The sequence below is a fragment of the Hoplias malabaricus genome, chromosome 10, assembly GCF_029633855.1.
Source record: "Hoplias malabaricus isolate fHopMal1 chromosome 10, fHopMal1.hap1, whole genome shotgun sequence".
Lineage (NCBI taxonomy): Eukaryota > Metazoa > Chordata > Actinopteri > Characiformes > Erythrinidae > Hoplias > Hoplias malabaricus.
Genome location: NC_089809.1, coordinates 5,886,829 through 6,004,511, shown reverse-complemented (window position 1 = coordinate 6,004,511; position 117,683 = coordinate 5,886,829). Strand labels below are relative to the sequence as shown.

General features: G+C 38.8%; 10 protein-coding genes across 16 annotated transcripts; 5 read left to right on the top strand and 5 right to left on the bottom strand.

Moving 5' to 3' along the window:
* Nucleotides 1–1,730: 1,730 nt before the first annotated feature.
* On the top strand, nucleotides 1,731–14,682 carry LOC136709061 (carcinoembryonic antigen-related cell adhesion molecule 5-like). The gene is made up of 6 exons (XM_066684042.1): nucleotides 1,731–1,834; nucleotides 2,990–3,013; nucleotides 3,330–3,578; nucleotides 4,887–5,165; nucleotides 8,916–9,182; nucleotides 13,976–14,682. Exons 1-6 carry the CDS (start codon nucleotides 1,798–1,800, stop codon nucleotides 14,077–14,079), a joined length of 960 nt encoding a protein of 319 aa, XP_066540139.1. The 5' UTR covers nucleotides 1,731–1,797; the 3' UTR covers nucleotides 14,080–14,682.
* Nucleotides 14,683–19,886: 5,204 nt separating this feature from the next.
* LOC136708593 (carcinoembryonic antigen-related cell adhesion molecule 5-like) lies at nucleotides 19,887–31,284 on the top strand. Of its 2 annotated transcripts, XM_066683236.1 has the most exons (10): nucleotides 19,887–19,980; nucleotides 21,667–21,807; nucleotides 23,055–23,354; nucleotides 23,957–24,244; nucleotides 25,542–25,805; nucleotides 27,369–27,644; nucleotides 28,119–28,370; nucleotides 28,557–28,832; nucleotides 29,791–30,018; nucleotides 30,426–31,284. In XM_066683236.1, the coding sequence occupies exons 2-10, from the start codon at nucleotides 21,753–21,755 to the stop codon at nucleotides 30,512–30,514; spliced, it is 2,028 nt and encodes a 675-aa protein (XP_066539333.1). In that variant the 5' UTR covers nucleotides 19,887–19,980; nucleotides 21,667–21,752; the 3' UTR covers nucleotides 30,515–31,284. The 2 variants fall into 2 exon arrangements, with proteins under 2 accessions (XP_066539333.1, XP_066539332.1); XM_066683235.1 differs by having other exon boundaries at nucleotides 29,791–30,476.
* A 5,202-nt stretch (nucleotides 31,285–36,486) lies between these two features.
* On the bottom strand, nucleotides 36,487–43,136 carry pafah1b3 (platelet-activating factor acetylhydrolase, isoform Ib, gamma subunit). Of its 2 annotated transcripts, none has more exons than XM_066684028.1 (6): nucleotides 43,071–43,136; nucleotides 41,784–41,872; nucleotides 40,937–41,026; nucleotides 40,065–40,181; nucleotides 39,634–39,756; nucleotides 36,487–39,328 (listed from the first exon to the last, which is right to left on the bottom strand). In XM_066684028.1, the coding sequence occupies exons 2-6, from the start codon at nucleotides 41,862–41,864 to the stop codon at nucleotides 39,071–39,073; spliced, it is 669 nt and encodes a 222-aa protein (XP_066540125.1). In that variant the 5' UTR covers nucleotides 41,865–41,872; nucleotides 43,071–43,136; the 3' UTR covers nucleotides 36,487–39,070. The 2 variants fall into 2 exon arrangements, with proteins under 2 accessions (XP_066540125.1, XP_066540126.1); XM_066684029.1 differs by lacking the exon at nucleotides 43,071–43,136 and adding an exon at nucleotides 42,847–42,962.
* A 318-nt stretch (nucleotides 43,137–43,454) lies between these two features.
* Nucleotides 43,455–50,552, top strand: LOC136708122 (uncharacterized). 2 transcript variants are annotated; one of them, XM_066682408.1, is made up of 4 exons: nucleotides 43,455–43,554; nucleotides 44,845–46,169; nucleotides 46,637–46,773; nucleotides 48,551–50,552. In XM_066682408.1, the coding sequence occupies exons 2-4, from the start codon at nucleotides 44,855–44,857 to the stop codon at nucleotides 49,070–49,072; spliced, it is 1,974 nt and encodes a 657-aa protein (XP_066538505.1). In that variant the 5' UTR covers nucleotides 43,455–43,554; nucleotides 44,845–44,854; the 3' UTR covers nucleotides 49,073–50,552. The 2 variants fall into 2 exon arrangements, with proteins under 2 accessions (XP_066538505.1, XP_066538504.1); XM_066682407.1 differs by having other exon boundaries at nucleotides 48,548–50,550.
* Nucleotides 50,553–50,554: 2 nt separating this feature from the next.
* tlr21 (toll-like receptor 21) lies at nucleotides 50,555–54,740 on the bottom strand. Its single transcript, XM_066682406.1, has 2 exons — nucleotides 54,634–54,740; nucleotides 50,555–53,614 (listed from the first exon to the last, which is right to left on the bottom strand). Exon 2 carries the CDS (start codon nucleotides 53,522–53,524, stop codon nucleotides 50,555–50,557), a length of 2,970 nt encoding a protein of 989 aa, XP_066538503.1. The 5' UTR covers nucleotides 53,525–53,614; nucleotides 54,634–54,740.
* Nucleotides 54,741–54,970: 230 nt separating this feature from the next.
* cnfn (cornifelin) lies at nucleotides 54,971–60,595 on the bottom strand. Of its 3 annotated transcripts, none has more exons than XM_066682214.1 (5): nucleotides 60,468–60,595; nucleotides 58,583–58,624; nucleotides 58,200–58,328; nucleotides 56,773–56,909; nucleotides 54,971–55,412 (listed from the first exon to the last, which is right to left on the bottom strand). In XM_066682214.1, exons 3-5 carry the CDS (start codon nucleotides 58,324–58,326, stop codon nucleotides 55,323–55,325), a joined length of 354 nt encoding a protein of 117 aa, XP_066538311.1. In that variant the 5' UTR covers nucleotides 58,327–58,328; nucleotides 58,583–58,624; nucleotides 60,468–60,595; the 3' UTR covers nucleotides 54,971–55,322. The 3 variants fall into 3 exon arrangements, with proteins under 3 accessions (XP_066538311.1, XP_066538309.1, XP_066538310.1); XM_066682212.1 differs by lacking the exon at nucleotides 60,468–60,595 and adding an exon at nucleotides 60,198–60,312; XM_066682213.1 differs by lacking the exon at nucleotides 60,468–60,595 and adding an exon at nucleotides 60,068–60,201.
* Nucleotides 60,596–61,447: 852 nt separating this feature from the next.
* cxcr3.2 (chemokine (C-X-C motif) receptor 3, tandem duplicate 2) lies at nucleotides 61,448–67,329 on the top strand. The gene is made up of 3 exons (XM_066683408.1): nucleotides 61,448–61,567; nucleotides 63,401–63,528; nucleotides 64,704–67,329. Exons 2-3 carry the CDS (start codon nucleotides 63,502–63,504, stop codon nucleotides 65,796–65,798), a joined length of 1,122 nt encoding a protein of 373 aa, XP_066539505.1. The 5' UTR covers nucleotides 61,448–61,567; nucleotides 63,401–63,501; the 3' UTR covers nucleotides 65,799–67,329.
* A 7,667-nt stretch (nucleotides 67,330–74,996) lies between these two features.
* On the top strand, nucleotides 74,997–86,155 carry LOC136708416 (C-X-C chemokine receptor type 3-like). Of its 2 annotated transcripts, none has more exons than XM_066682952.1 (3): nucleotides 74,997–75,134; nucleotides 79,393–79,755; nucleotides 81,928–86,155. In XM_066682952.1, the coding sequence occupies exons 1-3, from the start codon at nucleotides 75,129–75,131 to the stop codon at nucleotides 82,711–82,713; spliced, it is 1,155 nt and encodes a 384-aa protein (XP_066539049.1). In that variant the 5' UTR covers nucleotides 74,997–75,128; the 3' UTR covers nucleotides 82,714–86,155. The 2 variants fall into 2 exon arrangements, with proteins under 2 accessions (XP_066539049.1, XP_066539050.1); XM_066682953.1 differs by lacking the exon at nucleotides 74,997–75,134 and adding an exon at nucleotides 78,425–78,431.
* Nucleotides 86,156–92,768: 6,613 nt separating this feature from the next.
* Nucleotides 92,769–94,919, bottom strand: LOC136708964 (C-X-C chemokine receptor type 3-like). Its single transcript, XM_066683895.1, has 2 exons — nucleotides 94,581–94,919; nucleotides 92,769–93,538 (listed from the first exon to the last, which is right to left on the bottom strand). The coding sequence occupies exons 1-2, from the start codon at nucleotides 94,914–94,916 to the stop codon at nucleotides 92,837–92,839; spliced, it is 1,038 nt and encodes a 345-aa protein (XP_066539992.1). The 5' UTR covers nucleotides 94,917–94,919; the 3' UTR covers nucleotides 92,769–92,836.
* Nucleotides 94,920–102,903: 7,984 nt separating this feature from the next.
* Nucleotides 102,904–114,180, bottom strand: LOC136708372 (C-X-C chemokine receptor type 3-like). Its single transcript, XM_066682885.1, has 3 exons — nucleotides 114,118–114,180; nucleotides 108,655–109,032; nucleotides 102,904–106,653 (listed from the first exon to the last, which is right to left on the bottom strand). The coding sequence occupies exons 2-3, from the start codon at nucleotides 109,027–109,029 to the stop codon at nucleotides 105,931–105,933; spliced, it is 1,098 nt and encodes a 365-aa protein (XP_066538982.1). The 5' UTR covers nucleotides 109,030–109,032; nucleotides 114,118–114,180; the 3' UTR covers nucleotides 102,904–105,930.
* Nucleotides 114,181–117,683: the final 3,503 nt, after the last annotated feature.

Here is a 117,683-nt window from a genome sequence, read left to right as displayed (position 1 = left end):
AGTTAGGCTATAAAGAAGCCATAAAGACTCTTGTACTCTGCTGCAGATATACAGTGACATCGTGTTTGTTATTCATTACTAAATATTTGGCAATAGTTTGACGACATTTAGTAAAACATTAAATAAACTAAATGCAGATGAGTCTTGTTTGGACAATATGTGGAAAACCAAAGCACCGGAGCTTGTCGAGTTTTAACCATCCATCTATGCACCAGCAAACACTCATACATTCCATGTTTAATTTAAAATAAATGTAATGCATTTGCTGTAAGGAAGACAAAAGGTGTAAAGAGTAAATAATGAAAAGTTTATTCTTATTTTTTATTCTTAATATTATTGATTAAGCTTCTGTGTATTTTTTTAGTACAAATTAAAAAAAAAAAGAATCACTTTACAGAAAGAGAATTATTTATAAAATCTGATTCACGGTGGTGCAGCAGGTAGGTGTCGCAGTCACACAGCTCCAGGGACCTGGAGATTGTGGGTTCGATTCCCGCTCCAGGTGACTGTCTGTGAGGAGTGTGGTGTTTTCTCTCTGTGTTTGCATGGGTTTCCTCCGGGTGTCTGTCTGTGAGGAGTGTGGTGTGTTCTCTCTGTGTCTGTGTGGGTTTCCTCCGGGTGAATGTCTGTGAGGAGTGTGGTGTATTCTCCCTTCGTCTGGCACCCCCTCCAGGGTGTATTCCCGCCTTGCGCCCAATGATTCCAGGTAGGCTCTGGACCCACTGCGTCCCTGAACTGGATAAGGGTTACAGATAATGAATGAATGATTCACAATGACTCTAAATGTTAAATAGTTGTAATAATGTCAGTAATGGAAAGAACGTGATGGGAGTGTGTGTCTTTGTCAGGGCTACGAAGAGTGAACTGATAAGCGTAGAGATAACAGGAGATATGACATCAACACCTGGCATGTTTTACTGCTTTAGTCTAATACTGCACTTTGTTTCTGGCTCATGCCAAAGGATTGATTCATTTAAGGTGTGTGCACCATCTATTTAGTAATAATTAAAAAAAAAAAAGATCCTCACACCCTGTCAGAACTTATGGGATTCTAATGATTCATCATTAAATTTGTAATATTTACTCAACAGGAATATTGAACCAGAGAGTGTCTGAACTCACTGAAACTTGTTGTGTAAGTTATAAAGTTCCTCTGTGTTAGTATTTACTCTGTCCATTTTACCATCCTTTACATAGCTTTAAAAAAAAACAACTAAAAATTCAGTTATAGATGTTGGTTTCATGATCCATGTAATCACAAACACATTCAAATCACACTAGCAGCATCTATTCAGAGAGCTCCACATCCATTCACACCCATAGTGTTATCTTTACACTGTAGAAGAGCATTTGTAGATACATTCAAATCTGAAGTGAGATTAGAGCTTGATTTTCTTCTCTTTCTCTCACAAAGATGAAAGATTTTAGAGCTGTTTACCTGATGGGGACAGTTTAAATGTGACACCAGTTCACATTTCAGTTTTTTCCCCTTATTTTTTCTGGACTTCACAAAGTACAAACAGATTCTCATATCTTTTTTTCTGTTATTTTCTTATACCTAATATATTCTGTTAAATGAATATTATTAATGCTTCCTTATTTACTGGAAATTAAATAAATGATGAATGAACCAAGAGAAAGTTCTGTATTAAGTAGCTTTTTATAATGTCAGAATATGTTACTCAATCTGGGAATGTACTCAGTTTCCTGTTAAAGTGGTGGTTATGAAGGTGTAGCAACTACATTTGTGTGGACCAAGACGAGAGAGAAAGACTGGAGACGAAGCAGGACGTTAACATGGGTTCAGCTTATATAAACCTTCTGATATTTACAGGTAAATACTCTCAAATTGTATAGAGTCTACATAAGACTTTAATGGCATTTGACATAAACTTACACCAGAATCCAAGAACACTTAGTCCAACTAGCATCAGCTGCCTTACAACAAAATGCTTGTTGGAATAAGACTCTAAAGGTGTTTGTCTAGGTTTATGTCAGTTGTTTTGAAAGGCAGGTTGTTTTACATATTAATTAACAGTTGGGGGGGCACGGTGGCTTAGTCACACAGCTCCAGCTTCAGGTGTGAGGGGTGTGGGTTTCCTCCGGGTGACTGTCTGTGAGGAGTGTGGTGTGTTCTCCCTATGTCTGCGTGGGTTTCCTCCGGGTGACTGTCTGTGAGGAGTGTAGTGTGTTCTCCCTGTGTCTGCGTGGGTTTCCTCCGGGTGACTGTCTGTGAGGAGTGTGGTGTGTTCTCTCTGTGTCTGCGTGGGTTTCCTCCAGGTGACTGTCTGTGAGGAGTGTGGTGTGTTCTCTCTGTGTCTGCGTGGATTTCCTCCGGGTGACTGTCTGTGAGGAGTGTGGTGTGTTCTCCCTGTGTCTGCGTGGATTTCCTCCGGGTGACTGTCTGTGAGGAGTGTGGTGTGTTCTCTCTGTGTCTGTGTGGGTTTCCTCCGGGTGACTGTTTGTGAGGAGTGTGGTGAGTTCTCCCTGTGTCTGCGTGGGTTTCTTCCGGGTGCTCCGGTTTCCTCCCACGGTCCAAAAACACATGTTGGTAGGTGGATTGGTGACTCAAATAAGTGTCCATAGGTATGAGTGTGTGAGTGAATGTGTGTGTCACCCTGCAAAGTACGGGTGCTCCCTCCAGGGTGTGTCCCTGCCTTGCGCCCAGTGATTCCGGGTAGACTCTGGAAATCACCGCGACACTGAACTGGATAAGCGGTTTCAGATAATTAATAATTAACAGTGACTAGTTATGTATTTATAATTTGTTCCTTTATTTTTTTATTTGATTTTTAATGTAGGTGCTACACTACATGCTCTCTATTTACAGCTATTATTGTTTTATAATTATTATTTTATAACTATATTGTTTATGTTATATTACAGTTATAAATATACACAGAATAAGATATCTTATGATAGTAAAATATCTTATGCCAGTAAATGTGCAGGAAATAACCTGTAGAAAATCTGTTATGTATCATTTCAGGTCTTTTTCCAGTGTTTACTGCAGGTGAGTTGATATAAATCTTTCTATCTATAGTTACTGGTGGATCATTCTCAGCGCTGCACTGACACTGAGATGCTGGTGGTTGTAACACATAGTGTGTGTTGTGTGTCCTCCTGTAGGGTCAGTGGAGCTGATAGAATTGACAGTGAATGTAGAAACATGGAGATGGTCATAAATAAAATGGTGTTTCATATGCATATCTATGGAAGTGATGGGTGGTCATTGGTGTGTGTGTTTGTGTAGATATTTTTGTTGAGATACTGTGCAGTGTACTGTATACAGGACTGTTTAGGGATTCTTGTGTGTTGTGGTGGTGCAGGTATTCCAAGCATGGTGGAGATATCTGGTCCAAAGGAAGTCATCGCTGGAGTCTCATCTGTGTTTGAATGTTCTGCTGTGTGCTCTGGAACCTGTGTTTACACCTGGGAAGTGGATGGACACTCGGGTTCTGGAAGCAGGTTTACTGTCTTGGCTAATGGCATAAGCACCTACATTTCTGTGACGTGTACAGTGAAGGAGCCAAAAGGGCAGAACCCCTTCACCAAGGTCATTTCTGTCAAAGTGATCAGTAAGACCCTCCTCTAACATCCTTATACTACTATTAATGTCAATAATACTTTATCCTGATCGTGGTCATTCTGGGTCCAAAGCCATCCACACACCATCAAAGGGCATCACACACTCACCCAGTTACTCACACACTCACATTTGGGGACAGTTTTACATTATTGTATTAGTAAACACCATTATCATACAAGCAAAATTCAAACTTTCTTGGGAAACTTGGTGTACAATTTTACATGTACACTTTCTTCATCCACAACTACAGTCCACTGCAATCATTCCCTAGAATCTTCTTTTTTTACACAAACAAACCCATAAATACAAAACGCAATCAAGTGCAAAACGTTTAAAACCTGTATACAATTTAACATAGGGCAAAGATAATATTTTAAATGATCAAAATGTGAACGTTTATCGTTTTCTGAAAAATATTTGCCCATTGTGACACATTGTGTGTTAATGTGATGCAAGCAATACATTCCAAAAAAGTTGGGACAGGATCGTGTTTATCTCTGTGATCATCACGATTTCTTTTAAAACACTCTGTAAGCATTTAGGAACTGAGGAGACCAGTCGCTGTAGTTTTGAAATGAACTTCAATTTTGCTTGTTATAGGATTTCAGCTGCTTGACAGCTGTCCTTCCACTTTGCCTCAGTCCATCTTTAATAAGTTCAGGCCCAGAGAAACAGGAAGTGTTTCTGTATTTTGTTTCTGCTTTGCATATGTAAGTTTTAACTTGTGTTTGTGTATGCGGTAATGAACATGGTTTATAGTTGTTTGGCCTTGTCTGATGCATATAGGATTCTCTGAAACCTTTATTGATATTATGTGATGTACATGATGAAATCCACAAATTCTTTACTATTTTAAGTTGAGGAACATTTTTCTTTAATTATTTCAGTGTCTCTCCACACAGTCTTACACAGAGTGGTGAACCCTTTCCTGTCTTTAGTTCTGAATGACTCAGCCTCTCTGAGCAGGTCATGCCCTACTGCCAGTAAACCTCATATATTTTATTAATTTATTTATTTATTGGTAGCAATACATAATTTTACCTGCCTTTTGTTACCTGTCCCAACATTTTTGGAACATGTTGTTGACATCTCAAAATATGCAAAAACTTGTCTAAAACAATACTCAATTCAACATTTGAAATAATGCATTTGTATTATTTTCAATTAAATATCTTTTGTGTTTGTGTATGTATATATATCTTTGCCCTAACTGAAATGAGAAATTAAATACTGAGATGTCAACCTTAACCACAGAGTCCTGAGGGAGAAGGACTTACGAATATATCCTCTTTTACAGATCCTATTTCTGTGAATCCGTCCAGAGATCAGCCGCTGCTAAACCGGGATCCTAAAGTGGGCCGTCCCTTCAATCTCACGTGTGAAGGAGCCACTCCAGCCGTCACAGTAATCTGGCTTAAAGACGGTCAACCTCTTTCCTTAAACTCCACTATGAGTGTATCCCCAGGCAACAGCACACTGTCCTTTAGCCGCCTGGAGGTCAGCGATGCTGGTCAGTACCAATGCATGGTCAATAAAGGCATCGCAAAAGTCTTTAGCAAAGGATACTGGATTTACTGTGAGTATAAAAACACTGCTACAACGGGTTAAATATGTGAATAACCAATATTATATGCACTAGTTATCATAGAAAAATATTATAAAGACATTTTACAGGAAAAACATCTCTGATACCTCAGAGACCTCTACATGTATGATGTTGAAAATTTTAATTATGAGGTCTTCCCCATCAATTTTGATCATTTAGACAACCCAATGTTGTTTATGATGATTAAACTGACGTGAGGCCTTTCCCTGTCAAATGAATTAGTCAGGGGATGCTTGGTCTGCATTAACCCAAGCTGTCTGAATTGGCCTAACAGTAGGTCTGTTTATTTCTGATGTGGGGTTCACCCTTCCTAGACCCTTTTCATGTGAATTTAAGATATAACTGAATAACTGTAAGATTACTGGTAAAAAAAAATCCAAATGTAAATTAGAACTGAACATGGTTCTACATTTTAACTGATACATGTTGTAGTAAAAATGGGAGGAAAGAGGGAGGAACCAGGAATGTTAAATTACAAAATTAAAATAGAAGAAAAATCCCACAAAAATCCCCTTTTGAAATCATATTTAGATGCCTCTAATAACATCATAATTCATTAAAATATGAACTCAATAAAACAACATCAGACATTAAATGTGATGGAACACAAGAGACACTGACCATAATCAAATATACCTTAAGCAAAAATTATTACCTGATTTATGTGGTAGAATGTTGACATACTTATAAGATCTTAATCTGAAGTAATATTTAAATGACATTTTGTAAGAGGTCTGCCTGGGGCTGGGGCTGGGGCGAGGCTGCCTGCTAAGCCACCCCCAGTCACTAGAGGGAGACAGAGACACTCTTAATTTGGGCAATTGGTTCCACCTGGGCTACTCCTACTAAAGAGAAGCCAACACACACCTCTGTGCTCAGTCTTGGGTTTCTCTTTTCAGAGTGCTGTGCAAGTCTGGCCGGTAATTCGGTAAAGGCTCTTGAGTTTTCTCCTGGGTCTCTCTATCTTCTGTTTTTCCACCAGAGTTTTCTCTCTGGTTTCTACTGGGATTCAATATTATCTTTTTTAGTATAATATTATACCATTTTTTAGTATAAATAAATAAATAGAAATAAGTTTTGTTCTATCTTTAATTTCTTTTGTCTCATCTTGTCCCTCCCTTTTGTTTTGGGAAGCTCTATTGCCTTTGTTTTCTTTTGCTCAATTCTGAGCTGATCAGTTTTCCCCTGACATTTTAAGTTTTCCTCTCGTTTCATTTTGTGTCGGTGTTCCTAAATTCCAGAGTTAGGGTTGTTTGTGTGTCTCTGCACTTGAGGCCTATTTCTCTAGTGCTCTGTTGGTGGCTTGCCCTGTTTCAATCCACCCCTGGGTGAGCTGCCACATTACAGATTTTATTTATATATAGAAACCTTGATGTAAAAAATCTCTCAAGTCATGTTCCAAAATACAAACTAAATATTTCCTTGATATTTAGTCCATTATTATACCACAGTTCCGACCCTGCAATGTGATTGGCTGAGAGACGTTCCAGGAGTGCCAATATTACACGATAATGGCACTCTGACCGAAGTTCCTCAGGTATCACTCCGCAAAATACATGTAACCTAGCAACGACGCCAGCGCTTTGTGCTTGGACGTTTTCACCCAGCGGCGATCCGGTTCATTTTCCTTTTACGCACATTATTGTGGACAGAGTAAAGGGTTATGGCGCAGTGGACCGTTATCTGATTTCTCATTTGTAAACAAGAAAATCGGAAATAAATAAAAAGTAATTGGCTATGTCTGTGGTTTGTGGTTGTGTTTAACTCAAATCCAGGCGCGTCCCTCGTTAGCCAGCTCCGCAGCACGGCTCTGGAGCGATATTCCAAAATACACATTTTTAACTTAAACAGAGAGAACTTGGCATCGTTTAGTGTATGATATATATCAACCACTACGAGCTGAATCCGCTGTGAATAGTGGTTAAACCATGACATTTTAGTGTCTTGATGGGTTTATCTCTGCTTCTATCCTGATTTGGACAGAGAGCAGCTCTGAAAAGAGTAAAAAGGAATGTGTGAGGGAATGGAACTATTCTACCTCGCGGAAGGTTGATTTTAAAAAATATATAATTTTTCACGGTTTTCTTTATCTTGAAACCTAATAATAAACGGTGATAACTAACTGTGGTATAATCGCAATTATAAATAATATAATTAAAATTATATAATAAATATAATCGCATTGTAAATAACCCATATTTTTTTTGAAGGTGTAATAATCATTAACAGTTTACAAATAAATGAACATTAACCATTAAATTTTAAACACCAAGGATTATTCTCACGTGACTGAATTCATAATCCTTATCCATGAGCCTTTATTGTGGATATATCTGATTTAGTTGGTTTTGGAAAAAGCCACCTGTTCTTTAGAAGCATATCAAAACGTCTCATCATTTTTACTGGTTATGTTTATGATCTGAGCTCATGATGATGGCAGAGATTAATGCTTCCAATCTCGCATGCGTTGTTTGCAATTGGAACTTCAGGTTGGTTTCAGTTTGCTGAGCGGAATCTGGTCCTATGAGCCTACATGTCTTTATTTATCATGCCCTGAAACTCTTCAAACACCTCCTTGAAATTTCCTGAAAATATGGAAAAGCAGCAGCTGTAGCTTATTCTGATTGTATTACAGTTTTAACTGTGGGCTTTCACATACCGTACTGAGCAGTGCTACTTCTGCCCCTTTCTAACCAGCGAGATTCTAGACTCTAATCATAGTTAATTCAGTAAGTGTGTGTGTGTGTGTGTATATATATATATTGGGCCGTTTATATGAATACACCTTAATAAAATGGGAATGGTTGGTGATGTTAACTTCCTGTTTGTGGCACATTAGTATATGGAAGGGAGGAAACTTTTCAAGATGGGTGGTGACCATGGCAGCCATTGTGAAGTCGGACCTTTTGGATCCAACTTTTGTTTTTTCAATGGGAAGAGGGTCATGTGACACATCAAACTTATTGGGAATTTCACAAGAAAAACAATGGTGTGCTTTAACATAACTTTATTCTTTCATGAGTTATTTACAAGTTTCTGACCACTTATAAAATGTGTTCAAAGTGCTGCCCGTTGTGTTGGATTGTCAATGCAACCCTCTTCTCCCACTCCTTTACACACTGATAGCAACACCGCAGAAGAAATGCTAGCACAGGCTTCCGGTATCCATAGTTTCAGGTGCTGCACATCTTGATGGTGTGGTATATGGGGTACAAAGAGAGTGGGGCCATTCTTCATCAATGGAAACCTCAAGGCCACTGGATATGCGAAATTGCTACACGATGATGTGTTTCCCTCTTTATGCACTCAAGCTGGCTCATTCCCTGAGTTTTTCCAGCAAGATGGTGCACCACCACATTATGGGTGTCAGGTCCGAGTGTTCCTAGATGAACAGTTTCCTGGAAAGTGGATTGGTTGTCGTGGGCCAGTTGAATGGCCTCCAAGGTCTCCCAATCTGACTCCCTTAGACTTTTATCTTTGGGGTCATCTGAAGGCAATTGTCTATGCTGTGAAGATATGAGATGTGCAGCACCTGAAACTACTGATACTGGAAGCCTGTGCTAGCATTTCTCCTGCGGTGTTGCTATCAATGAAGTGTGGGAGAAGAGGGTTGCATTGACAGCTGAAGAGTGTGTGTTCATTTATATTCACTCAGAAAATCAGCTGACCACATTATTCAAACCGTTCAACTGAATTTGTAAATATAATCCTCTCTTGCAGTTGGGTACGTTGTGGTGGACCTAAGTGGGCCGAACCAGGTCGAGCTGGGCTTGGAGAGCGAGTTCAGGTGCAATGCGAAATGTGGAGTGGACTGCAGTGTGCAGTGGTCACTGCAGGCCGGTTTCCCGAGGGGGAAGTTCACTGCAGAGGGGTCGAGGATCCGCTGGACACCCTCAGAAGTCGGACAGACACAGGTCTTCACCTGCCTTACCTTAAACGCAGCGTCAGGAATACTGGGACAAGTCTCTAAACCTGTCACAGTTGTAGGTGAGTGTGGCATTTTTATGAGAGAGAATTTTGTTACACAGTTTACTGGGATGGACTGGCATCCTGTTCAGTGTTTGTTAATGCCTTGTATTCCGTAATTCCACATAGGCTCTAGACCCACTGCAAACCTGATCAGAATGAAGTGATTTTAAAAATGATGAATAAACAAAGTTTACGCATTTTTTCAAAAACCCTGCACCAGCCGTTATACTGGCACCTTGTGGCCTGGATATGTCAAAAGTTGTATTACACTTGTCTTAAAATATCACCACCTCCAAGTAGAGGCCAACTTTTGGAAGCATAAGTTTCATTCAGAGGTTATAAAATAATCTAATGACAGATGTGCCTCATAGAAATAACTTTCATGATTATTTATTCATTCACTCATTCTTTCTTTCATTTTCTGTAATGGCTTTATCCTGTTCAGGGTTGAGGTGTGTCCAGAGCCTATGCAGAATCATGAGGCACAAAGACGGAACACACACTGTACAGGGCACCAGCCCATCACAGGGCATCACACAGTCACTCACACAAACAGACATTTTTGAACAGTCAATCAGCATGTGTATTTGGACTGTGGGAGGAAACTGGAGCACCCAGGGGAAACCCACAAAGACATGGGAAGGACACAACAAACTCCTTTATAGGCATTAACCCACGGCGGCATGTTGGCTTAGTGCCCCTCAGCGCTGGGGTCTTGGGTTCAAGTTCCATCTGGGTGGGGTTTCTATGTTCTCCCTGTGTCTGCCTGGGTTTCCTCCCACAGTCCAAACCTGGAAGGTGGGTGAATTGGCTTCTCTAATAACTGTGAGTGAATGATTGAAACCCTAGTGCCAGATGCAGTCCTCCAGGTGGACGGTCGTTCCTGGTCGAGAGTACGCCGTGCGCTCGCCTGTGTGTGTGGATTGAACATTGAGAATCAGAATCAGAATCAGAAATACTTTATTGATCCCAGGGGGAAATTGCAGTTATTACAGTAGCAACCAGTTGTAAAAGAATAAACACTCTAATAAAAATTTAACACAAAAGGAATTTTTTACAAATATGTACACATCTATAATAATAAATACGGATATACTGTATACAGCAGTATGAGTATTGCACATTTGAGTTGTTACACTCATAATTAAAAAATTTGTTCTATTGTAATTACTGTACATGTGAAAGGTGTCGTGCTTTAAGTGTGGAGTTATAAAGTCTGGTAGCCACTGGTAGGAATGACCTCCTGTGGCGCTCTGTAGTGCATTTTGGCTGAATGAGTCTTGCACTGAACGTGCTCCTGTGTCTCATTACCATATGATAAAGAGGGTGGGAGCCATTATCCATGATAGCCTGCAGTTTAGACAGCACCCTCCTCTCAGACACTGCCGTCAGCGAGTCCAGCTCTACCCCCACAACCTCACTGGCTCTACGGATCAATTTATTAAGTCTGTTGGCATCTGCCACCCTTAACCCGCTGCCCCAACATGCAACAGCATAAAGGATGGCACTGGCCACAACTGACTCATAAAAAATCCTCAGCATAGTTCTGCAGATGTTGAAGGACCTCAGACGCCTCAGAAAATAGAGACGACTTTGGCCCTTCTTGTAAAGGGCGTCAGTGTTCTTAGCCCAGTCCAGTTTATTGTCAATGTGTACGCCAAGATATTTATAGTCCTCCACAATGTCCACATTGACCCCCCTGATGGACACAGGGGTCACCGGCGTTTTGTCCCTCCTCAGGTCCACCACCAGCTCCTTTGTCTTTGTCACGTTGAGCTGCAGATGGTTCAGCTCACACCACGCAACAAAGTCGTTCACCGTCTCCCTGTACTCATCCTCATCACCCCTGCTGATACATCCAACAAGTGCAGAGTCATCAGAAAACTTCTGGAGGTGGCAAGTCTCTGTGCAGTAGTTGAAATCAGTGGTGTAGAGGGTGAAGAGGAAGGGAGAGAGGACAGTTCCCTGCGGGGCTCCAGTATTGCTGACCACTCTGTCTGACACACAGTGCTGCAGACGTACATACTGTGGTCTGCCAGTCAGGTAGTCAACAATCCAGGACACGAGGGGGGCGTCTACCTGCATCGCATTCATCTTGTCACCCAGAAGAGCAGGCTGAATGGTGTTAAACGCACTGGAGAAGTCAAAAAACATGACCCTCACAGTGCCGCCTGGCTTATCCAGGTGAGCATACGCTCGGTTCAACAGGTAGATGATGGCATCCTCAACCCCCAGACGAGGCTGGTAGGCGAACTGGAGGGGGTCTAGAAGTGGCTGGACCATGGGCCGGAGGTGATCCAGGACAAGTCTCTCCATGGTCTTCATGATGTGGGACGTCAGTGCCACCGGCCTGTAGTCCTTGATGTCACTGGGCCGCGGAGTCTTTGGCACAGGAACAATGCAAGACGTCTTCCACATCACCGGGACCCTCTGGAGACTCAGGCTCATGTTGAAGACATGTTGCAGGACTCCACAAAGTTGGGTGGCACAGGCTTTAAGCACCCTGGGGGGAACACCATCAGGGCCTGCAGCCTTGTTCGTGTGGAGTCTCTGTAGCTGTCTTCTCACCTGGTCAGCTGTGAGATTCACTGTAGAGGTCCCTGGTGGGGGAGGAGAGGAGGTGTGACGTGGACTATCACAGGAGGTGTGACGTGGACTATCACAGGAGGGGGGGAGGGGGAGTGGAGTGGGCTGTTGAGGCCCGACAGCAGAGGAGTCAGGGCTCACAGTGTCAAATCTGTTAAAAAACAAATTTAACTCGTTGGCCCTGTCCACACTGCCCACTACTCCCCTATTATTGCTGGACCTTAAGCCAGAGATGGTCCTCATACCACTCCAGACCTCCCTCATGTTGTTCTGCTGGAGTTTCCACTCCAGCTTCCTCCTGTATCTTTCCTTAGCCTCCCTGATGGTTCTCTTCAGTTCCCTCTGAATCGTTCTCACCTCCTCCCGGTCTCCAGCTCTGAAAGCCCTCTTCTTCTTATTGAGGAGTGCTTTAATGTCTTTTGTTACCCACGGCTTGTTGTTTGGGTAACATTTAACAGTCCTGGTTGGGACAGTGGATTCTACACAGAAGTTGATGTAATCTGTGATGCACTCTGTGAGCCCGTCAATGTCCTCTCCATGAGGCTCATAGAGTGCTGTCCAGTCTGTGGTCTCAAAGCAGTCCTGCGGTACTTCAGAAGTCTCCTCTGACCATCTCCTCACTGTCCTCATGGTCACGGGCTGACTCTTCACCTGAGGCACATACTTTGAACTAAGGTTGACCAAGTTATGGTCAGATCCACCCAGAGGGGGGAGGGGGGAGCAGCTGTATGCCTCCTTAACATTAGCATACATCAGGTCTAATGTTCTCTCCTCTCTGGTAGGACAGTCCACATACTGAGTGAAGTTTGGTAATGTCCTGGCCATAGTGACATGGTTAAAGTCACCTGATATGGCAATGAAGGCAGTCGGGTGTTGAGTTTGGAGACGCGCTATGGTGGAGTGAATGACGTCACACGCCGACGTCGGGTTGGCAGAGGGGGGGATGTACACAGCGACCACAACAACATGGGAAAATTCCCTCGGCAAATAATATGGCCGGAGTCCAACAGCCAACAGCTCAATGTCCGGACAACAGATACGCTCCTTGATGGTAATGTGACTAGGAGAGCACCAGCGGTTGTTAACCAACACAGCCAGCCCTCCCCCTTTACGCTTACCGCTCTCGGTGCGGTTCCGATCGGCCCGAACAGTCTGAAAGCCAGCGATTGAAACATTATCATCTGGAATGTCCTGGTGTAGCCATGTCTCCGAGAAGCACATTAAACTACACTGCCGATACTCCTTCTGACTCATGGCTAACGCTGTTAGCTCGTCCATTTTATTAGCCAGCGATCTAACGTTGCCCATGACGACGGTGGGAAGACACGGCTTATATCCCTTTTTCTCCATAAGCCTCCGTCTTTTTGCCCTCGATTTCCCCGAGCGCTGGTTCGTTCCTCCTCTACATCCCCTGTGCGTCCGTCTCCAGAGCTCGTCTGGGATGTTCGCGGCCCTGATCTCCATGCCGGCCGGCTTCAGCGCGATCAGCTGATCCCGGGTGTAAACAAAGGGACCATGCTCCTGCGCCGCGGTGCACCATGAAAGTAGAACTTTCACAGCGAAAAAACTGACCAAAACTCTCTCTACTAGCATGATTCGAGAGGGCAGAACTTCGCTAAGTTACCTTGTAAAAATAAATAGATATTGTTAAGATAAAACTATAGTTAAAAAGAAAAAACGAATACACAAACGGGAGCTACCGTAAAGGCTGCACGCACTTTTCGCGCATGCGCACAGACTGCGCACAGAGTGTTGACTGTAAAGCATCCTTTGGTTCCTAGAAAGGTGCTATATAAGATTAACGTAATAATTTAAAAAAATTCGACACCACAATCCTTTGTAAAACAGGACTTTATACAGAGTCCTAGTACATGGCCAGTTCAGTGAGTCTTCTTTACCACCAGGGGGGAGCAGTGTTCCTTCAGTCTGGAACCTTAAGCTTGCTGACACCCATAAAGACACATGGCAGACAGCTGCCCCCTGATGGCCCTGAGTCTGAGTGACCTGTAGTTGGCTGCCATCTCCTGGCTAGATAAATTATAGGATTTCAGCTTAAATCTATCTATTCTCTTCTAGGAACATCATTTGTTACATATTTAATTCCTTAAACAGGTTTATTTTTCAGTTATTCATTATAGTCTGAATTGTGTATATATTCAATCAATAATAATTTACTAATAATACAATACGTTAACTCAGTAAACTGTTTGTGTGGTTTTTTGCAGAAGCCAGGCCCCGCCCCACCACCAGTAATGCCATCTGTGTGAAGTCTAGCGGTGCCATATTGATCAGTGCCACATTGCTGATGCTGCTTTTTGCTTGGGCCTGAAGTGGACACTCCAGAGAGAGAAAGCATGACTAATCTGTGGTGTCAAAGAAATTAGGGCCTAAGCTGGATTTATTTATGGAAAAAAATGTATGGGACAAATCCCTAAAATTGTGTAATGCAATAAAGACCAAAATTGTATACATATCAGAATATCTGAATTATGATGCACTTACAGGAGTGAAAAGTCAACACTGGCATGCTCTTAACTGACATTTAAAAAAGAAAAGAAATGCACATATCAGAAAATGCATAGTGAAGCTAGACAGATAGTTGTAAATAAACAGGTGAAGGCAATGATTCTAAAAAATTTCATTGGCTTTTCTCATAGAGGAATCCAGCGTAGACCTTCAATTCCCTATGATGACATTACAGAGGTCTGTTACGAAACTACTACGGCACTGGATCCAAACGGAATTAATCCAGTTGTTTGTTTTCTGTATTAAAGTTTAGAGAAGCAGGCTTGAGACTTAAAGGACACTTATTTGATCTCCTCGACCAGCAGGAATAATGGGGGTGGAGGGAGTGAGGAAACAGTTTTCTGCCCCCCTCACTCTTTATGGAAAAAATACCTTTGAGAAAGACACTTAAGACATAACTACTCCCTAGGGGCTGAGATGGCGCCTGCCACTTAATAAATAAAAATATATTTCTTATCTGTTCTCTCTGTGTCTGTGTGGGTTTCCTCCGGGTGCTCTGGTTTCCTCCCAGTCCAAAAACACATGTTGGTAGGTGGATTGGCGACTCAAGTGTCTGTAGGTGTGAGTGTGTGTGTTGCCCTGTGAAGGACTGGTGCCCCCTCCAGGGTCTATTCCCGCCTTGCGTCCAATGATTCCAGGTAGGCTCTGAACCCACCGCGACCCTGAGCTGGATAAACGCTTACAGATAATGAATGAATGAATATTTGTTATAATTTTTTTAATGGTCCAAGCATTAAACCATCATTGTTATTATTCACCACTGCAGGTCCCAGATAAACATACTTTAACCATGCCACCTACTCAAATGTAGATAAGACAGAGGGGGGGGGGTTTGTTAAAATTTAAAGGTGAGCCCTTCCCATAGCAAGGTTTGTTTTAGAGATGTGTTTATTCTCTCTCTCTCTCTTTCTCTCTCAATCTCTTCTTTACTCACCCAAGCTCTTTGATCCACATACAAAAAAAAAAAAAAAACAGTGGAAAAACCTCACCTGTTGCTAAATGTTTGCTAAAAAAAAAACTCTGATCGTCGTCCCCAGAGAGTATGGGTTAATTATTTACAGTTACACAATACAGTTTATAACCTACTTTCAGGACGTCATTTCCAGGATCATCAGCCCAACCTATATGAATACATAAAAACACAAGCATCCAGTAATAATCCACCCTGTCTCAGTATGAATGAATCAGAATGGTACAGAAGGATAATTGCATGCAACATTTGACAAAGAAAAAGAATTACACTCCAAATATAAATGTTAGGACACAACTTTTTAAGGAAGTCCAGTTACCAACGTTCATTTATTACGTTTTCAGTCAAACATAATAGCAAAAGTGAGGATGGAGAAGTAGGAAAACTATGCTAAAACAACAACAACAAAACTTCTCATTGCTGTGCACTTGAGAGTAGGTTGAACAGTGGCTCATTATGATTTAAAGGAACAGGCACTAAAAGGGTTGTCCAGAACAGGGCCGTTTACACAGAGCGAGAACACTGCTGTGGCGGTTGATCGTTGTGGTATATTGACATTTTATTAAGATCCGAGAACTGTATTTAACGTGTGGAGAAAGGGTTGAATATTTCACCTTATAAGAGTACAAGATATTCCTTTACAGCATCACAAAACATAAAATATATGTTATATATATATATATATATATATATATATATATATATATAAAATATAAAAGAATGCCAGTGTTTAGTGTGACTCCATTCTTGTTGCTGTCAGTTAAAAAAAAATCTGCTGTGATATCAGTCCACCTCAGGTATGTAGTCAAGTAGGTATTTATTGACGGGTTTCAAATTAGCTTGACGTTAAGCTACATTAGCAAGGCCATTTTTCAAACTTCTGTCTCCTCAGAATGACAAGTTTGGAGCTTACTGTCTGCTATTTAAAAAATTCCTTTACAACAGTGGTGAATGATTCACGTCAAAGGTACATGAGTGATTCACCTCTTTGCTGAACACACATTATACAAATTTGCTTATGACTTATTCTACATTACAGAACTAATGGCTGTGTAGGTTTTGGTAAAAGTTACATACATTAATCAATGCTAAGAGTCCTGTGAGTATAATTATTTTTACTTATTTTATAGCTGGGAGAAAACAAAAGCATATACATTTATATATCTAATTAATGACTTTAAGAATGTTTGTACTAGGGTGACCAGATCTGAGATGAGGACACGTTTCTGGGGGGGGGGGGTTGATGAGGTCACGTCCCTCGCTGCCGTTGTATGCTTAGCTGAACCTATGTGTGCTTTTAGGTCCTTCACACCTTTATTTGCTACACATGGGAATTTCTTTTTTTAATTCATCCGAGGACTTACATTTACGTATCAGCATAGGTACTCAAGATGAGGGGAGGTACATGAGCTTTGCCTGACGTAAACAAGGACTACTGCCGTGCAGACTGACCAATTAAATGTTTACAGAGAAGGTTATAGACCAATAACGGTAGCTCTACAGTCAGACCGTCCAATCAGAAGATTTTAGGCTACTTCACCACGCCCCCTTCTCACTCAAGCGAACCAATCGGAGTAGGGGAGGGCGGGACTAGTTTGTGAACGAAACGCTTCTCGAAGGTCTATGTAAGCTCTAGAAAAACAAAATCCCGGACATTTGTGAAATTCCGCCTGGACATTTTTAAGTCTAAAAAGAGGACATGTCCGGGTTAAAGAGGACGTCTGGTCACCCTATTTATACTCAAGAACCTAGAAATGCCTCGCAACACTGGGCCCTTCTACAGAACTAAAAGAAGAGGGGGGCCTAAGTCAGGTTTGGTCCACTAATTTCTTAATCTTCTGGGGAGTGGGCCTCAAGTATGATTTGACCTAGATTTGACCCCCAAATCTAAGGGTTTGTCCTCTGACCCTGAAACATTGAAAAGAGGGCCCAAGTAGGATTTGGCAAATGATCCCAAAAATATGAGATATAATATTGGACCCCAAATCTATAGGAGAGAAAATCAAGTCAGGCTTTGAACAACCAACTATAAGGATTTGGCCTGGACTCTCAAATATACTGGAGTGAGGGCCAAAGCAGGACTAGATGACTCCTACACTGTCAGAAAAAAATATATAGTGTACAGGAACATTATTGTCCACTAAAGGTCCAAGGAGTGCAAATGTACCTTATGCTGTTGATCGTTTAAAGCATTTAATTGCCTCACTAAAATACTACAGTGAATAAGTTAAAAATTCTACCATTCTACCAAAATTGGGAGGGAGGTAAGACAAAGTGTAATGTGGAATGCACAGTTAATTTGCTGAAGGAAATTATTATTTTTAATTTATTACAATATCTCAGAGTAGTTTTGAAGATTTGTGAATTAATCTCTTTGCAGAGTAAACGTTTCAGTAAAAATACACAGCTCACAGCTTAATGTTTAACAACGCTGTTATGTTAGTCCTGGAGATGAAATGGGAAGTATAAAATCAACACAACTTAAATAATCTACAATTAACTGAGTATGATAAAATTATACTCAGTTCCCTTGCTAAAAGTACTGAATATGTGCCCTTGAGGATACCACCACAATGACTACGTGTAAATGTCCTAAAGACCCCCAAATGACCCTAAGAACTGTTACTGAAATTTCTACAGGTGCTTTTCAGGTTAAATAACAGTGACTCCTTCAACTTTATCTGGTACAAACATTAACATTTGTTCATTTCGTCAGATCTGAGCCCTGAGATCTGTTCTCTTTACAAAAAGAGAATTTTGAAATCTGGACTCACTCTTCCTGGTGGGTGATCTTTTCTGAGGGCTGCTGCTTGTACATTCATAGTCCTTGTACATACTGATCTCACACACAGATCTTGTCAAATGGAGGCCTTTGTAAATTTACTCTTGATTAGATTGTGCGGTGTGGCATAATGAGCTCTGGTTTGTTCAGTCAGTGTGACATTCAGACATATTGAGGTTTGTGGTAGTCTTTAACTCACAAAAATATCTGTTCAGTGTCAAACAGGTGCTAAGGCAACTGGAGTGCAGCTGTAATTTACATTACACCACACCACACAGATGCTTTATGTGGGATAAGCTTTCACCCTATGTTTTTTTATAGTGATACCTGGCATCTACAAACTGCCAGAATGTTTCTGACATGCATCTCCAAAACAGCAATTTTACAGAAGTAGGAAAAAAAACTTAACTTACATTAGAAATCAACGTAAAGAGATTTTATTCCAAGTAAATGGAATAAAATGTCGTTTAAATGTCATTAATAAAAATGTACAATCATTTAATTTTTGTTTGTCATTGGACAGTGACAAGATCTATAAACACTTATTCCAAGAACCATCATCTCTCATAAAGTATAACATGATAGCTATCACGTCAAAATTGTTATTGTGATGAACTGTTATAGTGAAATGACATCGCGGGTTATAACAGCTGACTCTGAAGCTTAGTGTATAACAGTGATATAATGCCAGTGATGTACCATAGGTTAATTCCTAATTAAATGTTTTGAATGGTAAAACAGAAACTAAGATTGTACTCTGGATTGTGCAAACACTGAAATGTCCTGGTACTGACTCTGAGACAAAGAACCGCCGGATGTTTCAAAGCAAACAGATTGAGCAACATTGTAATTGAAAGGTTTTTATTGTCAGATGTGACCTAGATCAGTTCATTGCAGATCTGTTTAAATGTATCCTTGTGTTAACAATAAGGTTTTATAATTTGGAACCCAGTTCCAGACAGTTGTGGTGGAGAAACTATATTGTAAATTGGTCAAACACAATTAATGATTTCTCTTGGAGTACATTCTCGTTATACATTGTCAGAAAAACTGTCACTGTGGTGGTACCCTCAAGGGTACAATCTATATCTTTGGTTAGGGAACGTAAGTTTACCTTGTTATATTATAATTGAAGATTTTAAAGTCATGTTGAAAAAGTTCTGTAATGAAAAATTACAAATACTCACTTCTCCTTCTTGAGAAGAGAATGTTATGTACCTTTAGGCAACACAACTGTTTACATTTACACAGTTTGCACCTTTATTCACGCTAATGTACCTCTACGGTATCATTTTGTTGAGAGTGTAGAACCACTTAATATCTATTTGAAAAATATGCCAGTGTTACTTTTCTCCTATCACACAATGCTACAAAGCTCTAGCATAAGCTTTGACATCTTTTCAGATGGTCATTTTCTAATTTAACTTCTTTGGAGGAGCATACCAACTGCCAGCTCTTTTATAGCGGCTAGTACATATTCACATTAGCTAGCATCAAGCTGAGTGACGTGGTGAGAGGAAGGAACCACCAACCATAGAGGGGTACACTAGGGTTAGTTCCACATTCCGTTTTGTCCATTGTTTGTTTCTCTGTACTTTAAAAGTAACAGCTTGATGGTGTAGTTGCAGGATATATCGCCTTTTCATCCCAAATGCCCACCTTAAATACTTCTGCTGTGGCCTGACGTTGGAGATCCACACGTTTAGAGGAGAGCACTAATGTTGGTGACGACAGTCGTTCTATTTGTATGATTTTACATTTTAGCTCACTTTTCCTAATACACAAAGGGAAACTGTCCACCAAATTTGGTCAGTAATTTATAAATAATGTTGTCCAAGTTATATCTCACATGAAGGTTTCTATTTGCAGTTCTGGGTGACAGTTCAGTTAGTAATAATTAGATAGTTTCTTGTACAGTACAGCATGGAGTTCAGGAACAGCAAAAGGTTATTGTAAGTACAAACTCTTGTGTTATCACTTTCACAGTAAGAGAAGGCAGGGCCTTCCATTATCTGTAACCACTTATCCAATTCAGGGTCACGGGGGGGTCCAGAGCCTACCTGGAATCATTGGGCGCAAGGCGGGAATACACTCTGGAGGGGACGCCAGTCCTTCACAGGGCAACACATTCACACCTACGGACACTTTTGAGTCCACCTACCAACGTGTGTTTTTGGACTGTGGGAGGAAACCGGAGCACCCGGAGGAAACCCACACGGACACAGGGAGAACACACCACTCCTCACAGACAGGTCCCTGGAGCTGTGTGACTGCGACACTACCTGCTGCTCCACCTTGCGGCCCAGGGCCCTCTAAATATGATAACAATATCAGAAGCCAATAATAAGGAAAATTAGCAGCAGTAATGGAGTGATTCCAGGAAAGCGATGGATCCACTGTGATGAATTCATCATGATTAATCACGTAATCCATTTTAAAGAATTAAGCTTTTAATAATAATAAATGTAAAATAAAAGAATCAGTGTAAACTCATCACAATATAATTTCTTCTTTTAGTACTGTCTATTGATTAAAAAAATTTAATCACAACAGTAAAGCTTACCTGCTAGTAGTTCTTGTATTTTTGGGAGAGAGGTATATATTTAATGTGTGATCTGCATGAAAAACTGGCTGGAGGAATGTCATAATGTCTCCATGAAATTTTGATGAATTTTGAATTCGAATCTCTTAATTTGCTCAGGCCCTGTGAAGGACTGGCGCCCCCTTCAGGGTGTATTCCCGCCTTGCGCACAATGATTCCAGGTAGGCTCTGGACCCACCGCGACCCTGAACTGGATAAGCGCTTACAGATAATGAATGAATGAATTAATTAATAATTTTGCTTAGTAAATAATTCAAGGAGAGCTGTATTGTCACATTAAATTTCCACATGTATAAACGTATGTTTACCTGTTAATTGGTATTGGTAAAAGTCATGGTAGTTTTAGATTATAGTATAGTAACAGGTATAGAACCAATATACACCAAGCAACCTTAACATAAAAATGACTTTGTTCATTTCATTAGCTCCAATCAAGCAAGTTAACAAAATATGCAGAGCTGTAGATTGCAACAATCTGTAACTATAGAACTACAAAGTACACATATATGGACAATGTTAAAAGAAATGGTAGCGATAGAATTTGCAGTAATTGCAATTAAACATGCATTTGACATAGAAGTCAACTAAAAGCACTATTAGCAGTGGTATCAGTAGCAATGGGAATAATAATGATAATGATAATTAGTACTAAAATTTAGACAAGATGTATTTAATTGAAATGTATTATATATAAAAAGTTATATATAAGTTGAAGAAGTTATATATTGCTGTAACTAAATGAAAAGTGTTTCAATTTCTAAGAAATATCAATCTTCAGTTTCCATTTCTTCATAAGAGCATGACACTTTTGATTAATAGAAGTCTCCTGTACAAATGAGGTAAGCCATTAAAATATCCCGACCTCTGATTGGTGGAAAGCTCATATTTAAGGACACATTTAAATACTAAAGGTTTGGTATCATGATTGAGTGAAATGACCAACAGACCCTGTGTGTGTGATGCCGAGGAAGGAGTGGTAGCTCATGACACATGCATCATTTGAGTTCCATTGTTATAGTTGTGTAAATATTTGCAGACACAAAGCCCAGCCACACAAAAGTGTATTGGTTAGTTTTAACCTCTCTGCTGGTGAGTGAAGAAGGAATCTACAAGGTTTCAACAATGGAGTTTACCTTCTTCTGCTGTTTTGTTTCCATCCTCACCATCTATACAACAGGTATTTATATAAACATATATTCATATTTTGCTAATATTCAGTTGACTATATACATATATTTTTTCAATATAAGTATTTTGCCTTACTTCACGTGTGCGAATGTGTGTTTACATTTTAAAAATAGCATATTAGAATAAGGTCATAATAAATATTCTAATCCTATAGGTCACATACAAATATTTGTGATGCTCCAAATAGTTCTTTCTAGAATAGTAGCAGTTCTTGTAAATGAGAATTTCAAACAACTTTTGTACTTTGTCTTATGTCAAAAAAAAAAATGTAGAGCTTATGGATCAACCATGAAAAAAATATTAATAAAATAATAGAAGTGTTCTGACCTTCTGTCAGAATCCACCCTTCATTTGTTTCATTTCTAACTGCCAATAAGTACACATTATTTATACAATGCGTTCAATATATTCTTGGTATCTATAAAATCTACTGATACTGCAGGTAATTAAAAAAAATTAATGTTTTTAGGAAGTAACACTTTCTGATATAAAGAAAACATCAGCTCATTTCGATCATTAGTTTTGTTGCAATTGCTATAAAAACATTACTATTCTAAGTAACACATGCATGTTGATGAAATTAGACCATTGAGCTGTTCCAAGAAACTAGAATTTATTAACCGGAGATAATTCTGAGAATTGTCAAAGCAAATATGCGATTTGCATATTTTGAAGTTGTCCCCAAAGCTACTAGTGTTTTCAGGCCACTCCGGAGTCCAGACTGCAACATCCTTGAATGACTTTGGGATTAGCTTGGCTTGTGCCACCAATATAATAAAACTATGTGAATTTCTCAGAAAAACTAAATGAAAGTTTCCTAAAAATGTAAGTTTTAATGAAGGTTAAGACAATTAAAAATAGTTAAATATATGGTCTAATTTTTCAAAAGATGGTTGAAAAGAATTATAGGTAGTTTTTGATATTTACACAGTACTGTAGGTGGAAATATTTTGTTTGTTCCAAAAGTGACTGTATTCAGTCCATTGAAACTCTTCGAGGGACTAGTCACTCAGTCACTAATGTTCTAAACAGAAGATTCTCTATAAATGGGACATTAGATCTTGATTACTTTTTGTGCCTTGTAAGAGTAGAGCTTGGTGTCAGTGACACATCCTTGTTAAATATAATTCTGAATTGTAATTGTCTCATTATATAACTGTTTTCTCAAATCATTCTAATAATTCTGAGGTCTGAGACTGACAATAATTGTAAGCGCTATTCTTCTCCGTTTCTTAGGTGTGTCCAGTGTGACTCTGGTTCCATCCGAGAACCCTGTGGTGGCGGGTAGAAATGTGACCATCAGTGTGAATCCTGGGATGACTATAAGTGCTGGGACATGGCTGTTTGGAAGCAATATGATAGTGTTCTGGTTCCCAGACATGTTAGTACACGGGGACAATTACAAAAACAGAATCTCATTCAACTCTACTTCTGCTCAGCTAACTCTATGGTCAGTGCAGGTTAATGATTCTGGACTCTATGTCCTGCAAGGTGCGAATCCGAACATACGAACGGAGGTTTCTTTGTCTGTCCAAGGTAAATTGTCTATTTCTATTTCTGACTTATCTGGAGTTAAATACAACATGTTGTCATGTTACATGTATAGGCTTATCCAACATTTGAAATCCTGCGCTTAAGAGACTTCCTGTTAGCCGAGTGTGGTGATCCTACCTGAATCAAACACATCTGCCATGTGCAGGGCTGTATTTTAATAATTTAACACATTCTGAATACCTTCAAATATCTACTTTAAATCTTAGAATGATTCAGTAAATAGTGAACAATTAATATTTTAAAAACATTAAAAGTGCCAAAGGAATTATTACCACTGATTTCTAGATTTTCTGATTTCTGATTTGCAGGTTTGCAGTTTTTTATTTATTTAATTATTTTTTTGGTACAATAACGGAATTCAGAGCCTGAATATAGTAATATGCTAGTAAAGTATCTAATATACACTAGCATTCTAGTAATGTAATATATGTTAGCATTCTAGTATTGGAATATAGGCTAGTTTTCCAGTATATGCTATTTGTTTGATGATATGTAGTGCATTTGTATTTAAATGTGAATAAATACTAGCACACTTGTCTTTAAACATATGCTAAGAATGGGTTTGTGTGTTTTCTTACCTACAGAACCTGTCTCAAATGTGTCTCTGATTGAGAGTAAGACGAATCTGGTGGAGTTTAATGACAGTGTGTCATTTACCTGTTTGGCACTCGGTAGTCCATTAGTCTTCTCATGGATTAACGGCAGCGCTCTAGTCAACGCTAGCACTGCAGGAGCCAACGTCCAGCTCAGTAATAACGGCAGTGTACTCACCATTAACAATATCACAAGATATGACAGAGGTCCCTTCACATGTGTGGTGAAAAACGACATAAGTAATGGAAGCATACAGTCAGCCTTACTTAATATCAGCTGTGAGTATGAAGCTATGTTAAGTCAGTAGCATTTTTCATTGCTGTTTTCATTGTTGGTTAACAACCTCTATTTTCTCTAATGTGGTTAACCTGTTAGTCATTAGCTATTTTTCTGAATTTCTGGAAAAAAAAACCATAATTGCCAAATTTGAATGATTATTACTTTCTAAATACTTGGAATAAATCAAAATATTTGGGTTTTTCAGTAGAAGGACACTTTAAAGTAGAAAAATAATTTTTGACCCTATGAAAGTTTACATATGCTTCCCATTGACTTGGGGCAATAAATATCCAAAGTGTCAAACATTGTGTCAAACAGTATTCCATCACTTTGAATAAGGTGTTAAATTAATGGTTAGGGTTAAATAGGGTTAAAGTTTAAATGTTTTCAACACTTGGTTTTAAAATTAAAACATATTTTGAATATCTTCTTATATATTACCTTAGGTATTCTAGGAATTTTTTTTTATTATTGAATTTTATTTTGGTGAGAGTGTTTGGGTTTGTTATTCTAAACAAGTTAATATATTTTAATAAGCAATGAATCTCCAGTTTTTTAGCAATTACTTTAAAGAATTCTATAAGGACAACTACAAGGATTATTTATTTTGAAATGATTAGGTGTAGCCTGTTTGCCAGTGAATTTTGCTGTTATTTCCCAATGGCCGAAGAAATATCATACCTGTTAAGTGAAAGTAAAATATGTTCCATATCTATGGTGGTGGATTGTGAGAACAAAATGTATTAGCCAAACAATTAAACCTTAATCTTTTATTCTATAAACGAAAGGGAACAATTGCTTCTGAAGCCACCTTGAATCCATATTCAATTCAGTTATAATACTGGCCAATTATAGTGCCATTTATACAGCCTGAAGGCAGTTGGCCATCTTTGGTTTCTGTCTGTTTTTGTGTCTTTTCCTGTCAGTGAACAATGTCATGAGTTTGCTTCCTTCATTTTAAATAAATAATTACTAGATAAAACAGGGTGTATTATGGTTAAAAGTAGAGTAAACAGAATTAAACCACCACTCCTCTACTTTTAAAAAAAGTAAATATGATCGGGTTATATTTATTTTATCCGTCTTCAGTCTCAAAAAAATTAAATTTTTATATGTGAAGTTAATCCAACAATATTTAGTCTATCTACTTGTCCGTTTATTTTATATATAATAAATATGAATAATAGCTATTTTTAATATACTACATTAAATTTTAAAATGACCTTTTTTCCATTAGCAACTATATATTTGACTTTTTCTTGACATGCACAAAATGTATTTGACCTTATTCCTTAGATGGCCCCAGTAACCTGACAATGAACATCCTACCAGAGAAAGTGGGCTACATTTCAGGATCGAACATCACTCTGTCCTGCTCAGCCAGTTCCAGCCCCCCAGCAGTGTTCCAGTGGTCCTACAATGGGGTTTTACTTAATAGAACTGGACAAATATTACAGTTTGTAAACGCCTCTCAAAACATGACAGGAAACTACACCTGCACTGCCCACAACACGGTCACTCTCAGATACACCGCAGTGCCCAGAAACATTCAGATAATTGGTGAGATCATGGTTAAATACTTAAGTACACACCACTGGTCAAAACACTATAGAAAATTGTCGATGCATTGATGTGATTTTAAATTGACATAAACATTTTTTGCACAGTTAAATATTGCCATATTTGTGATTACTGTATCCAGGAGCAATATGCACAAAAAGGAGTTAAATTATATTTATTGAAGTAGTTATATATTATTTTCACATATTTTCTACAAAGTACAAGCAACATGAGTTAAGGAGACAAACTGTTTTGTAATTTGGGTCCTTGTTTAAAATAGATTTAATTAAAAATCTCTCAGATACAGCCAGTTCATTAGGTGTCAGTATAATAGCTATTTCATAACATAAAGCTGAATTATTGCCAAAAATACATGTTCAATATATACTCAATACACTGTGAAAAGTGGAACAGTTGTTGCTCTGTTGATGTGTTTTTCATGTAGGAATTTATCTAAAAGTTATCACTCTTCTTACATCATTTATACTAGTGTCGATGACGTTTTGCCCCTGACAAGACTAGTCGTTTAATATTAGGAACTGACATTGTGTCTCGATCAGATATTTATTTTTTTATAAAGAACATTTTGCACAATATGCACTTCAAGTACATTATTCATTCATACATTCATTGTCTGTAAGCGCTTATTCAGTTCAGGGTCACGGGGGGGAGGGTGGCCAGAGTCTACCTGGAATCATTGAGCGCAAGGCAGGAACACACCCTGGAGGGGGCGCCAGTCTTTTAGAGGGCGACTCACACTTACATATTCTCAAGTACATTACTGTTATTACAATCAATCCAGTGCATATTCTAAATAGCACTCTGTAGTTATTAAAAATTAAGACATTAGAATTAGGATGAAAAAAAATATAAATATTTTCTCACAACAAAAATATGCCACAAATTGCACTAATCTTTTTTGACACCTGATTGCCTGCTGAAGTAGAACAAAGAATTGGGTTTAGGCACATGTTCAATAAAGCTGATACAGGGCAGTAAATTTTAAAGTTAAAAGTACCCAAATACTGATCTTTTTGATTGGATCAAGACATGTCTAAAATATACATTTAAATATTCTTTGATAAATAACTTTAAATTAACACCCTGTCTTTAACTTGAATGGAAATAAGAAACAAGAAAATTGATGGAAGAAACTGGATTTTATGTCTTTTTCAGTGTTTTTTTCAATATGCTGAAACAGAATCATATAAAAGTGACTTTCAGTTAAACAGTAAAGATTAAAAGTGTAATTCTAAAATTAATCAAATAATCCCAAATAAACATTTAAAAGTGAGATGAGAAAACCATTGGAAAAAGTTTGAATATCATCATGTGATACACTGCGGTGAGTTTATCGTTAAGGTGCTTAGCAACATCAAAAGTATATATTTACATATATATATTTACAAATTTATTAGATTACAGGGTGACTCATAATATTCTGAGTTTTCTCATTATCAGTGCTTATTAACATGTTGAAAGTATTTGTTTCTAAAGTTCTAAACTCATGTTATTTTGTGCATGTAAATGAGTAAATTACTGCTATATCTTTGTCAAATATAGACCCAGTATCAGCTGCTAAAGTGGTGCGTGTTGGTAAAGTGCCAATATACAACATGTCCTTCACTCTGAGATGTGAAATTACTGGGCCGGTGGACTCTGTGTACTGGATGAAGGATGGTATATTAGTGTACTCTGACAGCCATATCTCTTTCTCCAACCAAAACAAGACAATCACTTTTAGCCAGCTCACTCTCTCTGATAATGGAAATTACCAGTGTTTAGCTGGCAACATAGTGAGCAACATTACCAGCAAGGTTTACAGACTAGCGGTCAACTGTAAGTAACAAACAATTTACATTTTTTTTAAATTGTGTATACCCCCTTGTAAGCAATTCCCAGGTTGTGGTGTTGGTAGATGACAATATTGGTGGTTGCTAACATCCTGTTAGTTGGTTTCTGTGTAAATTCAGATTGTTTCTTGGTTGTTTGACATAGTGTTCCAGGTGATTGCTAGGCGGTTGCCATATCTCCAGTACAAAACTAAAGAAGTAATTATTTATTCCAAATGTGAAGCTGCTGGGTTTTAACTGACTCACTAACTCACTCACCGACATTAAGCAGGAAAATGATTCTTCACAAGAGGCAGCAATTAACACCCAAAAACCATTGTTGTAGATTTTCTTTAGGGAAACTGTGTTTTTTTTATCTTTGAAAATCTGTGGGGGGTAAAAGTAGTGGAGCTAATGAATGAAGTTAGATGGTGGAAAACAGTGATAATATAATGTTTCATTTTATTTCTTCATCTCCTAGATGGCCCATGGAACGTCACAATATCAGGTCCAACCATTGCTCAGAATGGATCCAGTATAACGCTAAACTGTTCAGCCTCCTCTCAGCCACCCAGTAATTACAGTTGGTATTACAACGGCTCTAAAATTGCATCTGGGGCTTTATTTCAGACTGGAATTTTGTCTTTCAACAGCAGTGGGGAATATACTTGCACAGCCCACAACAACGTAACAGGGAATAATGGCAGTGCTACAAGGAACGTTAGTGTTATTGGTAGGTCTTGAATTTTTACCCCCTTCATCTTATTTCCACATGTACATTGGGGTCACTTGTGGCTGTTTTCTACTCTTGAGTATTTTGATGATTTTCGAAGTATAAATGAAGTCTTATAATAGTTTTTTTGCATGTGTCCTGATCTGATGTCCAGTCTATGTCTGTTCTGTCTTGTTTTCTGTCCAGTGGGTATCTCATCCATTGTGGTGACCCCGAGTATGTCTGTCCCTCTGGCCCATAAGAGGCTCCAGCTCTTCTGTAACGTAACCGGTGATTATAGCAGCATCTCATGGATAAAAAATAACCAGACATTTAGTCCATTTCCCACAGCCAACTTATCAGCGGACAACACTACTGTAAACTTCTGGTCTCTGCACGTCTTTGATGATGGGTCATATCAGTGTGTTGCCACAAATATCGTTGGGAAACATGCTAGTCAACCATACAAGCTAACCGCTAACTGTAAGTGATCTGCTATATTTTATTTTGGAAGAGAAATATGTTATATTAAAACAATGGTTTGATCAAAACTGAAATAATTAAATATGGTACAGACACATTTGATGTCTGAAGTATGGCATATTGTTGGTAATTAATATTAAAGTGAGCACTTATGATTAGCTAACAAAGCTAACAAGTTCATAATTCTGACAACCTGCATCTGCCACTACATGACGAGAAAAATCCACAAAGATTTATGTAGTTAACGGTCACTATTTCTATTAGAAATCTTCCCAATGTTGCTAAAGGTACATAGAATCATTTATACACTGAAGAATATTCACGAATTTTTGTTCTCTAATTATTAGTGCATGTGCTAACAGCACTTGCTTTCAATTGTTAAAATGCATATCACCACATTTGTCTCCAGCAGTGCTGCAGAAACATGTTTCAGCAATGGATATCAGTCATTTAGTAGCCAGGCTTCCATTCAAATGTTTCATAAATGTTATGTACAATTATGAGAAAAATGCTAAATAAACCATGTTTCCTTCCATTACAGTCATATGAAGAAATTTTGTGATGATGTAATCTAGCTATTAGGGGTTACATCAAACCTAGCAAGACGCGGAGATTTGAGTCGATAATTGATTTTTCTGTTGGTACATTAGTGCGTCATTGTTATTGTCTTGACTTACAGCTTGAAATACCATTGTTTATTGAAAAACACTTTACCATCAATTCATTTTCTTCAATATTTTTGCATTAATGATATTCAAGTCTCAGCCCACAAGTAGATGAGTATATATGTGAAATATATTTCAGTGCATTTCAGGACTTTCCCCAACAAACGCCATATTTCGCATTACAAGCATTCCCTATTAATTTTTTAAATAGTCACCAGTCTCCTCCTGTTTATGGTTTTGTCCATACATAATACAATTCCACATCTACTGACCCTTCATATCTATTTATACAGATGGTCCAGAGGACCTGAAAATCACATCCATGAATGACATCGTGCTGACATGCAAGGCAAATTCCCAGCCGCCAAGTGTTTATCACTGGATTTTTAATAAAGACATAGCTGCGGGAGAAGGTCCTACAATCACCGTACCCCTTATGACTCCAGTGGGCAGCAACTACACCTGTGTGGCCAAAAACCCCCTGACCAACTTCACTCTCTCAGAAACCTACACTATCTTAGGTGAGCCACATCTTTTGGACTTCTGCTCATCTACTTCAACATTTCTTCTGAAATTGAGTATAGTAATAAGTCGTTTCCTGTGCTGGCAAGGCTTGAATTACTAGATACTTAAGTGTGTTCCTTGTGGAGGTTTATGGACACCTACATGTCAAAATTTGATGTGAAATTCGATGTAAAACGTTTGTCCCCCACTTTGCCTCTGCTCCTCTGGTGAGGCTTTATATTTGCCACTGATCTCTGATGTGCAGCTACTCCAGAGTGTCATATTACGTCACACTTTTCTATTGAGAACAGTGTTTATGCTCAATTTAATGCCTGAAATTATTATTTATAAAAGGTTTAGAGATGTATAATATTTACATTAGTTTTTAATACCAGATCTAATCATCTCGTATTTTTCTCCACAGCTTATAATGCAGCAAGCTCTCTGCAGGCAACTGGACAGGCCACCATTTTCTCTGTTATTATTCTCTCTGTTCTGACACTTTGGATGTGAAGCTGAGATTATTGCAATCTTAAACTTCACTGTGACCCTGTGTACTGACCAGTCATCTACATGATGGACATGATGAACACAAGGGCTTTTGAATTATAGTCAAAGGTTTTGGGACTCCTATTTTGTACTGTGCATATTCCTTCTCCCTCAGATAAAACCTCATTTATATGTGAATTTTTTTAATTGTCATAGTCCCTCAGTCCCTTGACACTGTGTGAAAATTTTCAGACAAAGAGAAGTGCTACAAAATACCTTTTAATAACAAAATTTTTTGGACACCTGCTCAAATGGGTATTCGTGGGTAAATGTATATTGTGGAAATGCTTTGTACCTGATATTGGAACATTGCTGGGATGCAATGCAAATCAGCCACAAAATCCCAAACCCAAATTTATTTTTTTGTAATACGGCACCAGAGAAAACAGTTCCACTGCTCCTCACATGGAATTTCTAACTGTGGTATTTCACTCATGGGCAGTGGCTTAGGAGGGAACAGTCCAGAGATTATACAAGCTCCTTAAGTGCTCCATACATGATCATCTGTATCTACAGGGGTGTCTACATACATTTGGATATATTGTGTACAGTTGTGTAAAGCTGGCTTCCAAATCTCAGATGCCCCACATTCCTGACATACACAGGACATGACTGAGGAAGTTTAACAAAATGAATCAAAAATCAAAAATATTCTTTTGCTTATTTCCTAATGTCTAACAAAAACGCTTTGACAAGTGGACACCCAGAAAATGGTTGCACTCTGTAACAATACCCCACTCTTTATGAGACCAAAAAATTTTTAGACATCTGCTTGTCCAAAATTTCTTCTGAAATGTAGGGTTCCAATGGGGAGTTTCCCTTTGCTGTAGTATCGGCTCCTATGCTCCTAGGAACACTTTACATGTTGCTACTTTTGGCTATCACCCAAATCTGCAATGGCCTGCACAGCCACAGCTTTGCCAAAAGTGGCTAGATGTGTTGTGTGCCACTTTTGCTTCATTTGCTAGTGCTGACAGTGGGCCAGCAGTGACACGTTCTCCTGCATCTGCTCTGTCTGGGGAATGTCACACTTTGTTCAGTGCTTTCAATTCACTACATGTAGCGGGTGTCTACAAACCTTTGAACATATAGTGTAATATTGAGCTTTTTATAATTCACTCTTGGAATTCTTTATTTATTGCTAACTATTAAACATGAATTAGGTGGTTTTAGTCAACATATTTTACTTTTATTCCAGATATAATAATAATATATGCACAGATTAAATGATAATTTTACATAATGTACATTTTTAAACACTTTATATTTGTACTTGATTTAAAAAGATTATAAAAATCATGTCCATATTCCATGTGTGTAACTTGATTTTATTTGAAAAAACGTATATAGAGATACAATTTTCTACTGGGATGTATTAAGGAGTCACTACTTGTAAATGTATTATATTTTGAAGAAAATAAATTATAGCATTTGTGGTGTGGGCAACTTTATTTTATTTTTTATTATTTTATTTATTGTTTTTTTAACTAAGCTTACGCAGATATATGTGTGGATATACACTGTAAGACAAAACATTAAAACCACCCACAGATAAAACAAATTTGAGGTCAAATATAAGGTGGGCCTGAGGAATCAGAACGTAACTGTGGCAAAATTTAGGGTGAACTGGTGACACAAAAATGTAATGGCTGCGAAATTTTATGTGGACAATTGCTGTACAATCAGACCAGAGACGCCACACCTCAAACGTTACAAAATGTTAAGGGCAAAAGGCACCAGGATGTAGTTGCTGCACCATTTATGGTGGATTGAAGGCTCCACTATGTAACTGATGCAAAAATTTAATCTCAACGAAAAATTTAATGTGGAATAGAGGCTCCAGAATGTAACTTCTACATTATTTAAGGTGAAACTGAAAATTCTAATAAGGCATTAGCTGTTAAGAGAGCCTGGTTAGAACACTCTTCAGCCAATCAGACTGTGTGGTCAGAAGAGTTTTAGAAAGGACAATACAACTGGTTAATTACTACTTTAGTTCACCCATGTAATGTAATAATTTGAGTAACTTTAAATGATGAAACCAAGTATAATTCTGAAGAGGTTATATTGGGATGCTAACAATCTTTCCCTTATTTTTCTCTATTTGATCTCTAAAGACCATCATGCATTTTTGTTGGGGATATTTGTTCATCTTGCACAGTCTCTCCAATGTTTGCTTTCCTGAGAGTAGAAAAAAAAATATGATCAGCAATTGGTACAATTCTACAAAAAATTGCTACAATGCACAGTAATAATTCATCTTTTCTGGCTCATTAGCTAATTTAATAACAACACAGAACATTTGGCAAATAAATAAATGAATAAATTAATGACTCCACATTTGCAGACAATTTATTATTGACAAACATTGAATGTGATTATTAGACAAATTTGGGCTAAATTTGTCCAACCTCATAATAAATGCTATGAAAGAAAGATCATTAATAGGCCGTGAAACCACAATTTCCAGATTGAACTAACAAAATGGATGGCAGAAATCATATTCACACACACAAAAATAAAATAAATAAAAGTCATTGTGAATAATCAGTGTGACTCTGTTGCTAATCAGATATGTTTGAGAGTATGTGTATGAGAAAAGGGAATCTTACTCTGAGAACTTTTTCCATTGCATTTGCATGGACGGGGGCCTTTATTTGCTCCTAAAGGTGAGACAGAGTCAGAGAGAGAGACAGAATTAATCATTTAATGTTACATTTTGGACATATTTATGGACACCTGCTCATCTGCTAGCATAGTTAGTGCAAATGTTGAACATATTAATCACAACTTGCTGCAATCTAAAATACTAAGGTGTATACTTAAAATAAAGGAGGTAAAAGTCTAAATAACACTGGAAATACAGAACTTTCAGTTATTCAGAATTGTAATAAATCCTGTGGTTTTTAGTGAAATCCATTATAATAAAGGACAATTTCCTAGCCACTCGTGGCATGACACTGTTGCCTATAACTGTGGGAATATGGACAAATACAATATTAAAATGCATTCAACTCTTTGGTTGAGTCTCTTTCCACAAATTTTTGGCCGTATACTGTATTGAGAAAAACCCCCCAAACCCAAAAAAAGGGAAGCGCGAAGGGGAAAAAGTATGTAAAACCACACCCTCTAGCATTAAGTAGAAAAAGAGATGTTTAAAAAAACAGAAGCATTTTTATGTTTGTAACATCTTATTACTGTTATAACTTTTTGGGTGAGTCATTTTCTCTAGTGATTCTGAAAAAGCTGTTATAGGGACATCCAGTGGCCGGGATGTGTCTAATATTCTCTACTAAACCTATATGAAAACATGGCCACCTCTCTATGGAGTAAAACTGGTTCATGCTGGGACTAAAATGCAGTGGGATTCCTTGCATGCACTTTACAAAAGAACATTGAAAAATAATATATCTTCAGTTGTGAGTGGTTAATAATAACAAAGCGCTTAGTTTTTAGTAAAACATTGCTATATTGTGCCTTTTGTAACAAGATTGTATTTTTACTTACTATGACACAGACATTTGCCCGGTGGTGTGAGGGTCCTGGCTGGCACTATGGTCTTATCTTTGCCAGTGGCATCATCATCAAGCCTCTCCACATCGCCGGGATTGAGTTGAGCTGTATCGTTTACACAGAAACAAAGTTTAAAAAAAAAACAAAAAACAAAAACAAAAAAAAAACTCTATATAGGCTTTGACTAAGTTGGGAAGACACTTTTGAAAGATAAAATAAATCCTTGACAGTGTGCTTTATGAAAATTACCAAGATGCTCTACTTACAGTCGGTGTTCACCAGCTGAGAGTCAGTAATGTCTAGAAGAACAAGCACATGAATAAATATGAACAAAGAAAGCATTAAATAATATATATTAGCCAAAATATTTGTTTTTATACAGTACTGTGCAATAGTTTCATGCATTTAAAGCAGATATTACAGGTAGAGATTGCAGGTACATACATTTTTTAAAGGATATTGTAAGATTTAACATATTATACACTGTGTGGAGACATTTTATAACAACGGTAAGTGATTTTCCATATAATTTCACAAGATCCAAAACTGCAGGTGATATGTTTAATAAATTTAAACATGTATTTATTTGTCCAGAAATTCACATGAAACTAAATTTTACATATTTTCTCAGATTATATGAACATTTCATATAGAATTTTCTGATTTATTTGCTGCAACAGACAGCTCAGAGTAATTATCCTATGTTTAGAGGGGGGAAAATATGCCGATAAAATTCCATTGGTAATAAAAATGGAGAAATGTATTCAAACATTGGTGGATCGATATGAACATAAATTAAATATTAGTTTGGCAATATTAGTTGCCAAAAATTTTTTTTGTATCTGTAGTAAATACATATAAGGTGGTAAAAAAAACAAACCTTTACCTTGGCACTGAAGAGAATTAAAGCCAATCATGAAGATGAAAACCAGCAGAAGCATCACAAACCTCATTTTGTTACAATATATCAAAGGGTTTTAAAAAAAAGTCCTTTATTCTTCAGATTCTGTGCTAAAACAAACTGTCACTTGGCAGTAAAGGGGAAGCAGCACTGTATTTATATGGTGAAGCCCATGGTGCCTGTTTTCAAGTTCCAAGCCCAAGCTTGCATCTTAGTTGACACGGCAACGGGTCACAGTGTTTACATCACTAGGACCTGCCAACTTTGATTAGTGTCTTCATGCAGGTTGGATGTGAAAATGGCTGCCCTGTTGGCCTTTATCGTGCAAAGGATCTTGTTGAATCTGTGCTTGAAACCCAACACTATTCTGGCAGAATGTACTGTTGGGTTTTGCATTATACACGTCTTGGTTAATTGCCTGGAAAAAGGAAAAGTTCTAACATGATGTTATGGATGCAATGTGGTCTCTTCTTGCCTCCATGAAAACAGAACTTGATACCTCAGCTGAAGGGCAAACGGTGGTATTTCAGACAGGAAGGACAGCCGTTATGCTTCTAACATTCTATTTAACATCATTAGACGTGACCATTCTTTAAAAGACAGATGTTATCAAAGTTGGTGGGCCACCTTTGACAAGAAAATAGTGCACAATAGGCCTTTCAAGCTTGCCAAGGTACACATGGAAAATTAAGTAATATAACAGACTTGATCATGTGGTTTCTGACATCTAAAACATGTACAAAAGAGCTAAAAAAGAGTACAAAGGTCCATGATACAGGTTTTCAAAATAATTTGTTTACTTACATTTCTTCATTGTGCATTTCTTGGATACTTGAATATTAACATTATAATAACAATAACACATTTGTCAGGTTTAACAAAATTGAAACATATATTAGCTTGTGCCCTCCTTAGCACTGCTGTTAGCCTTCTAGGAAATTAGCCTTCTAGCATCAAACTAGCCTAAGAGGCCAACAGCAAACAATAAGCATGTCTACATTTGGAGCCAGTATCACGTAATTGTGTTTCAAAAAAGCTTAATGTCCTAGATTCAAATTTAATCCGTTAACTGTTTTCTCACAGACAAATGCCAGGGACAAATTGCTACATAATCTGGTTGAAGTGAATTAATTCTGCATGTTTTATTGGTAACTAAAACCAGAATACAGGGCATACTCCGGTCATTTTACTGATTGTTTTGACATACAGATATACTTGAATTTCAACACCACTTTCACTTCTGTGGGGAAGCTGTTCAGGCACATCAACCTGACTGTATTGTACTGTTTAGAATTCCCAGATTACACATATTTTTGAGCAAAGGTTTTGTTTAATCATGCATTTGCCTTTAAGGAATGCAAACTTGAGGTATGTTTTCAAAAAATCTGTATTCATTAGGCCTGGAAAATTCCATTATTTGTCTGAATAATTTCTAATGTTTCAATGTTTAAAACATGACTGAAAAAATCCAAATGCAGAATCCAGAACCACAAATAAAAAAAAATACACCACAGTTGTGAGGGTCCATAATTTTAATCCAGCATTTTTACACCAATATTGCTGTATAAGTTACATATTTGATCAACAATACACAGGGCTCTAACAAAACACCAGTGGAAACTCTCCATCCTTGGATTTTTCGCAGATTTATCACATGCATAAAGGCATTTATAGCCAAAAAAAAGACCTACTAACATATGGAATCTTTAATACAAATTTTGCTGCCTGACTAAACTCCAGCTCTGTAGACCTACCATTTTGTTTTCATACTATTTTGATATATTTGAAATGACTATTATTAAATTATTTAAACATTTTGACGCCAGTAAATCAATATGCGATTTGGGAAAGAACCTGGAGACTTGAGGACTGCACTTGGAAAACACTGCTACAGGACAACAAACAGAAGCAGGTAAAAAGCAGTGCTAGTACATAAATTTGAAATATTATATTGTCTGGAATGTTTTGTGCGCCATAGCATCCTGATCAATGAAACTGTGCATTTGAGTGTGTAAAAGTCCTGCCCCGACCCCATCAGTGGTCAGTTACTGCACTTTTCTGTCGCTTGGTACCTGTCCTGCTCAACTCTACATGGCTCTACCTGCTCGGTTTTCCACTATAAAGCTCCCTTGCCCCGAACTAGTGGAACAGTGGTGTTGCAAAACAGTCTCTAATGGGATCCCGGACTTCTGAAACCACATTAATGGCAGCGGAAACGTTAAGCACAGATTATCTGTGTGTTGCTGTTGGAAATTAATCATAGCGCTGTACCCCAGTTTATACAAAGCAGTGGAGATTTTCTTTTCCTTGTTGCTCTTTCATCACCCACCAATCCAAGGCATAATCGAAAAAAAAAAAACATGGCGTAATTTTACAAACTGCCATTAGGCGCTGGACAAGAACAAAGGAGATCTCTAGCTTGGTGATTTTACAAGCAGCTAGTGTGTGCTGGATGTTTGCATTTCAAACAAGTAGACAAGTATCTCTGGCCAATCGGAGCTATGTTATGCAGTTTATGTGTTATGTTTAATCCCTACTTGACTCGCTTGCATCTTTGCGCAAACGGGGGAAAAGTTCCTGTTTCCAGGGAACAGGCACCAGATTTGCCTAATGAAAAAGCAAGAGCCAGGCAAAGTCGAGTAGAGTCCATGCAGTGGAAAAGCACAAGTGTGCTGAGCTTACCAGTGGTGTTTTGGTGGTTTTTGGACACGTGGTGAAAATCAGCTAGATCACTTGTTTACTTAGTTTTAAACATTGTCTAATTTAATTTAAAATTTTGAATTTTATTTTAATTTTATTAAGGTTTGTTGCAAAACAGTTGAGCCAGACCAGTACATAACACAAAATGCATAAAATAGTATATTTACAGTTTTCACCTGACACACTAATGTTTGAGGTAAACCCTCTTAGCTAATACTACTTTACTGATGTACTTATAATACATAAAAGAAATATATTACAAAAATAATAGAAAAAAAAATTACAAGTGGCCCTGAAACTTTTCTTAAATTCTGAGATAATATAATTATAGTCATTTCTTTTCTCACCCAGGTTTGGGCTCAACGTCAGACCCTAAAACGCACCTGAAGCTGAAATGTTAGTTATTATTCTTTGGAAACAATTGCTCAGCTTAACCATGACCCACTTCCCACTGTCATCTGGCCAGAATCCCCTAATTTGACATTTCTAGTAAATGCTATTTCCCATTAAAAAGGCTTGATGTGACAGATATGATAATGGGCACAGAAATATTAGTGTGTCAAGTGACAAAGTTTGGTCATAATTTCAAAGAAAATGTGACTGCTTACTTTACAGTGCTGTGCAAAAGTCAGTGTTAATAAGTCTGCATTATTTTTATTACATTATCCATTTGTCCATTCAGCAGATTGCTTCCAGTTTTTCTAAGAAATCTACAACCACACCTCTAAAGTTCAGCCTTAGAAATTGGTTGTATTTTCTGCTTTTCCCGATCCAAGCTGATCCAAACACATCCAGCGATGTTGTGTGCGCCATTTAAGTGCAATATTCTTTTGTGTCTATTTCCTTCTCTCAGCATGACAGTTGTGACAGCTCTGCTTCCTTTAAGACCCATACTGCTGAGTCATTGTCTCAAAAGTGAGGGTGGAGTTGATTTTCTCCTGTTTCTCTAAGATAAAAGATAAAAACTAATAAGAGTCAGGTTTTTGGGGCAAGACCAGGACCTGAATGATTGTTAGGAGTCCTATTTTCACTATGTATTTTCATCTCCAGTTACTGAAAACTCGCCTACATGTCCCTACTTTTCGTCTCAGAAATTTCTCACAGAAAATTAGACACTCAATCATCATTTTGGAAATTTAAGACTTTTGCACAGTTCTGCAGATGTATTACATGACATATGATGGAATAGTCCCTCTTAAAACAGTGAGTGTATAGGTATATAGTTAATAGTACTCTATACAATTAGCATTTGCTGAACAATTTTAGACACAGTTTACAGCATATATATAGATTGGTACTTGAGTTTGTTTTTATATTGCTGTGTAGAATTATAAGTCACTATTGGGACTAATGGACACCCATTATTCTGAAAGTGATTTCCTTACAGCCTGTGAATATCTGTGTGTTTAAGGTGCCTGCTCCTCTAGTAGAGATTTAACACGTGTGTGTAAAGGCTGACACACTCTGTGATAGGCCTGTGGTGTGAGGTGGAGGTAGTCATAAAGGTCCTGGTGGGAAATGGATCCGTCTGAGTGGACAAACCCAGGATCGACATCCAGGAAAGAGGCAAAAGACACAGAAGTTAACTCCCCCTGCACCAGAGCATTCACTCTTGAGTTGCGATCCCTTAGAGGGTTCGGATTCTTGCCCCGGGGTAGTAGTCCCTAATGGAAACAGAGATGAAAACATTCATTTATTTACATTAGGGACTATGTACATTAACGGGTTAACGGTAAATGTGGCAGTATTTATTTGCGTAGTCAGAGCACCACCTTACCTTGGTGGACATAGCGTACACCAACAACAGCTTCACTGAATTAAGCCTATTAAACGGTTCACCTTACATGTTCAGTTTGGTAGCGTGTCAAAGAAATGTGAGAGCTATTACAGAATGGCATATATTTTTATAAATAAGAAATTTAGAAGCAGCCGCTGGGTGTTGCAAGTACAGAAATGAGAATGGACTGACCAGGACGAGAACGTGAGCACGAGGCAGCCGCTGGTTGATCACATTAACAATGGCCATGATTCCTCCACAGATCTGCTCTGGGGTGTGGCCATGATTGTTAGTCCCCACCCACAATACAACAACCTAAAAACACAGATAAAAAATAACGTTTTTAGTCAATAATCACTTTCCATACACTGGTAATGTTTTGTCTTTTGCATTTAACAAACCAATATTATTTAATTATTTTTTTTAAATAGTTTCTTATTGTTGATATTCAATACATGGTTGACATCATTTTTACCTAGTTACTCATATGTGGACAATTCTGTAACTCATGATTAAGAGGTGTTTGAAAAAAACATAACTAGACAAGGTTTAGGATTAGAATAAATTATTTTTAATTTTCTCTTTAAACAATTATGAATGAAATAACAATGCTCCTCTTGTACCTTGGGAGAGATGTGGTCTAGTTCTCCATTAATGAGTCTCCATAAGACATGGTGAGTGGCATCACCTCCAATCCCAAAGTTCAGAGTGTGGAGAGGTGAGAACAGCTTTCTCCATACCTGCCGCCATATATACCCAGGACAGTCACTCAAAATATATACAAATATACATGAAATTAATCTTTAAAACATGAAAACACTATGCGACAAAATGTTTTTTTCTGCTTCATTTGATTTTGTCTATCAGTCAGTAATAGTATTATTAGAGGGCACTGTAACATTAGTGATGAGTACAGTTTGTGGCAGCAAGGCACGGCCAAGTACAGCCTATGAGTCAGAGTGAGAGATAATTCTGGTGATCAAATGGGCTGATAAGTGATGGCATGCAACCATGTGTGGTTGATTTTCAGCTTATTAATATGCCTCTCTGTTCCCTTGGTAAGCTGCCAGAGACCAGAGGGACATGAACGGCATGATACAGAGCCACACCACAATGTGTGAAAAATGGAAAACGCTTTGAAAAACTAAAGCATGTCTCTGATGTTTCTGTTAGAATGTGTTTGTCTTTAATAAAGAAACGTGTCTCCCACTCCAGCCTACAGTGATATTTTTTGATTTTCAAATTTAAAATATTTAACATTTCCTATAGGGAACATATTACTAGCAGAATTTAAAATATTGAAAATAATAGCTCTCTAAAATATGAAATGGTTACAACACATTTGCGATGATGTGTGCACTAAAACTTGCAGAAAACTGCCAAATTTGGACTTCTACAAAACATGTTACAGAACTAGGGAAGTCCAAACGTTTATATACGACAGCACTGCCAAAGGTCTATATGTAAATGGAAGGCCAGTGTCAATGTAGCTTACATCAAACTCATGTAACAGCTGGACAAGTGAGTCTCCAACAAACAAAACATCTGGCTCCTTTCCTTTACTGCCAGTAACAAAGCGATTGTGCTGTGTAAGAGAAAACAAAGACATCATCAGAAACAAACTCACAGAAAAATCATTCATTCATTGTCTGTAACCCTTATCCAGTTCAAGGTCACGGTGGGTCCAGAGCCTACCTGGAATTATTGGGCGCAAGGTGGGAATACACCCTGGAGGGGGCGCCAGTCCTTCACAGGGCAACACACACACTCACACCTACAAACACTTTTGAGTCGCCAGTCCACCTACCTGGGAGGAAACCGGAGCACCCGGAGGAAACCCACACAGACACAGGAAGAACACACCACACTCTTCACAGACAGTCACCCGGAGGAAACCCACGCAGACACAGGGAGAACACACCACACTCCTCACAGACAGTCACCCAGAGGAAACCCTCGCATACACAAGGAGGACACACCACACTCCTCACAGACAGTCACCCGGAGTGGGAATCGAACCCACAACCTCAAGGTCCACTACCTGCTGCGCCACTGAGCCAAGTGTTGGCTACAAGGGTATAAAGACCCCCAACACTGGGCTGTGGAGCACTGGAACTGCATTCGCTGAATGGACCACATCATTTAAAATATCTATATCCAGAGCTAGTTATTCAATATCAGCACTTGAGCTCTTGGAGATTAGAACCAGCACAACCTCAGAAAAATATTACAACATTAAATCTTTGCAGTAAAATAGAAGGTGAAAACTAATTCTCTCTTAAACCTTGTTGCTGGATGTTCACACACTTTTGTTTCATGTAGCTTATTTCAGGCAAACTCACCATTGACATCCATCGTCCATCACCCTGTATGTCCTCACAGGGAGTGGGCGTGGCCGCAGGGTTACAGTCTCCACAGCTCATTACGGTCACTGTGATGGAAACATAGTTACATTGCATGTTGCAACATTCATACTTCAACCCATAATGACTATATAATTCAGAAAATAGTAACAGAGCATATTCTCCTAGCGCAGGATGTGAAAAATATAACAACAGCAAAAAACATCATACATTAATATATTGCCATCAAATGTATTTGTACATTACAACAGTTTCACATGAGAAACAAAGATGGACACCTCCTACTCCAACATTTATTCTGAAATAAAGTGAATTAATAAGTGGTTTGTCCCTCTTTTCTATTGCCTCCGGTCATTTGGAAAGGTTTTTCACTAGAATTCTTTAATACTGCTGCAAGAATGTGACATTTAGTTACAGAAGCATTAGAGAAATCATGTGCTGATGTTTGGTGGTTAGATCTAGATCACAAACCCCACTCCAAGTCATCTCAGAAAAAAAGTGATGGTTTTCCACTGCTCCACAGCCATATGCTATTGGCTTTATATCTCTCTAGAGGATGCTTGGCACTGAATATGGAGAGGTTAAGATTAGGGGCAGCTACTTCAGGGCCTCCCATTTTGTTTTAAATGCTTTACTATAGGGATATCACCAGCTTAATTCAGTGGATGGATATTAAAGATGCTGAATTCAATATAAGGAATTTCTACAAACATTTAGACATATAACCTTTGTATAATTACAGAGATGAAAAATACTGTCATGAAATCTTTAGAACCAACTTTACAATTCATGCTCAATTTTCTATTCTCTTCTCCAGCTGTGAGCCATATTAGATTGCTAAAGCTAGGAGTAGCAAGGTTTATACTGGATAAATCACAAGCTAAACAGAAAAATATTAATTATACTTACTTAATAACAATATGTAATAATAATGTTTAACACATGCACTAGCTCTCCAGCCACACATCTGGAGCTGTTTGCAAATGAAAATTATTGTTAACCCCACATTTACTTAAGCTATCATCTCAATTATCTGTTCCACCTTAAATGCTGCAGGAGTTACATTGTGGCGCCTCGCCTTTTAAGGTGGAACGGAAAGTTCCAATAACAAGCTGACGGAAAAAGGAGCTAATTCCAGCCTCGAGATGCTCTGCGCATAAAAGGATGAGTTTTTTTATGACACTGAATTCCGAATATTATTTTGAGACCAGGCTCAGATGTTTGTGCATAATTTAAAAGGAATATAATACATACAAATATCCTTACCTCTAAGAGCTAACGCTAACTACAGACCCTCTGCTGTAGAGCCAGGGCAGTGACGTGAACATGACGTTTAATGGGGCGTGGTTAATAACATTTAACAGAAATACATCCAAATGTCTTTTGATACATAATAAAATAACGTAGATATTTAGTCTACAATGTGCAATATTTGTCCAGAGGTTTGTAGACAATCCTCGTTTAGACAACACATTTACAAAATGCATTTACAGAAACGTCGGTACAGGTTGAAAGATCCTCGTACCTTTATTTTACTGCCAAAAATATAGCTAAAGACCAAATTTCCTTCCACCCCCTACATAGGGCACTATACAGGGAATAGGGGGCAGATTTGAGATACGTCCCTCGTTGCTAGGTAACAATATTTCAATTAGCGCTGAGGACGGCGCGGTATCAACGTGAATTAAGTAAAACCTTGTACTTGAACTAAATTCAAACTACTGCACAAGAAAAACACACTTCTCCTAAGGTACGGCTCTATAAAATTCCATAAAATCAATACAACCAGTTTTACTCTGAAAATATTAACTAGGTTTGCTGCAAAATGTGAGGCTTGTTGCAGTGTAGCGCAGTTAAAGCTAATGTTATAAACGAAATAGTTGACCTCACGTTTAGGTCCTAATTAAGTCCTAATTTTAGATACTGGCTGAATAATTCGGTCAGTTTAAAACGTGTATTCGCTTTATTTCCTTGTTTAACAAAAATTACCCAATACAGGTGAGGATATTGTAAATTAATTTAAATAATAGTGCTCTTTCTAGGCCATGTTCAGAATAGGGTGGGCAAGGTACAAACAACTCTATAACAGTTGAACTTTAGATGAAATACCCATGACTAAAGTGCAAAATAACATAAAGACCTCTTAAAGACCCACTCAAGTTACATAAAAAAATGTAGTATTGTTAGTATGTACGTGTAAGGTTAATTTTATTTGCTAGGACATGTATAATTCCCAAAATAAGCAGTCATTAATGCTTTGATACTGCAGTGTTCCAGCCTCAAATGTGTGGATTCAGGCAGGCAGGGGTTCTTATGTTATAAACCTATGTAAACAATCCTGTCAAGTATTCATTGGAAGTACATGTAACCAGAGGCAGGGACGATTGACATATTTATATATTCATGCTCACTGAATCAGGAGGAATGTGTAGAGTTAAATCCAAGCCACGTTAAAAGCTTTGGAAGATGAATTTCTTGGAATTCATTCATTATCTGTAAGCGCTTATCCAGTTCAGGGTCGCGGTGGGTCCAGAGCCTACCTGGAATCATTGGGCGCAAGGTGGGAATACACCCTGGAGGGGGCGCCAGTCCTTCACAGGGCAACAAAGACACACATTCACTCACACCTACGGACACTTTTGAGCCACCAATCGACCTACCAAAGTGTGTTTTTGGACTGTGGGAGGAAATCAGAGCACCCAGAGGAAACCCACGCAGACACAGGGAGAACACACCAACTCCTCACAGACAGTCACCCGGAGGAAACCCACGCAGACACGGGGAGATCACACCAACTCCTCACAGACAGTCACCCAGAGCGGGAATCGAACCCACAACCTCCAGGCTCCCTGGAGCTGTGTGACCGCGACGCTACCTATTGCGCCACATGTAGCCGCCCAATTTCTTGGAATTAACTACTGCATCTGTAATTTTGATGAAAAGCCATGAATTTGGATTGTTAAAGTATAAATACAGTAAATTCTTATGACAATATGCTGCACAATTTAAACTGCTAACCATTCTATTTGTTTTTCACTAGCATCCTCACTATGAACCACAATGGCAGTAAATGTTTTTCTGACAAACGCAATACCCTCAGAATCTTTAGCAAGCATAGCCTAGCCCAGGTCAAATCAGGCAGCATGGGTACTTCTGACCACAACGAAGGCTTAGTTTGTGTAAACAAAGAGCCAGGGGACAATTCTAGCCCTCCTCAAAAGACGAAACGTCTCAAAACAAGAAAAGAGAGGAACTGGATTCGAGGGCAGAGCGTCATTGACGTTTGCCAAATACACAATCGCAGCAAAAAGAGAAGTGAAGAGAAAGCCCAGAGCTGCAGTTGTCATGATAAGACTCTCAGCCGACCACTGAAATATGTCAGGAAAGAGAAGGCTGTTGCTAAACCGTTTCCTCCAAAGAGGCTGAGTTTCATCACAGAAGGTCGCCTTACATCCACTAGAGGCCTCTTCAGCCATGAGGTCAGGTCTGTGGACATTGAGAGACTGGTAAAAGAGCAGAGAAAGCAAAATCAGGGAGAAAATAACCAAGGAAATGGTAGTACAACTAAATGCCCTCCCACCCCATTACCCTTACCTTTAAATTCTAATCTAGAGACAGAAGAGCCAGACATTTCCAGTTTTCTGGAAGACAAGACCTCCAACAGGTCTAGAAATGAAATGATTTCAAAGCCGATATCCTCAGATTCTGAAGGCACTGATCCTTTGACTGGGTACAGAGTGGAAGAAGAACCGAAAACCTGCCCCGAGCCTGTAGATAATGTTATATCAGGAACTCCATCTACAAATAAAGGAACAGAACCTATTATTTTGTCTTCATCAGAGTGCCAATATTTTCAACCCTCCTCAAATCAGAATGTTCCTAATGCCCCTGCAAAGGAGCAACCAATCACGACCACCGTCGCCATGAGTACTCATCAAACATTACAAAACACTCCTGCATTATCAGTGCAGTTAAATTTGGGCTCGGGTCCGGATTCTGCATCAGTTGGAAATGGTCAAAGCAAGAAGCCTGACGTTTCAATGGATAGCGAGACAATAAGCAAATTGGCAGCTCGTCTATGTCAGACCCTGGATTTCCCCCTACTGCGAGGCCGTGTCCCCTTACTGGAGAAATGCAGAGAGTTTCTACTGCAGACCATGGAAAAGAAACACAGCTCCAATCTCCAACACCATCCACACAAACCTTACTCACACTTCAGTGTAGACCCTAAAGACTTATCCCACATCTCAGGACCAGCATGCTCCAGCTCAGGGCGAAGACTTGTTGTAGACAACACACCCATGCAATTCAGCTTTGATAAGGAATTTGAAGGACACCAGACAGAAAAGAGGGATATTCTGACAGGTAGGTTACATTATATTTTACCACCAAAATAAAGTGAAAAAATGTAAATAATGAAGGATTATTAGAGAGACGAAGAAACAAATTGTGAGTAGTAGTCCTTGAATGAACAAGAGCCTCTGAGGCCACCAGGTGTCAGTACAATAGTTTAATAAAGTGAAGAGGAATCATGGGAAACAGTTTGTGATTGCTAATTTAAGGGCTAAAAATATATGGGTGGTCAAAAGATATAATACATTTTTTCAAGGCATTTCATCATACTTAATATGCATCACGAGATCTTGGTTTGCTGAGGTTAGGTTTGTTTGAACAAACTAAAAAACAAAGCAATTATTTATGTAATACATATGCATTTTGGACATGAAATGAACATGACATATTAGAGCAGGTTTACAGTTCCTGGCTATAGACTCTTACTGAACTATTAATCAACTAAACTGTCCCCTCATTAACTCGTGTTTACCCATTAGGTAATTGCTCCTGGAGAGAATTCATGAGAGAGGATTTCTCTCAAGGAGCAGCCAATGAGAGGAGGAGGATGCAAAGCTGGACCTCGTACTCACCTCAAGGCTTTTTCACAAAACTACAGTCACCTTGTGAAAATATGGTAAGGCTGTCCTTTGGTTTTTATACCTCACTCATACTATTCAAATGGGTTACGTTTTTCATAAGGAATATTGTTATATTCATGGAGAGGGATGAGTACCAGGATAAAAAGCAGCCACTAGAGAAGAACAGCTGTGAAATGTTTTACATACAATGCTTTGCTTTTTTCATAGTAACAGACAGAAAATGTAACCACTATTAGATTGATTTGACATCATTGACCTCTTAACTAAAAACCAAACACCAGGATTTGCATTTGGAAAATGAAATGTTGAAGTCATGTCACAGTTTAATACAGTGCACCTCAAAATGTAATCGAGGCACAACTGAATTGATTTCCATTTTGAGATATTTCCATTGATTTCCATTATGAGAAAATGTACCAAAAATGAAGCATACAGGTGACGATGTGAGGTTTTTGGTGTAATTTTCTCATCTTGCAATCATTCTGGAATTTATTGGATGGGTGGGTGTCTGTGTGTGTGTGTGGTTTAGGGTTTTTCTGGTGTAATCTCATCTTGCAGTCATGCTGGAATTTGGGTGTTGCGTGTTTGTACATTCTTCATTTTAACATTTAAATTTGAATACATGCTTTGTTTTTCTGGTAAGAGATTATGCATTAATAAATCAATGTAATGGATCATATACTTCTCATTTTGGCATGTTTCCTGTCATGGTTTAAACGTAATATTTCATAAGGAGTTTATATATGAAATACCTCATGGTAGAGAGCAATACAGTTGTATCTTAATTACATTTTAAGGTGTATTCAACAGTGACAAGGATTAATCAATTCATATTCAAAATTCATATTCACACCTACGGACACATTTGAGTCGCCAATCCAAACGTGTGTTTTTGGATTGTGGGAGGAAACCCACGCGGACACGGGGAGAACACACCACACTCCTCACAGACAGTGACCCGGAGGACACCCACGCAGACACAGAGAGAACACACCAAACTCCTCACAGACAGTCACCCGGAGGAAACCCACGCAGACACAGGGACAACACACCACACTCCTCACAGACAGTCACCCGGAGGAAACCCACGCAGACACAGGGACAACACACCACACTCCTCACAGACAGTTACCCGGAGTGGGACTCGAACGCACAACCTCCAGGTCCTTGGAGCTGTGTGACTGAGATACTACTTGCTGCGCCACTGGGCCGCCCTCATTTTCTAATATGGAAAAGTTAATTTCACAGTTTTCAGCTCTAGTGATTGCCTTTCAGTTTGGTGCTAATTCTATTTTATCAAAAGACATTGCTTATGCTTAGGAGTCACAATTGAAGAACTCTGTGTGTATTGCAAAGATGAGAGCTGACTACTGGATTTTCCAAAAAAATATCCATACACGATACTGCTCTAACATGGTCATTTCATGTCAAACTAAGCTGTGTATGTGAAGTATCACTAGCATTAGGAATGTATAGCCAGCAATCAACTTTGCTGTGTAAAATATAATTTTGTTGTTACTTTACGTGACACGTTTGTGCAGTGACATTACAGTTAGGCTTGATTTTGGCCAATTCTGAGAACATTTCTTTGAGTATAAAACTGAAGAACCTAGTTATAACAGTAATGTAGCTGCCACACAGCTCCAAAGTCCTGGGGTCCTGGGTTCAGTCCCCATCTTGGGTAACTGTCTGTGATGGGTCTGATGTGCTCTACCTGTGTCTGCAGTGGTTTCCTCTGTTACAGTTTCCTCCCACAGTCCAAAAAGGCGAGTGCAGCTTGATGAGCTCTTTTATTTCCTCTGTTTGCAGCAGGGCCAGTGGGGTATAAGTGTGCCTCCAGATTCTCCTAAAGAAAAGCAGCATTCTTTCTCACAGGCCAGCTGTCTCCACCAGGCTTTTACTGGGATCGAAGAACCCAAATCATACTCTTACAACTTTGGACCTTCGACCTCTGATACATTTTTCCTACTACCACAGAAGCAAGTGAAAAAGGACAGCAGTGCAAACAGGCTGAAGGAAGTCACTGAGCTGCTTGCCCAATGCAGAAACGACCCAGATCTTGCTTTCTTGTTCCATCCTCAGACAGAGCTGAGGGACTGGTCTCATCACCAGCAAATGGACGACGTCTGCGAGAGACCATCTTTTGGTGTTTCTTCAACATTTTTTCCCTCAGAGGGCTTTCGTTTTCAGCCTTACTATTGCTTTCCTCGTCCATGCAGCTCCACTAACAGGTTAGAAAGCTCAGCTCTGACATTTTATAACCATTCCGACACCAACGAATTTGGTCTTTCTCATTTACATTCGAACCTTTCTTATTCCCATTATTTCCCATAAACACAGAGCCAGGGATTGTGCTGTGATGAAGGACAGTGATCATCACAGACCCTTGATCCTTTGTGTAATAGCTGAGAAATTTTAAAATGTCAGTGAATACATATGCATTTGTTTTACAAGTCCATCTGCGCTACATAGTCAAAGGTGTATAGGCTCAATTCCCACCCAAGGCAGTGTGTTAATTTTTTGCCGCAGGGACAACCTCTATTTTTCTGCAAAGGCTTTACACCGGGCGTTCGAATATTATTTAGAGTATTTGCCACATAAATGTGTCTGATCAGATTTGTACAGTAACTTAACAGTAACTGGACTGACCTATTAGCTACCATTTGACAACTCAGTTTGACTAAACATATCACAATTATGTTAGTGGGATTTGAACAGCACAACATGCAAATGTGAGTAGGAATGTAGTTGGGAACAGGTAATTGCCCTGAAATCAGGCCCTGCGTGTTTTTTTTATGAGCTGTCCTGTGTGGAGTGCTCTAATAGTAAATCTTCTTTCCGAGTGTAATTTCAGACATTTTAACTGGAACTGATATCAAAGGAGAAAAAAGACAAGTAACCTGTATATTCTGCATTTAGTTTCGTTTTCAATTCCAAACATAAGAATGCTGATAGAAGTTTGATATGATGCCTTATTTTTCTTTTTATTTCTGAAAACATGTCACACAGACTCATTTTCTTTCTTTATCTACAGTCTTGTCCTTCCTAAGCAGTCATTAATTAAACTTAAACTGTGCTTTATGTCCATTTGCAAGTTTGTTTTTAATAGATAAGACCATACATCCATAAATATACAGCCTCAGAAAGCAGTTGCATACTCTCACCATTTAAACATTCCCAGATATCAATGATAGTTCAGCGTAGATATGACTCATATCTGCAGTTCTCTTATGTCCTACATTTGGCCAGAAATGACATTGATTCCAAGAGAGTCTGGTTGCCTTCACACGGATATCAAGTGTGTTGTGGACCAAATCTGAGCCAAATCGACGTCTGGCCCACATTAACATGCCCTAACCCAAGTCTGTCTAGGCTCATGGCAGTTGGCTCACCTCTGGCCCGCAAAACTTTTGCCGTGTAAGTCACGCCTTCTCACCTCCACTGTTCAGCATCTACATCAACAATTGGTCAAACTACATCTGGCCACTGCCGATTGATCACAGCCTAAAAATGTCTAAATGCAATAAATCTGACTTTACCTTTTTAAATTTTAATGATGGATTTATTATTTTTTTTTAATTAGCATGAAAATAACGTAAAATGTGGTAATTTATTTAAACACAAGTTGAAATAAAAAGCTACGATATAGCACCTTAGGCTGTTAAGGCTGTTTATCGATTTTTGGTAAATGTAAAAGTGTTTGTTTATTTATTAATATGCGTTATTATAGTTGCATGATTTTAGAAATATTTAACTCCCTGAGACTTTGTTTAATTGTTGCACCACTGTCTACATACTTTTTGGGACCCGTGTATGTCATGGCATCAGGTAACATTCCTCATCATCTGTTTGTGGCTCGTTCACAAAATGATCTCTTTCCTCCACGCCTAATTCATCCCTCTGTTCTCTAATTGGCACATGAGCACCCCTCTGTTCTTCCTCTTGGACTGTGGCGTTGCTGCTCCTTAGTGCCTTCTTGAGCTGCTTCCAGAATAGCTCCTGTGCTTTGGTAGGATCTGTACAATTTGTTCCTGGCCACTGCAGGTAGGTCTTTTTCAGCATAACCTTCCTCATGCGGTGATAGACGGAGAGTTGCCTCTCTGGGATGGACTCCAAAAAGACAAGTAAAAGTACGTCCTGCATTTCTTGAAATAGGCGATAGCTGGCCAGTTGGATCTCAAGGGAGCACCATTCACTGCGAAGGAAGTTTTGGCTGACGAGACAAACTGTCTTGCGGCTGTTATAAACAGCCGCTACAATGTTGTCCACAATGTTTCGACCTGGTTCAAAGTCACGGTGGTGAAGGCAAAGTCTGAAAAAAGACCCATTGCCTTCCAAGTTTGGCAGAAGCTCCCCCATCACCCATTTTTCGTCTGCTGAGTTGTACGAAATGAAAGCATCGTATATGTATTTCTCCTCTTGTTCCCGAAGACGACGCCACTGCTCACCGAACCATGAGCGGAAAACATAGTAGCCATATTTAAATTTCCAGTACAGCTTAACATACATCAATGGAAGCAGTGTTAGTAAAATTGTTACTGAAAAAGTTGTGGAGAACAAGTACAGTTCAATTTCAACGTAACAGACGTTGGTTTCAAAGTTGTAAAAGCTGGATCCCCTGAGATCACTACATGTCATATTGTAAAGATACACAAACTGAATTCTCTGGTTATTTTTTGTGTAGTTTTGGAGGTCTTTATTGAGACAGTTGCAACTAAGAGGAGAGTTTCTCGCATCAATGTACTGTAGATTGGTCAGATTTTCTAGCAGATCCACATTCAGAGTCTGCATCGCATTGCGGTTCAGGTGCAGTACTTTGAGTGCTGTGAGATTCCTAAATACCTCCTTTGAGAAGGACTCGAGGCCCATGTTCTCCACAAACAGTGTCTCCAACTTGTGAAGATTCTTGAATATACCTGGCACAAGCTTCGTTACACCGACACAGGAGTTATCTAAAGTTAAATATGTCAGGTTTTTCAAGTCGTCAAAACTGTGAGCACCAAAATAAGAGATATGGTTATCACTAAGGTATAGACTTTTTAGGGAAGTGAGGCCATGAAAAAACGCAGATGGTAATATGTTTATGCCAGAGGGCAGCTGTCCATCTAATTTAAGGTCATTGAGCTTTGTTAAGTTTACAAATGGAGAGTATGTATCCTCTGTGTAATAGTAGATGAAATTTTTCTCTAAATCTAGGACTTGTAGAGTGCCACAAAGCCTTCCAAGCTGTAGACTGTCAATTTCTTTAAAACGGTTGCGATCTAAGTAAAGTTTTTCCAGACTGTCTAGCCCATTTAATGCTTCAGGTTCCAAGTGTGTTATCTTGTTCCCACCTAAATCCAGAATGGCCAAATTTTTGAGAGCATGAAAGGTGTTGTTGAAGATGACAGCAATTTGATTATTGCGCAGAAGGAGCCTCCGAAGGCTGCAAAGATCTTCAAAAGTGTCACTGTAGAGGTCACTCAGAAGGTTGTTGTCCAGACGGAGGACGGTGAGGTCTCTGAGTCCACTCAGTGCTTTGTGATCAAGATAAGCAATTATGTTTATGTTGAGCTGAAGTGTCTGTAGTTTGGGCACATGATGGAATGCAAAGGCATTCACTAGTAGAATGCGATTGTAGCGGTAGCTCAAGTGTCTCAGGTTGGGAAAAGTCATGTATTTGCAAGTTAACAGTTTCGTTAGGTGGTTATGTTCAACTTTAAGCATCTTCACTTCTTCCTGTTTTGCAAGGAACTCCAAACATCTAGGGGTATTCAGGTTATTATGAGAGAGATCCAAGAGACTGGTAATTTTGGGACAATGGGAAAATGTTTTTCTGGTCAGAGTTTTAATAGAATTGCTCTCAAGGGTCATGTTCTTGAGGTATTTCACAGGGTAATTTAACAGGGTTTTACACAGTGAAATCACATCCGTCATGTTTAAATTCAAACCAGAGAAATTAATGTGCCTAGGGGAAACGTTGATGAACCTTCTGTCCAAGAGCTTTATCACAGACACATTGGTGGACCTCAGATAAAGGGAAATGATGCTGCTCAGATTCAGACCTTTAAAAGCTCTGGTTGAGAGGAGTTTGTTATAGGAGAGATCCAGCACTTTCACATTGCTTAGAAACTCACTGCTGTTTCCCAACGAGTTCAGCTCATTATTTTGAAGGTGAAGGGTCACAAGTGATTGCGGGAGGCTGGCTGAGTGATTCAAAGAGGTTATTTTGTTTGAGGAAATTTTCAGTTCCATCAGTGTTGCTATGTTTGCTATGGAAAGCCCCACTGCTGAAAAGTCAGCGAGTTGGTTCTTGTGTAGATCCAGAATCTTCAAGTTGGTCAAATCAGAAAAGAGGTTCAAAGAGAGATTCGTCAGTCTGTTGTCAGCCAGGAACAATTTAGTGAGGTTATGAAGGCCACGGAACAGTGAAGGACTGAGGTATTTGAGGTAATTGCTGGACAAGTTCAAGGTTTGAAGATACCCTAGATTATCAAAGGCGTCTTCGTGGATATCCATCAAATTGTTATTGCTTAGTACCAGAATTTTCAGTGTTGGCAGTTTTCTGAAACTTTCCGAAGTGATCTCTGTGACCTTCCAGTTGGAAATTGTTAGATTTGTTGCAGAGGGTAAAAGATCACCCACTATGTCCTCAACTCTATGTGCTGACCCTTTTTTGCATATGAAGATTGTATGGTTTGAATTTGCCTTTTCTACACAGTTTTTGAAACTGTAAGTAGAGCTGAGCTGAAGGAATGAGGTGAATATTGCCACAGAGATCAGCTTAGGGTACATTTGCAGTGCCATATTTCTCAAAAGATTACATCACTTGGCTCCCAGATGAAGTTTTCAAAATGTTTTAAAAATATATATTGTGTCTAGATCCACCCATTAGGCCTGGAAAGGAAGAAGGAGACAAAGAAAAAATTGAAGGAACAGGTTAGTTTCTTAATGCTTTTGCACAAACTAAGCAAGGAGCTAAAGCTACAGCAAAAAAGTGGGTGGGGGGATGCACTCATGCTACAAGGCTAAGAGCTAACATGCGCTTCCTCAAATCTATTTGAAACCAGATACTTTTCAAAATGTTGCAAATGGATACCTGCGGCTTCACAAGGGCGCAAACAGGGTGGGTGCTTAGAAAGCTCTACTGTTCAGGAGCCACTAAGGCCCGTTAATACTAGATTTTGTTAGCACAAATTGTGAGCTAAATGGCATTAATTTCTGCAATTATGTAATGTATTCTTGCTGACATTTTGGATGAATAAATTCCACATTTTCTACAAATGCCTTATTTAATCTCATTTTCTCTGAGCAAATGAACCAAACATTTTATTGGACCAGGGACTCTGAAGATTGTATTGACTCTGAAGAAACTTTTGCATACAACCATGAGGGAAATGATATTTGGTCTGCTGTATGGTTCACAGAATTTTTGAGAAAATTTACAGCTAAAACTTTTACAGCACATTTTAAAAAATAGCAAATGCATTCAGTGGGAATTATGTTCAAAAGTTTAGAGAACCCTGCTTCATTTTCTTATTAAAATAACAGGTTTATAAATATAGAACTATGATGCGAGTGTCATTTATTACCTTTTATTTTTATATTTATATTATATATTTATTATCATTTGTTACCCAACAAAATTAAATACTAATGGACAGTAATAAATATTTTTCTTCTTGAATTCTTGTGGCATTTCAGCCATTACATATATATATTTATTTCAGCAATACCCATTTAACCTAAAAGAACGTATTGATTTGACACACCAGATTTAATATGAGAAATACATGGGTGGTGAACTACATTGAGCAGCAACAATAGACTTCCTCCCTTCCTCCGTAAAACTAACATTTCACACACAGAATATATATATATATAATTATGTATGTATATGTATAGGTTGTCCATACCTTTGTTAAATCCCATGTTTGTTGTTAATTTCTGCAAAAAGTCAAAAAATCTCTGTCACAGTTTGTGTCTCTCCTTCAACCAGTTTTACCTCAGTGTTAAAAGATTCTTTTCACAAGAACAGAAAGAGGAATTAAAATGGAGATCAGGGTATTATCATCACATGGATACCTCCACGTGAAGTTTCAGCACTGTGCTTAAAAATCTTGACTCTGACAAAATAAGAGCACACAAAAAACATGTTTTTATTTGTGTATATATAATGTATTCATAATAATAACAATGCATTATTAATATACTGTTAATAAGTGCCTGAACATACATAGCTTGACATTTTATTTTTGTTCAGATTTATTAATGTATGCCTCTTTACATGGAGAGATCTTTGTGGTTGCAGATAGCAGTAGAGAAACCTCTGGGGCATAAAGGTCTTTAGAAGTCTCAATGTACACTAAAATAATGTGCAGTAAAAATACTCTTATTTTATCATTCAGATATTAATATTTTTTTAGATATTTTTTTAGGTAGATACTTGTGCCAATGCCAGTGTTACTTGCTCACTGGTAGGTCCTTCAGGAGCTAAGCAGAAAACCTTAAAATTCAGATCGACCACCAGCACATTTAGGTGACAGGAATCGGCCAAAATAATAAAACGTCTCCAAATGTCCTTCTCTCCCTGTGGTTTTCCTAATCAGCCCCTCATCTTCTGCTCTCGAGCCATCTGGCACAGTCCACACAACGGGCAGCAGCTCATAACAATCCAGTCATCACAGATGGAGCCCTGAGGAAACACACAGTCATTAATATACTGTATTCATGGCTGCTAAATAACTGATGGTTCATCTACATGGCAAAGTTCTGTTCAGTTCATAGTCCCCAGAGAGTGACCTTAAACACGTTTTCAAGGTTGTGCGATCTGAATAAAGACATCAATGACATTTGTGTGTGTTCTGTATTTATTTATACACAAGGCTCATCATTTCTCACACAGACATTAAACTGTGCACACAGCTTGTACGATCTCCATAGAAAAGCATTACCAGTAGAACAAAGCTATGGAGCAGCCTCTCATTAGCCTGAAGTCACAGTGAAAAGTGTTGGCTGGAAAGATATAAATCCCCCAGCTTTGAGCTGTGGAACTGTGTATGAAGTACCTAAAAAATTTATTAATGAAGGATAAATTGTAAGATTTACAGATATAAAATTAACAAACAAATATATTTCTCAATTTTTAACTCCGAAGTCGGACTTCAGTTTGCAGCTTTAGGACCAAATTATCTCTTTTGGTAGTGGTCTAGGTCAAATAGGTCTAGAGCTCTGAGAATGTTCTGGACATATATTACATTAATTCCATTAATTAATACACCTTGGAGGGGGCGCCAGTCCTTCACAGGGCAACACAGACACACACACCTACGGACACTTTTGAGTCACCAATCCACCTACCAACGTGTGTTTTTGGACTGTGGGAGGAAACCGGAGCACCCGGAGGAAACCCACGCAGATACGGTGAGAACACACCACACACCACACGCCTTACAGACAGTCACCCGGAGGAAACCCACACAGACACAGAGAGAACACACCACACACCTCACAGACAGTCACCCGGAGGAAACCCACACAGACACAGTGAGAACACACCACACACCACACGCCTTACAGACAGTCACCCGGAGGAAACCCACACAGACACAGAGAGAACACACCACACACACAGTCACCCGGAGCAGGAATCGAACCCACAACCTCCAGGTCCCTGGAGCTGTGTGACTGCGACACTACCTGCTGCACCACCGTGCCGCCCACATATTATTACATATTACATAATATTACATTATACATTACAAATCCAGAAAATGTCTTTAAAACCCAGAGGGTGAGATATGTAATGTTTTGCAGTTTCTGTCTGTGACTTTACAAACCAAAACACACATTATACTAAATATATTAAAGCTTCTGTACAAAAACTTTAAACACCCACTTTATGGAGAAATAACTGGTAAATTTAGGAACTAAAAAGCAACTTAATTTGTATCTCTTAGCAAAATAATATAAAAACAATAAGCATTCACTTTTATATCTGTTGTTTACTTTTTGGTAGGGAAAATGACTTATTGCTCTTTTAACTGTAGACCTACATTAATGCGATACCGGTCCCGGATGCTGGTTCTTAGAGCAATCAGGGCTCCAGGCAGGAAGGAAATGCAGCAAGACTCTCCATGATCCTGTGCGATTTTACAGCCCAGAATACACGGGATAAATGATGCACATAGGCCTGTCAAGCACAAGGGGTTCAGTAACAAGAAGCATGGTTACAAAATATACTATATATACAAACTCTGTCTCAATGCCTTGTAGGCTGTCTACAGACTCCAATGGACTGCATCATATGGTATTTTATTTTTAATTTTTTAGGGTGTGTTCAGTCATTTTTATAATAAATGTCTGATGAAAGAATGTAGATTAGCATGCTAGTCAGTTCTGCTGTCTCAGACTAATGTTTTATATTTATCTTATGCATAGCTGTGTGAATTATCTTGTTTTATTTCCTTTTTCCTTCTTCAGTTGTTCTGAAGTCAAAATTTTACACCAAGATCCAGTAAAGGATTATTGCATTAGTGTGTCTCTGACACAGATGTAAAAAAAAAATATATATATATATATATATATATTTTTTTTTTCTATTTATATATATATATATATATATATATATATATGAGAAAACTTTTTTACAATATGAAGAAGCATTTGGAGGTGTGTATCTAGACAGGAGTAAAATCACCACAGTTACACCATACACACAGATCCATTAATTAATTAATTTATTTTTTTCAAATTTTGACCTCCCATCCACAGGAAAACATCTTCACACAGCTCCTCACTCCCTACATAGTGAATCATGAAAGTCATAAAACTACTATATATATATATAGGCACACACATATATATATATATATACACACACACAGATAGCACTAGATTTCAGATTCCCACATGTACGAGAAAATATAAATGATGTTGTATTTGAAATATATAATGCACTGTTAAGATTGCAAGATTGCAGTGACTTGGCATTAAATCACTGTGTTTTCACATGGTTTGTGGTGGTTTGATGTCCCTCTTAAAGAGGCACTATGGCCCCTACTGGAGTGGCATTACATTTTTAAAAATAAACAAATCCGTGTGGATGTGCCCTAAGATAATCAGTAGTTAATTTAGCCTTTACTTAAACGGTGATGTCTTTTGCTATTACTGCTGTGGTTCACTCACGGGTACGTATTCAGTTATTTTAGTTAGGGAATCTAATTGTAACAGATTCTATATATAAATATTTTAAAGAAGTGTTGATTTTTTATATTCAAAGGGTACATTTAAACAATTTGTATTTTAGTGACAATAATGTACCAGTACAGTACATTTTTTTCTGACAGTGCAGAGTGAAAAAAGACATGTTGGTCCCCACAGAAACAAAATCACAGAGAAGCACCTGTTAACCAGGGAATCAGCCCAGGACCCCCATGCAGACTGTTTTCTTTCCTGAATTTCCTTTCTCACAAACACTTACAGATGCCGCAGTCCTCGCAGCAGTCGCAGAGGTTGGAGCTCCAGTCCGATGAGCCTGAAGTGACCGTATAATTGGTGATGGTCACCTGCGGCTGTGTGCAATTGACCTCCGTCTGATATGTCATCATTTCTGCTGACGTACACAAACAAACATGTAAATAACACATGCAGTCCACTGCAGAAACGTTTATCTACATTTATTTGGAACAAAGTAATGGTCACTTAGAACCAACAGCAAATTCAGCATTGACACTAAATTATGGTCACACTCTTTGTCAGAATCTGAAAAAGTGGAAGGCGTTTAAAACGATAAATGTTTAATATACCTGAAATATGTAATGCATAATTATTACTGTGATATATTAATGAAATCCAGGGTCTTACCTGCTGTAGATGTGGGTTCTCTAGTGTAGTTGATCTCTGTGACTGAGGGAGTTCACACAATGAATAGGAGTTAAAAGAGACTCTTACATTCTATACTTAATGATGTCACAGCTTTGTCCAGCAGCAGTGGACTGTGGGCGGCTCACATGGAAAAAAATTTAAAGATGTTTGATTATGGGGCGAGCTTGGTTTCTGCTTGTTTCTGAAACGTATTTACACACTGTTATCTGCAGTATATTAAATGGGTTTTCGTTTGTGTTTGTGTGTGTGTGTGTGTGTGTGTGTGTGTGTGGCCTTGCCTGGTGCTGCTAGCAGGTGTTTTTATTAATGTGGCATTTATAATCTTGGTCACACCTTCTGAGGTAAATATCAACTTCGTAAAAATAGCCTACATAAAGCAACTGTTTTAGACAGTGGTTGCTATGGCAACCATGCTAAGGAGTACTTTATTAAAAGCAGTCGTTTTTGTTGTTTGACAGTAAAATTAACACTATTTTTCACGTTGATCCCCAACACATTCAGTAATGTTGAGGTCAAGGCTCAGGGGCAGCCAGTCCATTTTTCTGAGGACTCTAGCAGCTTATGTGTGTTATTACTTCTTTCTTGGCTATTTCCTTTTCCTAGTACGGACGTTTTAACCACTGCACATCCTTACAGACACATAAGGTTGAGTGACCTTCTTACAGTGTAAAGATGGACACAAACCATTGTGGATTTAGATTCTTTAAATCTAAAACAAGAGTCTCGCAGGGATGAATGTTTTAAGTGCTGTTTCACTATTGCTATTGCATGGTTGTTATAGGTCTGATACCTTTTTAACCTGCAATTTTAAAATAAACTATTCACTTATGCTATTTTCCTCTTTCTAATGCATTCTTAATTGATTGTTTTATATTTAATGAAAACTTAATATGTTGCTGTCCCGTCCAGGGTGTGTCCCTGCTTCGAGCTCAATGATTAACAAGCTCCAGACACAGTGACCCTGACCCGGATGATGCAGTTATAAAATATTACTGAAGAATTGAATGTATGAATGAATGAATCATAACTTGTGCTGTTTTTAACAGTCCTACACGTAAAGTTTGGAACTTTTCCCACTTACTTTTAGAAAGATTGAATCCATTATATAGCAGTAGGAACAAACGTTATCCGTGCAGTGATTATGTGGAAGTATTTACTCACTGGGGCTTGGCTCAGATCGGTACACACACAAATTTCTCAGTACAACATAGTGAGTCTTAAACCCCTAAACAAAACTTCGGAATACTTTAAGTCTTCTGTCATCAGGCTTTACACACACAGTCCTACAGTTCCTGTAATAAAAGTTATGAAATTTGTAGCTGGTAAAAGGGATTTCCTTCACCATGACACAACTAAGATGCTGTGCAAATGACATGTGCCTTTCAGAAATATTCTTGAATCAGATTAGTGCTTTTCATACTACAAAATATGCAAATGGCATTCCAAAAAATATACTCATCTGACCAAGATGTTGTGGATCTCTAAATAGAACCCCAGAGTTCCACTAGAGCTTCAGAGAACACAGTTCCATGGCTCCACAGCCCAGTGCCAGAGTTTTATCTCCCTCTAATTAAAAGCAGGTCAGTTTACGTACCCCAGGTCTGTTTGTTGCGGATGTGGATCCACCTTTCTGAGAAAAGGAACTAGGAACAAAGAAGCTGTTGGTGTCCTGATAGCAACAGACAGACTACCTCAGAGTCAAAAAAACGTGTTAGAGATCACTTGGATTAGCAACAAACTGCTAAAACTGAACTTCTGAGCTACAGGTTCTAAGCTATGAGGTGGGGTTGGGTGGGGGGTGCATGTTTAGTCCCCTAAAACATTGGTCACAGGTTGCTGGAGTTCTTACACTGTGCTTACTCACTATCTGCTGTATTAATTGGTCCATCTCGTAGCTGTAATGTCAAAGAGAATAGCAGATTTTTGCTCTGTGGGCTATTCTCAGTCCAACAGTGGCACCCACAGATGAACACACCACCATTGAAGAGCCAAGTGAGGAGAGGCTAACAAAGCATGCAGAGCAGCTCATGTCAGACTCCAGTCTGTAACTTGTGAAGTACAAAGTGCTCCTGTTTGGTCAGTGGAGCTGAGAGAATGAAACGTGTCGGAACAAGCAGGTCAAATTAATGTTATGACTGATCTTTGTATATTGCATTTATTGTAGATGAGGAAGGAAAGGGAACAGTGCCACTGTGTGCTAAATGAAGTCACTGCAGCATAGAATTCAGTATCCTGTGATTAAATAGGCCTCTTTTTTCATACCAATATTAATATTAATATAATTACTTTTCTAATTACTAATCTGTGTGTTCACTGTGTGTGATTATATAGGCGAGTGTGTGATGGACAGGCAGAATTGTTTGCCCGTGGTTGTAAGTGTATGAGGGACTGCATGCATGGAAGTAACTTGAATGCATCTATTGTTAAAGTAAAACAGATTCAATAAAGGTTCCAGAGTTTCATACTTACAGAGAGTTCAAAGAAGTTCGGAGGGGCTTGAACTAAGGGGGAACAGGTAAATATTTGCGTGCACGTTTGTTAACGTGTCTCATTATCCACTGCCATAGTTTACAGACTTTTTACATTTTTTATTATTATTTTTTTATTTACATAGATTATGACCTAGAATCTAATTATGATTTTGTAGCTCATAAATATGATTGGGGACATTGTAAAAAAATCTTTTCTGACTTTCTGAGATACTCAATGTGAAAGATTGTCTTCATTTTGACAGCAGTTCTAAACTGCAATATTTTGAATGTGCAGAAAATAGCTTTAAAAAAATTGTGAAAAGTGATGTGTAGCAGCTAATTTTTGTAATTTTTTTTTTGTGGCTAAAACCAGGGTGTTCAGAGGAGAGGATGTTGAGGAAGAGCAGAGGTATTCTCATTTCCTGAACTTCAGTCATATTATCAGCTCACCACAGCTGAGAACAGGAGGATTTTCTCGGCAGAAAGTTACAAGGTAACACAGTTTTATTAATTTACTTACTTTATTTGTGCATTCACAACATTTGCATATTTTCCTGTGTGGTGCTTATTAGCCAACTTTGTGAAAACTTGCAGCTGCTACATGACCCCAAAACTGAAGATGGTATCTCTGCTGTTATAATCTCCTACTAATAAGACTGAGAGGAAGATGAAAACAGGCTATAAAGGATTTACTTCATGTTTTAAATGTTATGGACAGTTCAAGCTTTAACATTTCAGGTGGAAAACCCAAATGGAGTCTATCCTTTGAAGGAAACATTTGGACAACACACTTTAACAGAGTCGTAATATGATAATAATGGATATATTCGAAAGCTAAATGCATATCATTTCAAAAAAACGTCATTTGTAATGTATTTATTGGTGTCTACTATAATTTTAGTACATATGACACATATACTGCCAGTCCACACAACTCTGAATATGTTCGAATTGAGCATGAATATAACATTTAAACAGTTCTAATATAAATTCTTTAATCCTTAAATTTTTATCACATGCAAAAAAAAAATTAATATGATTACTGCTTTACCGCGACCCTGAAATAGATTTAGTGGCAAAAACATGATGATGGTGAGATTACTGCTTTTTCTGTTACTTCTTCTAGGGCTTGCTTGTGTTTCCCATAAGCGTAGACTTCCAAAAAGAGTAAATTTTGAAACAAAAATTAATGAAAATGATTATTAATTCATCAATTATTTAGGTTGTTTAGTCAGTTTTGGCACAAATGGCACAGTAATGGCACAAAATGGGACATACTTAAAGAAAACAAAAAGAGCCTAAATGTAAGAAAATGTTTATGAAATTTACATTTTGATTTACATTTTTTACAGCGCATATAAAATCCATGTCATTTTTTTTTCATCAGAAACAGAAATCAAGAAGTAGAAAAACATTTATTTTGACTTTATTCTGGTGATATCTACTTTTCTATTATGTGATAATTGTTACATTTAAAGATATTTCTTACAGCCTCTGTTCAGTAAAAAATAACGGTTTCCATATTCAGTTTGGAAACCTCATTGGCTCAAACATGGCATTGAATGTATTCATGTTGATTTATGCAAAATTTTAGCATTATATCTCAGCTTTTATCTGAAATGCTGAAAACAATGTGTAATATTTCATTTGCAATAAAGATATTTGATAAAGATATTTGGGTTGTTTATGTTAAAAATGAGCTGAGCTTGTGTTCTTCTAACGTTTTTCTTTTTTTTTTTTTTTTTTTTTTTTTTTTTCCTCTTACATCATTGAAATTTTATGTTGTAAACACTTTTGGGTACAAGCCTGCCTGTGGTGGAATGTAACTAAAGTTGTGAAAGTCATTCAAATCAAGCTGTTGCTGTCCTTCAGCTCTTTCGTTTCCTCTTGTGTAAACCTGTTTCCCAATGCTCTGTCTGCATCCATAAATCTTAGAAGTTTGGGGACAGTCCATTTTAAGAAGTGAATTCAGCCATTTTTTTCCCTATTGTGGATGCAGACGTTCAAAAATGCACACACAGCTTATATATAACCTTCATAGCAAGCTGCTCAATAGCCTTTAGTTACTATGCTCTGTGCCAGCAGTGGGAAAGTGTTCTCTGGAGTCATGTTCTGCACCACTCTACAGCACCCAGTCTGGTCATGACCGAATGCCATTAGATCTTTACAAACTCTCTTTTACCAGATGAATTTCAGAAGAAATGTTACGCTGCATTTTTTTCACTGCATAAGTTTCCCTTAAACACAAAAAACATTTCCCCTTGTTGATGATTCTGCTTCTGTGGTCCTCACTTCTCATTTCTCTGTACATTTCTCTCTCCAACAGTCTCTCTCTCTCCTTGAAGACGTCCTGAAGACCTACTTCTTCTTTAAAGAAGAAAGAACGAAACGTGATATCCACAAACACTTAAATGCTCCATCTTCACGATGGCGAATGAAACCACTGAATATTTTGTAAGTGATGGTCTCTTCGTGTGAGCATTTATATTTTTGTAGGCTTTCAGTTCGTAGATTTTTTTTCAGATTAAATAAATAATTTGGTGAAAAATCTAAGCAGAAAAATAATCTTGCCGGGTGCTCTCCTGTCATCTTAAGTCTATCATAAATACAAAAAGACTCAGCATCCAATGGGACCACATGGGACTGTTTATGTGTCCTCACAAATGTCAAATTCACATGACCTGTCTATCAACATCTGTCCTACCATAATAAAAGTGGAATTAAAAGTGGAGTGGAGGGGACAGAGATGAGTTCAGTTAGGGACATTAAGCATTTTTGTTTTGAGAGAGAGTAGGTTCAGTTCCTCTTTTTTTTCTGGTGACTCTGGGATATTCCAGATTTATTCAGTTCCACCACGTTTAGCCACATTCTGGATTTTATTGTTTGAAAAAGTAAATTTTTGCAGAATTGAGCTTTATCTCTGCGTAACTGACTGTTTAAGAGGGACACAATATGTAAAAATATTTGTTATTGGAACCATGTTGGACTTTTATAGTTTTAAATTAACATCAGTGAACATCCCACAGGTAAAAATTAAACTAAATTAAAATTTTTATATAAAATTAAAAGACTCAACTCAAGTGACATGGCCAGTAAACATCTCTCGTGGAATATGACATGTCGGGAATGTTCAACAACATGTATAAACCAAAACAGCTTATTCCTAACCTGAATATTTACATTATCAGTTTATTGTACAATATATGGACATTTCCTCAAAAATTATTGCTGACTTCAATATTTTCCCATGTGTTTAGTGACATAGATGTTTACATAAGAATGAACATCCTCAATATTTAGTTGTTTTCTCTGCTCTCTCGGTTCTTGAGCCATTTTATTTTCATTATATCAGAGGCACAAAATGATATTAAAAAGACAAAAATATCATTTATCACAATTATTTCTGGGACAATATATCGTGACAGCTCTAACTCCAGCTCAAATCAAAGCACATACAGTAAGAGAAGGAAAAGAAAACAATGTGAACCATCTCAGGGGGTGGGTCATTAGGGCCAGCTTTGGAGCCACTGAACTAAACTATATTTCTAATTTATCTCATTTGTGGTATTTACTGCAGTTTCTAAGAAAAATGTTCAATCAAATTGTGCACTTGTATTTTCTTGTCCTAGACCTTCATGCCAACTTTCGAAGATTACTCGGCCTACACGGACGAGGAGGACGAGGATGCTGCCCCCTGCAGCCTGAGTGAGACATGGGCCTTTACCAAACTATTCGCTCCGGTAGTCTATATCTTGGTTTTTATTTTTGCCCTGGTGGGAAACGGGTTAGTGCTGTGTGTGGTGCGTCGTTACCGGCGATCTCGACACGCGCCCTGTTCTTTCTCCCTCACCGACACCTTCCTGCTGCATCTGGCCGTGTCTGACCTCTTGCTGGCACTGATCCTGCCCTTCTTCGCTGTCCAGTGGACTAACGAATGGGTGTTCGGTGTTGCTGTCTGCAAGGTGGCTGGGGCACTATTTTCCCTCAACATCTACTGTGGGGTGCTCTTCTTAGCCTGCATCAGCTTTGACCGTTACCTGGCTATCGTCCACGCCATCCAGACCAGCTGGAGGCATAACACCTGCCTGGCACAGCTGGCCTGCGCAACAATCTGGATCTGCTGCCTGGGCCTGGCATCAGTTGACATCCACTTTCGAGACGTTGTGCCACTGCAAGGGAGCAGCTCATTGGTTTGCATGTTGGTGTATAGCCCTGACAATTCAGAGAAATGGCAGGTAGGAATGCAGCTGCTAAACCTGACCGTGGGTTTCGGGATCCCCTTGGTGGTAATGCTTTACTGCTATATTCGCATCTTCCGGGCGCTATGCAGCACCAGTTCACGAAGGCAGAAGAGGCGGTCGCTCAGGCTCATCATATCCCTGGTGTCCGTCTTCCTGGTCTGCTGGGCACCCTACAATGCGCTGAAGATGACGGACAGCCTGTTGAAGCTTAAAATAATTAAGTCCAGCTGTGCCCTGAGCAAGGTTTTGGACATTGGCATCCTGGTGACAGAGAGTATGGGCCTCTCCCACTGTGCCCTCAACCCACTGCTCTATGGCCTTGTGGGCTACAAGTTCCGCCGAGAGCTTGGGCAGATGGGCAAAGCAGCTCTAACTTCCCTCAGCCTTAACAGAGGTCATAGTTTTGGGTCAAGCCGCCGGACGACTAGCTCCTTCAGCTCCGGGGACAGTGAGAACACCTCCTACTTTTCAGTGATGGTTTAAAAGGAATGTTGGCCAAGTTTACATTCAGCTTTGATCTATGGAGGGACACGAGAAAGGCAAAAGTGGATGACAGACATTGGTAGCCCCTCAGGGAATCTACAGGGTGCTGTAGCCACCATTGAAATATGCTAGCTTCATTGGGAAAATCATGAGTACCACAATATATAGTTTAGATCGTTTAGAAGAGTACAGTCCAGAGTAGTGCTGTCAACTTTAACGCATTACTTGTTTTTCTCAACATATTTGAATCATTTTATCACATTTGGCCACAACTTCCTCCCATATTTCACTTATTTCACAGAGCCCAGTGATGCATAAGTATTTTTATTTGGCAATGGAACCACAGTGTCACTACTGTTACATTACATTTATGCTGAAACCTGGATTAATTCTATATTAATTATTGGTTCCAAACAAGTTAATGCCATCCTTTAACGTGCAGTTCATCAGGATTAATCACAGAATGTCATTGTGATTAAAGTGATTTCATTTTTGACACCACAAATCCAGATACTTTCATGTTTATAAAGTTACAAACAATGTAAATGTACACAAATGCTCAACAGATTACTAAAAATCTCATTAGATAAACGTATTTTCACTATCAGAACAAATCCTTCTTTCTTCATGTGAAAATTGTACATTTTCTCTTGGAATAAAACCTCTTTAGATGAATTAGATTGAACATTATAATTACCTTCTCCTGTAAACACTTCAGAGCTACAAGGATTCAGCCTGACAGCAAATATAATCAAATGTTTTCAGTAGCTTCCTTTGCTTGTATATTTGCACATAGTTTGTACATTTGTCATAAGCATTAGTTCACTGCTGTGCCACAAGGGCACTGTGTGTAAAAAGTCAAGCTTAGCTTCTGTTACAGAAGAGCGCAATCTGGAGCAATCAGACATGATGCTAATGTCAACAAACCCAGGGCCAGGCTTCATCAAGAAGGGATTAAAATCCCTTAGCATGGGGCTGTGGAGCGACGGAGCTGCTTTCTGGTGATGGAGCACTACGTTTGAAATCTGCAGCATCATTGCTGACCTCACCATGGCACTCGAAGCTAAACACAATCAAAACCTGACAGCAGTGTCTATAAATATCTCGAGTGAACCTTTAAAATGGTACTGTTTCTCTTTGCCTTGTTGGGTACAGTTATGATGTGGCTTTGGTTTGGAGGTGATGACTTTTGTTTTATTCTGTGGTAGAGGAGTTTGAGAGATGGCCATTTTCAGGTTACTAGGCAGCAGTGTTTTGTCCTGTGTCATCATTCATCAGAGTGATTTGTATTTCTGTTTAATTTCATTTCTGCCTCAAAGCTTCAACATTAAAGCTACTCATCTTATATTTTATATTCCAGGTTTTTTTATTATTAAAAGGTACATACTGTCTAAAGCAAAAAAAAAATTCTCAGTAAACTTTCAATTCTCAATTCTACAGGCCATTAAATGCAAATATATGAATTACTGAAGACAAAACCTTTGCATGAGCAGCATTTATGTTTTATTTTCCTTGCAATGTATTAAGTTCAATAAACATTTTTCTAAAAATAAAAAATAAGTTAATATAAATCCAAATGTGTCCATAGTAAATTCATTTTTGTATTCATATGAGATGTAGCATGTGAGATGTAGCATATAAGATGTAGCATATGAGATGTAGCATGTGAGATGTAGCATATGAGATGTAGCATGTGAGGTGTAGCATATAAGATGTAGCATATGAGATGTAGCATGTGAGATGTAGCATATAAGCTGTAGCGTATAAGATGTAGCATATGAGATGTGGCATATAAGATGTCGCATATGAGATGTGGCATATAAGATGTAGCATATGAGATGTAGCATATGAGATGTGGCATATAAGATGTAGCATATGAGATGTAGCATATGAGATGTGGCATATAAGATGTAGCATGTGAGATGTAGCGTATAAGATGTAGCATATGAGATGTAGCATATAAGATGTAGCATATGAGATGTAGCATGTGAGATGTAGCGTATAAGATGTAGCATATGAGATGTAGCATATGAGATGTAGCGTATAAGGTGTAGCATATGAGATGTAGCATATGAGATGTAGCGTATAAGATGTAGCATATGAGATGTAGAGATCATGCATGCCTGAATGATTGCTTCTGTCACTTTTTAACTGTTAGTTAATCTGAGGTTTTATGGCTTTCAGTGAAGCATGTGAAGACCTAACCAACGGCTCACATAGCCATATCTGCATCATTATCAGATATAAAACATGACCTAATTGCACAGTACTATACTTTTTGATGTTTTATGACTTGAACCCGTTGATTTCCAACCAGGACTTAAACATAAAATAAGAGTACTGCTTCAACATTACACACAGTGATTATATTTGATGTATAATGTATTTAAAAGATAGATGAAGACTGTACCACAGATTTGAAGGATACACAGCATTACAGCATGAAATTTATACTGTCAGTAAAAAGGCATAGAAATATGGTTTGTGGTTTTTTCTTCTCATATATCGTAGCAATGTTTACTATTGTAAACTCCTAGTGAAGGCCAAATCGTGTGAAGGGTTTTTTTGTGGGGGTTTGGGGTTGGGGGAGACAGGAAGCTGAACCATTCTCAGGTCTTATTTTTCTTCTTCTGCTTCTTGTTTTAAAATCTTAGTCATCATCTTGTTCTCCTTTGTCTGAACGCTGATGTGTTAACACGTTAATACTCTGATCAAAATAGAAAAAAGTTACAAGAAGCAGTTAGACACATGGCTCAGTTTGACGAATGGAGAAATGAAAAAGTCATCAAACATCATCTTGTGTTTCGGTTTATGAGCAATAAATTTTATCAGTATATTTTCAGTATCATTTTCTAACCTAAGGACAGATTCAGCTCAATTTTAGATAACAGCTCTTTTTGCAGCTGCATAAATTTCTTAGTTAGGTATGTGGTTTGTGCAAATACAACATTTGTACACACTATTTATAATAAACTACATTAAAGGGGACATATTTTACCCATTTCCCACAAATAAACAGAGTTCTGGAGTTTTAATGAAATGTCAGTTGCCTGCTTTCGTGTCCATACCACAAGTGCCAAAAACCACAGCACCATTTTCCCCCGTTTGTGACAGTTTCAGTGTCTGTTCCTTTTAAATAAGAATGAGTCACATACTGTGTAAAGTGAGGCACACTCTAGCTTCATTATTATAACTGCGTTTGTCTTAATTCTAAATTAATGCTTGTCTTAAATATGGAATCATCAGGTGTTCTCCCTGTGTCTGTGTGGTAGTGATGGGAATTTCGGCTCTTTTGGCTCGGCTCTTCATGATTTAACGTTTTCTTCAACTATTTTTTGGAAGGCAGATTGGCATTCAGGAAAACCACGTGTCTCAGCTTGGAGGTGTTGATCCGGCCATCCACACCTCCCCTCCCTGCTTGGTGGTATAACTCTTAGCTGATTGGTACCTTTGCTTGTTGTTCTCTGAATGGTTGAAAGACAAGCCTTAGAAAAAAATGGCTCGGTCTTAGACAGGAATCGCCTCTCATCGTTCACTTACAAGAGCCGGCTCTTTGAACCGGTTCGTTCGCGACCGACACATCACTACTGTGTGGGTTTCCTCCAGGTGACTGTCTGTGAGGAGTGTGGTGTGTTCTCCCTGTGTCTGCGTGGGTTTCCTCCGGGTGACTGTCTGTGAGGAGTGTGGTGTGTTCTCCCTGTGTCCGTGTGGGTTTCCTCCGGGTGATCTGGTTTCCTCCCACAGTCCAAAAATACATTGGTAGGTGGATTGGTGACTCAAAAACTGTCCATAGTGTGAAGGACTGTGAAGGACTGGCTCCCCCTCCAGGGTGAGCCACCACAACCCTGAACTGGATAATCGCTTACAAACAATGAATGAATTCATGTTATTTTTAGGTCTACACAACAGTTACCATAAAGTGACAAAAGAGCAATGTTTGGAGAGTGTTTGAATTTTTTAATAGAATAAAATTGTACATTAAATAAAGCAAAACTGATTTTTACAGAAAACATTAAATGAAATAGAATGCTTCAGAACAGACCATGAAGAGCAGTACATGACTTGAGGGTCACCATACCAAAGGCCAGAAATAGGCCAGAGGAATATAACCCAGTGTGGATATAACCCACCAGGGAAAATGTTTGCATATTTATATATATATACTTATCTTTGTAACCACTCACCGAGGACACTCAGTGGTTTCTTGCCACACCTAGTGGTCAAACTACTTATCTTTATACAGACAAGCTGATAACGCAGCTGCACACTGCTTTATTTTTGTTACATATTTTTTAATGCAAATGAAAATATAATCCAGTTCATTACTTTTTTTAAATCACTGAATATAATGTTTAACATATTTTGATGTTTTTTTCCAAGGGAAATTAAACTGTGCTCCCTCTATAACAAAACATGTCCTATGTGCTAAATTTAAGACAGAATTTATACTATTTCTTTGTTTTCCAGTATTAAACACAAAAAAAAAAAAACAGAAATGTTGCAAGGGACAGTGCAATGTTATTTATTTCTTCACATTTCACTTATTGCACAAACCAGTGATATAGAGAGGCTGCTTCCAGCATGCTTCAGTTGCAATATCCAGGGTGAAACTGACTAATGCAACCTTTATGACAACATATACTTGTTGGAATAAGCCTTTACCAATATGAAATATAAAGCCTTTTAAATGTAACAAACCAATAGAGGAACAAATTGACTAAAGCCAGGAAATCATCAGTGGCATTAAACCATTGGTGATCGCACAAGTGTGGTTTCATAGTGTTAACGGGTGTGTGTGTGTGTGTGCGCGCTGGGCTTCATCTTTTGCACGCCTTCTAAATCATTAAGAATTTATGTAATAGTTCTGACACAAAAATAGACCCTCAAATTTGTGGACACCTTTAACTACTAAACTCAGTTGCACTGTTTTAATTGTGTGCACAGCTTGTATACAGTAGGTACATTATAATGTCTGTAGAAAAGCATGCTCTGGAGCGGCTGCATATGAGCCCAATGTCACCATGCTCAATTACAAGTGTTGGCTAGAATGTAAAGAACTAGTTTTGGACTGAGGAACATTGAAAAGTGTTCCCTGGAGTGACTGGACAATCAAATTCTGACAGCAATGTTCCAAAATGTTCTTCCCAAAAGAGCAAGGGAGGAACATTCTCCGTTTTTAAGACTTTAATTTGTTGTAGAGATGTTGTAACATGAATACAATGTGGACAGTTGTCGTAGCAACTAAAACCACACCCCATAGATCAAATATCTGGTGAGTGGGTGAGTTTCAGTTACACACGCTATCAGGGTCAAAGGTTATCAGGTTGGGGGGAGGGTAATTTTTTATTTTAGGTCATAAACGGAAACTAGTACAGCTTCAGTAAACTGAAGTCTTACAATCCTTACAGAGGCTTGTTAGCTGTAATGTCTGCAGTACATTAATTATATATCCATTAGACCAGCGAATGTGTAACATATGTAGGAAAGTAATTAATCATGATATCAACTTCCTTTTAGATAGTGGCGCTGAAATAACAACAATCATTTCAGAACTTGCAAAACAACTCAACCTGCCATTAACTGTATCCTTTAACTGCCATCACTGTATTAAAGCTAGGGCAGCTGGTGGTGGAAAGGCGAGCATTAGAAACACCCAGCATGTTGTGATAACAGTTGGACCCTACGACATGGAAACTAGCATGTCGTACTGGGCTTGGACGTATTGCTGCATTTGAACTCATCTCTGTGTACTGAAGAAGGTAAGGGCACCTGGCATTTGATAGGTGATCTTTCAGAGAACCAAATTTGGTCAACAGCACTACCTTGCACCAGCAAGCCCAAAGTGTTTCTAAAGTGTATCCAGTGTGGCCCGTGAAGAAAGCTAATGGAAACTGGTGGCTAACGATTGATTATCGTGAAGCTAACAAATGCATTGAAAAGCTAACACCTCTTGTAGCCCATACCTTGACAATCTTCAACAATTTGAAGCCTGAACATCAGTGGTTTTCAGTCATCGCTGCGACCAAGTCAACAATTTACAAATACATTTTAAATTCGAGATTTCGACTTTACAAATATATGCAATGTAAATGTAAACAAAAGTATTTATTTTCACATAAAATGATGATTATATATCTATGAAAACCAAAAACATGCATTTATGAATGTAACTATTTGTAAAAATTGCAGACTGTGAGACACAGACTGGGATGTATTCATTAGTGAATAGTGAAACATATTTTTGTGACTTTAATTTTGTGGGGTGTGTGTGTGTGTGTGGGGGGGGGGGGGGGTCAAGTCTTTAATAGTTGGGGTCTAACCCCACCCAGTAATTCGAATCCTAGCGTGTGTGTGTGTGTGTGTGTGTTCACTGCCACAGATGGGTTAAATGCAGAAGAAACATTTCGGTTAACGTTGTACAATTACAAATAATTGCACGTCATAAAGTGTGACTGTGCAAGCCACTGCAGTTTGAGGCTTTTGTCAGTAGAGGGGGCTGTAGGCTTACAGACACCATGCCACAGGAATGCAGGCAAATCAGAATGGACTCAAAAGCTAAAAGAGTTTGACCAAACAAGTTAATGTAGATCGTTTAAAAATTATATATATAACAGCCATAATTCTAAACTTAAACCAACTATTAGTTCTCAAAAGTTTAAAATACTTTTGTGAAAATATTAAAATACTAAATTTGCATCAACACTAAGAGCTGCAATAAGCTTCACTCAATACATAGTCAGCAGGTTAACTTCGCAAGCTAACACTCTTAGCCAGTAGGGTGACCATATTTTGGTTTCCAAAAAAGAGGATATATATGGCAGAAAAATGCTTGCCTTTATGGACAGATAATATTTCTTTCCATTCAACTTAAACAATAATAACAATCTAAGGGGGTGGCACAGTGGCGCAGCAGGTGGTGTTGAAGTCACACAGCTCCGGTTACTGTCTTTGAGGAGTTTGGTGTGTTGTCAGCATGGGTTTCCTCCGGGTGCTCCTGTTTCCTCCCATGGTCCAAAAAAACCTCAAAAGTGTGTGTTGCCCTGTGAAGGACTAGTGCCCCCTTCAGGGTGTGTTCCTGCCTTGCGCCCAATGATTCCGGGCAGGCTCCGGACCCACCACAAACCTGAACTGGATACGCTGTTACAGACAATGAATGAATGAATAACAAACTATAAAAATAGTTAATCTTTTCAGATGCTGACAGTGTGTGTTTGATTATTTTCTGTTCATACAAAGCTACAAAACTGAAGCACTGTGCTGAGATGACATTAAAGCAACTCCTTTAACCAGAAACCAACAAGATAACATTTTAACATTTAAGTTTTTGAACATTTCTAAAACCAAGCACCATGATGTCATCAACTGTCTATACTTGATAAAGGAACAGAGCATCACTGGGAACTAGATATTTAGCTGCTAGATACACTGACTTTTACATTTCTATAAGGGTCTCGCTGTTAAAACTGCTAATTCAGCTTTGTTTATGTTGAGTAACACCTCATGTAAACTTAAACAAAAAGCTGTGCAGATGTAATTTACTTGTCAGAAAGTCAGTAACGGTTAGAGGTGGGCGGATCAATCCAAATATCGATAATATCGATACCAACACTGGTATCGGTATTGATCAATACTCGTGGATAAAGCTCGATACTCAAGCTTTTTTTCTCTCCCGCTAAAGTCTGTGGGTGTATGTCGTTATTTTTGTGCCACCATTCTGCACGCTGAAAATTTTTGATCAAGCAAGAAGGTTTCTCAGAGCGCGCGGATATTTTTGAGCGAGCAAAAATGTTTCTGCGAGCATGCATGAATATTTTAAGCGAGCAAGGAGGTTTCTTGAACGCACACTACAACCTACACATCTTGCTCTAACTGTCCTACGCGCGATGTCTCTGACCCACTTGGCAGTCAAGCCATCCAATCAGAAATTACCTTTGTCATTTGAAGTTTCTGATGCTGAATCTGAGGCACTTTGTAACGGCTGTAAGTGTGGAGCGAGTGCGTAGGTCAGAGACATCAGAGACGTGCAAAATTTTGACACAAAAATAACACCATATGGGTGAGTCAGCGCAGAGCACACCTGCCCCCTGCTCCTGTCTTTTGCTTCCGCACCTACACGTGGTGAAGACTAGCGGTATCGGTATCAATATCAGCGATACTGGCCCTGTATTTACTTGGTATCGGATCGATACCAAAACTCCCGGTATCGCCCACCTCTAGTAACGGTGGTTTTGTGTCGTTATAGGACCAGACAAGATGACTTTCTGTTTGTTAAATATATAGTAGAAAACAAAAGGCTGTGTCACAGAAACATTCTCCAAACATAAAGAAGAGACTATGATAAATATTACCTCAACAACGTTCACCACATTTCTGTTGGAGGCTCCTGTAAAACACTGAGCTGCTCCGCGGTGACCTGAGGACCTACAGCGCTAAAGCGGCGCGAGTGTGTCCCAATTCCATGAACACTTCAACCCTCGCGCCTTCTCACCTTCAATAAAGAATTTAGGGCTTATGGCAAGAAATGTGTTTGGGGAAGCTTACAGACAGCAATATCCTGGACATTTTTGATGATTTTGAAATTCTGACTTAAGTACTGTTAGTGTTGGTCATCCTCTAGTCCTTCACCAGAAGTCAATAAGCCGCTGTCGGCTGGATATTATTTTGTTGGTGGAAAACTCTCAGTCCAGCAGTGACACTGAGGGGTTTAAAAACTCCAGCAGCACTGCTGTGTCAGATCCAGTCATACCCGTACAACACATTAACACGTCACCACCACATCAGAGTCACTGTAGTGTTGAGAACCATCCTCCATCAAACTCATACATTAAAAAAGTATATAATTCAAAAAGTAAATGTACTTCTGTGTGGGCAGTAGTTTTATTTTTATAGCACTTTCCTAAGACAAACTCGGACACAAAAGAGAGCAACATTAAAAACAGACACAAAACACACTTCACAATCACAGTTCAAGAAAACTACAGAATAAAAGTGGGTCTTAAAAGAAGATAAGGACTCATGGATCTAATATTGGACTCTGGAGTTGAGAGAACAGAGACAGCGAGCTTGTACTGGAGAGAGAGAGAGAGAGAGAGAGATAGAGAGAGAGAGAGAGAGAGAAAAGAAAGTAAATGAGCGAGGAGGAGGAGGAGGAGCAAGGAGATAGAGATATAGAGAGAAAGAGATTGGTAGAGAGATAGAGCGCGAAACAACTTAGCTGTGGAAACTCGAGGCACAATCTCTTGGAGAACTGAGAGAGTTCTATACTTCCTTATCAACTGCTGAATTCAGGATTAATACCACTTCTTGCAGGGGAGAGCGAGAGAAGACAGAATGGCGGTGAGTCCTTCCTTCCTTTAACACTTTGAAGTTGCACAGCTGTTGCTTGTTTTTTCCTGCGCAGCATTTAAAGCGATAGTTTTACTGAAATTCGAAAGTTACAGTTGGAGTTACAGTTTTGCTTTCCCTCCTTTCAACTCAAGATGTCTATAAATGAATATAAATAAAGCAAGCGTACTAATGTAATGGAAGTGAACGGTCTGTTTACATCACGTAACTAAGCTTGAGTAGACCTGCTTGGTTTCAGACAATGGATCAGGCTAAGCAATAACAAGGGTTAAAACTGACCATTCAACCCCTGCTTATTAGCCTGTAAGCTTATGAATAAAGGCTTATTATAATCTTATTAATATATCACAGGCTTAACACACAGGCTATTTGTATAAACTTAAATTATTTATCATTATAAATTGAGACTTACTGCATGCTTATGAAATAATCTCTGACTTATCACAAACTTCTTAGTCAATCTAAGGCTTTTTGCAGGTTTATTATTGTGGATTTATTATTAGGCTTGTATTGTTATGAAAATGGAAAAGCGGAAAAGAAAATGTTTGTATGTTATGAAATATTCCAGAAGTATTCCTGGCCAGGAATGGTGTTGAGTTCCAGGCTAACTTAAACTTAAACTTACTGGGTAAACTCAGGTCAACATACTTGAGGTTTCTTACTCTGTAATTAGACAGTAATCTACTTGGATATTATTAATAACATTAATCAAAGTGACATGTACATTGTTGGCTCTCTGAAGAGTGTGTGAAATTGTGTAGCTGTGTTGAGCTGCTAGTGAGCAATGAGAAGTGAATGTAGCCTGATCAAATTTCTGAAATTGCCTTTCCACCAAAGGTGAATAAATCTAACAAATAATGAAAACCTATGCTCTACAGTTAGCATCCTGCAAATATAAGTTGTTAGTAAGCTCTGGTAGACTTGCTTATATTGATTCTGATATGTTTTATCATACAGTGAGCTAAATATTCTGACAAAGATACTGTAGCTTCCATGCTAGCTTGTTTAGTCACTGCAAAACCAGTGTCTTGTTTTAATAACAAGATTTATTGTTTTTAAGCTAAGTTATATTTTACATGTCTTTTTTTTAGATAAACTACTATCTCTGCTCTCTTTTTGTAAAATGTTTTACTAGTGAGCTTTGCCTGTTTAAGGTGATTGCCGGTATTTTAGCCATTTTTGAATATTGGTACATAATTTGGCAAGTGAATGATTATGTCAAGCAAGAAGATAGCCTCAGAACACAACCTTCTCACTTACTTTCACCGGAAGGGTGTAATAAACCAGCTCACCACAGTTCTCTTTTTTTTATACACAGAAAGCAAACAGCATCCTAGTTAGGAGTTACAGAGTGAAAATATATATTATTAAAAATATTCAGGTAGCTAGTGCTGGAATAATTTTGTTATGATAGTAATTTTCAGTCTTGACCCTGATCTGAACTGGAGATAAAAACTCAAGACAAACAACTTCAAAAATAAATAAACATTTTTGATTTTCTAAATTAACTGTTTTTGCTGTGAGTAAAATGACAAAAATATCACCATTATCAAACTAATGAATGCTAGCAATAAACCACATAATTTAAATGACCAAATAAGTGTTGAAATCAGTGAGTCAGTGAGTAACATTTCCAAGTCCTACTCTTATTAAGTAAATACATGGAAACAGCACAAGCTCACTACCTAAATGTTCACTGAGAACAATATTTTCATACACGTTTACACCTTAGGAGGAGTCTTGGAGTGCTTTAAAAATGATTACATAATCATAAACACAAGAGGACAAGCAAATCGTTTTTTCTGGCCTACATGCTTGGGACACTAATAACAAGAATAACCAATATCAGGCAGGAGAGCTTTCCTGTTTCTGTCAGTGAATGTTATTGGCTGATGTGTCCTGGTTCTGTGACTGCCTGCCTCATAGACTATATATATGATCCGCATATTAGGAGAAACCTCCTAACCTCCTACAAACTGTAAACAGTGGATTACGACACTGTCCCAACTCTGTTTGTCTATGGCTCTAGATCCTGGGGAAAATAGCAGCTCCGTGAACCAGGAAGAGTTTTCCTAGTATGTGGGTCATATGCAGTGTGAGATGAGCAGTCATAAAAGCAGGACACATCAGCCAATAACATTCATTGAGAGAAATGTCCCTGATCCCGCCCCCAATCAGCCAAAACCCACTGATTTCAAGACCTGAGTGTGGAAAATCGATTGGAGCTTAGAAAGAGCCAGAGGAAATGAGCTTGGTACATCAGGGAAACTTTACAATGAAGAGTGTAAAAAAACATTCAAGGACAAACAAAAGACAGCGAGATTATGATCAGTAAATTCGATTCCTCTCTCTGTGCTCGCGGGAGGGATATTTGCGCACACACAAAATGCTAAAACGTTTTGGTTTATATTTTCCACCTGGTGTCATTCATTACAGGGCACTGCCATCAGTTCATTGCATTCATTCATTATCTGTAACCCTTATCCAGTTCAGGGTCACGGTGGGTCCAAAGCCTACCTGGAATCATTGGGCGCAAGGCGGGAATACACCCTGGAGGGGGTGCCAGTTCTTCACAGGGCAACACATACACACTCCTGCGGAAAATTTTGAGTCGCCAATCCACCTACCAACGTGTGTTTTTGGACTGTGGGAGGAAACCCACGCAAACACAGGGAGAACACACCAACTCTTCACGGACAGTCACCCAGAGCGGGAATTGAACCCACAACCTCTGTGTGACTGTGACACTACTTGCTGCGCCACCATGCCACTCTAGTTCATTGCACTTGATTTTAAAGTTAGTTTAACATATTGATTTTGACAAAGCCAAGAGGCAACTTATCTTTGCCATCTTTATTGTCCATATCACTATCGGAATTATATTGTACCGACAGAAACTAAGAAATATACCGTGATATAAATTGTGGCAATATCGTCCAGCCCTAGTTCTCACTAATGTTTATCTACTCTCACCTAATGACTTCCCAGAAGAGCAGAAGTAAATAGGAACAAACTGCCTGAAGAAGAATAGATTAATAAGTGAAAATTACCTTTGAGGTACTTTCATATTGTGTGCTTGGCTGGAGTGTTTACATCATGCTTGACTCAGTGTGTGTGTGTGCGTGTGTGTATATCTCATGGGTTTATCGTAAGGGATCAGCTGATCACACATAATGGTGGAAACTCCTCTTCATACTGTTGTGAAAATCAACCATGTGATTTTCAAGATCAAATAGCCTCCAAAAACTTTCATTATTGACATACACAGCGGAACAGGACCAGAGGATGGTAGGAAGTACATTTACGTTTGCTTAGTTATTGTTAACTTGGGACTTTAATATAATGTTTATACCTGTGTTATTTTCTCATTTTTTAGCCTAGTGACTTTTGCTTTCCTTTCTGGGGACTCAGTTTCACAGCTGCGTTACTGTTACTGCTGCTGTTTACAGGGTTAACCTATAATTTTAGACAATGATCATTCCAAACATAGCATTTAACAAACTCCATTTCCAATGCTAATTGGTGCTTGAGTTTATAAGAGCATTCACCCTTCTGTTGGTATTTTTTTAGATGTTTTCACGTGTCTGACTTGAGGGTTTTTTTTGCCAATTCTACTTTTACTTCTGCTTCTTTCTCAGAACTAACATAACTTTCTTTAAAGGGGAGTTCCTTCTGAAAATATCTCAAATATAATAAGTTTAGGTGTTAAATATTTGAACATAGTTCAATCTGTAATGCTCATCTGTTGATAGGAACCAGGCAGTTCACTGAAAATGGTTTCTTTAAATTTTTAGGATATTTTACTCTACTTAGATATAGATTTAAAATTGTTTTAAGTCAAAGGTTTGGCCTACACATTTTTTTTCAATCCATACAAATACAGAAGTACGCTTAAGGATTTGAATATAATAACAGAACTGGACCTTCAGGGCTGCTTTAGTAAAGACAATATTAATACATTGATCATAACATTCATAACAGTCATAATATTCAGCTGGACCACTGAAAAACAGGAAAAGTGGCAAATCATGTGTGTAGAGCAAATGTTGTAATACAGTTTATAATTGTAGAACTACAAAGTGTTCCTGTATGGTCAGGAGGGCATGGACAGTGACAGTGACATGGACAGTAGAAACAATGAGTTTTTGTCATAGTATGAGGACAGCATACTGATGCCTTTTAGCAGAGTGTCATATCCAAAACAACATCACCTCAGTGAAGAAATCTGTATTTTTTTTTCTTATTTCAGGCAAACGTATCAAATATGGAGTTGGACCTCGACGGCTTTTTTCAACACAACTCCACTTTCGACTACGGAGACTATGAGTATATAGAAGAAAAATCCTCTCTGGGTAATTTTGAGCCTTCCGTGACAGTCTTCGTTCCGGTGCTGTATGCAGTGGCAATGGTCGTAGGACTGCTGAGTCAGGGGCTGGTTCTTGTAATCCTGTGGCAGAAAAGATTGAGCTGGAGCGTGACAGACATCCTCACCCTTCACATGAGCATTGCGGACGTCCTCCTGCTGTTGACCGTTCCTCTTTGGGCTGTGGAGGCTGCCAATGAGTGGATCTTTGGCCTGGGCCTCTGTAAACTGAGTGGAGCTCTGTTTAAGGTGGGTGAAGGCGAGATTTAAGAGGGTCATAGTGAATTTGACTGTTAGGCAGATTTTCTGCAGTGTAGCCACTTTAGCAAGACCCTTAGAAGTTCAATCAGTCTCACAAAGAGCTCCCTTATTCAGTAGTTAGGGTACTGTCCAGGGGAGCAGACATTTTCTTGGGTGTCCCATTGTCAGAACTGTCCCAGTGCAGTTAGTTCACAGACAGTTCCCACCAAAATACACCAGTGTAAACCAGTGTTTAAACCCCTGTGCTCACTGAGCAGAAAGAAACTCACGTCAGATACTCTCAGACTACAAGATAAGTCCTCCAGGTGACTGTCTGTGAGGAGTGTGGTGTGTTCTCCCTGTGTCTGTATGGGTTTCCTCCAGGTGCTCGGGTTTCCTCCCACAGTCCAAAAACACACGTTGGTAGGTGGATTGGCGACTCAAAAGTGTCCGTAAATGTAAGTGTGTGTCACCCTGTGAAGGACTGGCGCCCCCTAGGGTGTATTCCCGCCTTACGCTCAGTGATTCCGGGTAGGCTCTGGACCCATAAGGGTTACAGATAATGAACTAATGAGTGTAACACCCTTAAAAAGTCTCCAAACTTAGGAGACGGCGAACAGCATTAACTTTAGTGTTACAAAACTCGAGTTACAAATGACTCTCTGTGGTAATTCAAAGAGTGGAAAAAATTTTAAGTTAAAATGTACAAACAACAGTCATTGTTCTTCTCAAAATATTATTTCACCTTAAAAGATGTGGAGCTTCTGTTCATAAACAAACCAGAGAGAACTGAATTTCCCCACAGTGAAAGACACCCCCCTTTAAGACGTAGACAGTCACATTAGACATTAGAGCAAAATCCCATTTTTTTAATAGAGTTCACTGCAATGAACAATTCTGCGCCTCAGACATCCAGGGCGTTGTCTGTAATTTTGCAAGTGAAATTCCAAGCTGAGTTCATGTTTGAAGGACTTTTACATGCAAATTCACCACCCTCATACAATAGTGCTGCTGCTGTGTCTGCAGTGATCCTGAAGGTGGAGGTTCATATAAATGCAAGGCAGCCTGGTGCACAGTCAGTCAACAGGTTAGATTAAATGGCTGTTAGCCTAGTCAGCCATAAAATTAAAATGACCTCACTGTTCGTTCTCTCAGGTCCTCTGACAATATAGTTCATTCATTCATTGTCTGAAACCGCTTATGAGTCCAGAGCCTACCTGGAATCACTAGGCGCAAGGCAGGAACACACCCTGGAGGAGGCGCCAGTCCATCACATGGTGACACACACACATTCACTCACACACTCACACCTAGGGACAATTATGAGTCGCCAATCCACCTACCAACGTGTGTTTTTAGACTGTGGGAGGAAACCGAAGCACCCGGAGGAAACCCACGGAGACACAGAGAGAACACACCACACACAGGTCCCTGGAGCTGTGTGACTGCGACACCTACCTGCTGCACCACCGTGCCCAACAATATAGTTGTAATGTGTAATTGTACATTTACACACTGATGTCTATTTTTGCATATTTGTTAGCCCCCACATTCAACCTATTCTTTAAGGGTCAGGAACTTCTAAGGACCAATATTAAACATGTATAATTTGGGCTGTGGATTAATCTCATCACTGCAGTGTTGTGTTAGTGTATGTTGGGCAGTTACAAGTGGATCAGACACAGCAGTGCTGATAGAGTTTTTAAAAACAATGTCTACTCACTGTCCACTCTGTTAGACACTCCTACCTCATCTGTCCCCCTTGTAGATAGAGTGTTATTATTATAAGACTTATAATTATTATAACAATAACTTATTATTGCTATTATTATTTTTTACTGTTTTTTCACTGTTTTTTACTGAGTTAGCGAGTTTGTTAGCTGACAGCTCTAAAATTGACAGTTCGTGTTACCAATTTTCTGGGTCCTTCAGTATCGCAGAACAACGAAAACTGCAAATATCTGGTGTGAATGGATCTTTAGAGTTAATGTTCCCATCCCCAATACTCCTCTCAACATCTCAGCCTCTACAAACTGTACTTAGGTCTTCTTTTAGATTACACAGTTAAAGTTTAAGACCATTGCTGAACGCTAAACTTTGTTTGTTCTTTATTTTCTGAACACGAGCCACATTTTCTGTTCTATTTTTTAGACTAAGCTGTTTCTTTTCTCTCCTCTCCAGATCAATTTCTACTTTTGGATCTTCCTTCTAGTTTCCATCAGCGTGGAGCGCTACCTTTCCATTTTCCATGGAGTGAAGAAATACACTCGCACGAAGCCTGTGCTTGTCCACCTCAGTTGTCTGGTCATATGGATTTTGTCTCTGCTCCTCTCAGTCCCTGACTTGCTCTACCTAAAAGTCATTAGCAACTCTAATAGGGAGGGTAAAAAAGAGTGCGCCCATCTGTACTTGACTAAATCGAAATATTTAGCATCCAGACTTATCTTCCACATTGTGGGATTCTTGCTTCCAGTCGTGGTGCTGCTCATCTGCCTCTCCTGCATCTTCCTGAAGAATCAGAAAGAGAGGGACTCTCGGGTAAATAAAAAGCAGCGGGGACAGTGGACAGTCCTGTCTTTGGTAGTGGTCTTCTTTATCTTCTGGACACCCTACAACATCGCCCTCCTGATAAACACTTTACAGGGCTCGTCTGATGTGGATGGGCAGATGAAGGGGGTAGCAGTGTACTTCACAGCAGTTGTGGCCTTCCTTCAGTGCTGCCTCAAGCCTTTCGTCTACTTTAGTATGTCCTGCAAATTCAGACACTGGGTGTTAAAAGTCCTGAGGTGTGGAGGTTGCTCACTGCTCAGCAGGAATTTTTCCATGTGGCACTCTGAAGAGTTGGACCAAAGTGACCCCCAATCACCTGAAGAGAAAGGTCCACTGACCCAAATGAGTGACAAAGGAGACTCCATCATCCAGCTAAAATTAAGTGAGAGATCAGAGGAAATACAGAGATGTGACTAAAGTACATAATGAAGAGATTGTATTGAGAGCTAAGACTGATACCGATAGGCAGATAAAATCTGACATTTTTAACATTAAGCAGATTTATCAGCATCGGCTTCTTGCAAAAGATGTTTAAAACCACGTTTCAAATGTGACCGTCAAATACTGTTGGAAAAGTAGTGACGCTAATAACTTGGTAAACATATAACTTGCTTTATGCAAAACACTGTACACCATGTGTCTGATATTGCCTTGTAACATGGCTGTAAATAACAGCAATGCTGGAGACGAATCAACTCCCTGGTTAATCAAGGTCACTGTTGTATATCAGCAAGTTGCTGATAAGTGAAATCTGTAGTAATTTTGAGTTTATGATCACAGGAAAAGGGCGGCAGGGTGGCGCAGCAGGTAGTGTCGTAGTCACACAGCTCCAAGGACCTGGAGGTTGTGGGTTCGAGTCCCGTTCCGGGAGACTGTCTGTGAGGAGTGTGGTGTGTTCTCTCTGTGTCTGTGTGGGTTTCCTCTGGGTGACTGTCTGTGAGGAGTGTGGTGTGTTCTCCCTTTGTCTGCGTGGGTTTCCTCCGGGTGCTCCAGTGTCCTCCCACAGTCCAAAAACACACATTGGTAGGTGGACTGGGGACTCAAAAGTGACCATAGCTGTGAGTGTGTGAGTGAGTGTGTGTTGCCCTGTGAACTGGTGCCCCCACCAGGTTGTATTCCTGCCATGCGCCCAGTGATTCCAGGTAGGCTCTGGACCCACCATGACCCTGAATTGGATAAGCTCTTATGGATGGATGGATCACAGGAAAATTGATGGTCTCTTCTTTTAAAGTTTCCTCATTTCTAGTTATTAAAAGGGCAGGCATGAGGTACAGAGTATGTATGTGCCAGAATTTCAGTTATTATATTACTATATAGAATATATACTTCAAGAATATTTTGGAGTTTTTATATCAGTCAATCTGTTGTATCTGTAGCTATGATCAATTTTTTAAATGCAATTACTGGTGTCATGGTGAGTGTTGATGGTGGTCAGGGTGTAATATGTAAACTAAGAAAAAAAACAAAAACAAAGGGTGATGCTAAAGTCATATTAAAGGGCCCATAAAATGGAAAACCCAAAACATTCCCTGGTCCATACCCTCTATGGACACTAAGCTATATATGTACTTTTTAAATTTATTTTTTGTATGTTACCATGCACATGTCTCACGTACTCAGCTTAAGGAATGTAGCCTTGCCCTTTCTAACTTTAATCAATGAGGAATGTGTCTGTATTGCTTTGATAAATACTATTCGGTAAATAACTGAGGAGCCAATCAAAACAGTGGTTATTTACATTAACCTGATGTTAAAGAAATTGCCACAAAATTACGGTTAGAAGTTTAAAAAATGGCGGCGGTTGTGGGTATGTGACCTCAAACAGCTGCAACAAAGGCACCTCAGGGGGAGAATTAAATTTTTTACAAATGCTTTAAGGATAATGTTTTTAAAGGATAGAAAGTAGCAAGGCTACTATGGGAGATATATTCTCCTTTTTTTGCACTTTAATATCATTCTGTAGCATGTATTGCCATTTTAACCTGTTATATTATGGCCAAATACAGTATTTATTTGTTGTCAGTATTCTGAAATATGTAGCACTTCAGTTGTTGTGAGGGAGACGACTGTGTGTCATGCTTTAAACTCTTCTGGAAGATTCTGCTAAAAGTGCCCTATGTCATTTCACTGTGTTTCCTAACACTGGGTCATGTGCTTGTTCTGTTTTGTTAGAGTTAAGGTGGCTTTCCCAGATTGCATAAGCTCTTTTAGCTGAGGGGGTCTCCACCCTGGGTGAAAGGACTGATTCAACAACTTTGGGATTTTCCCATAGGGTCTTCCAGGCTGTTATTTGCTCTTTAAAAAAGACCTATTTCTAAGCTCATGAGTGGAATTTCCATAGTGATAGCATTAAACCCATCCAAAATCTGACAGTGTGTGTTCACACTGTAATCCAAATAAGTACCCAGAGTCTTTTATGGTAACATTGGAGCCGTATTTAATTTCTTTATACTGTAAGGACGTGTCAGCGTTAGTGGAGTGAAAACATCAATAAAACTGTTTTTATGTGCAGCTGTCTCTGTTTTAATTGCTTTTGATATGTGTGTGTACATAATATAAAATGTCGGCTATATTACTATTTATTTACTAAACCAATGATGGATCAAAACTCACCCTTCATTTCAGATTAAATGTTGCATGAACCAGTGTCCACAAACTTTTGGCTATGTTCCCAGGCTAGAGACAAAGGTGGTAACAGCCCACTCACTGTTCTTCTTTGGTCACTGGGGCTGTGCAGTTATTGAATAATAAGCATTACGTTGCAATAAGCCTGGAAATGTAAGGTGGAAAGGGCAGATAGAAGAATGGAAATTACAGATACAGTAAGTGCACAAAGAATGTGATGAGTCACAGTCAGCTGATAGGGACTCGGTTTTGTTTTTCACCATTAGATCACCACTCGGGTTCGACATCACTGTGGTGTTTCAGTAGAAGCTCTTACTAAAAATAGCTTAATGATGGTTTCTTTCTGATGAAACTGTGGGGTTTAAAACTTAAATATGGTGTTTTGGAACAGATTTCGGTTAGTGACTTCATTGGTAGTAATATAACTGGAACAGGAACTATTTCTATGTGTCCTACAGCTGTTTTACCTGTTCTTCAATGGTCAGGGCCACCACAGAGCAAGTATGATTTGGATGGTGGATCATTCTCAGAGGTAAAGTTGTGGTGTCATGTTAGTGTATGCTTGAATGAGTGGATCATACACAGCAGTGCTGCTGGAGTTTTTAAACACTGTGTCCACTCACTGTCCACTTGTAGATGAAAAGTCAGAGACAACAGCTCATCTGTTTCTGTGCCATTTTGTTGGTCGTCCAGGGGTCACCAATCTTGTCCACAAAAGGCCAGTGTGGCTTCAGGTTTCACAGCACACTCCTCACAGACAGTCACCCAGAGGAAACCCACGTAAACACAGGGAGAACACACCACACTCCTCACAGACTGTCACCCGGAGGAAACCCACACAGACACTGGGAGAACACAACACACTCCTCACAGACAGTCACCCGGAGGAAACCCTCACAGACACAGGGAGAACACACCACACTCCTCACAGACAGTCACCTGGAGGAAACCCTCACAGACACAGGGAGAAACACACCACACTCCTCACAGACAGTCACCTGGAGGAAACCCATGCAGACACAGGGAGAACACACCACACTGCTCACAGACAGTCACGCGGAGGAAACCCTCACAGACACAGGGAGAAAACACCACACTCCTCACAGACAGCCATCCGGCGCGGGCCTCAAACCCACAACTTCCAGGTCCCTGGAGCTGTGTGACTGCGACACTACCTGCTGCACCACCATGCCACCCGGGTCTTAACCATTAAATCTTAAATTATAAAGGAACTAACCACCCAGTTAAGTTAAATGTTATTTATACCATGCTTTTCACAATAAATGTCGTCATAAAGCCACTTTACACTGATCCAAGGCGGAAACTCCTTTGAGAAACCTAAGGTCAATGGTGTCAAGACAGTAGTTCTCACAACAGGAGGATGCAACACTCAGAGGAACAAAGATTTAAAAAGGGAACCCAACCTCTGCTTACTGACTCTGGGTAACAAACAACTAAATAGCAAGAAAACAGAAAGTATGAAGAGCTTTGGTTAAAGTGAAAATAAGACATGAGGGTAAATACAGGACACATGCTCAGTGTTGATGTGGCAAGGGATTAAACTGGTTTAACGGTCATTCAGGATAAACAGACACAAGAGAGAGGTGGGGAAATACATGTCAGGGCAGAAGGGATTGAAGAGCATATAGTTAAACTATTAACAGACTATTCAGAGCAACAGACGGATTAAAATCTGTAATTTAAAACTACATAGTGCACCTCTGTGGTACTGTGTATATTATTTAAAGTCAAGAACATGATTAAACAAATTAAACATTTTTCACTATAGAAAATACAAATAGAGGAAATGTATACTGACAAAAATTTCTCAAGATCCTGAGAACACAATGTATCTCACGGTGATGGGGTGTGTGTGTGTGTGTGTGTGTGTGTGTGTCTGTGTGTGTGTGTGTGTGTGTGTGTGTGTGGATAAAGACTCAATTCTCATGACAACATTCAGTTTGGGTGAAATGTAAGGACATATTTGCCTTGAAAAAATATGATTTATTTTATTCCAAAAAGTAAAAGAGCCAATGGTTTTCCTTTTGGTTACTGAGGTTAGGGTTAGAGATAAGTGTAGTGATAAAGGCAACGTTCAAGATTGTAATCAAAAAGCAATTGAGAAGATATTTCCTCACTATCCGGTCTAATGTGTTTAAAAAAAAACCAGTGTCAGTAAACAAGAACAAACAAAAACTGGATTGGTCAGACATGCTAGGCTTCCTCTCTCACTCCTCACTGCAGAAAAAAAAGGCAAAGAAACATCCTAATGTTGAAAGTCATGAAAAGTTGATGTATTCCTGCTCCATGGATGGGTAAAACTGACTTATTTTTGGTGTTTCAAATTATTTAGGTAGGAACCTAGTCTAATTTCAGGAGACGGCTAACTGCATGAAAGTAAACACAGACCCAAAATGCTACTAAACTAAACAAACACGTTTCCATGGTAATTCAAACAGCTAATCAAAACTTACAAATTAGACTTCAGCCACGTAGAAAAACAGCAGTCGTTTTTCTCCTCAAACATACAATTCCACCTTAAAAGAGCTTCCAAACATAAACAAACCAAAGAGAACTGCAGTTCCCCATTATTGTAGAGATAAGCTTTAATCAGTAACAATAAACAACATGTCTATGGAAGGTCCTAACATGTATAGTAGAACCAAAATGTGTGTGTGAGGTATCACTGGAGACCTGTTTACATACAGGCATAGCAAGGACAACAATTTGTTAAACATTTAGGTGGGATTTTGTGTAAGAGGTCAGGGTTAGGGTTAGTCTAGTATTATTTATGGGTAAAGGTAGGGTCTTCGTGAAATGAATGTTATTGTACTGTCCCCACTTTGCCTGGTAACAATCGTGTGCGCGTGTGTTGGAGCTCAGCTTCTGTTTAAACGGTCTACTCTGGAATAGGTGTGTTTATATTTTCCTCAGAATGTCACGTGACCGGAGCAATGACAACTGTTACACACGACGCTGTCACTCAGGCGTGTTATGTCTTGCCTGGAATTCTGATCGTTTCTGATCATGTGACTCTTTAACTGCCTCCAACAGCCTTTAAAAACATGCCCTAACAATGAAATAATAACGTATTAATAAAGATATATTAATTATATAAAATAAAGATATATTAAGATTAAATCCGTTGTTTTCGGTATATATTAATAATATTTTAGACATTAATTTAGACATTAAGACTTCTATTTTGCAGTCTCACGCAATTTGTTTTGGAATACTATTGTAATATGATTTAATTTTATATATTGGATATGAACTGAAACTCTGTCGCCATCTTGTGTCTGTGTTAGAGAAGTGCACACTGAGAATTTAGCATCATATTAGTTTCTAGTCTCCATTTCTTCATATGGAGCAGTGGAAATGTGTTCTCTGGAGAGATTAAGCGAGAGGCAGTATTAACATGGAAAGGCATCGGCATCTTACGTTCGCGTGACGCTGGCACATGCCAGTGACATCGGCACCTTACGTACGGGTGACAGTGGCATCTATTTTTTTTTTTTTAGTGACAGTGGCATGTGCCTCTGTTTTGCGCAAATGCCGATGACATTGACATCCGTTTTATGACACTGGCATATACTCCACTTCATTGTTGAACATCTGCCAGTAAGTTTAGCTAGCATTTGGATGTTTAAACTATAGCTATATATTTAACTACTCAGTAAACAAGGAACGTCCCTGGACGTTCAAAATAGGTTTAAAAGTAGTCTGTCCGTCAAACACATATTTTAAACGTCAATGGACGTCCAAAATCCATCTTAATAAGTTAGTTAAGTGGTGACCAATCGATAACGTCAGTGGACGTCCAAAATGCGTTTTATACAAGTAATTTATTTCGGGACCAGTTAATAACGTCAATGGACGTCCAAAATACGTCTAATAGTCGTTTTTTCAATGTCTGTGTTTGGTCGTCTTTTCAACGTTCATTTTCAACCTTAAGAGAACGTTGATGGCAGTCATTACGTTATTTCAACGTCGAATCAACGGCTAATTGTTTACTGGGTAGCACACCTATGCTACTAGCATGTAAACGGACCAAACAAGTGACATGCTACAAACATAGTCATGTCACTGTGTTCATGGACAAGTGAACTACAAGTTCTTCCCAGTTAGGGGTATACGACACTCCTCAAACTCACCACTTTCAAGATGTCCACATACCACAATGCTGCCAAGCAACATTACTACTGGACTACTAGATAAATTAAAATGTCTTTATGGCACGTGAAGCTCTAATAGCCTTGTACAACACTGCATGTCAGATTCTGGAAAGCTGACGTTTCAACCAAGACAATGTATGACTTTCTGATGAAGGCTCATAATATGTGCTGACATCCAATTCTACTGACATATAATCCAGATTTCCCCTAAACTTCTCCTTTACAATAAAGCCCATGTGTTTATTTAATGACTTCTTTTTAAGTCTTTAACTTGTCCACAAAAACATGGCACTGTGAAAAGATCTGACAGAAAAAAGATTTCAACATTATGTAATTACTACTGAACATTTAGTTTAACTGTACAAGTCATCAAAAGTCTACAAAAACAACAGATCATAAACAGCACATCATTTTTTAAGTTTTTAATCTCAATAATAAGACAATCACACTGATCACAAAGGAACATTTTGGCCATTAGTATTTCCTCAGCATTTATCAAAATAAATATACCATTATTAACATAGAAATTCAGATTAGAAACAGACTGCTTACTATTGCTAGCATCTTTAAAAAAAACAGAATACTTGAGATGTTTTTTAGAGATGTGGTCCTGGGTGCACTCATCACACTTTCTACAGAATGGACAAGTACTGTGAGCCTGGATGTCATGAAACAGACCATCAAGTGTTTTAAATGTGTGTCCTAAAAAGCAAAATAAATACAGGATAGAATTAAGGTATCAATGTTAACATGTCAGAGACTTGCAGCACCAGAACGCAGGCACACTAAACCTTATAGTATAGCCCTCTGCCACTTTTAATAGCATTCCTATACAGCATTCTATTGTATATTAGCAGTATAAAATGTATTTCCCATATATTACTGATAACCAGTGAACATGATACTACACGGCATTTAACATTACCTGTATAAAATAATATAAATAATAATGGTAGCTACACCACTATTTGTACTCATTTAATACGTAATAGTACAACACACCTACCATGCAATGTCCCCATATTGTTTTCTCGTTCTTCTTGAGAAAGACCTTTGGCCCCTAGATGATGCCAGTGTTCAATTTTATGATTAGGCCTAGCAGGGTTGCTACCTCAATTTAAATTCGAAAATTTTAAAAAGTAATGTTTCATTTAATACACTGTCATATTAGATTTTCACTCTATACACACACACACACACACACATATATATATATATATATATATATTACTGCCTCTCATGTTATCGCACGGCAGCATTGTGGTATGTCGACGTCTTAAAAGTGGTGGTTTTGAGGAGCGTCGTATACCCCTAACTGTGAAGAACTTTTAGTTCAATTGTCCATGAACACAGTGACAGTGGACTGTGTGCGAATAAGGGATGCTATGTTTGTAGCATGTCACATGTTTGGTCCGTTTACATGCTAGTAGCATACGTGTGCTAGTTAAATATATAGCTAGTTTAAACATCCAAATGCTAGCTAAACTTAGTCTACTGGCAGATGTTCAACAATGAAGTGGAGTATATGTCAGTGTCATAAAACGGATGTCAATGTCATCGGCATTTGCGCAAAACAGAGGCATATGCCACTGTCAAAAAAAAAAAAAAATTCGATGCCATTGGCACATGCCACTGTCACAAAAAAATAGATGCCATTGGCACATGCCACTGTCACCAAAAAAAAAAAAAATAGATGCCATTGGCACATGCCACTGTCACCAAAAAAAAAAAATAGATGCCACTGTCACCCGTACGTAAGGTGCCGATGTTACTGGCATGTGCCAGTGTCACGCGAACGTAAGATGCCAATGCCTTTCCATGTTAATACCGCTACTGGATTAAGCTTCATCCAATACCTGTGAGTTGATTTTTGAGATCCAGAATGAATCACCATTGAGGTTGATGTGGCTGAAAATATTTTGTTTCCTCTAAAGTGCTTCAATACTTTTGCATATCAGCATATTTTATTTTGAATTTACATTGTATTTGAAAGTATAATGAACAAACAACAATTGCACACAGAATAACTGTAATTACACATAACGAGTCGCACTAATTACTGTGATTTAAAATGTTACCAGTGTAAAAATCTATAGCATACAGTCTTATATCTTCAAAAACCTAAATTTAAATATGTAAATTCACCATAAACCTCACAGACCACTCCTTGGATATCTAAGTTCCAAAAAAGCCATTAATTACCAATCATTAATTTTTACTTGAGCTAGACCTGAGCAAGGGGCGGCACGGTGGTGAAGCAGGTAGGTGTCGCAGTCACACAGCTCCCGGGACCTGGAAGTTGTGGGTTTCGATTCCCGCTCTGGGTGACTGTCTGTGAGGAGTGTGGTGTGTTCTCACTGTGTCTGCGTGGCTTTCCTCTGGGTGACTGTCTGTGAGGAGTGTGGTGTGTTCTCCCTGTGTCTGTGTGGGCTTCCTCCAGGTGACTGTCTGTGAGGAGTGTGGTGTGTTCTCTCTGTGTCTGCATGGGTTTCCTCCGGGTGACTGTCTGTGAGGAGTGTGGTATGTTCTCCCTGTGTCTTTGTGGGTTTCCTCCAGATGACTGTCTGTGAGGAGTGTGGTGTGTTCTTCCTGTGTCTGCATGGGTTTCCTCCGGGTGACTGTCTGTGAGGAGTGTGGTTTGTTCTCTGTGTCTGCATGGGTTTCCTCCGGGTGACTGTCTGTGATGAGTGTGGTGTGTTCTCCCTGTGTCAGCATGCGTTTCCTCCGGGTGACTGTCTGTGAGGAGTGTGGTGTGTTCTCCCTGTGTCTGCGTGGGTTTCCTCCGGGTGACTGTCTGTGAGGAGTGTGGTATGTTCTCCCTGTGTCTTCTTGGGTTTCGTCCGGATGACTGTCTGTGAGGAGTGTGGTGTGTTCTCTCTGTGTCAGCGTGCGTTTCCTCCGGGTGACTGTCTGTGAGGAGTGTGGTGTGTTCTCCCTGTGTCTGCGTGGGTTTCCTCTGGGTGACAGTCTGTGAGGAGTGTGGTGTGTTCTCCCTGTGTCTGCGCGGGTTTCCTCCGGGTGACTGTCTGTGAGGATTGTGGTGTGTTCTCCCTGTGTCTGCGTGGGTTTCCTCCGGGTGACTGTCTGTGAGGAGTGTGGTGTGTTCTCCCCGTGTCTGCGTGGGTTTTCTCCGGGTGCTCCGGTTTCCACCCACAGTCCAAAAACACACGTTGGTTGGTGGATTGGCGGCTCAAAAGTGTCTGTAGATGTGAGTGTGGGTGTGTGTTGCTCTGTGAAGGACTGGCGCCCCCTCCAGGGTGTTTTCCCGTCTTGCGCCCAATGATTCCAGGTAGGCTCTGGACCCACCGTGACCCTAAACTGGATAAGTTCAAGTTCAAGTTCAAGAAGTTTATTGTCATTTCAGCAGTATACAGTGTTTACAGTACACAGTGAAATGAAATAGCGTTCCTCCAGGACCAAGGTGCTACATAAAACAATACACAACATTAAAGTGCAACTAGTGCAAACATAAAACAGTGCACACACATTAAATTGCAAAAGACATAAAACATAAAACAATACACAACATAAGCGCTTACAGATAATGAATGAATGAATGAATGAATAAAAATGATGTTTCATACTGTTGTACCCCTACTGACTGTCCAATTAATCTTCACTTACGAAAATGCCAAAGCAGTCTGTGGTAAACATTTTGGGAATTTGGTAAAAGAACAGAAAATCGTGAAACCCTCTGAAAGGGTTTTTCCAAACAAAACTCCCCACCCATCCAAAGTTTCTCAGAAAGCAGAGGTGTCCACAGACTCGGACCAGATGGAGGTCTGATGAGAAACAGTGCTTTCGCGCCCATTGCGCCGAGAGGCCATGTCCAGCAGATGGCGCCGGAACTTTACCTCAACGAAGGCGTAGAGGATGGGGTTCATGCAGCAGTGCAGGTAACCGAGTGTGGAGGTGATGCTTAAGGCGATGTCCAGAGCTGTGGTGGTGTCGCAGGCGTCGCTGCTGTTGCTGTGGCTCAGGTTTGTGTGGATGGTGTCGACCAGAAGCGTGAGGTTGTAGGGCGTCCAGCAGATGAAAAAGACCACGACTAAGGCCAAGATCACCCGCATGGCCCTCTGCTTCTGCTTCCCCTGGGAGCCTATCTGAAGCGTCAGTAAGATGCAGATTAAGCAAAACAGAATCACAAGAGCTGGAATCAGGGATCCCACCAGGTGGTACAGCCATCTTGATGTGGTACGCCAGTGTGTGTTAAAGGGGTAGTTGGGGACACACTCAATTTTTTCTCGTCTAAAGTCTTCAACAGCCTTCAAATAGATCCACTCAGGGATGGACAGCATCAAGGAGAAGAACCAGACGGCCATACAGCTTAGCTGGATTAGCCAGGGCTTCTTGCGAGAGTACATCTGGACGGCGTGGACGATGGACAGGTAGCGGTCCAGGCTAATGCAGGCCAGCAGGAAGATCCCGCAGTAGAAGTTCATCTGGACATTCAGACATTGGGGAACATGACATTGAATAAGTCTGTTTATTAATGTAGTGTTGAATAAAATTTAGCAACAAAATAAATTGGACATTCGCCAAGTGAAAAAAAAAACCCTGTCCAATCAGGAGAGTCTTTTATTTTGAAATAAAAAAAGGATTCTTGGAGGGGAGGGGCAAGGGCCTAAAAGTGGGTAGAGAGAGCACTAACACCCAGTTACAACTGAAGTGTCACTAGCTAGCAATAATTTATAAAAACAAAATTGAAATATAACTGTTTTTCAAGCTGTAATATATGAAGTTGGCAAACATACAGTAAACAGGCCTCATTCTTTATCATGAGACCAACCACCTTCACTTGTTAGCACTAAAAAACTGTGCTGTGCTGCTTCTTGCTAATGTATGCTAGCATATGTCTGAATGCTGTAGATACATTTGGTTGAAAGAGGGTGTCTGAGAGAAAAACACAGCTGTGTGAATAAAAATCACATTACATACTAATTCAGTGTCAGTGCGTTTTATTTAAAATAAATAAATATATCTGTTATAATACTTTTACAGATAGTAGGGATGTGTGGAAGTTAAGGTCTACATATTAAGGGTATGGATATAGTTTTTGTAATATTTGATATAAATACAAAGGTACAGATCCTTGGTTTAAATATAAACAATATTTGTTTTAAAAATGTGTGCTTCATTGTTTCATTCAGTTTAACAATCTGAGTAAGCAGTTTCTTGGCGGCTCAGTTTCTTGTTCTCTGGGTTCCATTGGTACAATACCAGGTTATGCCTCTAGATGCTCCCCCAGCAGCAGGTTTAAACAGACGATGATGATACATGAAAGCTTGGAGTAAAGTTAAGATGCCACTATTGAACTGGCCCCTTGTTTTACACTAGTTGCATTAACGTAGAACATTGTCTACTGTATGCGTAGTTTCCAGTGGCCCTTTGGAAGAATTGGTTCTTTTTTGTTACAAGTCGAATAACCTTTGGTCAGCAGTGCTTAGAGGTTTTTGTATTTATTTATTTTATTTTTTTTTATACCTGAAACAGAGCTCCGGTCACTTTACAGACCACTGTGCCAAAGATCCAATCCTTGGCAGCCTGCACTGCCCACAGGGGCATGGTCAACAACAGCAGGATGTCAGCGATGCTCAGATGAAGAATGAAGGTGTCAGTCGCACTCCAGCCCCGCCTCTTCTGCCACAGGACCACCAGCACCAGCCCATGACCCAGTAGCCCCAGAACCACTGCAACTGAGTACAGCACAGGGACGAAGACTGCCTCATAGTTCATGCTGATCTGCTGCCCACACACCGTCCCACAGCAAGACTCATCATAATAATCTGATTCATTAAAGATGTAATTGTATTCTGACATATTGAAGTCAGCAGGTGAGAAGACGATCTTTTCTGCCATGACCTGGTCAAAGAAAGAAAGAAAGAAAAAATCCCAACATATAATTGTTGAGGAATATCACACTGAATAGATTTAGAAACTAATTTTCAAATGTGGAATTTAAATATGCTGTAAAATGGATTAAAATTAGCATTAGCACATGAATGTGAGGACATTGGGCTCCTACCAACCCACAAATTGTGAAATAAACCACCCCAGTCAGGATGTGGTGTTTCCACAAATGGGTTGATTGCAAAATATTTCCTTTACCCGTCTCTTTATACTGTTACCAAGGTGATTCTGTCATTTTGTCTTGATTGATTCTGGAGAAAAAGAAATATCCATGTTCAACCGGTCAACAAACCCCAAATGGCGCCTTGAGTGGGTATCAACGCCTATCAAAGTACAAAAAATAATCTTCATATTGAGGACATAACATATTTAGTCTGAGATTCCTCTGAATTTTCACGTATTTCTGGATTGTCTTGGTTAAATATAATAAATATTGACCTTACCATATAATAAATGATACCTTAGCAGCACTCCAGGAGGGTTACAGTAAAAAAGAATCGGTACCACTTGAGAACGGTACATACCTATACATATACATATAAAGGTTTATACATTTATTTGCAATCTGTTTGTTTATGATTATTAATTATGTTGCAAACACATATAATTCAAAATCATTTAAAATAATTTAAAACTCAAATATAAGGGTAAAAATGACCTGTTATTTGCTAAATAGTGAACCCTCATCCATCTACATTGTTAAACCTCGGATCTTGCAAAATCCTGATCTTAATTTGCCTTCTCCACGAGTCTCATTAACCCTGTGAGCTTCAGCACATATTTGTAAATGTTTAACCATTAAACCACCAGGTTTAATCAATTAACCACAGACGGTGCGTGATAATGTGATGTACCTTAACATGTGAAATGACTAAATTCACATTCTCGGGTCTGAGCTTATTCTGTACCTTGACATTTTCAGGAAGTTCTCTCACACTTTCAGTATTAGACAGAAAAGAGGCCACTTTCTTTTTAAACACAGAAATAGAAAGGGTAATGGACATCTTTTTTTTAATCAGACCTTTAAGGTGACCATGAGATAAACAGATGTTCAAACCATAGAAGCCTGTATAAGTGTAGTCTTAGTATAAAGTGGTACCAAAGAATAACGCAAACCTTCCTCCACACCGGTTATATGATTGTGATATCACAGAGGGATCATCTCTTCCTATAACACAAATTCATTCCCTTACACAGGAAGAAGAGATAACTGTGGAGGAGTGTATTCAGGAGGTCATGGTCTCAGAACATGTATAGTTTTTCAGGGTCTGAATCAGATCACTAAACAATATTCCTATATCCCTAGAACTGCTGAGGGACACATAGATATTATTACCTATATTATTATATATTATGTAATATATTATATTATGTCGCAGTCACACAGCACCTGGGACCTGGAAATTGTGTGTTCAAGTCCCACTCCGGGTGACTGTCTGTGAGAAGTGTGGTGTGTTCTCCCTGTGTCTGTGTGGGTTTCCTCCGGGTGATTGTCTATGAGGAGTGTGATGTGTTCTCCCTGTGTCTGCGTGGGTTTACTCCAGGTGACTGTCTGTGAGGAGCGTGGTGTGTTCTCCCTGTGTCTGTGTGGGTTTCCTCTGGGTGACTGTCTATGAGGACTGTGGTGTGTTCTCCCAGTGTCTGTGTGGGTTTCCTCCGGGTGACTGTCTGTGAGGAGTGTGGTGTGTTCTCCCTGTGTCTGTGTGGGTTTCCTCCAGGTGACTGTCTGTGAGGAGTGTGGCGTGTTCTCCCTGTGTCTTTGTGGGTTTCCTCCGGATGACTGTCTATGAGGAGTGTGGCGTGTTCTCCCTGTGGCTGCGTGGCTTTCCTCCGGGTGACTGTCTGTGAGGAGTTTGGTGTGTTCTCCCTGTGTCTTCGTGGGTTTCCTCCGGATGACTGTCTGTGAGGAGTGTGGTGTGTTCTCTCTGTGTCAGCGTGCGTTTCCTCTGGGTGACTGTCTGTGAGGAGTGTGGTGTGTTCTCCCTGTGTCTGCGTGGGTTTCCTCCGGGTGACTGTCTGTGTGGAGTGTGGTATTTTCTCCCTGTGTCTTTGTGGGTTTCCTCCTGATGACTGTCTGTGAGGAGTATGGTGTGTTCTCTCTGTGTCAGTGTGCGTTTCCACCGGGTGACTGTCTGTGAGGAGTGTGGTGTGTTCTCCCTGTGTCTGCGTGGGTTTGCTCTGGGTGACTGTCTGTGAGGAGTGTGGTGTGTTCTCCCTGTGTCTGCGTGGGTTTCCTCCGGATGACTGTCTGAGGAGTGTGGTATGTGCTCCCTGTGTCTTCGTGGGTTTCTTCCGTCTGACTGTCTGTGAGGAGTTTTGATGTGTTCTCTGTGTGTCTGCGTGGGTTTCCTCCGGGTGCTCCTTGATATATCTCCTTGATTTTACCTCTTTTGTCAGGTTCTTTTCAGACTAATAATGCTTATTTATACACCCTCTGTGTATGGGAAATGTACGCATGCGCTTCAAGTGATATAACAGAGAATCCAACACGTTTAGAGACCAACGGCGTTCTGAACTGTGCGATATGGAACGCCGTTGGTCTCTAAACGTGTTGGATTCTCTGTGTTAACACGTAGCGTATAATTTCGTGTTAGCACTGTGTGAGGTATGTACGTGTTAACGCGTTATGAACGTGTTAACACATTAAGTTTGTGTATTTCATGAATCATGATGCTTTACTGCCACCTACTGGTGTATGGCGTTATTGCTGAAACAACATAAAGCCTTAACTTACCAAATAACGGAAAAATTCCAGTGTTTAATGTTCTGAAAAATGTTTTTTTTAATGAGATTTTGTATAACATTATACATATATAAATACGTTTAATACACACACACACACACATATATATATATATATATATATATATATATATATATATATATATATATATATATATATATATATATATATATATATATATATATATATATATATTTATAAACCCCTCACTTCAGCCACCACTGAATTTACTGCTGAAAAAAGCCCTTTTTTCATAGATTTTTTTGTTCAATTTCATTTTGAAGGAGATTTAACCTCTCTTTATGTATATGTATAGAAGTAGATACACATAATTAAATAAAACATGAGTAAATTATTGTATCTGTAAATATATTATACATGTTTACATAAAGAGGAGTATCTGGAAAGTTAATTTCACTATGGGTTTGTATTGACACCATATTGTTTACCAGTATGCTATTAAAAGAATGCACATAATTTATCAATGTGAATGAATTAAGCCTCAGTATGTGTCACACACACAGTGTGAGAGAATAGTGATGTTTGTTTGATATAAAATTGCGAAAAGCTTTAGAGCATGTTATGAATGAAGTTATATAATAATATGCATGTTTACAAATTTTAATGTATTAAACAAGAGAGTTTTTTTATTGAGAAAAATAAACTTCCAGTTGCTATGGGGATCAGCTTAGTAGTATTGCTGTCTTCATACTGCTCACGTAGGGCTCAACGTAGCCATAGGTCAGTGCCTAGCTCATTATGTTATGAATAATTCAGATGGAACGTAGAGACTACGTTCACAAAGTATTTATGTTTCGTGTCAGCTACAGTGTGTGATTAAATCCTATCATGAATATGTAAGTATGCCCAGATTTAATGATGTCAAATTTACTAAATTGTACATGTCTGAAATTAAATTCTAGATATCTTGGATGAAAGTAATGACAAGTCAAAACTCAAAATTGTAATTTTGACTAGTCAAAATTCCTTTTACGATAACTTCAAATAAATTACAGATATCTTGAACTAACTTGCTTTTTGTATTTCTGATATCTTAAATGATAATTCTGACTGGGGGGGGGGGCGATTATTAGCAAAAACAAAAACGGCAATTACACTTTAGAAACAAGTTATTTATATTATTTATTTCAGATTTTCTTTTGTTTACAAGTCAGACAGCAGAGACCACTGCGCCATAATTGTTTACTCTGTTTAAAATAAGGTGCGCGACGGAAAAGGAATTGTTCCCCTTGTAAGCACTGGCTTCGTTGCTAGGTTACATGTATTTTGTGGAGTGATATCTGAAGAGCTTTGGTCAGAGTGCCATTATCGTGTAATATGGGCGTTCCTGGAACGTCTCTCAGCCAATCACATTGCAGGGTCGGAACTAACTGTGGTACAATTTAAGATATCCACAATCATATTCTGACTACTCACTCTCTCTCTCGCAGTTTCACTGTCGCGTATTTGCACACCTTTTGTCCTAAACGGTGGTTAGATATGGTTGTTGAGCAACACAATTAGTAGAGGGCAGTTCGGAGTAAAATTATTGTCCTGTATTTAATAAAAAAAACGGCAGTGGTCTGTGAGGCCATTAAATACTGCGCAACATTCGGACGGAGAAATTGATGAAAAACGTAATTTCCAATACTTTCCAATAACTTGCTTTTGCCATGTAGCCTCGCACATCAGGCATGAGAACCCACACCTTCGCCTGCTATTGCGCAGTCCCGTCCTCATCCGTAGCTTTCAGAAAACGTGCAGATTGCGTACGAAATAGGGACAGAAGGCTCCGTCCTTATCCAAATCCGTATTTAACGTTAGGCATAAATGAGCCATTAGCCGACCACTTGTTAGTGAAGAGAGCAAAATGTGAGGTTGACTTCCATCCCATTTGCATTTCACGGTATGTCATCAGTGCTAATGAGATTATTATGGATAACAACAATGTTGAAGCAGCTGTGAATTGGCCCGTACATACAAAAGTTTGTAGGCTCTGCTAATTTTAAAGAGAGTAGCGTAGCATCATATCCATACACCACTGAGCCATTCTTCAGAGACTTGTGTTGGAGCAGTACCTTCTCAAAACTATGACAACCCCTCTTTCTATTCACACAAACTCACACCTGCTGTAAGAATTTGTGATATTTGAGATTCTGACCGTGTATTTAACATTATAGCAGTTGTAGGAGCTGATCATCCTTTTTCTTTCTTACACATAATAAAATACCTGAACATTAGAACACCTGGCACTGCAAAATGTTTAAATCAGGCCCAGTGTTTTCCTTTTTACTTCCAGATTCCAGTTTACTATCTCTTTCCTACATAGATCCCATTACACTAAAGCAGAAAGGGTTGGTTGCTGACTTCTTTCATCCTCCTTGGCTTCATGTGACAGTCACAGCACTGCAGTCCTCCAGGATTGTTTTCAAGATTAGCCTCTGTTGAATACCAAACTTGTTCAGCTTCCATTATACTCTATAAAAAAGTCTGGTGAGCTCCACACTTTTCTCTCCCCTTTTATTCTTTGGCATTCCTCCATGTTCTTAATCTTTTGGGTTGTGTTTGTCTGTGTTTTTGTTTTTTGGTCTGTTTCACTGTTTGGTGTCCAGTCTGTTCCAGTTTTGACCTCTGCTTGTTTTTTTCACTATGAGTTTTGTTTTTCCCCTTCTGTTAATTAAAGCCTCTCTGCATAATTTTGTTGGTGAAGGTCTGAGACTTTCTGGCACCTTCACAGGTAAAATATTTCAAATGAAAACTGAAAATTTCAGTGGGTGCTTTGTGAGTAATATCTGTTGTTTTCCTTCTGCCCTGTGGTGGAACAGACCACTTCACTAAACGGCTTATCTTTAGTTTTGCTTTTGTTTTATGTTTTAGGGGTTGTTTTGTGGATTTTTCCTCTAAATGGATATGAAAAATCTTCATATACAATAATATATATATATATCATTTAAAAAAAGTTCTAAAAATACATTTGGTTGTATCCGGAGACTATGTGTTCCTTCATAGGTTTAATGTCTTCCACATTCATTTACAATGTAGAAAATAATAAAAAACAAAGAAAAAACATTGAATGAGAAGATGTCCAAATTTTGACTGGTGCTGTACATTCACAATATTTAGAAAATGGCCCAAAACAAAGGAAACCTCACTGAGTGCGTGTGTTCAAACATTTGACTGGTACTGTATATAAACATAGCACAAAAAGTAAAGGAAATATGTGTTTGTAGATTATTTCTTTGTTGTAACAATGCTTCTTGGCAATAAATCTTATACCATTGGAAATCCTGTAAATTTCCCTTTTAACTGGCACCGATTTAAATCTACCAAACACAAATGTCCTTGCTTTTTGTGCTATCTGTGTGTGTGTGTGTGTGTGTGTGTGTGTTTGTGTGTGTGTGTGTGTGGGAAGGGTTTCATGGAAATAATGATTTTATCACAAAAAGCGATGCTTCTTTACCAAAAACTAAAAAGTGTCATCACCATCCTATTGTGTCCTAAAACCTCATTCCAAACATCTGCATTTTCACCTTTTATCTTTTAAATAAATTATATATATATTTACACAGTGGAACTCAACAGTTCATGACCAGGACCTACACTAGAGTTACTTGAACTGTTAATAAATGACTACACACTTATGAAAGACACGTACAAATTGGAACTGTGGCTATTGCCTCATTCTTTCATTAAACATTTATTATTCATAACATTTATTTGAGAAAAATGGCACTCTATAAGCTGCACAACATTGACTACATCTTCAGTCAATACACAGCTGTTGTTAATTTGTAACTAGATATTAAAGCTAATTCCCTAACAACAGTGAGAGTTTACAGACATCAGAATCACAAAACATGAACAGAATTCATTTCAGTGAATATAAGGATGATAAAAACTTACCTAAGTTCAAAGTTCATGGACCTAATCAGCATCAAATCCTCACAGCAGTGTCTCAACATAAAATCTAAAGCCTTTTGAGATGAGTAGAAGCTGTTACTGCAGCAATGGTTGTAGAAACACCTGGTTAAAACACAGTACCTTTGTCACTGAGACTGTGTGGGTATTAAATTAGAAGCCTCAGCTTATGATAAAACTGGAAATTTAAGGGAGGGTATAACAGAGAGGAATGGAAAGTACTGTGAAAACATTAAAAATGCAACTAGTCACAGTCAGCTGACAGGGACTCGGTTTTGGTTTCCACTACTAGTCCACCACAATTAACCCTGGCCAACTCTTGGTTTGATTATTTTGAGCACAGCAGTGACACTGAATTCTCTAAAAACTTGAGCAGACCTGCTGTGTCTGATCCACTCATATCAGCACAACACACACTAACACACCACCACAACGTCAGGGCCACTGCAGCACTGAGAACGATCTACCACCCAAATCAAACTAGTGAGGTGTTCCACAAAGCTGGATTTCTCTGTTTAGGTAGATAACTTAAGCCCAAAGTCACTCCCGTCTAATAGGAATAGAGTCCTATTGGATAGTCCTCAGCTTTGGCCTTAAGTGATCTAGCTAACTGAGAAACCCTGCTTTGTGGAAACGCCCCTGCTCTGTGGCAGTGCTGTGTTGTGTGTGTGGGTATGTAACTCTGGTAATGGTTTGACTGAGGTTAAGTGTACAGAACTTTTACATTTAACAGCATATGGAAGTGTAAATGTTTGAAGAAAATAAGCCCCACACAGTGTGCATAGTGTGAAGTGTTTTCTCTGGAGGATGTGTGTTTATATTCTCACCAGGATGTCACATGACCAGAGCTGTGTAAACTGTTACACACGACTCTTTGACTCGGTCACAAACTAAATGTCACTCAGACACCGTTTTGTCAGGTATTTGTTTGTTTAGTGTCAACTTTTTAACTGTGAAATGCTGCACAAACCAACAGCAGATTTTAAAAAATAAAAGTCTAGGAATATTATAATGTAATGTTGAATAAAATGTTTAAAAAAGTACATTTACATTACAATTTTTCATAATAACTGTAAAACATATTTAACTGAAGAATATTACAAATTTGAAACAAAAAGTTTATTTTTATACAGTTCATGGAGTATTTTGGAGAATAATATACTCTCATTTTTCTCTTTGTGAAGTTAAGATAAATACAGAGCTCAATAACTGAGCTATGCTTCTGTTTGTGTCTGTGTTAGAGAAGTGCACAATGAATTATGGAGAGCTTGGGAGTTCAGCATCATTAAAAGCTTTTAATGACATCAGACATGGTTTAATTAGCTAACGTTCTGATGTAATTATATACAGATATGAGCATATAAAATATACAGGAGTTGGACAATGAAACTGAAACACCTGTCCCAGTGTGGGAGGTTTCATGGCTAAATTGGAGCAGCCTGGTGGCCAATCTTCATTAATTGCACATTGCACCAGTAAGACCATGTGCATCCAATGGTTCAAACATTGTGTCCTGAAGGTGGTGCCGTGTATCAGGACGACAATGCACCAATACACACAGCAAGACTGGTGAAAGATTGGTTTGATGAACATGAAAGTGAAGTTGAACATATCCCATGGCCTGCACAGTCACCAGATCTAAATATTATTGAGCCACTTTGTGGTGTTTTGGAGGAGCGAGTCAGGAAACGTTTTCCTCCACCAGCATCACGTAGAGACCTGGCCACTATCCTGCAAGAAGAATGGCTTAAAATCCCTCTGACCACTGTGCAGGACTTGTATATGTCATTCCCAAGACGAATTGACGCTGTATCGGCCGCAAAAGGAGGCCCTACACCATACTAATAAATTACTGTGGTCTAAAACCAGGTGTTTCACTTTCATTGTCCAACCCCTGTATCTCACTGTAATATTCAGAAAGAAACAGTATAAGAGAGAGAATGTTTAGCTGCCAGTTCAACACCAAATAATACAACTCACAGTCTTCTCTGAATGCCACCTACACAAAAGAATTTAGACATATTTTCAGAAATTATTACAGCACAAGGCTATTTTTTAAATTCATTTAGCTGCATTTAAATGTATCATATTAATTTGATAACTAATGAATGTTTTTTCTCATCAGTTTATAAAAACAAAAGCTTTTCTTCATTGGGATGTGGAGCGTTGGAACTGTGTTCTGTGGAGAGATGATCCCCCAGATACCTGTGGGATGAGTTTAAGATCCAAAACCAGGGCCCGATTAAGGCTAATGCACCTGAGTGATCAAATCCTCACAGCAATTTTCTGGCATCTACTCTAAATCGTTCCTTCAAGAGGTAGATGCTGATAATGCAGTGTTTTTAAGCGTTGTTTAAATTAAGAATCCCTTTCCAATGCCATAGTTTACTTAACAGTTCCTCATTACAGTGAAAATTATTGGATTATAAGTTTACTCCATTATTTGAACACAGTGGCTGTCCTTCATATTGTGGGCAAATGTCATGAAGAATGGACCAATAGAAATGCTCCAATCTTTTTGCATTGACTTCCACTGTTAAGTTAAGAAGGCTCTTTCCTTCTCCTGTAAACGTACACAAGTATTTAACTGGACAGCGATGATATTTACATCATGTACATGTTATATTAAAAAAAACAATAGTAATAAAGAAAAAACATTGCACACAGAATAAACAGTAATCACATACAAAGAGTCCAGCTTCACAGTCGCTGTGGTGGTACCCTCAAGGTTCGTTCCTATACCTTTAGTTAGGAAACATAATTGTACCATATACGATATAAACTGTAGATTTAAAAATGATGGTGATTCCATACGCCCCATTTCATCTCCAGGAAGAGAATGTAATGAACGTTTAAGAAAACACAACTGGGCTTTAACACCTCTGTTGTACCTTTAAAGGTACATTCATACAATTATTCATACCTTAAGTGACAAATAATATACCTGTACTGTACCTTTTTTTCTTGAGAGTGCAGTCACACAAATCTCTGAGATCAATCATGTTACCTGTATGAAACTGTACATTGCCAAACACAACCAAATTGTGTATAAAACAATCAATGCAATTACATGATGAAGGGAAAGTCAAAGGAAAACTGCAGACGTAGAAGAAACGTCAAAGAATTCTTAATATATATAGGATCATAAGCTTTTGAAGACCAGAAATGTAATAAATGCACAAGATTGTACTATACTGAGTATCCCTGCATTCCCACCCCTGAGTACATATCCCTGAGCCAGATGTCAGAATCAACGCTAAACCTAGCATAGCTTCAGGAGCTTGCCCTCACAAAACACAGAGCTCTGTAAAAACAAGCTCCTCTACCAAGCTTCAAAGCTGCCATAAATATCACATTCAAGGGAAGTCAAAAGACCCGAACTTTAGCTGCATATTTACACAAATACATGCCTTGAACACCTCTGAGTGCATCTGCAGGAAGTGGAAGCTTTTGTACTGTGCTGTGAAGCAACATTAATACTATCTTATACATTTAAACTGTCAGTGTACAATGGTTATTACAACAGCTCAAACTAACATATCACATATATTACAGGATATTTTCAGGTGGTTCCAAAGTGTGTCTAAATAATACAGAGATAATCTGTGGGACATTCACAAGGATGTTAAACAACAACTTTATAACTTCACCTACACTGTCAGGAAGACTATCACTGTGGTGGTACCTATGGCTGTCACTATGGATGTACCTACATATCTAGTACCTTTAATTAGATTACTTAATATTATCTCATTCTAATTGGCGCTATTAAATTAATCTAATTAGAGGTTAATTTAATCTCTGCTATATTTTATATTTTACAGGGTTCTGTAAAGAAATCTTACAAATATTCACCTCTCCTTCTGGTGAAGAGGATGTAAGCTAGCTTTAGGAAACACAACTGGACTTTAACACCACTGTTGTATCTTTAAAGGTACATTTACACCAATAATGTACATCTACCGTACCTTTACCAATAGATCTTTCTATCTCTTTTTTACCAAAGTGGTTCCTAGACCCACAAACAGATAAAGCACCAAGGTGTTATAGAACACCGCTGAGATTAATGGGGTATCCCAAAATAAAATCATGTTTCATAATTTCGTACCCCCTACTGACCCTCTTCATCTACAAAAATGCCAAACAAATCTGTGGTAAACCTTTTGGAAATGTGAGGAAAGTGCAGAAAATCATGAAATCATCTGAAAGATTTCCAATAAAATAAAAAGAAAAAGAAAAAAATCCTCTCCCGTCCAAAGTTTCTCAGAAAGCAGAGGTGTGAGAGGTGTCCACAGACTCGGACCAGATGGAGGTCCGACGGGAGACGGTGCTGACGCGGCCCTTGAGCCGAGAGCTGAGAGGTCTGGCCATGTCCAGCAGATGGCGTCGGAACTTGACCCCGACGAAGGCGTAGAGGATGGGGTTCATGCAGCAGTGCAGGTAACCGAGTGTGGAGGTGGTGCTTAAGGCGATGTCCAGAGCTGTGGTGGTGTCGCAGGCGTCGCTGCTGTTGCTGTGGCTCAGATTTGTGTGGATGGTGTCAGCCAGAAGCGTGAGGTTGTAGGGCGTCCAGCAGATGAAAAAGGCCACGACTAAGGCCAAGATCACCCGCATGGCCCTCTGCTTCTGCTTCCCCTGGGAGCCTTTCTGAAGCGTCAGTAAAATGCAGGTGTAGCAAAACAGCATCACAAGAGCTGGAATCAGGAATCCAACCAGGTGGTACAGCCATCTTGATGCTGCACGCCAGTGTGTGTTAAAGGGGTAGTTGGGGACACACTCAATTTTTTCTCGTCTAAAGTCTTCAAAAGCCTCCAAATAGATCCACTCAGGGATGGACAGCATCAAGGAGAAGAACCAGACGGCCATACAGCTTAGCTGGATTAGCCAGGGCTTCTTGCGAGAGTACATCTGGACGGCGTGGACGATGGACAGGTAGCGGTCCAGGCTAATGCAGGCCAGCAGGAAGATCCCGCAGTAGAAGTTCATCTGGACATTGAGACATTATTATTTTATTATTATTATTATCGTTACACTTATATAGCGCCTTTCTAGATACCCAAGGACACTTTACAATCTACACTGCTCAGAACACTCATTTCATGCACACACACACTGGCGAGAAGCAAAAGCCAAACGCGCACAGCGTACTCTCAACCAGAAACGACCGTCCACCTGGAGGACTGCATCGGGCACTAGGATTTCACCCAGGACAGAGCGCCAATCCATATCTGGGCACACACATACACACTCATTAAGTCACAAACCAGGACAGTTATTACAGAAGCCAATTCACCTACCCTCCATGTTTTTGGACTGTGGGAGGAAACCGGAGACCGCGGAGGAAACCCACGCAGACACAGGGAGAACATGGAAACTCCACCCAGATGGGACTTGAACCCAAGATCCCAGCGCTGGGAGGCGAACGTGCTAACCACCAAGCCACCGTGCCGCCAATTGGGGACATTGAGGAACATGGCATTGAAAAAGCCAATTTATTATTTATTGAAAATTTCAAGTGGAAAAATGTTCAAAAGGAACATGTATACCAGCAAGAAAAGATTTCTCAAAGAGCAGTGGGATTCAAACAAAGGAATTCCAGGTCTTTTACAGGAGGAACAGAAAAAGGAATAAAATATATTTCTTTAAATTTAATATTATACTGAAACCCACTCAAAACTGTGCACCTTAAATGTAATATGTTTACTTTTCCTGGTGTGAAGGTCATATATTTATCTTGTTGTTACCTAAAACACACTGCATACAGACAATACAGTGTAACTGAAGATAGTAACTTTCTAAAATTATATTTAATTTAGGTAAATAAGTAGCTTCTGCATCCAATCTCCTCTGAGAAAAATGTGTAGGTCCGACACAGCCACAAACCGGTTTAGTATTTGTTTCTTTCCTGGCACAGAATGTTAAAATAGCACTCTAAACACTCTCTAAATACTGCACGATATAGATTATAAAACTAATTCTACAGGGTGGGCCATTTATATGGATACACCTTAATAAAATGGAAATTGTTGGTGATATTAACTTCCTGTTTGTGGCACATTAGTATATGGGAGGGGGGAAACTTCAAGGTGGGTGGTGACCTTTTTGAAGTCTCCCACTCTTCACACACTGATAACAACACCGCAGGAGAAATGCTAGATGTGCTACAAGTTTCCAGTATCCGTAGTTTCAGGTGCCACACATCTTGATGGTATTGTGTGGTATATGGGGTACAAAGATAGTGGGGCCGTCCTTCATCAGTGGAAACCTCAAGGCTACTGGATATGCGAAACTGCTACATGATGATGTGTTTTCCTCTTTATGCACTGAAGCTGGCATGTTCCCTGAGTTTTTCCAGCAAGATGGTGCACCACCACATTATGGGTGTCAGGTCCGAGCATTCCTAGATGAACAGTTTCCTGGAAAGTGGATTGGTCATTGTGGGCCAGTTGAATGGCCCCCAAGGTCTCCCGATCTGACTCCCTTAGACTTTTATCTTTGGGGTCATCTGAAGGCAATGGTCTATGCTGTGAAGATACAAGATGTGCAGCACCTGAAACTACGGATACTGGAAGCCTGTGCTAGCATTTCTCCTGCGGTGTTGCTATCAGTGTGTGAAGAATGGGAGAAGAGGGTTGCATTGACAATCCAACACAATGGGCAGCACTTTGAACACATTTTATAAGTGGTCAGAAACTTGTAAATAACTCATGAAAGAATAAAGTTGCGTTAAAACCAAGCACATTCCCAATAAGTTTGATGTGTCACATGACCCTCTTCCCATTGAAAAAACAAAAGTTGGATCCAAAATGGCCAACTTCAAAATGGCCGCCACGGTCACCACCCATTTTGAAAAGTTTCCCCCCTCCCATATACTAATGTGCCACAAACAGGAAGTTAATATCACCAACAATTCCCAATTTATTAAGGTGTATCCATATAAATGGTCCACCCTGTAGACTGTGTACTATTTCTTAGAATCTATTTTACCTGAAACAGAGCTCCGGTCACTTTACAGGCCACTGTGCCAAAGACCCACTCCTTGGACGCCTGCACTGCCCACAGGGGCATGGTCAACAACAGCAGGATGTCAGCGATGCTCAGGTGAAGTACGAAGGTGTCAGTCACACTCCAGCCCTGTCTCTTCTGCCACAGGACCACCAGCACCAGCCCATTACCCAGTAGCCCCAGAACCACTGCAACTGAGTACAGCACAGGGATGAAGACTGCCTCATAGTTCATGCTGGTCTGCTGACCACACACCGTCCCACAGCAAGACTCATCATAATAATCTGAATCATTAAAGGTGTAATTGTAATCTGATGAGTTGAAGTCAGCAGGTGAGAAGACGATCTTTTCTGCCATGACCTGGTCAAAGAAACACACAAAAAATGTATATCATTGTTGAAGTCGCAGATTAGTTTCAGATCTGTAAACATGTTGTTTTAAAAGGGACATATCATAGGGGGGAGTGGCACGGTGGTGCAGCAGGTAGTGTCGCAGTCACACAGCTCCAGAGGCCTGGAGGTTGTGGGTTTGATTCCCACTCCGGGTGACTGTCTGTGAGGAATTGGTGTGTTCTCCCTGTGTCTGCATGGGTTTCCTCCTGGTGACTGTCTGTGAGGAGTGTGGTGTGTTCTCTCTGTGTCTGTGTGGGTTTCCTCCTGGTGACTGTCTGTGAGGAGTGTGGTGTGTTCTCCCTGTGTCTGCGTGGGTTTCCTCCGGGTGCTCTGGTTTCCTTCCACAGTCCAAAAACACATGTTGGTAGGTGGATTGGCAACTCCAAAGTGTCCATAGGTGTGAATGTGTGTGAGTGTGTGTGTTGCCCTGTGAAGGACTGACGCCCCCTCCAGGGTGTATTCCCGCCTTGCGCCCCATGATTCCAGGTAGGCTCTGGACCCACCACGACCCTGAACTGGATAAACGCTTACAGATAATGAATGAATGAATGAATATCATAGGGGATCTGAAGCTCCTTCCAACTCACAAATTATAAAAAAACAGTTGTTATTTTATTTAATTTTTTTGTAATCTGCCAAAGTCAAGAGGCTTGTTCTCAACAGAAGCTAATAGCAGTTATGAACAAGACTTTTAATACGGGACAAAGATCCCCTCTACGGAATGAACAGGAACAGAGCTCTGTTTAAAAACATAATGCAGATCCATATTTATATTTAGTTCATTTTAATGTTTAATGAGGACTACAAATTTTAATAATAATAATAATAATAATAATAATAATAATAATAATAATAATAATAATAAATGTAAATATCACAGTTTTGATTTGAGCTGTGTGTTTGGGCAATGAATAGGTCCCAGTTTGGTGGCTACTCAGTGACATCAGCTGCAAACCTACAAACCTATGAAGTGCAATGATACACATGGAAATGTCTCTTGTTCAAATTACTTGCTCAGGACTAACTGTTGTACGCATTAATGATTCAGTTTCTGGGCCAAACAGGATCCATGGAAGAATGTGAAAGCACAGTTAACCAGAAGAAAGGTGAAGGCTCATTTCACAATTTCTAGTCCTTGAGGACCTTTATGCTAATTAATTCATTCATTGTCTGTAAGCTCTTATCCAGTTCAGGGTCGTGGGGTGTCTGGAACCTACCATAATCACTGGGCGCAAGGCAGGAACACACCTTGTAGGAGGCGCCAGTCCTTAACAGGGCAACACACACTCTCACCTATGGACACTTTTGCATCGCCAATCCACTTACCAATGTGAGTTTTTGGACTGAGGGAGGAAACCGGAGCACCCGGAGGAGACCCACACGCACACTGAGAGAACACACCAAACTCCTCTCAGACAGTCACCCGGAGGAAACCCACGCAGACAAAGGGAGAACACACCACACTCCTCACAGACAGTCAGCCGGAGGAAACCCACACAGACACAGGGAGAACACACCACACTCCTCACAGACAGTCACTCGGAGGAAACCCACGCAGACACAAGGAACACACCACACTCCTCACAGACAGTCACCCGGAGGAAACCCACACAGACACAGGGAGAACACACTAAATTCCTCACAGACAGTCACCCGGAGTGGGACTCAAACCCACAACCTCCAGGTCCCTGGAGCTGTGTGAATGGGACACTACCTGCTGCTCCACCGTGTTAATCTTATATGCTAATCTTCCATTAAATCAAATGTAGAGATTTTGAAGACAGTTTTCAAAAAAACAAAATAAAAACAAACAAACAAAAAAAACCCACCAACATTCTAACAATGAAAAATGCTGATGGTAGTATGAGAGTATAAGATTGCACTGATTCTTTCAAGTCTTTTGTCCAAAATCCAGGCACATTTGGCTGGTGCAGGAAGATAAAGAGAGAAATCACAAGAACATCGCCACCCCCTGAATGTGTCAAATTATTTCTGATGACTTCTTGTCTTGTCTTGCACCTTATTGGGATGCTGTGGCAGGACCACAAGAGCCATCCCATGTGACTCCTATAAAGAAGAGGGCGTCCAAAAGGCCCCTACAGGGGTGTGAAAGTGTGATCTGCAGTTATGGGACACACTCGACTGTCTTTGCTGTGGCTAAAGGTGGCACAATTCGTTACTAAAGGCTTTTTCAGAACACATCACTTCTGCTAAAGGCGTCAGAGTACATAGTGTAAGACTTCTAATCAAGAACCTTCAATGGGGTTTTATTCTGATGAATATAGAATGCATGGGTGTGTGTGGAGGATGGTTCATATTTCCTGCAGATGACCTCGCATTTCTCTGGTGGAGGATGTGGTTTAAGTTTGTGGGGAGACATGAACGAGATAAGTATAATTTACGTTATTACCAAAAAACCTTTTTCGTCTAATGCTGCAGCATGTGGTTATCATGCAGGCTGCAGAGAGCTCTCCTTGGAACCCTTGGAACTTTTTATAACACTAACGGTGCTTGCCTTGTATTGTACTGTGCCACATCCTGTACAGAGAACAGCATGTTTTATTGCTGAATTTAACCTATACTTACAGGCAAAGGGGGTGCGTGTGGTAGATACGACATAAAACGTGAATTGTGCAAATTTTATGGCTTTTATGGAGTTATGGATTGGTGTTTCTACTTATTACAAATAGAATGTGCACAGGTTACAAGTAAAACATCATATTGTACACACATTAAAGCATTTTAAGGAATTGCAGTATTTGGTACTGGCATCAGACTTTGATATCAGTGTCAAAAAGGAATATATTTATATATTCATCTATTGATTTATTAATTTCGATGAATTTTTATTTTCCCATTCTGTTTCATAGAATTATCTTCCTCCAGTTCGGAAAAAACATCGTCAGAGGTCCTTATTTCAAAGAAATGGTACATTTCACAGAAGCAGGTAAATTATTTCAAATGAAAACTGAAATTTCTGTGGGTACTCTGTGAGTAATCTCTGATCTTTTGCCCTTTGGTGGAAGAGAACACACTGAGTTAGAAGCTTATCTGCTTAAGTTAGGTTTTGCTTTGTTTTAAGTTTTGTTTTAAGTGTTATTGGGGCTTTTGCTACTGAGCGCAGGCAAGTCATTGAAACCTTCAGTGGATCTGAGGAGGTTTCATACAGAATATAGAAAACATGCTTTAATTACAGAACCATTCATATTTATTCCAATATATTGCCGTAGTATTCAAACGTAAACTGTGTGTTCGGTTGTGTTTTTTGTCGTCAAATTCACACGGATCAGTGAAACGTTTTAACAAAACTACGTTTTATTTTGGTTTTCACAGAAATAAAACATTATTGTTAATTTATTAAAAACATCATCCTTTTATAAATAAACATTCAAATGATTCATTCAAAAAATGAAGATCGCAATTTTTATTCTGTTAGAATTTGACAATAAAATAAACAATAAAAATCCTTCAAAAATACTTGGACAAAAATGATTCAGAATCATTAACTGGTTTTTATTTTGGACAGTTTGCTGAAGTGTAGTTTATAAGATTAGAGGGGCATTTATAACAACTGATATAAACCTATATAGACATTGGAGCTTATTCCATCGCTTCTACTATAAATGGCCACTAGGCCATGATTCTCGTGGTGATCTTAGCTGACACACACACACACACACACACACACACACACACACACACACACACAGATAGAGACAGAGAGACAGACAACTAAAAACCTTGCATTTATCAAATTAACATATGATACTATTGGTAAATGACACTATTCTGCTCATGATCATAGCGTAGGCTTTTTCAATTACTTTTTTTAAATCAGTATTTTGTATTTATCATTATACTTTCCAGCATCTTTAATTGCACGTGTTTAATAAAGCCTTCCACACACACACACACACACACACACACACACACACACACACACACATATATGTATTTTTTATTGTTCTTTGTTAATTGTTTTGCTTATTTATTGCTTTATGTAATATTTGTATATTGCCACTGTCCAAATAAAAACATATATCTCCAAAATACCAACTAACTTTTATTCCAAGTAATTTTGGAGAATTTCTATTGGTCCATTCGACATTCGAAAATTCTCACACAACGTGATCGAAACGTGACCGTTCAAATTATGTAGTAAACTAAAAAAACAAATAGACAGATATGGAGATACATGTTTTTCTTTGAACAGTAATGAATTATATTTTATTAATTTCTACAGAACAGAAAGAAACGTCAGCAGGACGAAATGCTGAAGAATGAAGTTATTGCTCTTCGTACCTTTAGGTTTAGTGTGGATATAAAACTCTTGAATCTTAAACCGTTTCATTAGAACAATGTAATAATTCATGTGTAATATAATACTGCATGTATCTACAATAACTGACACTGGGCGTTAATAGGCAACTGATTATGTGGCTGATGTCAGTCATGAAAAGCTTACAAGTGTGTATTTGTAAATTGTATATTGCAGTAATATACACATAATATGTACAGCCCATGAGCACCACATCTTTCCCCAAAAACAATAAATAGCACAAAACGAATCTTTAATTACATTAAAATGTAACATGGTGTTAAATCTGTAATTAAATGAGAGGAAATTCGCTATTACAATTATCCACTGAATATATAATAACTGAAGTGAATTTGCATATGAATTTACACAAGTTAATCAATGATTACATATTAATCAAGTTAATCAATGATTACACTGGTGATACACATGCTATTAATGTGTAACTACACAGTTATTTCAAACATTACAAAGTGAAACTGGCCTCTTGCATAGTCCTATTAATAACATCATTATTCATCACTTTTTGAGGAAGTTAAGCCACATAACCCAATACACCAGTTATTAAATAGCAATAATACATGTTGTTAATGGTAACTACACAGTTGTTAAAGTCAATGTCTTAATAACGGTTTGAACACAGAGTATATGAGGATCTCCAATACAAAACATAAAGAAACCCATAGCATTAAATACAATAAAAATTGTATAAAAAACAAACTATTAAAAACTTACAAAATTTCAAATGCACAGTGTGTTAGGGCACAAAGCTTCCTTCTTCTGCTTGTTCCAACGTACAGAAATCAGACTGAGACACACACAGTGTGTCTCTATCTCAGATAGAGAGAGAGTGAGAGAGAGAGAGAGAGAGAGAGAGAGTGAGAGAGAGAGAGAGTGAGGGAGTGAGAGAGGAACCACAAAAAAGTTACCACAATGCTGTGATAAGATCTTAACTCATTCACATAATGCCAATTCAAATTTGTGAATTAATACAAAGATCGACATTTTTTTATTTGTACTATAGAATACATCCAATCATATAGATGCTTAGAAACATGAGATATTTTTCATTATTCAAAATAGTCTGTTTGGGTACAACATCAGTGTTTTTTTTTTCTTTCTTTTTTATTGTGATGGTGAATGGAATCAGACTTGATCAGATAAAATATAAGACTCGTTTACAGGAGATTATGAAACAAAGTGAACATCAGTGCATCTCGCAACTTCTTTTACCTTAAGTTTAGCAACTACACTCTAAAAAGAACCAACTTAATTGAATTGCTTCAATTGGTAACAAGTAATTCAATTAAGTTTATCCAACTTAATTTTTTAAGTTTTTGAAGGTTGAACTTAAAAAATTAAGTTGGATCAACTCTTCTCTTTTTAGAGTGTGAGCAAAATTATTACAGAGTGATGATAAATAATAATGAGTATAAATTTAGTTTATGTAATGTACTATTTACAGTAATGTTCTGTTATTCCAGAGACATCTGAGAAGACAAAGAACATTACTGCATGGGTTCTCAATATTCTTAAGACCGTAGATCAGATGACCCCAGTTTTTAACGTTCCAGGGAGGCAGGGTGTGAGGATGGTGTCACAATATTTGGCTGCTGTTGGGGTAAATAAAATGGCAGGTTACAGCCACCACATTTAACAACCCAACAAACTTGTCATTAATGTGACATATGGCACTGCTTCCTGAGAAATGGTGGTCTTAGTGTGGCATTGTGGCTGTGAGTGATAAATGCAATGAGTCAGTGTATGTTTGTAGCATGGACAAGAAAGGCAACAGTGTCTTCGGGCAGTTGTGGCAGGTTTCATTTTAATCCAGGAAAAAGAATACTTCACACAGCAGACTGACATATTAATAACCACATAGTTTTTATTTCTGGAATTAAGTCTTATAAAACATGCACCATAAAAAAGAATAGTCATACTTATAATGTGATAAACTATAAACTGTGTTTATTTTTAAATGCGTAATTAGTCCCAGTAAACAGTTTATACTACAAAGAGCTCACTACAGAAAATTACAGAGGCAGTAACTCTAAATGTCTTTGTAGTGTAACTGTATGTAGGAATAAACAGCTGTAGCTTGTTTCCATCAATATTTCAACAGTTTATAACAACAGAATTGAATCATTTTTTACTCTAAAGAGTGCTCTAAAAATGATAATATATAATCAGAAAAAAATGTCTGTGCCTTTCGTAGTTCTATAATTAAATGCACTTATTTTAAAGGGAAACATTTTTGGGGTCAAATTTGTTTCAGTGTCAGATATGAACATACAATATATTTATATTTACTACACATACAGTACTGTGCAATAGTTTTAGGCACCAGAGATTATGAGATTTAAAAAGCTATTTATTGGAGCAGTAAATATTAATTTGCTAAACAAACGAACAACAAATAAAGGTTTTAGCGGTTAATAAATACAAATTTTAAATAATGTGTGATGTTGGTTTAACAAATTCATGCAAATCAAGGAGAATCTGAACAAAACATTGTTCTTCAAACTCACACCTACTACTTTATAGAAACAAAATATCTTATATTTCTTATTTTTTTTTTATATATATATATATATATATGTGTGTGTGTGTGTGTATTTACTGTGATTATATATACGTTTATAAAAGCACCATGCTTTTATCTTATGAATTATCTTAGGTGGCTAAGACTAAGACTGTTTGTACTTTACAGACAAATGCAATTAAACATGATATATTTTCAAATACTTCCAACAATTTTACTATCTGTACTAACCCAGTTTTTGGAAAATGTGGGACATTTTGTAAAATGCAATACAAAACCAACAGCTATGATTTGTTCTAACTCTTAAACTTAATTTCATCGGCAAACATATCCACTGATTTCACATGGAATAGCACTGTATACTGTAAATATAAACTAGTTTAACATTTGATGCCTGTAACAAACACCAAACAAAAAATGCATGTGGCTGTGTTTCCCGGTCAGTTATATCATCGCTCTTATTAATTTTATTTTTTAATAAGGTTTTTACATTCTCAATATACGTCACAGAATATTATATTCAAATATACATTTATCCATACGACTGCAATGTGGTGCTAGGAAGAGGCTTTAACCTGCCGGCTGTGTGTGTGTCTGAGATGGTGGTGTGGTGGGTGTGGATGAGGTTTGAAGTGGTCATGATGAAAAATTATGAGTGGCACAGACGGAGATCATGGCTTTTATCCCCAGCGCTGCCCTGGCCATATGTAAATAGCAGTTTTATAGTTAGAAAATGTAAACACACTGCAAAAAATACATTTGGAGGAACGCTGAGAACAAATATTATATAAATACTGAAATGCAGATTTTATTTACACAAATGTTTGAAAATGTCTCTGGTATTAGAAATAATTCAGTAGTAACATATATTCATGTCTTTGTTCTCAGCCTTTGTCAGCAGCGATTACAACCCAATTCTAGAAAAGTTTTTGTTTTCGGTAAATCTGCACTCATTCTGAAATTAACACCTGCAGCATGTTCCAAACAGGGTGGGACCCTTTATGGTTTTTAGACTATAAACTTTGCTCCAAAAGCATCTTTAACAGGTGCTATAATGCTGTTTTGATATATATATGTATATAAAACGTCTTCCAGAAAATGCTTAGTCTTTTCTGAGTGAGGATTTGATGAAGCTGAGTCCTTGCCAAAAATTTTCTGGTGAGTAGCTTTTTGAGTGCAATGCGTGGTTGCAGGGCTTTTGCAGGGCGCACAATATCCTTAAAAGATTGGGGGTATCATAATGCCACTTCAACACCACTTTAACTAAACAGAATTTATGAATCAGTGCTTTGACGACATTATGTGCCTTTAAGGTGATTTACCGACTTAGTTCAGACACCAATGACAGTTTGTATATTTTCCATCACATAGTATAATATTCAGATGTTTTTACTGTAACTCTGAAAGCAAAAACACTTTTTCACAGCTCTTGGCCTTTGTTCGCACTTGGTGTTTTTTTTAGGCAAAGTGCTGCGTAAAGCCCTTTTAATGCTGAAATGAGAGAAACACACAATGGTGTAGTTATGTGTGACATCATATTTTGATCCTATGCAGGTCATACAGTATTTCTTTCCCCTAATTTTAATAGTAACATGTTAAATCAATCAATCAAAATGATGATGTCACAAAGACTTTAGAGCCATGTTAAATTGTAGAGGGCATTATGAGGTCACATAGTTTCATTTTAAATCTACTGGTAATTTGTACTTGTATCTTTAAATCCAAAACATAAAACTGGCCTCTATTTGAACCTCAGTGA

Coding starts and splice junctions, on each gene's coding strand:
- LOC136709061 (XM_066684042.1), top strand. CDS start 1,798: ATGGGTTCAGCTTATATAAACCTTCTGATATTTACAG. Junction 5,166..8,915: donor CAAAGGATACTGGATTTACT/GTGAGTATAAAA, acceptor CCTCTCTTGCAG/TTGGGTACGTTGTGGTGGAC. Junction 9,183..13,975: donor TAAACCTGTCACAGTTGTAG/GTGAGTGTGGCA, acceptor GGTTTTTTGCAG/AAGCCAGGCCCCGCCCCACC.
- LOC136708593 (XM_066683235.1), top strand. CDS start 21,753: ATGGAGTTTACCTTCTTCTGCTGTTTTGTTTCCATCCTCACCATCTAT. Junction 23,355..23,956: donor GGTTTCTTTGTCTGTCCAAG/GTAAATTGTCTA, acceptor TCTTACCTACAG/AACCTGTCTCAAATGTGTCT. Junction 28,371..28,556: donor AAGGAACGTTAGTGTTATTG/GTAGGTCTTGAA, acceptor TTTTCTGTCCAG/TGGGTATCTCATCCATTGTG.
- pafah1b3 (XM_066684028.1), bottom strand. CDS start 41,864: ATGAGCTGTGGAGACTGTAACCCTGCGGCCACGCCCACTCCCTGTGAG. Junction 39,757..40,064: donor TAGACCACATCTCTCCCAAG/GTACAAGAGGAG, acceptor CTGTGTTTTTAG/GTTGTTGTATTGTGGGTGGG. Junction 39,329..39,633: donor GTGCTCACGTTCTCGTCCTG/GTCAGTCCATTC, acceptor TGTTTCCATTAG/GGACTACTACCCCGGGGCAA.
- LOC136708122 (XM_066682407.1), top strand. CDS start 44,855: ATGAACCACAATGGCAGTAAATGTTTTTCTGACAAACGCAATACCCTC. Junction 46,170..46,636: donor AAAGAGGGATATTCTGACAG/GTAGGTTACATT, acceptor TTTACCCATTAG/GTAATTGCTCCTGGAGAGAA. Junction 46,774..48,547: donor AGTCACCTTGTGAAAATATG/GTAAGGCTGTCC, acceptor CTCTGTTTGCAG/CAGGGCCAGTGGGGTATAAG.
- tlr21 (XM_066682406.1), bottom strand. CDS start 53,524: ATGGCACTGCAAATGTACCCTAAGCTGATCTCTGTGGCAATATTCACC.
- cnfn (XM_066682214.1), bottom strand. CDS start 58,326: ATGATGACATATCAGACGGAGGTCAATTGCACACAGCCGCAGGTGACC. Junction 56,910..58,199: donor CTGCGAGGACTGCGGCATCT/GTAAGTGTTTGT, acceptor TGTGCTTGACAG/GCCTATGTGCATCATTTATC. Junction 55,413..56,772: donor GGGACCGGTATCGCATTAAT/GTAGGTCTACAG, acceptor GTGTTTCCTCAG/GGCTCCATCTGTGATGACTG.
- cxcr3.2 (XM_066683408.1), top strand. CDS start 63,502: ATGGCGAATGAAACCACTGAATATTTT. Junction 63,529..64,703: donor ATGAAACCACTGAATATTTT/GTAAGTGATGGT, acceptor TTCTTGTCCTAG/ACCTTCATGCCAACTTTCGA.
- LOC136708416 (XM_066682952.1), top strand. Junction 79,756..81,927: donor TGAGTGGAGCTCTGTTTAAG/GTGGGTGAAGGC, acceptor TCTCCTCTCCAG/ATCAATTTCTACTTTTGGAT.
- LOC136708964 (XM_066683895.1), bottom strand. CDS start 94,916: ATGTCAGAATACAATTACATCTTTAATGAATCAGATTATTATGATGAG. Junction 93,539..94,580: donor TGACCGGAGCTCTGTTTCAG/GTATAAAAAAAA, acceptor CTGAATGTCCAG/ATGAACTTCTACTGCGGGAT.
- LOC136708372 (XM_066682885.1), bottom strand. CDS start 109,029: ATGGCAGAAAAGATCGTCTTCTCACCTGCTGACTTCAACTCATCAGAT. Junction 106,654..108,654: donor TGACCGGAGCTCTGTTTCAG/GTAAAATAGATT, acceptor CTCAATGTCCAG/ATGAACTTCTACTGCGGGAT.